Genomic DNA, 144,179 nt, shown 5'->3' with positions numbered 1-144,179 from the left:
GGTAGTATGTAGTAATTATGAACAAATTTTCTTCAATTCAGTTGATTTTGAACGGCAGCTGGCAGTATAACACATCGCTACAGAGCACGTCAGCTTGTGGAAACATAAGTTTTTAACAATGCTCAGGTCTCTCCTCCAGCTAAAGTTCATTCATAATTATAGCTCACCTCTATTGAGCCTTTAAACTGATGTGATCAAAAGTGTTCCAAAACTATTTCTGATGGACAACTTTTTGGGAGTTTTGAATGAAAATAATCAATAGGTGAGACCTGTAAGTTAATCTCTTGGTACAATAGAACGTCTACATGGGTGAATAAAGTTCAGAGAGTGTGACTGATGATAGCTGCATGTCCCACTTCAAGAGGCTGTCAGTGGGACAACACCGCAGCTCTGGAATATTAAGCAGTGGAAATTGCACCTCTATTTTAACTTAATTATCTCCAGTGGAGTGTGAGGCCAGGCTGTTTGTACCATCGCTGATTTTTCCGTAAAGGGGGGAGGGTGTGTGGAGACTTTATTAAAAGCAGCCTCTGCTGTTTGAGAGCAGGGCTCATCTGCTCTCTCTCAGGCTCTCACTCCTCTGCTGGGACTCCTCCTGACATTGAGATGTTTTGTTCGTGGCCTTTTTAATTGAAAAGACACCAAAAACCGAAGCACCCCCCACTCCACCAGAACACAGCTCTCTTACATTTCTACAATCTCAGGAGGCCCCTAGATGTTGCCCCCCAAATGTTTTCCATCAAGGAACCAGCATGCTAATTTACAGTGTGGTGAGAAAAAACTGGCGGCTCAGCAATTCGCTCTCCTCCCCTCCTCCTCCACCCGCCAACCACCATCACCACCCCCCCTTCTCCTGGTTCTCACTTTCTCCTCCTCTTTCCTGACACAGCAGTACTTTGCCCATGTGTGACATCACAGCGTTCATCTCCAGAAAATGTCCAAACATTCTCAGCAGTGAATAGAGCAGGGACAGGAGAATGGCTTCCATATGGGGTACACACATACACCCCCTCCTCTTTTACTTCTCCCTCCTTTCCATGGGGGCGGAGGTTGACGGGCATGATGGGGGGACAATAAGAAGAAGAAACAAGAGAATTGGCAGTTTATCTTTCCCAGTGAAATTTGAAATGTAGCTTTCATCTTTAGCTGGCGTGGGGCGTTTGCCCACAGCCAAGCCTGCTCTCCCAAATCTATCATTTTATCATCTGTGTGTAGACAGGAAAGACTGCTCATCAGGTCTCTTTCTCTCTCACTCGGTGATTGAGGAAATGGTAACTGGATCTCAGTGCTGGGCTGCTCTCCTTCCAGCCGCCACAGGTTTGGCTTGGCCGCAGGCCAGCCAACTGCCTGACACTCCATAGCATGGGAACATCCTGCCTCCCTGGCCTGACTGCAGCACCAGCTCTCTCTGAACCACCATACACACCAACCAGGACACACACACACAAATCATTTATTTATATGTGTCCACATCAATGGAAGAAGTACATAATCAGTAAAGATGCATTTTTCAAGAGGCAGTGTTTCCATATGGGGCTGATTTAAGATCACGCACATACACTTCAGAGGCAGGTTGTCACATTTAAGAAGTGGTGTAGCAGTGTGTGTGTGTGTGTGTGTGTGTGTGTGTGTGTGTGTGTGTGTGTCTGTGTGTGTGTGTGTCTGTGTGTGTGTGTGTGTGTTGCTGACTGTACTCCAGTGGAGTGGAGAGAATAGAGGCCTGCACAAAGAGATTAATGAATGTCTGCCCTTTGTTCTCTTTCAGCCCAGGGGGTTTATGGTCCTACAGTTTCCCTTAAATCTCTCACAAACACACACACACATGCATGCACACATGTACACACACTTTGCTCCTTTATATTGCCAACACAGGCCTAGGACTCCTTCTCTTTCTTCAGGCTTTGTTTTATAGGTCCTCACTCTGAGTGAAAGGCGGCTCATTGATGGAATAGTGTGTGTTTTGTGTGGAGGAGTGTGTTTGTATGTGTGCGTATCTGTGTTTACATCTGTGCACACATGCATTTGTGAGTTTACATGTGTGTATTTGCGTGTGGTGTGTGCGAGGAGATCAAGAAAGAGAAGCCCTCTTCAAAGCGGCTGCAAGATGCCATGGAAGTGGAGCCTTTGTTTAGCTGCCTTGTTATTTTTCCCATTAATCATAGTTAATGTCCGTCTAATCCTTCCTGCGCTGCCCTGAATGCTGGCTGGGGGGTCATCATCAGTAGACAGAAAAAATAACACAAGAAGAAGAAGGAGGAGGAGAAGACGGAGGAGAAAAGACGAGGGGGCACTTCTTGCTCCTCAACTCTGACCCTGGAGGTATTGTTCTGCTAATTGATCACTGTTGATTGGGTTTAAATATTTCAAGCGTTAGATACCGCTGTCCTGATCAAAGAAAAACGCCCCCAATTAATCTGCTGGCATGCTCAGTGGATTAACACACTCTTGGCCCGCTGTCGGTAAACAATGCAAAGAAAGAGAAAGAGACATGGTGGAGGAGGGAGGAGTTGGAGGTTGTGGTGGTGGTGGTAGTGTGGTGAAGCAGCAGGTGACTTAAAGGAAGGAGGAAAAGGCTGTTCCAGCAATCAAGAGGGCTTAACCGTATTTTCTTCCCTCAATGAACTCCTTGTCCCAGAGAGTGTGTATGTGTGTGTATGAGTGTGGTGGAAATACAGACTTTTTTAAACATCAATATTGTTCCATTGGATTTTGACATGGAAACTGTGTAAGTCCCATACATGAGGATTTTTCCCAGGATCTGTAGCAGAGTTCGAGCCAGGCTGTGTGTGCCAAAGCTGAGTCCCCAGGCAGGAACATGAAGGCCTTTTAATTTAGTGTTTAATCAGGTAGAAAAATAAGGGAAAAAAGGCTGGAGTGTGTGGTGCACCTGCTTGGCTGCTGTTCCTGAGTATGTGTTTGTAAGGGTTATGTTTCTGTGTATTCACATTTGTTTTTAATTGTACTGTACATACATACAATAAAATTAAAAGTATTAATAAATATTTACTATGACGATAGTACAGCTATCGTGCATATTTCTCTGTTTTTCAAATTAGGATAAAACCCATTTTGAAAGTGATTAAGCTTCAGGCCTCTGGGTGGGCGTCTCCCCTCACAGAGTTTGACTGACATCTGAGGAATTGTATTGTTCAGAGACATGTATTCAACTACCATGGGGTGCTAATGACCAGAGCAGTTCATAGCCCTGTTCAGCCTGTGAATGTTGATACAAGTTTTTTTCACTCCTTTTTTAACAAACTCACATGGGTTTGATTATATAGGAATAGTGCTTTGTAGTGTTTAAGATGTCTGTTCTTTACAACATTTAGTATTTGAGAGGACCTGTAGTGCCGTAAAGTTTGTAGTCCACTCAGAAAGTGTCAAACTGGCTTCCGCTCCTTTTCCTGGTTCCAAGCCATGAATATACACTGTTAGGGAGGCTGGATATGGTGCTGCCACTTACCCTTGCTGCCTATTTGTCCCAGTGGTCACTTGCAGTACTGCAGTAGCCTAAAAAACATTTTCCCCACCTGCACTCTCCCTGCCCTAACTTTCATTATCAGTGCGCATGGGCGAAACAATCCATTTAGCTGTAACTATGTTTCAAAGATGAAGTGGTCTATAGCTGTTTATTTAAGAAAAACAAGATGAAGAGAGACGAGAAGGAGGCTGGTGGAGAGGGAGAGCCAATGGGAAGTCCTGAGTCAGACACAACTGATGATGAGAGTGCAGGCTGCAGGCAGAGTACGGGCTGCAGGCAGGGAGAGACTGACTGAGCCATTGAAGAAGAAAAAGTACTAAATTCAACCACAGTGGCTAACGCAGTACTCATGGTTGCAGTATGGGGGGAATACTATGCTGTGTGTGTATTGTAGGCAATGTGGCCTGGAACCCATGGACATCACCAAATGCTGAGTTTCCTCCCTTGAGATGCTTTGCCAGGCCTTTACTGCAGCCACCTTCAGTTGCTGCTTGGTCATGGGTCTTTCTGCCCTCAGTTTTGTCTTCAGTAAGTGAAAAGCACGACTACTTCTATCAGCAGTCACATCATCCATAAAGACCAGTGACCCAGTTCAATTAGCCGCCATTCATGCCCATGCCATAACACTGCCTCCACCAGGTTTGACAGATGATGTGGTGGCTTGGATCATGAGCCATTCCTTTCCTTCTCCATACTCTTCTCTTCCCATCATTCTTGTACAAGTTAATCTTGGTTCCATCTGTCCAAAAAATCTTGTTCCAGAATTGGGCAGGCTTTTTTAGAGGGTTTCTGGTAAAGTCTAATCAGGCCTTTCTGTTTTTGAGTGTTACCAGTGGTTTGCACCTTGTGGTAAACCATCTGTATTTACATTCATGAAAGAGTCTCTTGATTGTAGCCTTTGACAATGATACGCCTACCTCCTTGAGAGTGTTCTTGATCTGGCTAGATGTTGTGAAGGGTTTTTTTTTCACCAAGGAAAGAATTCTGCTCCACTTCACTTCTTCATCCACTGTAGTTGTCTTCTGTTGTCTTCCATGCCTTTTGGTGTTGCTGAGCTCGCCAGTGCATTTCTTCTTCTTAAGAATGTACCAAATTGTAAATGTGGCCACTCCTTAAGTTTCTGCCATCTGTCTGATGGGTTTGTTTTGTTTTTTCAGCCTAATGATGGCCTCCTTCTGTTGAATCTACACCTCTTCTGACCATATACTGATAGTTCCCATGAACTTCTACCAAATGCAAATTCAACACTTGGAATCAACTCCAGACCTTTTATCTGCTTAATATGTCATGAAATAACGAAGGAACAGGCCACATCTGACCATGAAACTGATAGTCAGTAAATTGTCCAATCCCCTTTTAGCCTCTGAAACTGAGGGACTATGCATAAAAATGGCTGTAATTCCTAAATGCTTATTTTAATATTTTTGTTAAACCCCTTGAATTAAAGCTAAACTTCAATCACATCTTGATGGCTTTGTTTCAGATCCATTCTGGTGGTGTACAGAGGCAAAATTACAAAAATTGTGTTACTGTTATGTACGTAACTGTATCTATATACTAATTTCTTAGCATAAAAATTTTTCAGCTGCAGTTGGCCTTGTATAGTAGTTTTAACTTGTATTAGTAATGTATGTAGTTTAGAGAAGGGTTAAAGAAAGAGTGAAGAGAGAGATTGTGAATGAAAGGAGTTAGTGAATGGAGCAGAGTCCAGCCTCTGTTTGCCTTTTCTCCGTCTTTGTGGTGTATTTACTCTTCAACATTTACTGTAAAGGAGGAGGTGGAGGAGGAGGAGGAGGAGGAATAAGAGGAGGTTAATGGGTTTGATTTCACAAGACTGACAGACAACTGACCCCAACGTCTGCGAGGGTTTGTTTTGGAACCAGCTCTCAGAAATGTTTGGCAAAAGCTGTCTACAGCTTCGACCCATTAGATCAGGAAGAGAATAAGAGCCACTTTAATCACAGAGTACAATAAATATTAAGGATTTTGTTAGTTGTTACATTGATGATGACACATTGGCAAATGGCAGTTCACAGTAGGATACACAGAGTCCTGGCGTAGTGCATGAGAAACAGGATCTCACGTACAGTCAAAAATATGTAATGGACTATTGTACAATTTGTTCAGTCAATATTCACAAACTATTGAAACTAGATAAAGAAGAAAGAACTAAATACAGTTATAGCAATTACCCTTGTTCCTTAAGGTGCTGCCAGATTGCTAAAGGCAGCAATGATTAAAATCTTTGAGTTATTATATATTGCAAAAATCTATGGCCTGTATGACTGAGTTTATGGAACTTCATTATGTTTTAAGTTTATCAACACCGTTTTGTTTTTGGCTTCATTTCCCTTTGGACCTGTGCTAAAAATACATACACTGCTTGGTATTAATATGTTCACTAAAATGTCTTACAATGGCATTCACGACTGGTTCTATAATACACAGTATCTCATTCGTGTATAATGTATTGAAATCTGCTGTGTTTTACATATCAAGACTATCAAAAGCTGTGAATGTAGAGGGTTTGTCAGGCTGCAAGAAAATGGAGTAAGACAATAACATTAAACCATAATTAGACTTAAAGAAATGCAGGAGTTCACATACACTTAGTTACAACAAGGACACACAATAAGCACAAACAAATAAACTGCTAATATACAATAATTATTATTGAAAGTTATCAGAGAAATGTTGTGAGGCTGCTTTTAGGGGAATTTAGAGTCTGACTGAATCCAGTCCTTAGGAATGTTGCGGTCAGAGGTTTTCTTCCTTTGTCTTTCATGCAAACTGTCACTTTTGTCATCTCTGAGTAACTGAGTTAAGAACTGCAGTTTACTCCATGTTTGATCAGTTAGTCAATCTTTATTTTCATTGAAAGCGTTTTATTTATCTATTTTATTTATTTTCTTGAAAGCTTTTACATTAGCTGTTCTAAATGCAAAGTATCTGGTAAGTCATGAAACAAAAAACAAGAATATTTCCTATAAGATAAAACGATGAGGAGAGAGGGGAAAGGAGTTAAAGAGAGATATAGGAAGAGTAAGAGGCTTCATGGATGAAGGAGAAAAATGAGAGAGAGACTTGACTGTACTGACCTGCATGATGATTAGGTCCAAACCAGCACTATCATCACACAGATATCTCTCCCGTCTCTGCTTGCATCTCCTCCACCGTTACACATGCACGCACACACAGACACACACACACACACACACGCACACACACATACACACACACACACACACACACACACACACACACACACACACACACATTTTTACAGCTTTGCTTGTTAAGACATTGCATTGACTTCTTTTCATTGTGGAATACCTAACCCTAACGTTAACCATAACCAATTCATGCCAAACCCTAACCTTAACCAGGATCTCAGAAATGATGTTTTGCCGTATTAGCACCGGGGTTTGGCCCCCAAGAGGACTGTTTGCGCACATTCCACCTCGATTGTAAATTCCCTAATCATGACTCCCGTTATGATATTAATTGTTATGTCCAACATGTACATAGTAATGTTAACAAACATCTATCACCAGAAAGCTGCCAAACTTTAAGAAAGATAAAACATCTAAATGTTTGGCAGTGATGCTATCACACTGCTGCACGGCACTCAGTCTTTGACTTGCTGTAGTGAAGCTTAAATTAATCCACAGACAAGGGATTTGACTGTTTTGCTTCAGTGCCTCTAGTGCTGACGATGAGGTGATGACGGTGCTCTTGGTGAAGTGGGTTGTTCCTATAGACGTTTCTATACAGTTCTATATAAGTCCAACATTAATAAAGCATTATCTAGCCACATCTACCCTGCTGTTAGCTTTTCCCAAGGAAGGATCTGGCTCAATTTAAATGGGTGAGTGTGTGTCTTTGTGTGTGAACAGCGTGTGGGAGCCTGGGCAGCAATGTAACATCCTGATCGATGTATATCCCAGTAATCTCTTATATACCACACCATTTCCAATGTTTGAAAGGAAACCAAATGGTTGATCTGCAGTGTGTGTGTGTGTATGTTTATGTGTGCATTTGTTTCAAGGCTATAGGTCAAGATATTTAGCACAGATTATTGACATTTTCCATGAGATTAAGAGTATAATCGCAGGCACGAGGGAACCTGTTACAGTACGTCTAGACTGGAAGGCCACAGGTTGCTAACTGTTACAGCTTTCCAACAGAGTTTGATAGTTGAGATGACCCATTATATTTGAGAGCGGTTAAACTGTACGTATTACAAATAAAAGGGTACAAATTTATTCATTGCAATGAACATGGACAGTGCAGTTTATTCTGGCTCAGTATCAGTATTTTTGATCACTGGACACTACCAAGCATGCTCAGGGACACAGTTTTGTCTTTACATCATGGATGTAGTAAGAGAATGGCATACCGTGTTTCAAGATGGTGCCCCATTTACCCAGTAACAGTTATGCCGTGGGCAAACATGCCAACACAGTTCTTCAGACTTCCTCCTTCCAAAATGACATTTTCTGATCTGGTGCCTCTGTGGCTGGGATTTGGTTAAGTTTAGAGAACCTAAGATTTAGGCCATTGTTAATAGAAACTACTGTTGAACTACTGTTGATAGGGGACAGGATGGGAACAGCCAGTCTCCAGTGTCAGAGTCAGATGCTTTGTATGGTCAACCATCCATGACCTCCTCCATAATGGGTCTTGTGGTGCTATAACGATTCATTATTGGTTTTGGTCTTTCCGCTGAATTTGTTGGTAAAAATCTTTATAAAATAACACAGCCCTTATCCTTTAGCAGTATTATTGTGTTGGATGGAGGCTGCCAACAATCGCAAACATGGTCTCGTCAGTGTCTTTGACAGATATATACTGATGTTAAAAAAATGCACCTTAAACCAGTTACTCAGAGTTGCACACATGGATTTATGACCATTGTTTCGACGTATCCTCTCTTTACAACCACATGAATTGAATCCTAAAAATGTGTTCACCTCAATAAACTAAAGAAACTTCAAGAAATCCATTTATTATTACTTTATCTGGCTGCTGTTAACCATGGTCACCTTGTTTCTTTATTTGTTGGTTTTGAGAGCTTGGCTACAGTTGAACTTTGGAGCGAGATCTTCCATCAGCAGCCAAGATTAGAATAGCTATACGTCCCGCCTGTTGCTGTTACAACACTTGTGCTACAAATAGCGGTGAGCAAGCTCAGTTTGTTCTCTGAAACATAACGCAGTCATATAGTTCAAGCAATACTGCTGACACATGCAAGGGTGAGAATAAACAGACAGCTCTATACACATTTATATGTGAAAGCACACACATGCATTCAGAAACACACACACGCCGCTGCATTCCACCAGCATGAAAGTACTTTCATGTTTACAGCAGAACAAACAGAGGAGGGCTTCACCTCCTGTGTTTATCTGTAATATGCTTGTTTCCATGACCGCCCTTGATCCTAGCAGTAAGAAACAAAACATTTGCTCTGAAGGATTAGAGTTTGACAAGCAGCAAGCATAAAAGAACAACTGAGACATATTCGTTGTAATTTGTAATGGTTATTTGCATTCAGACTCAGGATTGTTGCTGATGAACACAGGTGATATTACAGATGGGATCACATGTTTAGTTTAATCAAGCATGACATGGTAACTATGGCCGATAATGCATGCTGTTAAAGGATAAGTCTGATTTATCAGAACAGTCTCATTTTAAGATGCACATCAATATTTTTACATTAGCAATGGAAAAAAGAAATTCCAGTAATGTGAAAGGCGTCTCTCCAAGTGAAAAACCTACAGTGACTTATAACCTGACTCTGCAGTTCCCCTACATCGGGTGGCGTGAAACACAACTCCACATGAATGCTAATGTGCCCCTGTGTCTGCCTGTGTCCCTCTGATGAAATTAATTGCTGAGGTCTCCAGACAAAGCAACCTTCCTAAAAATAAGTCAAGACAGGGCAAGAAGCACGAGCATATGATCAGACAGATTAGCCGAGTTTAACTGGAAGAGACGCACAACTTCCTTACAGTAGTTGCGGACCAGGCAGATTTCTGGGCAATGAATGACTGGTTTGTTTACAATGTGACTGAGCGTCTGACCACTCGTGTTTCTTGCCTTGTCGGAATTTGTTATAACAATGTTGCCATGTTCCCAGATCTTAGAAATAACTCTGGAGAATACAACCTTATCATTTCAGATAGAAATTATGTTAAAAACTGCAACAATAACCCCATGTTGTAATTAACCAGAATTTTCCCTGAATAGTTTTGGCCATGAAATTCATCTTCTGAGTATGACCAAGTGGGGTTGCGGCTGGAGGGGTGTTCTTTTCAATCTCTTAACCAGCCAATAAGATGAAGATATGAATGAGAAATGTTCTCTTTGCCCTGATCAGCAGCATTGTTTGCCCTTGAGCAAGGCAGGGAGCACTGCTCTGTGGCAAACAGTCTACTGGCAGTTCCCAGGCCTGAAACTGACTGAATGTGAAACAGACTGTTGCTCCTGGAAAAGAGAAAGTGTTCTCAGTTGCCTCCACTGGATGACTGTAAGCTACGATATGCGTATATTCATGGCTTTGTAATTCCTGTCCTGCATTCCTGTAAACCTCAGTGTCTTGTTGTATTGTCATAAACCAAATCTAGGTAATGTAATAAGTCCAAACTGGCAGCAGGGTCTGGGAAAGTACAGTCCTCTGCTCTGTATCGGTTTGTAGTCAGTGGATGTGGTTGGTGGATGGGGCTATTGGGCAGAGTACGTACGCATTTCTCTTTCTGTGTATGTGTGTCTGCGTACAGTACTTGTATATTGGATAGAGGGTCGCGCCAGCTCTCGCCTCGCTCCATTTGCCATCAAACCCCAGCTGAAATAAAAAACACATGGGAGCTGTTTTGAAGCTCCCTTGATGCTGGGTTAAAAAAAATAAATAAATAAAATAAAAAAAAATAAAATTTCCCTCACGACTACTTACTGTCTATCCTCACCCTTCCACCCATCCCTCATCCTAGCCTTTGTGCTCGTAACTGTTCGCCCGGAACAGGCAACACCAATCGACCTCAAAATTTCCATTCGGAAAAGAAAGGAAAAACCAAAATAAACAGATGATGAGGAAAAAGAGAAGAAAGAAGTGAAACAACGTTTGCGTGCACGGCAGTGATGGGAGGGCAAATGCTGTGCCAACTGTGTTATGGTTGGCAAACCTTGAAGTGCCTGATCTACAGTTGAGGGAGGGGAGGGAAAAAAAACAGAACGAGCGACAGTCTGCCATACAGTGTGGTTGCCAGCCGCTGTACGTTTGAACCATGGGAGAAATTTCATGTGGTTGTAATTTTCATATTAAAGTAATTGGGGTCTATCAGTGTCTGAGATGTACAGATGGGGGACCTAAGCACCAGCTGCTGCGTGTGTGTGGGGCAGTGTATGTACATTTACAGTGTCATTGAAGTTAGCATGTGTGTCGGGAGATATACTGTAATCCACCTTGTAATAGCACCTAATAGTGGCACTTCAGAAATGCCGCAATAAATGGTATGTTGGGCAGGGTGTGAAGAGGAAAATAACGAGTCCTTGAGTACTATTCTCCATTTCAGTATTATAGGAAAGTAATTTTGAACATTATATCACATATTAGGCTTAGACGGATATATACGTTTGCTGATAGACATGTATGAGGCCAATTGTTTTTATTTAAAATAACATATGGTTAGTTTCAACCAGTACTTAATTTAATGTAGAATTCACCTATATACACCTGTGGTCTATGCAAAGCCCTTAAACTGAACGTGTTCTGATGTAATTCATTCTACTTTTGAACAGATTCTATAGGATAGAACAGAGATTGGACACAAGTAACTTTCAAAAAATTTTGAACAAAGATGGAAGTTGTTGTGTCCCCATGATTTTGGAGCTGCGTGTGTTGCATGTCTTTGTTGACTACATGGCATAATCGTTACACTCAAATGTGATAATCTGAGCTATCATCTGTAGCCCTTGTGCTGGTCAGCAATGCCAAATGCACCTTTCCCAACTGCCCGCACAATGTGATTAGCGGCTGTGGGAACGATTCAAAGTATATCTGTTGTCAGAAAATAAGGAGTTGATTTGCTGTACACTATTCATAACATATTCATCATTTTTAATTTTTGGTTTGGCAAATATGAAATAATTTAAAAAGGCTTAAGTCTACGATACCTCATGAGACATAAATCAAAGTTGAGTTGCAACTCTTTTTTGATTTTTGCCATGAGATTGAGATGACAGAGATTCGCAGTTCATGTCACTTGAGTCCACATCTCTCGTATAGATAAATCTATAGTTTGCTATTATAATGTGACTACTTTTCTGAGGAAATCACTGAATCCCCGTGAATTGAATGTGTAGTTACAATAAAAGAATTACTCAGAAACACAGATGTAGGATATTCATGAATATCATACTCAATTCAGTCAGTAAATGTATTTATAATTATGTAAGTATAATACAATAACATGCACAAGGTCGATACGAGTAAGAGTAGCAGTGCAGTGTGAACAAGCTCACAGCTACGTCACTGTCTGTTGGGGGTTTAGCCCTTCATTAGTCAGCTTTGATTTTCCAGAATGCCTTTCAGACTTAGATCATTGTCTCGCTGGATGTTTGCTGTTATGACAAAGGTTTTAAGGACAAGCCCTGTCCCTCAGTGACCCTTCCAGGCCTGTTGATACAGTGAGTGTCATGTTCAGCCCGTCCATTTGTCTCTCCCCACTGGGGTTTAAATCTGGCCTTATTTGTACTATCTGTGAGCGTGTGTGTCTCTCATTTTAATTGGGGGTCTAATGCTGGCTAATACTAAGACTCTGTATGTGTCTTTACTTTAGCAGAGTAAGACAACTGTCTCCAGCTTCCCCATCGTAAATCATCAGAGATTCATCCTAAGGGACAAAGCCTGGTGAGCTCTGATTTTTATCTTTTGTCCTACATCTTAACAGATTGGACTCGCCCTTTTAGTAAATGGTATCACCACATCATGGTGTCTCAACAGTTTTGTTAAAAGGGTAATGATAAATTGTTATATAGTACTTGTTCACTGGTTATCCTTGTGAAAACCATGAAAGGACAGTACTGCAACCATTTTGCTAATTTTCTATCTGCTGTCACTACATTTGCATGCATCCCCCATGACTACAGATATGTTGAATAAAATCTTTGCATAACTCTCACTCTGATTCCAAAGAGCGAACACAACCATAGAGACCTTTATGTCTCCAGATTTGTTATTCTAGTCACTTATGAGAATATGTCAACCACATTTTGCAAAGAGTTAAAACAAGATATCATATTTTGATTTGTATTGCAATTGGAGTCTTTTGGCATGAAAATATTGCTGAAACTGAAACAAACGACTCTACTTCAGTAGTACAGACGTGTTAAACACCACTTGCATGCAAATTCAAATATTGGATGAAGATCTGTGAACAATTTTATGTGACTGGAAACAACAAAAAATAAGCTTTGTTGATTAAACAAGTTTAATTTTACACCCCAGGCATGCTGTCGTATCTTTAAACAAAGAAAGTTGTGTGTGTGTGCGTGTGTGTGTGTGTGTGTGTGTGTGTGTGTGTGTGTGTGTGTGTGTGTGTGTGTGTGTGTGTGTGTGTGTGTGTTTGTAGCGCATGACTGCTGGGAGACTGGTATTTGCTTTTGAACTGTGCCAATAAAAGTTAGGTTTGATACAACTATCAGCTCCCTGAATGTACCAGCAACACAAACAGAGATCCACTGATACATGAGGGAAAAGAGCAGAAGAAGGAATGGGCAAGGGAACAAAACACAGAAAAAGGGTTCATGTTTCCGTGCTATACATCAGATTCCCTCTCATTACTCCAAACCCAGATATTTGCAGGGTTTTCACACATCCTTCATAAGGCAGTGTGGTTTTGGTTGCCCGCGCCCAGATGGGGTTTCTCCCTCTTGGACATCCATGTGAAGAGGGTCCCAGGCCTGAGTCAGACAGCAGGATTAGTGGTAATAGTGCTTTGCCAGAGCAATGGACGGATGGGATGGAAAGCTTGTAACTTAGAAAAAAAAAATCTTCCTTGAACTTGGGAAAAAAACAGACGTCACTTCAGATAAATGACGATGCATTTTTAATTTGCTCTTGTGGTGTTTGAATAGCTTTCAGGGGACCTGTGGGTCACACAGCTCGCTGTACCTTTAAGGGCCATGTCAAACTTAATTTCTTGTAAAAACATGAAAATCCCAGTGGTTGTAGTTACAAGGTTTACACAACAGACGGAGAAAGAAGAAGAAGGAGGGATGGATGGTTAGATGAAATGAGGGAGAGGAGGTTTATGCTTGTCTGCTGGATGGGAGCCAAGGGAAAACTTGGCAGAAATTGTAGGATATCTGTGGCTAGAGGAAGGACGAAAGCTCTGGATGCTTTTTAAACAGAGATAGAAAGAGACGGATGCTGTTGACCTACATCCAGATTTTCAAACTGTGGTCTGAAAAATAAAGCACGGTTTCTTCTGCGACATCTAAGTCACTCCTTTATGTCCTTTATGTCTGTGTTTTAGGCAATCAACACTAATCTTGTTTGGTTTTGCTTGTCTGAGTGTCACTTGATCACTTGATTCATTGTACATTATCTGACTCATTATCTGAGAGGGGTATATGTGTATGTGGGTATTGTGGTGACTGACAGTTGTGTTGTCTCAATTCCTAACTTACAAGATTCAAGTGTTACTGAGCTTGACTGTGGTAACAAAACATTTTCCAAGTTCTACCCATTTCAGGAAGGGATTTAAACTATAAATTGTATTATAAACTTGTAACTACAAGTCTTTTTTTCAACATTTTCTGTGCATAGCAACTATGGTATGGGAAAGGTTAGGGAAAGACAGTGTTTAAGGTAAATAAAGTATGGTTAATGAATGGGTTGGGTTAGACAACTACAACACTTGGTTAAGGTTAGGGAAAGATCGTGGTTAGGGTTAATAAAAAGTCAAATGTTTATTGCAGGGCTGTGATGGGATGCCAAGTCTACCATCAACCTCAAACAAAACACTTTCTGTCTTGCTATAACAAGGGTATGCTATGGCACTGAACATAAAGTGTGACCTGCGGAATCATCCAATATAAATGTAATTCCTAGAGATACTGGGCTGCACCAAGCACACAGGCAAGTACTGTATTTGACTAATGTTGCTCGGGTCACCGGGTCCTTGAACCTCGAATGCATTGGTAAAAATCGAGCATATCGAAAGACTAAGTCCTCAAGCAAATAATTTGTGTTAGTTTCAATGATATGGGATGTCTGAGGTGTTTAGAACAATAATGAACTTTACACAGGTGAATTAGTTATTTTCCATTAACAGAAAGTATAAGAATTGCCATTTCCTTTACCAAAAATTCTGTGGATTCTTGTCCCTAGGAGCTTACATGCACACAGTGTTTGACACTGAGCTGATTCTCCCCTCCCTGTCCTATGTCAGCAAACGTCTCCTCTGTGAAACCAGACCACGGGCAATCATCATTCCTCAGCTATTAGCACCAAATCTTTGGCCGGCACTGAATGTGAGGAGATGTTGTGTTGTCAGCTGGAAGGCTCTGATTTCTCCCCAGATGAGTGGAGAAAGGGGTCAGTGACGCCTGTCAACGACCCCCAACGGCCCCTGGTTTCCTGTCCAGGGACCACTCAATGGCATCCATTACGTGTCATTGAAGACCCAAAATGGTCTCTGCCCTCGATTTCCACCCTGGAGTCTTTATCATGATAGTTTCTCGGCCGAAACTCAAGAGTTTTGATAATGAATGCCCACTGGAAGCAAACGCAAGCAGTTGAAGATATAGCTAAGATATACATACAATGATATAGGTAATTTACTATGAAAGGGGAGAAGGTTCTTTTCCCAATCTCAGAGATTGAAAAACTTTCCAAGGGTCAAATTTTTCCATGGAGATGTCAAAGATAAACAACTGTAACTTAAGAGGGAATGGGGAAGCTTGGACAGCAGGGTGAAGAACTCAGAAAAAAGTTTAAAAAGTGACTATTGAGTTTGTTGGAACACTGAAAGAATGCATTAAATAAAAAGAAGCCTGTGAAAGTCAAGGAATACAGCTATAGGAGCAAGCAACATAATGTTTAACACAAAGCAACCACATTACTTCCTTCATCTGTGAATTTAAGGGTCCGGCACTGTTGCACTTTGTTCCGTCTACAGGATCTGTTGTTTTTATGTTCTGCATGGCCCTGCAAGGTGCTTTAAATGTCAGAGCGATTTTTATCTGAGCTGAAACGAATTCCTCCAGCCTGTCTCTGTGGGAATTAAAAGGAATTTAAATTTGAAATAGTTGTATCATTGCTGGAAAGCTTAAAGACCACATAGAAATGAAGATATTCTTTGGTGTGACTTTCTTTTCCTGTGAAAATGGTCCAAGAAGGCTGTTCTGTAGAACCAGGAGTAAAAACTTTCCACGAGTAATGTCTCACAGTCTCCTCACTCACCCCGCTCATTTTGTGGAGCTGTTTTCTTGAGCCTCCTGGTCATGAGTCAGTGGGTCAATAGTTGCTTTTAACTTTTGACCTGTTTATTTACCCACTTTTTACTCAATTACTGCCATCACTGCAGTCTAGCTCAAAGAGGCTTTTAAAACGAGGAACCAAAAGTCCTGTGTCAAAAATTCAGAGACAGTAAAAGAGTGAGAGTTTTGTTATTTAAAAAAAAAAAAAAGACATTTCTTGGTATGCAATGATTTACTGGCTAATGCTTGATATGCAAAATATTTTGGGTAGATTAACACACACCTTTCCAGAGCAATGAGGGCTTGGGATGAGCAAACTTGAATTCTGTGCATTGCTACTGTATTAGTTCCAGCAGTTCAGTAGTTGTTCTTTTCAGTTACAAAGCATGTTTCTTGGATATGGATCAATTAATCGAGTTAATTGACAAATATTTGCCAAAAACTGTGTAATAGGAATAAGACATAGGAAAGGTAATTAATGGTAACGTTGTGATGAAGTAATGGGATATTCTGCTGATATATATAATGGGATATAATCAGTGCTGCTCAGCAGCTGATTAAGAGTTTGACCATGTGTAATGTGAGAGGGATAGCTCCTAGTGATGGCTGTCATGGCTAGTGATGAACTCTGCAGGCATCTTCAGTTTTAAGGGCTTTGGGCTGGTTTTACAGCCAACAACTTTAGTGTTTGGGTTCAGGCTTGCCACTCTCATCAATCTTGCTTAAATCAGCCAGCTGTTTTTGATGAACAATATCCGATGGAACCATTTGAATGCTACCTGATCAGCAGCAAAAGGCTGAAAGGTAAAGTTAAGGGGCCAGTATATTCCATCAGAACGCTTGTATGATGGTCGGAGAGCTTCGGAACGCCCCCTCTGCACACCTTTCTGACGTCAGATTAGCGGTGTCTGTGTTAGTTTCTGTAACTTTTTCGAAACCAACGATGTTGTAATCTTGTGTAGTCTAATTAGGTTAAGTGAGGGTTATTTGCTGTATGTTTATTGTGATCTGTTTATGTATGGTTGCAAATGTATGTCATATGGTAAACTGAAGTGTTTCAGCTTGAAGGTCAGTGAAAATGAATACTTACCTGTTTTGGAGGTATGGTATTGCATGTTTGGTTCAGCCTAGATTGGCTCCTGCTGATGGAAGGGCCTATTTAAGCAGATGCTTTTTAACTCTAGGGGGAGGGAAATCAGAGTGTACCTTTGTGTATGTGAAGTTAAGTTGTGTTACTGTGAGTCTGCCTCCTACAACCTTTCTAGTCACTAGGGTCAGGCACCCCACTCTGTGGCATTCAAACCATGATTTACTGGGGAATGTTTTCTTGGCCCAAAGTGTGCCAAGAGAACATTCCCCACACCATTACACCACCACCACCCTGGACTGTTGACACAAGGCAGGTTGGGTCCATATTATCTCAAATTGGCTTTAGTGGCATCACTGTAATAAGATAAAATATTGCTGATGCATTGTAAATGTCCATATTTATAAATAAATATGTTTTTCATGTTGGTGGTGGTCTGACACACTGTTGGATTAGAGGACTCAAACATGTTTGTGAAGTTTGGGTATTTGATAGCATCAAGCAATTAGGAAATATGTGTCTTTCTCCAGCCAAATGGTTACAATTATCAAAGTTATGTGGCACAGTGACATCCCCCTTGTTAACAAAACTACACAACCACAGTTATAACAAGTTGCACTAACCCTGCCTGAGCTACTATTACTGCTGTTACATTACTGCTAATACCACATACGCTTATCAGTCACAACATTGAGTGGTGTATGTATGACCTGTGAGTACACCTTCTACATGCCTTTGCAGAAACAGAATCCATTTTTCCTGCACGCATCCCATGCACACATGAATGCAAACAGAGGAAGAAAGGCATACACACACTCATAACGCTTGCGACCCATCCATCCATGCATCCTTTCATCCCCAGACCTACAGTAACCCATAGCATAGCCAAAACTGTTTGTGTAAAATTAGAGGAGAAACCACATCCTCTCTTATTAAATCTGTGGACCTGCTGGGTGTCTGGGTGGCTGTGCAAACAAACTGAGCTGGACCATTACAGCCTGGCTCCTCTTTGGCGTCACAACAGACACACCCTAACAAACATGTACACAGGAACACTTGCTTGCATGCACCTAAACCCACACACCTAAACTTGTTTTAAAGTTGGGTATAGGGGAATGAAATCCAAAACCTCTATTCCTTCCTAAGATAAGATAGAATCTGTTATGTGTTTTTTCGCAAATGGACAACACAATGGGGATGCCAGAAAGTTTAGTCAATGATCAGGAAGGATTTAAAAATGTGTGATCGACAGCCCCCCGTTCTCTGACCTCTGGGTTTATCAAAATAATACTAAAACACATCATGACTCAGCAGCCAAGGGGCCATAAAACACAGCCTTATCATTTTGTGTGTTATTCCTCACGATGTTCCAGTTTCCTTGGCCAAGTCTGTTTGTTTCACTGGTCTGATAGCTCTGATTTCTTCACTGACTCATTTAACCACCGTTATATAACTGCTTTCTGTTCCCATCCACCCTTTCCTTTTTTTTCTTTCTTTCTTTTTTGCCTCTCCACTCTTTCGATTTTCCAAATCAGGCCTCCAGCTCTCTGCTCCCTCACCACATCCATGGATCCTCATCTTTCAGTCTATATTTGTTCTGTTATTCTGTCTCTTGTAATTAAACCTGCATTTACAGGTCATTTAAGAAAATATCTGTGGTTTGGCAAGAAGAGAATCACGTGGGGTAGGCATAAATGCTCAGACAGACAAAAATGAGCAACACTCATGGGCTGAATGGCAATATAGAGACTATTACAAGCCAGCAAACATGATGAAATCACAAAATAAGCATTAGACAAACAATTAACTGACATAAAGCATTTCTATGAGCTAAATCTTTCCAGATGTGATCAACCTTGGATGCCCAAGATATTTGGGGGGTCTCAGAGAAGGCCAAGCTGCTGTCATTTGAAAGGAGCAAATATAATTATAACTGCTTTTTCTTTGCATGAATGAAAGCTGTTTCACTTCTAACATTCAAAACAACCATTAAATGACAGTGGCTTGCCCTTTCATTATGTAGAAAATTCATAGAAATGTGGGAAGCCGGAAAAAGCACCATCCAGATTAATGTAGGGTCCCCTCAGCTATGCTGTCCTCAAAACCCACATACACTGACCCACCATTCTTATCATGTATGGAATTAGATTTCATGCTACCTGCAAACCGTAGCTGCAGCCCCTCACTATACCTGACATTTTTTCATATGTGTAGGCATTAAAGCTTTCAACAAGCACCGGCTTGGAAAGCAGAAAACAAATTTCCCTTGGCAAGCTTGGTAACCACATCCCAAAACACTATTATTGAGCCTGTTGACCATTTTTCGAGGCCAAGCATCTCCACATGCAGACACGCAGGCATTATGAAGAGGATTACTATCAATATCTGTCCCACATTAATCCAGAAAAACATACAGAGTGACTCCAGTGGAGCACCAGTGTACTGCAGGCTTCATTTAAACTCTAAGAAATTGCTTCACCTCAATAAAAGACATGATATCACCTGCAGCACTATACATGTAACAATAACACATTTATGCTGCTGAAAGTCTTTGTAAATCATTGGTGTAATTATAATCTGGTACAATATTAGGGTAATAATACACAATAGCAGGATATCGTTTCTCATGGAATCTCGTATTCTATCCTCAAACAACTTTAGAGACCCAGACTGCTGCTGTGACCTTTAACCTGGAAGATGCTTGGTAACGGCCTTGGATGTGGCTGTGGGAAAGTGGTGACAGTGATAAAATCAAGGAAGATGAGGAAGATGAGTCAGATGAGTCAGATCTGGATGCTGGAGTGGCAGCATATCTTGTTTGGACAGCGGTTTCCTCAGTTGTAGAACAAGTGACAGGCAGGTTAACTGCTGCTGCCCTCAGCGATCAGAGAGAGGGGAGGATGTTTGTCAGTTCATGATTCTCTTTGTGCTCTCCTGCTCTGAAGGATAATTTTGGTGTATTACAGGTTGGGTCTTATTTTGTTTTCTGCTGACATCTGGGAATGTGGCAACAATGCTAACAGTAAGTCCTATGGTGGACGAAATTAGAGCAGTCAGATGGTCATACAGAGCTTAAACACACTCCAGGTTAGCAAAACTTATTTGTAAGAGAAAAAAGGGGAATAGTAAAATCATTACCCAAACTGTTCATTGTAAACATGTATCCCAGTTTACAGACCAACTTCTCGCTTCAACTTACAATGCTTACTGTAGTTGTGCACACACAGCTTTCCTGTACGTGTGAGTACTACTGACATTTAAGGTACTCTCACTTGGCTCACTGAGATAATTTAGCTAAACTCTTTCTCATGTTGTCTTGTTGTAGCGATGTGGATGTGTCACCAGATCTCAGCACTTACAATGGCGTACAAGTAATCATAACCGATAGAAATGAAAACAATGAAAATGTGATTGACTTTGTTCTAAATTAAAATGATTTTATAATGTGTTTTTTATCACTTCTAGTTTCTTCTAGTTTCTTCTAGTAACTAACAGGGACTTTTTTGTAAAATAAGAAAAGAAAAACCAAATTTAAATTTTGTTTAACAAAATTTAAAGCTACTTGTACTGACTCTTGGCCTCTTGGTAGCAGTAGAACAAGTTTTAAACACTACACTGACATTATTGCCTTATTAAGCTAATACTGCAAATATGTTAGCAGTCACCCATTTGCTCAGAAGACACAGAGAAATAGCCTTCAATCAAATAGAATTCATTTAAAGCTGTGTTTTTAGCCACTATACATCACTATTAACTTACCTTTTAACCATGTTTTGCTCTCCACCAACTCCTAAAGGACATATTTGGCTGCTAAATGTTACACAAGGCTACCTAGTTGCTAACTTTGTCTGTGTGCATTTGGTGCAGGCAAGGCCTTTTTGCTGTAGGTTTTAAAAAAAAATAAATTTAAGGAAGGGAACTGTAGAATCCTTTTCACCTTGCCCGTTTCATAGTACACATAGTTGTTTGATCCATTGTTGACATAAAACTTTGATTAGTGCAGCATTTAAATTTTGAAAATGTGTCATATTTTCACATTACTTATTTATAATTACTTCCCCTCAGTCTGTCTTTTTTCCTTTTCCATTGCTTTTTCTCTCTCACTTTCTCTCTGCCTCTTACTCTCTCTCTCTTTATAGGTCTTTGAGGCCACCTTCCCTCCATTTTCAGAGCTGCATGTCACAAAAAGAAGACCCATCACGGCACTTCACCTGCTGTTCCTGGCATTCCCCGCTTAGCTGCCATTATCCTGGGTGCCATGGTCAATATAAACACACAGTGGGTTACATTCAGTTGGTGTCTGTGTGTGTGTGTGGGATAAAAGAGATGAAACAGCAGATGACTCTTCTTGGTGCAGTGTAATCCATTTGCAAGCAGGCTGTGTGTGTGTATGTGTGTGTCCACGAAGGGCCCTCTCACCAGGTAGACCTATTCATCACTAATGACGGTCTGTGTGCATGGGGCTTACTGTAGATCCCCAGCTCACACACACACACACACGCACAAACACAAACTGTGACACACAGAACAGTACACAAAGGGGCCACCCAAACTTTCTGCAAGCTCGTGGTTTCACAGACCATCTCTATTCAACAGAGATAGAATGCACAAATAGTGGAAAATTTAAAAGATTTTACACTCACACACACACACACACACACACACACACACACACACACACACACACACACACAGGACAAATATTAATATTAGAAACATGCAAATATCCAGTGTGCCCTACTGTGTCTCGTTCACATGCATAAGGACCATTAATATTAACGTCAAAGTGCCTGTACTTTAATGCACTATTTGAATGTTAATCCTGAGAGAAGAACTATTGTTTTGCTTTGGATGGGGGTTGGTGGTGGGGGTGTATTGGTGAAGAAACCTCCAGACCTCAACAATAAAGTCCCTCTGAGCATGAAATGGCAGGATGGGTTTCCTGCTGGTCTCTCCTCACACACACACACACACACACACACACACACACACACACACACACACACACACACACACACACACACACACACACACATCACACACTCTGACCAGTGTGTGTGTGTGTGTTTGTAAAGTGTGCACATCTGTCTCTGTGTGTGCTGTGTGTGTGTATGTGTGTCCACGAAGGGCCCTCTCACCAGGTAGACCTATTCATCACTAATGACGGTCTGTGTGCATGGGGCTTACTGTAGATCCCCAGCTCACACACACACACACACGCACCTACACAAACTTTTACACACATAACTGTACACAATGGGGCCACCCAAACTTTCTGCAAGCTCCTTTTACTTCTGACAGCGTTTTTCTTTTTTTCTCGTGGTTTCACAGACCATCTCTATTCAACAGAGATCGAATGCACAAATAGTGGAAAATTTAAAAGCTTTTACACGCACACACACACACACACACACACACACACACACACACACACACACACACACACGGCCCACCCAAGGACAAATATTAGCGAATTAATGAAACATGCAAATATCCAGTGTGCTCTGCCTCCCCTACTGTGTCTCGTTCACATGCATAAGGACCATTAATATTAACGTCAAAGTGCCTGTACTTTAATGCACTATTTGAATGTTAATCCTTGAGAGAAGAACTATTGTTTTGCTTTGGCAGTAGATGGGGGTTGGTGGTTTGGGGGGGTGTATTGGTGAAGAAACCTTAAAGTAGTTTGAACATGTTAATGAACTTGAGGGGTTTAGCACCAGACCTCAACAATAAAGTCCCTCTGAGCATGAAATGGCAGGATGGGTTTCCTGCTGGTCTCTCCTCACACACACACACACACACACACACACACACACACACACACACACACACACACACACACACACACACACACACACACACATCACACACACACACACTGTGTGTGTGTGTGTGTGTGTGTGTGTGTGTGTGGATGCAGTGTCCTCCTTCTCGATCCACTCCTTCTCGATCCGGCCCGACTCAACAACAACAGCTGAAATGGCTTGCAGATGTGGCTCCACCTTGGCTAATAAATTCTTTGTGAACTCAGCAGACATGGGGGGGGGTTGGGAGTTTTGGCAGGGGGTTTTGTCAAGCAGGCTGGACCTTGGGGGGCTGTTTGTGTGTGTGAGTTTGGATGTGCATTTGTATGTGTGTTTGTAAAAGTGTGCACATCTGTCTCTGTGTGTGATTGCATCCGTGCATCTTGTGCATGTACCATTTGGGGTTTTATGTGTACACATCTGTGGTGTGTGTTGTATGAGTGTGTGTGTGTGTGTGTGTGTGTGTGTGTGTGTGTGTGTGTGTGTGTGTGTGTGTGTGTGTGTGTGTGTGTGTGTGTGTGTGTGTGTGTGTGTGTGTGTGTGTGTGTGTGTGTGTGTGTGTGTTTGTCAACTCCAGGACTCAGTAAAACATCAGGCTCAGCATGTAAATGTCTCAAGCTGCTGCTCCCAATGATTTATTGAAATCTATCAACTGGACCTGTAAAGAAAAAGTGGGGGAAACAGCAAACCCTGTCTATCAGCTACTGATACAACTCAGGATATATTTAGGTGCAGTATCTATGTAGGTGGTGCCAATAGAGCTCTGCCTTCAACAATGGCTATGTAACTAATAAAAAGTTGAATTCATAAGTGATAAAACAAACTGTTTCTCAATTCTCTAGACTCAGGGGTCTTGCTGCTACAAGCTTACTTGGTCTGGTATGAGTGCCTTATGGTGGCTTTAGACACACATAAGATAGATATTGCTGTGTAACTCTTTTCTGTTTTTGCTAACTGCAGTTTAGCAAGTCCACAGGTTAGCTAAACATTTCAAAGGTTTTAACACAATAGTAATATAAGAAGTGCACAGTTTTTAAGAGAAGAGACCTCCTCACTCCTCAGACCCGACACTCTTCCCAGTGGCTTGCAGACGTGAGGGTTCCAGGCATGAGGTCTTCAGCTGGCCTCTATCTCCCTGTCCGATGATTCTTTCAGTCACCTAAAGGCTAAAGCCACCGACTTTGTCTGTGGGCATATGCCCGTGTGTTTGTGTTCAGCTTACCCTGTGACTGATCTCAGCATTCATTAGAGATCCACTTCTTTCTGTTGTTTCCCTCCAGCCTCTGTCCTTTTTCCTCGTCTCTGTACGTTTATAAAGTGGTTTCATAGAGCCACAGGATAAACATGAATCTTTTGCTCAAGTGGAAACATTTTCAACTAGTGCGAACACACCGTTCACCCTGTGCGAATTCACGTCTGACCGTGCCTGCATCTTTCAGTTGATTTTGTATTCAATTGAAATGCGTCTAAAATTCTCCTTGCATTCTGACACTTTAATACATTTTCTTAAAACTGATCAAGACAATCATGGAAAATGGAGGGAAATTCAGTACACCATTATCCTGTATTTTCTGCTTGTCGCCACAATAGCTGCTGTTCAGCAAAAGTTACACATTCTTGCTTTACAGATACTGCCTGGAAATCAAGAATTTGACTCAATTGAACACTTTTACGGTGTTTTAGCAACTGATATGGTTCAAGAAACATTCCCTCTAGTAGAGATTTTACAAAAATAGGAAAAGCGAACTAAAGTTTTGCAGTCTGAGAATAGAGGAAAACCCATTTAAAAGCTCTTGAATCATATTTTCTCAATTCTTCTTCTTCTTACACTGAGCTATGGGGTTCTGCATGAGCACACAATTTCCTGCCAAAGTTGGAACAGTTGAAAGATTTCTGTATTTGTCTTTTTGTCCTTTCTCACTGGTTTGAAGTGGGCAGGGTGGAAATATACTGCAGGGGTGATGTCACATACTACCTTACACCAATCAGGTTTAAGCAACACTGGAATCAGAATCTGATGACGGTTGGTTGGTTGGTTATTCGGTCACTGTCAATCAAATCTGACTAAACCACACCCACACCACACCCTGTTATAGAGAAATACTTAAGATTTGAAACCAAGCTTTTAGGAGCTTTAAATACAGCAGCAGACCAGAAAAGTAGGCAAGTGCTTTGCAACAATTAACTTCTAAGCAATAAACAAATTTAACCCAGTGAATTACCACCAAAGCAAAGTGTGAAGAGGAAACCGGGCACAAAAACCCAGAATTCAGTGATGCTGTTTGTTCTTCCAAGGATATCCCTTAATCCTGTGTGACTTACATATGTTTTTTCCAAATCATGAGCTCCCCACTTTAAAGAATGACATTTGATTATACGTTTTATAATCTAATGATATGTACACTGCTGCAAACTATCTGGGACACATGTCTTTTTTTACTGTACAAAAGCCACTTTCCCACTGGGGATTTAGACTGTCAGCACTCATATTACACTGCTGGTTCACTTTTAACATTTACTGCACACACACCGTACAGATCATACACCATAACCCGAGAGTTACACCGAAAGCAGAGAGACCCACTGCCCAAACAGGCTTAATGCACACACACATATACATACCTTGGCTCTTTAAACTCTCAGTCTTTGGACTGAGGGGATGCTGTTTTTCTATGAACAAAACCAAAATGCCAGAACTGTGTGCATGTGCCAAGACGTTGGTATGCCTGGTTTTACTCAGCAATCTCCCCCCATACTCACACACTCTCACACAAACACACACTCCTCACAAGAGATGTAATCAGCAGCTCCGGCTTTCATGCATTACCTCCCCAGTTCTCCCATAACACATATACACACATACAACACACATACACACACAACTGCTGCCCATTTCTTCCCCTATTCCACTATCTCGTTTTTTTTTTTTTTTTACAACTTATATAAAGACTGCATGTGTGTGTGTGTGTGTGTGTGTGTGTGTGTGTGTGTGTGTGTGTGTGTGTGTGTGTGTGTGTGCGTGCGTGCATGCGTGTGTGTGTGTGAGTGCAGGGAAGAGAAAAGCCTTGGTGACATTAAACACGGTTGACGGGGAGTGGGCAGAATAAACAAGGTCCTGAGTAGAAAGGCTGCCCTTCAAACACACAATACTCAGTGCATAGGCCCAGGATCAACTGTGTTTATCAAAGTCCTGGGGCTACAGAGGGAGAGAGACAAAGAACGAGAGAGAACGAGAGATAGAGAGAGATGGAGTAGAGGCGAAAGGGGGAAGGGGGCTGAGAGTATTGAGGACTGGGACAAAATTGAAAGATGAAGTGAAATGTTGAGTCTAAGGGCCTTGATGCACCAAGCTGACAGCCAGATGCCTTTAGGCCATTGTTTAGCAGTTATGGCTGACCATCACCTGTAGTTTCTATATATTGTCTTTGGATAGTAAAGTTAGACTTGACTTAAGCGTGTCCATCGCTGTTGGCACTAAAGTTGGCTGATTCAGCATGCTGAAATGAACTAGGAGGTACTCGGTTAGACAGAGCTGTCTTTGTGTTCAGTAGTGAATCAGTCTATTTGCCCATATAGTGTTTAGTTTTTCCTTGTAGTTTACATCTAATCTTCATCAGAAGTAAAACTTTAGATTCAAGCTTTGATTTATCAGACATATTCTCAGTGGTGTAAGAAGTATCCAGATCCTTCACTTAAGTATAAGTACTGCAAAGTAAAAATACTTCATTACAAGTACCTACATTTCCTGTATTCTACATCTTACTCAATTATAACAGCAAAATGTACCAAAGATACAAAAGTTAAAGTACCTGTTATTCCAATGGTCCCCGTCACATATTTCATAGGATTATTATCACTGATGCATTAATGTTTGAGCAGGTGTTTTTTTGTAGGTCTAGGTGGATATTTGAACTACTTTATCAAGTGCCGGACCTCAATCTTACAGAAACATATAGTTAATTGGGTTCTAAAAACGTATTCTGCAGTGTAGTAAGATGATTTTCAACATGTTTTTAATCTAAATCAGCTTGTCTAAAAATGTTCTACAAATGAGTGTCTGTATCTTGAAAAAAGAAAGAATAAGACAGGATATGACACTAAAATTATAAAAAAAAGTTGATTTTAGAAAATGTTTGTGAATAGTTGATTTGCATTTAAAACTTGCTTAAATATTCCTAAAAACACTGGCAGATTTTTTCACCTTAACAAAAAAATAAGCAAACAAAAAAAAACTGCTGTCTGATAAATGTAGTGGAGTATAAAGTACTATATCGTACAATATGTGGTGAAACGTATAAAGTGGTATAAAATGACAATACCCAAGTAAAGGACAAATGCCTGAAAACTGTACTTGAGTAAATGTACTTAGATACTTTCTACCACTGCATATTCTGAGCATTTTAAACACTTTGATTGGAATCATGTTATTTTGAAATTTATTGTCAAAGTTCTTTTTTTTTGTCTGTGCAGCGTTTTGTATCGTGACTGTGAAATATACTGCATGTGTATGAAGGCTGTCAGCTAGAGTCCCGGTGGTGTTCAAGTGCAACTTTTAAAAGAAGACGTGTGTGTCAGGGCCCCAACAGAATGACGTGAGAATGAGAAAAACAGGCACATCTGATAGAAGTGTACTCTGATTTAAATCTTAGAAACTGCTCAGTTCTTTAAGATTTGAGTGTAAGACAAAGAGAGGCACATCACTGTGCTCAGTTGTAAAGGAATGCCTTTGGGTTTTTGGATGACTCGAAATCTGTGGCCTGCAGAATTCTCATTGGATAGTAAGGCCTGCTGATATGATACAAATTTCTCGAGTCTTTATCCTGCCACTCCACTCTCAAGCACAGATAACAGAAATCTGGATGAAGACAATTTAATTGAGTCCAATTCCTGCTCTCTTAACAACTACTGTGTAGGTTCCTTTGAGCAAGGCACAATATCCTTAGCAACTCAGTTGGTGTTACTCATTGGAATGCATACAGTACGAAGGAAGTGGTTACACTGGTTAGCTCTTAAAGCTGGGCATCAGAGGAATAAAACACATGGTAAGTTTAAACTTAAAGATGGTGGTAAATTTAAACTTAGAGTTTAACTTTAAGCTTAAACTTGCACACTCCTGAAAAGCACTTTCAGCCAAAGCAGAAGACTGTAGAGATGTGGGATTTACAGCTATAGGCTACTTCACTCTTAACAATGATGACAACATTGAATAATGCACTAAGATAGAAGACTGCTGGCTAGTCTCGCCATGCAGCTCAGTACTAACTGAGCCATACATCCCACTCAGAATGCAATGATAATGCAAAGATCTGTTAAATTATTAGCCACACTAGCAGCATAGCTCTAGGGATGGCAATGCTGGTCTGTCAGTCTTTCAGTTGGTCCACTACTTTGGTCCAGACTGAAATATTTCAATCTCTGATGGATGGATTCAGATTAAATTTCGTACATTTTTGACATACATGGTCCCCAGAGGAGGAATATATGCTGATGTTTGTGATCCCCAGACTTTACCTCTAGCACCAACATGATGTTGACATTTTTGCCTTGGTAAAAATCGTTTGTAACTATTGGATGGATTGCAATTTGTTATGTTCCTCTCAGGATGAATTGTAATAACCTCGGTGATCCCTTGACTTTACTTGCCAGAATCAGGCCAAATCTAACATTTTTCCAACACTTTGGTATATGACAAATACCTGCAAAACTAATAACAATACTATCAGACTCAGCTGTACTTTGTGTTTAGGGCTAATTAGAAAATGTTAGCATACTAACATGCTAAACTAAGATGGTGAGCATAGCAAAAAATGATACCTTCTTAGCATTGGAATGTTAGCATTGTCATTGTTAGCATGCTCATATTAGCATTTAAATCAAGTACAGCCTCACACAGCCACTACCATGGTTGTAGCTCACTTAGTCTTGTACTTTAATGCCATGGCAGTTTGACTTAGAGACCAGTCCTGTAACTACAGAGAACCTCCCTGCGCCACACACAGCTTGTGTATTCACATCCGTCATTTAACATGTCAAAGTGAAACAGGGTCACTCCTGCATCAAGTGTGGTTAAGATGCTACAGTACTGTCAGGCTAAATAAACATCAAAAACATTAAAAGATTGCTAAAATTTTCCTCTGACATCTGGCATCAGGACAGAATAAACCCTCCAAACTACTGAGATTAGTTGAGAGGTTTCATTTTAGAAAAGTGGCGCAGAGTGGGACAGACTGAGGATGATTGTTATAAGGAGTTGTTCACTGTCTGCATTTTAAATCCTGTCTTTATGCAGCATTTTGTCTTGCCTTTTGTCTTGTAAGTCTGTAAGTTTGTCAGGTTGGAGTTTTGTTCGTACTCATCTCCATTCTAAAACCTTATCTGGATTCCCTGGGGCCCCGTAGCGCATGTAATCAGTCTGTATAACAAGTGTGTCTGGGTGGATGTGGGTGTGCATCCATACGCATATGTATGAGATAAACTGTTCACTTGTGTGTGTGTGTTTCTGTATCTGTTTAACTCGGATCTCATCTCCCAATCAAAAAGCATCTTCCAGTGGGACAGGAAATTGTGTTGGAATTCAGAGTTTATTACACAAGCTGCAGTTCAAAGGCCGACCCAAGAAAAGTATCATACAAATCTTTACATTTATGAGATTGGAATCCATCACACAGCATACATCACTCCTGCTCTGAGTACTGTAATACCACCGTGCTACAGCAACAATATGAACTCATAAATCTCATAAATCACAAGTCAGCCTCAGGAACGGGTGAACTCGACTCCTTCTGCAGAAAAGCCTGAGAGGTTGAACTGACTTGTTTCTTTCCTCAGTTGCTGACACAGAAAGCTCTGACAGTAAAAGGGTAAGTTCATTCAAAAACTTACCAAAAAAAAAAAACAAGGACAAAAAAACAATAACCCAAAAACCAAAACTAATTTCTCACTAAAGTGGATCCAGCAAGGCAGGTATGTTTGGTTTAATCTGTTAAAACAAAGTTCTGGTTACTCAATTTTATTGGAACTACTTAATTTTGAAGAAATAGTCCCTATGAAAATGCAATCTCAAATATCAGACACCTCTGGCTGTATAAAACGGAAGCCAGACCATTAACATACCTGAAAGGTTGTGTAGACAAGGTCAAAAAGCAATTATAAACACAAGACATTTATAATGATAAACAATTGGCATTTTCTTGTAAATAAATATCCATTTTTGTACCAGTTCATTTATTAAAGTATCAACCTATAGTCAGGTCATTAAAGCTTTTATGTTTGCTATTCTGGACAATTGCTGGGAAAGACACAGAAAGTGACAAATTAAATCTGAGAGATGACATGTGAAAACACCACATTGAGTGTCACACTTCAGACTGACGTTGTGAAATTAATGCAGCCTTAACTTAGCAGTTTCACATTATCACCACATACTAGCAAACAGTGGCCTATTAACATATTCAACAGACCCAGGGAAACATTCACATTCATTAGAGTCATGTTTCTGTTAATGTGATGAATGTAAGTCCGATAATCACTTTCCTTTTAGCTCTCTTTTGGTCTCCACCAACTCCTGAGGGAAATATTTCTGCCTCTTTAGCTATCGAATGCTCTCCTATGTTCACCAGTCAGTCATCTGTTGTTGTGTACTGTTTAAAATTATATAACCACCAATACTATGTAATAGATCCTGCTCATAGCTGTTGTCTATAATGTATTAGTTTACAACCACTGTACAACTGCACACACTTGAAAATATCTGTATTAATCAGGTTTCAAAGTTACAGTAGAGTTAATCTTGCTCCAGCATGCTAAAGCTCCACACACAGACACACACAGACACACACACACACACACACACACACACACACACACACACACACACACACACACACACACACACACACACACATCAACAGATACAACCAGACTTCAAGAAACTTGATGGAAAACAAAGATAACAATAGAAATGTGTCAAATTGCTCAGAAGGTCATGAGATTTTGACATGAGGCTACATATACCCACTGACAAATACACACATAGTTTACAAGCTGTTGAGATGTCTGTCACCCTGCAAGGATATCTGTCACTAACTTTTCATCTCATCACCACATCACTGTTTTCTAGTCACCTTCTCACCTCTTCCCTCTCCCTTTCTCATTGTGTCTCCCCTCTTTCCCTCCCTTATTCTCACCCCTCCATTTTTACCTAATACAGCCTAAGTATTCAAAGAGTTAATCATAAGCTCCAGACTTTGCAGACACACAAGCCTTCTTTGTTCCAGTATGGAAAAACACAGTTGAGCGCAGATAGAGAGAAAAATCTTAAGTCACTTTCTTGGTCAATTAAGCTTTAAAATTTTTTTAAATGTGCTATATTGAAACAAGCTCTCCACACTTCAAATGAAAATCATCAGAGGTCTTACCCCCAGAGTAATCTGTAAAGGTTTAAGTGTTTTAGCGGGGGTCGGACATTAATGACTTGTGCATGTGTGGGTGTGTGAACATGTGTGGCTGATCCAGGGCCCAAATCTTCACCAGAAGAAAGTTAGTCAGACATGCAGGCTGTGAGAACATTTGGCCCTACTCCAAACTAAATATAGGAAACACACTGTTAATTTATGGCAGATTAAGTACAGCTGAAGCAATATATAAAATGTACTGCTTTCATCCTCTCAGTTTGTGTGTGTGTGTGTATGTGTACATATCTTTCGGTGGTTGTGTGGAAAAATTTTGGTTGAAACCATCGCTCTTGAGGACATTTTGGCTGTTTAAGGGTTAAGACTTGGTTTTAGGGTTCAAGTTAGAATTAGGGTTAGGGAATAAGGGTTTGGGTTAGGCATTCACTTGTGATGATCAAGGCTAGGGTAAGGGTCTAAGCAATGCATTATATCAATGACGAGTCCCCACAAATGTAGTAACACAAGGATGTGTGTGTGCGTGTGTGTGTGTGTGTGTGTGTGTGTGTGTGTGTGTGTGTGTGTGTGTGTGTGTGTGTGTGTGTGTGTGTGTAATGAGTCCTTTCAGATGGTAGACTGACATGATTGTTCTTTGCCATTCAGTTATATCAGTATGAGCTGTATGTGCATGTGTAGGCAGGTTCAGCCTTTAACTGTGTCACATGTCATTCAGAGAAAACAAACAGCAAACTCCTTGCTTTCACTTTAGAACACTCTACCTGTGATTACTGTGTAATCACCCAGTTCAGTTTTACATTAAAAAACAGGCATTGCGCCTCCTGTCTTTATGAGAGAGCAAAGTGGACATCTAGGGGATGGAACCTGTGAATTTCTGATAGTGGGACGCTTTCTGTAGCAGGGTAGTGGTGGTCCCACCACAAAGTGACATTTGCTCATCCACACAAAATAGATGGGACTGGAAGCTTGGCGACGTAGTGACAACTCAGAGGGTAGTTGGTGAACCGCTGTAGTTGATGAGCTAACTGTTAACTCTGGCCAGGCTAGTTCTGATCCGTCACAATAGCTTCTCTCTGTTTTCTCACTTCTATTCTTTTTATTCCTGCTGGCACTTTGTTCACCACCTGACAACATTTCATTCAATAAAAAGTTATTGAAAATGTTATAATAAAGCTTTAAGTATTAACAGTCAGTTAGCAAACTCATTAGCTCGTTAGCTTTGCTCGATTGCTATCGGGAGAATAAGTTCACACAGTTAATTCCAAAGACATATTTGTACCATTGACTCCTATGTCAAAAACTGTCTGCAAACCTTTCCTCTGTTGTGGAAAGGATTTTACCCCAACAGGGGTGGTTAAGTTTAGGTGGACAGTGCAACTTAGCTAATAAGTTACGATAGCTTCCACCATTTTGGACTATCCATCTCTCCATCTCCTCAAAGGTCAGCACTGTCAAGATGACTTGCTACTGGTCAACAGGCTAAATTTGTGTGCAAAAGTTTACCGACGTTAAACTGTGTGGAATATCATTGAATATTATTGGAAGCAATTAACTTTGCTTCAATATTTCGCCATTTTATATTCTGGTGTGATCAGGTCTTCAAACTGATAGTGATTAGTCACAATCATACACCATGGACATAGTCATGGACATAAATCACTTTCTGCTCACATATGTAATTCTTATCAATCTTATTAATTAAATGAGACCCTTTTATATGTCACATCATCATACAAGAACACATTCAGTGCTTTTCTTATATTCTGTGTTTTACTGTTTCATATGCAAAATACTGTTTCAGACGCTCAATACCTTTTATGGCAAAAGAAACTTGGAGGTCTTCATTTTTGTTTTCATTTGAAAAATTGACATATTTAGAGTAATTAAATACAGGTACAACACCTCAGCTTACGGCAGCCTCAACCCAGTGTGTTGGTATGGTATATAAAAGGGCACACTTGCAGTTCTGTTTATACTACACTTGAGTGACTGCGAATGTGGAGTTGTTCCACTCTTCTGCAGTTGATGTGTACAGTCTCAGTTTGTACAGTCATAAATTTTAGGTTGCACACGGATGTCCGTGTGTACCCTTTTAGACATGAGTAGGATAAAGACAGTGTCACAGCACAGTAGTACTAGTAAAATGCTTTGTTTTAGGTCTACGGGACTTCATAACACAGAGCTGTGACTGTACCAGCTATTAACAGGCCACAACATATCTGAATGCCTTTAGTTGCCAATTATCAAGAAGGATGCAGCTATTACCTGAAACCCAGGTGAACTTGACTAGCTTCCTGCCGTTGCTCCACTTGTTCCCTGCAGTTCCATGCACTCCAATGTGTGACTGCCCCACTCAGGTCCACTCCAGTCCTCCTCTCGAGTTAACAACCATGCACTGAGTTCGGCATTGGTTTCAGTTCATTTAGGTAACTAATAAATACAGACAGAAAGAAAATCAAAATCCTTTAAAGATGAGATCTATCATTGATTGTCCATCACAGTCTAAACCAAAAGTTGGTCTGTGCATCCATCTGTAGCACACCACTCTCCGAATCTTGACTCTCTCTGCCCTCAGACCAGCTCATGTTACTAAAATCCCCATCTCTTGAAGCTTGGCAGGCAAACAAAGAAACCAAGGACAACATGTCACTGTGACAACAGGAAAATTCATGTTTTCCACATATAGAACAACAAATATTGTGTGGCTGGTATCAGAATATGCTTTTGATATTGGCCATTTGAACAGTACTGGACAATCACTTTGTCATGTGCTAGGGTACTCAGATACTTTATTGTGGTAACAATTAACATGAGTTTATACTTTCTCAATTTAAATGAACAATCACAAGTGACTTTAAAATTTTTTAGAAATCATAAACTATTGTTGGTTGCCCAGAATATTGTTACACTAGATGCTTTACAGATGACAGATGAGTCTTACAAACAGAACACAGAGGGAGATCTGTCAATGTGGCAAGGCTAACGCTGGTTTCCTACTAAGTAGCTAATTAGGATGCTGCAGAATCAAACATTAATTCACATCTAGTATGCTCGTCCTCTGGTATTTCTCTGCCATGATTGAGACTTTTTACTTAAGCCCTGGTCGAATTGGACAATCAGGTTACATAATGTAACATGAGTTGGAGTTGTCGAAGTAACAGTATTTGGGGTCAGAGTTCGACTTTGGCTTTAAAAGCTGACGGTAAATCAGCGCTGTGCCCATTGCTAAAGCGTGCGTAATTGCCTGAGAGAATGATGCCACTCACTACTTAGTGTCAAACTCGTGCTTTTGTTGTGAAAGTCCAGTTAAGGTTTTCTTTCTTAAGAAAGGTTATATACAACCTTAGAATTGCTCAGCCAAACAAATACTAAACCTTCGAAAGTATTTCTGTGTGTGCTGGCATTTTATACTTTGTTTATATATGTATGTATAATTTTTTTCTATATGGTAGGTAGGTGATTAACAAGTGCTGTTATGAGATGAGCTACATTTTGTAACTTTGTAATGTACTTTTTAAGGCAAGTAACGACGTCAAGTAGGAAGCAACTATCCCTAATACTGCAAGTAAAAGTGATCCTTTTCTAAATCTGTGAAGGCAATGCCATTTCCTGTGAAAGCAGTGAGAAGATGAAAAAGAAGATCATTGTCCACCCCACCTCTTTCCCCCTCTCCCTCTCTTTCTCTCTGTTTTAACTTGTCCAGGGTTTTATCCTGCTGTGTGTACCAGGAAATTGCCCCATTCTCCAGACCAGACCACAAGTTTGTTTGTATCTCTGCCTCCTTACCATCAGAGCCCACCACACACACACACACACACACACACACACACACACACACACACACACACACACACACACACACACACACACACACACAGACACACATACAGTAAAGGAACTCGCACACAAACATACATGCACAGACATGCAGAAATGCCCTCACACTCATGGCAGGTATGTGCAGATATGCTCACAAATGTGTGTGTGTGTGTGTGTTTATTTTTAGCGTCTCGCTCATATTGTTCTGCTTTGTACCAAAGCTTTGGGAGGTCTGATGACAAACCGTGAGGTCCTGCGACATGTTTCCTGTTTACACTGTTCTACACAATAACTACCCAGCTGACGCACTGTGTGTGTGCTTACAGTACGTGTGTGTACAGTATCGTGTGCCCGTGTGTCTTGGCCTGTGAGTTCTTGCCCGCCTGTTTGTGTGTGTCGGCAAGTCTGCCTGCCAATGATTTGTTGCCCTGTTATGTTAAAGCCCTCAGCCTTGGTCCATATTCCATAACGCTAATTCAGAGAGAAAATATTATGTCTCAGATAACTGGACAAGTGAGCAGTATGCCAGTGGTGGTGTTTCTACTGGAACCAAACTGCCTTCCATGTGGAATGATAACAGAGGCTGGCGAAATAGTATTTTATTATTCTATGGATCAGCAGAAAAATAAACTATTGTGATATTACTGTCAGACTGTGTTATACTTAGGGTTAGTTCAGGTTAGTATAAGGTTAGCCTGCCACAGAAATGCTTTGAGTAAAGAAACAAGAAAATATGTACTGAAATAAAAACGGACACAGTGTGAAAAGGTTGACTGAAGTTATTTAAAAGCCTTGACTATTCAACAGAAATAAATGACTCTAAAGATATTCAAGGCAGTCTCAGATCAGATCAGATTTTGTCACTGAACGTAGATGCCAGCATATTATTGTATTAAAGAGGTAATACACAAAGATTTGGTTATATACCAGTCGTAGAAATTTTTTATGCCTGTGCAGTTATCTCCCAACTTATACTCAATATTCAGATTCGAGATTCAGAAAAACTTTATAGTCCATCTGAAAGCGAATGAAATACATTTTTGACAAGACTCACGAGAAGAACACACTGTGAATAGAGTAAAAAAGATAGAAACAAAAAAAAAAGAAACATATGGCAAGTATGGGTATGAAAAACTTGATGCTGCACTAATCTAATACAAAACTCCTTATGTAATACTAATATTTTTATATTAACATTTGCTCAAATGACTATGTGAAATGTGAAATGGTTCCCTTGTAGTGATGAATCGAACAATTATCTCCTGACTCTAGAGTTCCCCTCAGCTTTACGTGTGCTTTAGCATTTTTCAGTCATTCACTGTTTTTTTTTTAATTACAACCCAAAACTTTACCTGTTTGGATTCAGTCTCACTGCTCTCATTAACAATGGTTCAATCCACAGCAGGAAGCTGTAGCTGAAGCTGTAAACCCAGTGTACGCTACCTGCCCACCACCAAGTATAGTTTGAAATTAGCTAAGTAGCTGGTGAACATAGAGGAGCATATAGCAGCTAAAGGTTTATAAGCCAGCCATAGAGCAGGAGTGGTTGGTGGCCTATATCCTAGCTGAGAGAAAGAAGACAAGACAGGACATAAATGGTCCTGCTTCAAGGTAAACTTTTACTTACTCTAGCTTCACAATCTAATATATGAAGCTACATTCTGCCTGGCCAATGATGTTTCTGATGTTTCAGTCTTGCTTTAACATGTCTACTCTTCCCTTCCTCTCAGCCTGAAATCATCACATGAGCTGGAGGTGATCTAAGCAGCGTAACTGAAGTGATGCATATCCTCATCTGTGGATCTCTTTGTAAATACATGATGCACACGGACATGTGAAAGTGTTTAGGTTATCTGTGTGCACATTTTGGTAGGAACTCATCCAGGAATGTCGTATCCGGCTGAACTGACAGATAAAACATATTTGTCCACACATGCTTGTGTTTGTGTGTGTGTGTTTGTATATTAGTCATCTCCTCATTATTTCCAGGTCCCAGAACACTAGCTGGACTATTTAACTCAGCTCTGAGTAATGTGGCCAGCAGATGCTCTATCGGCAGCAGAAGAAAACTGCTATAATTGTGTTTCCCTTTGTCCTATTTTAAAAACAAGACTCAGAGGTCAAAACCTAGGATATGGCTGGACAGCTTCTCTCCTACTCTCTGTAATTTAATACTGAATTCCCAATAAAGCTGTTCTCATGTACATGTTTTTCTGTTTCTGTTGTCGGACAACGCAACAAGTATGAAATGGTGACTGAATCGCAGCCCATTCAAACTACATGTTAACCAGCGGTCTCTTCCAAGCCATTTCCAAGCTGCTGCTCTGCACTGCTGAAATCCTGATTTTATAACCCTGACGTCATCTGACAAAATCACCATGCACATAAGTTAGAGGCAATTGCTGTGCTGTGATTTCAGCTATATATATAAATATATATATTTTTTTTTAAATTGCTAAAGGGTGTAAAAAGTTGGTAAATCTAGTGACAAAGATGCTAAGTTAGCAGGACTGTCTGTAAACACCTCCCAACGACATTTTAAAAACTGTTTGTACCAGTTCATCTTGAAAGGGAAATGGCCAATGGGAAAACCGTCCACCCAATGGACCAACTAACATCATCACTCAGTCACGCGGCATTTGGCTGACCAATGGTGTAACTACATTACTCAGTCAGTCAGGCAGTCAGTGACAGGCAATTGCATTCATAGGGCTGTGTGCGCTGTTGCTGTCCAGCCAATAATGTCTCTACATACAGCATAAAATACATTACCCCTGTTCCAGTGCTGAGCACAGGAGTGAGGAAGGCGTGCTTGTGTATTTCTGTGTGTTTGTGTTGGAGGAGTGCTTATTACTAAGATGACTAATCACACGGATAATAAGAAACTCTCAGAAGATTTCTCAGGAAACATTTTCTGTCTCATACATTGTCTTCCACCACTCCCAGTGTCCAACCAGTGTCAGTTATCCGCATTTGCCAGTCTGGGACTTTTTCACACACTCACTCACACACACACACTATAATTATTAGTACTATAAATGTGCAAGCAGTGACAGTTTCTTTTTCAGTCACAGCTCTAATCAGGCTTGACTCCACTTTGATTAAATAAAACAAGGACTTCTTTTAAGGCGACCAATCAATGCTCCATCTGGGAGGACTTAAAATGCCATTTCAACAACCTACCACAATGTCTTTATAACATCAAAGCAAAGAAAAAACAAAGACAGACAATGAGAAAATAGTGGGTTTGTGCAACCTGTAAAAGGGTGTACCAATCAGTAAGAGGGTTTTTTTGGGGTTGTAATAGAAGCTGTGTGCAAACTGACATGTATTGATCCACAGCAAAACCAAATAGAGTAAATACATGTAAAAGGACAAGGTTAGGTTATTTTGAGAAAAGATAGCAACTTTAAAGGGTGGAATAAACTGGGGAAAAAAACATTTTAAGGATGCCGGAAATGTCCTTCAAATGTCTTTAGTTTTCAAAAAGCAGACTCAAAAGGAGCAAACATATGAGTCAGGAATGAAATTTGGAGAGACTATAGGAATGTTGAAACGTTTGAGCCTGACATGACAGCCAGGTTGACGTGAACAATCCCACTCTTCCTCTGTTTATTGTACTATCTGAGCCAGGGCAATTAATCACCCATCTGCACACACATGCACAAACACACACCTTCTTTTTCAAAAGCCCAGTCTGCTCTCAGTTTGTTGAAAACTTAAGCATGAGTCTCATTTTTCTGGCAACTGATTCTGAGTTGCTCATTTTCACCATTTCTGTGCAGCACGAGAATAACATATTAATCTCTTTAAGAGATGCACCAACGACCTGTGTGAGGACTGTGTCAGAAGTACAAATGTTTAACCCTGCTCAATTGTATACTTATAAGGCAGACTTGGTCCAAGCCAAACAGTTATGCAGGTCTTGATTTCAGACCTGCTACGGCCTTTAATGGCTAAGTCAACATGAAGTCAACAGCAGAGTATTACAGCTGCTGAACATTCAGGCTGGTTTCAAAGACAGAGAGGTGGGCCCTTTACACACTGAACCCCTTGTGTGTGTGAGAGAGTGTGTGTTGAGGGATGTGGTGCTGTGAGACTCAAAGCATAGTGATATAGCACTGTTTGGTTTGGATTTAGAGGAAGATAACATCAAAAGTTACCAGAAAAATGCTGTAGCACATTCAAAATAGAACCAAGCCTGATGATACACTTTTAACTTTTGGTGTCTCCACCAGACAGAGAAAGTTCTGAAGTTTATATTTAATTTTATTTCATTTGTCTGGTAAGTAAGAGGTTTGATATTAATTAGCTGCTGTGACAAACCTGTTGGAAGTTTCCTGAATTGCTCCTGGCCTCAGACTCAGGTGTTAATCTTGCAAGACACAACTTGAAGCCCCGATATGCAACTTCTTGCCTGGAGGCAGAAAAAAGGGTATTGTTAGTCACTCTCTTCTCCCCCGTCAGCTCGTCATGTTTCCACCCTAGCAGTTGTCATTCGTTTTGATGAGCTGTCTACCTTTGAAACAGCAGCTAGCCTGGGGCTGATGGAGCCAAATTTGAAGAAGCAGAGTCAACTAGGGGAAAAAATAAAAGTTACATCTGGTTTCTTCAGTTGTTGTCTGATTCACATTTAGTAGCTTTATTGACTACCCTTTTTCACTGCAGGAGCTTAAAGCCTCTCTTACGTAAATTTTAAATTAACAAAGGATCAATTGACTATGTGCATCATGAAAAGAGTCGCTCACAGTGACAAACCCATATAGAATTATCACCCAACTCCTCAGTTCCCTCAGCTCTGTGTTAGATTTTTGTGTCTTTTAGCTCATTGTTTTGGTCTCACGGCCCTCAACTTTACTGTTTTTGTTCTTCAGCAGCAGTCAGCTGTTTTCAGTAAAAAAGCTCTGATAAACCCACTGTACACTACTTGACCAGCAACAAATAGGAGACAGAAAAAGTTAGCAACTAGCTGGTAAACAAAGAAGAGCATTTAGCAGCTAAACAGTCGGATATTTCACTTAGGAGCTGGTGGAGACCAAAAAACAGAACTAAAAGGAAAGTGAATATTGGGCACAAACAGCTCAAAATGAAAGCTAATGTGGCTTTGTGTCTCAGCGGGGATGTGTTAATAGTCAACTGTTTGCTAACACATTGGCCATATCAACTTTATAAGCTGATAATATGTCAATGTTGTTTCTGCAGCTTGTTGTGCTGGCCCCAAGTGGCTAAAAATGTGATTAATGCAGGTATAACAAAATATAAGGTAACATGTAGTCATCGTGACTGCTTTTCTCTCCATTGTTTGCCACCCATTTTAGGGACGAGTTCCTGGAACTAAATCTCAGCACTCCTCATAAGGGGGTACTTTCATGGTTGCTTTTCATGGATTTCCAAAAGTGCTGTAAATTGTGATTGGTCAAGCATGTGTCATCACATCATAACAAGGATAACTGCAACAAACACAACAGATCTACCATATTACTCATGCATCAGTCAAGTATCAGCCTGTATATACCCGGACAACCATCACTCATTAAAACAGAACAATGAACAGTGCCTGTTGGACAAACAAAGAGGCACAATTTAATATGTGGAGGACAGGATGCCATTCAGTGGGAACAGCAGTCAAAAATTAAAAACTTCAGTGGTTTGTTGTGTTTTGGGCCACTGATTCAACAGGTCCCTGGGTTCTTCATCACCATATAAACATGCATCAAATGTTCACATAAATGTCAAAGAATATCAGTAACAACATCACTTATTTCACTCTCATACCTGACAGCAAATAAAAATTACATGGTTTAAACTTGCATCAAAGCCTTAGAAGGTTCAGGTTATGGAAAGCCCTATCTTAAGGGTTGTTAAGTTCCTGTGGTGGAAATGGAGCTATAATTGTCGTTTAAATATATTGCAGTACATTAATACCTATTGTGGTTGTCCCATACACTACTGCCAGCAATCACTATTCAGAAGTCAGTCTGAAAAAGTTGGTCTTAGAGGTGGATGTTGCAGTGATTGACAATGTATAATAGCTGTATACTTTGCTTCCTTTTGGCCCCCGAGTATTTTTTTTCCTTAGTTTTCAATTCATCATTTACATCACCAGTTTCAGCGCAGACACTTCTGAGCTTTCAGTCAACATTGGCTGACTTTTCTCCAGTCACAGCAAAACATGAACTCCACTCCTTTCTGTAATTGCACGTGGTGCTGAAATGCATGCTAATACTCTTCGATTCACATTGAGCTCATACTCTGTTTATAGCTATGTGCTGTGTGGCACATATTCCTCTGTCATCGTAGCTTTTCCACACACCCACACTAATAACTTATAGAGGCTGTTACTGATATACGCCAGCCAAGGCAACACCGAAAATACATTTTTTACTGTCACATCTGTGCTGGAAAATGCCAATTCATACGGTTTAATAAGTGGTGTTCATGGCACAGCAAGGCCCATAGAAAGGTCTACTGCTTCTAATATATTTCTAACAAAGAAGCTTCTATTGATTGTTGGACTGAGTGGACATTTGTGCACCATGTACTGCATAAATACACATACACAGGACATGGTTGTATATAAATTTACATATGCGCACACACTAGAGGTGGCTTTAAGCAAGAAGAAGTAGAATAATAGTAATGAGCAGTAAAAGATGAACCAGCTATGCAATTAGGTTTAGAAAAACATAAAGTCCATATAATGAAATATATAATTGCATATAATTGATGCCATGTTTAATACACACTGAGGGATTCACGCACAGTTTGTTTTCATACCCTTGCATACCTTCGATTTGCACCCCGGTTTACTTTAAAGTAAACCAGGGCGCATACATCCATGTGTTCGTACTGTATATACTTGTGCATATACTTGTGTGATTGACCCTGAGTGTGTATGAAAAGCAGAGGTATGTGATGGGGATCCCAGCAGTCGAGAGTACAGCTGGTAGTGTTTAGTTTGTGTTTAGGTTGTCATGTGCAGTGCCGCAGTCTATAGACGCAGAGAAAGAGACAAAAAGACACAAAGACAGACAAACAGACTGTTAAATATACTTTGAATATATTCATTAATGTGTCATCAAATTTAGTACAGACTTTAAAGCTGCTTATGACATAGACAATTTGGTGACCCCTAACGGCAGTATGCAGTAACTATACAACACGGAACTCTGACTTTGACTGAAGTGATTTTGAGGATTTAAATGACCAGAAATCATACAAAACTTTGCCACAAAACTAGTACTACTTTCTCAGTGGCTATAAAAAGTTTCAGTCCGTCATTTCACAGTCTACCTTCTTCTAAATGGAGTAGTTGTTCACTTAACTAAACCATCAAAATTTTAACTGTGTAAATGGAGTAAATGTATGGCAGGTCAACTTGATGGTCATCTCTTTGCTGCTTAGTGATTTCAGTCATGAGGAGTATCAAACCATGTGACACTGTGATCTGAAAACACGTAAGTTTCACACAAGTCTAGGAGAGTGCACTAATTAGCATGCTTCCGACCAGTCAAGAGGAATTTCGCTGGAATGGAAGCCAGGGCACATGACTTCACACTACTTTTTCCAGCGAAGCAAGCTGTAAATAAAACATTGACATATTATCACCTTATGAATTTGATATGGCTAATGCGTTAGCAAACAGTTGTTTATTTACACATCCAGTAAACACAGAGCAACATAAGAGTTGATTTAGAGTTGTGACTCTACCACAACTCTAAATCCAATATTTACTCTCCTTATAGCTCTGTTTTGTTTTCCACCAACTCTTTAGGGGAAATATCTGGCTCTTTAGCTGCTAAATGCTCCTCTATGTTCTCCAGCTAGAAGTCAACTTTGTCTGCTGGTTGGTGCTGAGCAGATAGTGTACAGTGTACAGCTTTTTCATTTATTGTTTTGCATGTCTTGTATTATGAGACTCTGTGTTGCATGTCTTAATTGACATATTATCGCCTAATGATAATAGGTACATGACAATGTAGTCCTGAATGATGATTTTTATATTAACTTTTTAAAATTAACTTTATTATTTTTATAAATGATCTCAATAACTTTGGAATTACAATCTTTTTTAGGGTGACTCTGTAACATCTGTCCAGGGCCTACAGATAAAAAATAGCCTCTTCGCTAACTCTGGTAAATTTACAGCAGTGTTTATTAATGTGCATTGTTTCTTATAAATAAACAAATAAATACATGAAATATCTACCTACAATGTTAGGAAAGACACACTGAAAGCAGTTAACCTGAACCAAAACAGTTAAGTTGAGGGCTGTAAAACCAAAGTAAGTAGCTCAAAGATACTAAAAAGGTCAGCAGAGCTGGGACACTACAGAGTCAGATGATAATTCTCTGTGGTTTCATCGCTGATATATTTTACTTTACAGTAACACTAAAAACATGACTTGCACAGGCTAGGAGTTTGATCTGGTTTTGTTGCATAGTTGTTTCCAAGGTATTGTCTCCAAGGCTGGCAGCTTAATCCTGCCACTGGAGGGCCGCATGTCTGACAGTTGTGGCCCGTATGGCAACCAGATTTAGTTTTGCAATCTGGATTTTGAGATGATAATCAGTTTCACCCACAAGCAGTTGGGCCTGCTTAGGGCCAGTGTCGGCCCTAAGGACACTGGTCTGATTCTGGGTGCCGCCACTGGTATGTCATTCTTTGCAAGCATGTAGTCATTTTGACAACCTGGGCTACATTACGGCTTTTAGAGAAACTAAACTGACCAGTGTTTCCCTTTAAGAAATGCAATAGGTCTCTTTCACATGCAGCTACACAGACAGACATGTTTACTGTTTTAGGTCATTATTTCAACTGGTTCTTCTACAGTAAGAGCCTTTGCATCTTTTAACATTGTATACAGTCTCATGAGGTAACACACAGGGATTCAGCCAGTCACACAAAGCACTGTGAAAGTAGACAGACAAAGAATTAGTAAATGGACAGAAAAGCAGACAGGAAGGTCAGGTTCACAAGGAATAGAAACGTATTCTCTATTTCCCCCACAAACAAACCAGTACAGAATGTTCTTGGCCAATTGCCAATGGGTGAATGAAGAGACCGTCTCTCTCTCTCTTTCCGTCTCTGACTCTCAGTATACCTCTCTCGCCCCTCGCTTCCCTCCCTTCTTGGAGGGAGAGATGAATGGTTGACAGAGGAATGGAGGAAATATTCAGCAGCCAGATTCCTTAGCTCTTGTAATGCCATTCACACCGGTGTGAGTGTGTCACTGTGGCGTGTGTGTATTTGACTGTGTGCATGCCTACAGTACTGTATGTGTAAATGTGTGTGTAAGACTTAGAAATGTCAGTTCTTTCATCACTGTTGTAATCATCCGCATGTTCATTTCAGATAACCTTTGTTTTAAAGCATTGTGTTTCGCTGTTGGGCTTTGCCAAGCTGGAGGTACATCTCACACACACATGCCTCCAAACACACACATACCTCCATCTACGGACATTAATATATGTAGTATTTTACTTACACACTCTCTACAATTGCGTCTTCCAACTCTTATATAACTCAGTGAAGTTGTATCAGAGTGGACTGGGACATGAAGTAGAGCACAGCTGGAAGGAAACACATATGCATACGCACACCCACACACACACACACACACACACACACACACACACACACACACACACACACACACACACACACACACACACACACACACTGTGGGTCCAGATAAGATTTGTAGCTGTGATTTTCCTCATTCATCACAACCACTGAAGTATAGCGGTGCTCAACTGTGGATGGATCTTCTTTACAGGGAACATTATGTGTGTGTGTGTGTGTGTGTGTGTGTGTGTGTGTGTGTGTGTGTGTGTGTGTGTGTGTGTGTGAGAGAGAGAGAGAGAGATACGTGTAAGAAAAGAAAAACAAGTGTGTGAACTGATGGGTGTGTTTGCATGTGTGTGTGTGTGTGTGTGTCTGTTCTCCCCTTTTGCACATAGTCATGTATCCACAGGGCCTCTGACATGAACTTAGAGGGGGCAGTGTGCGGTGAAGTTGTACAAAAGAGAAATCCTTCTCACCTCAGGCAACACTATCTCTCTCTTTGTCTCTACCACCTCTGTCTCACCCAGCCTCTCTCTACCTCTACCCTCGCCCTCCTTTCTCTCTCTCTCTCTCTTTCTCTCTCTCTCTCTCTCTGTGCTCTCTGTTCTGTTTATTTGTGCAGGTTTCACTAATCAGCCTGATGTTTTGTCTCCTGATTTGCTGCAGTAATGAGGTCCTGGAGGTCAGCAGCACAGTCTTTATCCCTCTGACTGTGTGTGTGTATGTGTGGGTGTGTGTATACCACTGTTAATGAGTGTATCGCGAGTACATATGGATTCATGCTTGCAATGTACATGCTTGAACGCTGGCATAGTCAAACATATGGAGCTTGTTCATGCTCAAAACCACACACACATGCACACACACTGATTGATGACCCAGTTAATGTGGTTGTGTGAAATAGAAGAGACCAAGGCAGGTCATTGCCTTCTGACATTCATCTATCAACACCTCTCACTGGGGAACTATTCTAGCTGCTAAGTTAAACATACACTGTACTGTTAATGCATGCATACGTTTGTATATGTGTGTGTGTGTGTGTGTGTGTGTGTGTGTGTGTGTGTGTGTGTGTGTGTTTGCCAAAGGTATGCACTGAAACCTGCATTGCACGGGGAGATGAATGAGTTTTGGAAAGTGCCACAAAGTTATGCCTGAGTCTTGCGAGGATGTGTTCCAGGTAAGGAGATATGAACCAAAAACCCAGTTTCTCTCTCTCTCTCTCTCTCTCTCTCTCTCTCTCTCTCTCTCTCTCACACACACACACACACACACGCACACACACACGCACACACACACACACACACACACACACACACACACACACACACACACTGCCATAAAAATGCCATTTTGTATTCATAATGTTTCAAACATCCCAACAGGTTTATAATAATTATCTCTTTGTTAGTGTTGAGTTTTTTTTTTAGATAAACTGTCAAAGCATCTTTTTCAGTATACAGTAAGGACTCTGTGGCCTCTCTGGGGAAAAGAAATACATGCTATAATGAGGAGGGCTTTAGAGAAAAGTCCTTTCCAATTTCTCTACTAATTTTTAACACATTTTCGCAATTTATTAATCAATTAGAAAAAAATGTGTTCTATATATCGGTCCACAAACAACCATTTGCAGGTTGGTTATGATGTGTGCAAAGTTTGGAGAAGTTTGGTTGGAAGCCAGAGTCACATTACAGACATGGGGTGACCTCTGCCAACTCCCATATGGTAAATCTTTGGGAGACCCTGTTAGTTAAAGGACAGCTGAGGACTTTTTCAAGTCCATTTTAATACAACACTCACATGCTATATGTATCTTGAGAGCATTATGGTTTGCTGTAATCATTCCTCCTCTCTATACTGCCCATGAAGAGATTCTCTAGTGCCGTGACTACTTGGGGGACTAAATCCGCAGTCTGTCATCCATGAAAAAGTGCATTCTGAATTTCAGCCAAGGCTGATATGAGGCTTTAGCAGTCTCAGTGAAGTTATTCCTGGTAAGGAAAAAGTAAGTAATTTAAAGTAAAGTAAGGTAAAGTAAGGCAAGACGTAATACCCAGCTGAAGCAAAAAATTAAGGGTAACAATAGTAAAACTCACATAAATAGAAGCACTATTTTGAAGAAGAAGCCTTCTAAGTCCAGTAACTATTGGTGGAAGAGGTATTCAGATTCTTTACTTAAGTAAAAGTAGCAAATCCACAATCTTAAAATGCTACTTACAAGTAGTTAATTTACAATACTTCTGTAAAAGAAAAGAACTATTATCACCAAAATGTACCTAAAGTATCAAAAGTAAAACTGCAAACAATTATGGAAGGAAAAATGACTGCGTAACGATTGAATAGTAGATATTAGTCATTATTGGTGATGCATCAATATGTTAGTGGCATTTTATTGTTGTAGTTGCTCGAGGTGTGTGTCAAATTGTACTGAATTGCAATACCCGAGTAAATGGGCTTAGTTACTTTCCACCAATGGTAAAAACATGTTTTAATGCTACGGGTGATCACTGCAGCATAGAATTTAGTTTAGAATAGAATAGAATAGAATTTAGACACTGCACAGTATAAGCTCATCATAGTTTTTGCATGTGAAAGTGTATTCTGCAAGTAAAAACTGCAGCTGTCAGATTAATCTAGAGGAGGAAAAGATCTTGTGAAATCTGGTGGGGGGAAAAAGTATCAAGTCTCACAGAATGGAATTACTCAAGGCAATGTGGTAAGATAACTCCACCTGTTTCCAATACTCCAAAAGTTCACTCTCAGAGATTTTAACATCTTGAAAATAAGGTGAAATCAGGCCTTAGATTGTGCTAAGATAAACTTTACTGGGGAGGTGTTAAGCAGAAACTGAACAGATTCCAGTGCTGTTAAGAATGACATCATAAACAACCAGTGAGACAGGAGTGAGTTACAAGCTTACAAAAACAGGAAATAAAAAGATCTGTGGTTGACATATCCGTTCAACAATGACTAAAAAATCTGTGATTTATTGAGAATCTGTGTTTGAATGTTGAGTGGGCTGTGAGCATCACTTAAGTTGAACACAAGGGATTGATGAAATGTGGCCAGCATGATCTTTCCATCTTTCACCATCCACACATACAGTGTGCTCCGACTCCCAAAGAACTTGTTGTCCTACTAATTTAGCTGACTGAGCACATAAAGTCTGGGAAAACTCCCCGAGCCAAGGACAAGAGAACGTTGAGAGTCATTATCACCGCCACATCTGCTGGTTTCACTCAAGTCAAGATTCCCCCAGCGCTAATACCTGTTAGATAACTCCATGCACAAAGACAGACAGAGAAAGCAGAGGGGGGATGAGGGAGGGGACATGCCAACACTAGGGGGCAGTCTAACACAAAGCATGAGGAGAGCGTGTGTCTGCGTATGATGCGTGATCACACACAGGCATGTTGAAGCTCAAAACTTTTCAAACCCTGCTAGAAAACAACAGCACAGTCCAAATCTGGCACAAACAGCCCTCTTTTGTTTATACAGATGATCATCACTTTGTAATCACCCAATTTTTCAACCAGCTTTACACACACAGTCATTTAGTTTATAATGGCTCTGTTAAGCGCTCATTAAGCCATTAGAAAGTGCAGAGCAATTGAAAGGCTGCACAGGAGCGTTCACCCAGTTAGACAAAAGGAAGAGAATGGACGGCTTTATTCTGTCTTTGGGCTTCACTATCTGCTCAATATTCTCCACTCTTCTGCTCTTCACGGTTACATAAACAGCATCTGAGATAGCCAGCAACATCCTCCACATTAGATTCCATTGAATCTGCACATAATGGATGTGGTGTGGCTGTGCTGCTGCGGGGTGGAGGTCTCTCTCTCTGTTTCTCTAGGTTGGTGGGACCCAGCGGCGGTGCTGCTAAAGTGTCTGTTTAGCAGGGAAGCCAGCGCTCCTTGATGTGGCTACAGAGGAATGAGAGCCGCAGCCACAGAAGAAGCTGCATGGAGCTGTTTCAGCGAGCTGTAATATGAGTCAGAAAACAACACCAGGCACCTCCAGCCATGCTGCCTCACTGTGGGTGTGTGTGTGTGTGTGTGTGTGTGTGTGTGTGTGTGTGTGTGTGTGTGTGTGTGTGTGTGTGTGTGTGTGTCTGTGCACTTGTGAATGGGTGTGATTGCAAACTGCATACCTGTGTGTTTCTGTGCTCACACTAACCAGCATACTGTATTTCTACATACCTGTTAGTGCAAGCTCAACTGTGTGTGCATGTGTAGTACTGGATAAACTCTAAAGTAGTCTTTATAAGCCCCCATTTGTGTATATGCATTCAGGCATGGTATGTGAGTCTGGATATATTCATGTGTGTGTCTCTGTGTGTCTGTGTATGTGTGAATGTGTGTGTGTGTGTGTGTGTGGGGGGGGCGGGTGTTAGGTTAAGGTTAGGGAATAAGGGTTTGGGTTAGGCATTCAGTTGTGATGGTTAAGGTTAGGGTAATGCTTTATTTCAATGACGGGTCCCCACGGATATATTAAAACAAGGATGTGTGTGTGTGAGTGTGTGTGTATACAGCTAATGTACAGTGTAATTGTACTATCTGATGTGCAGTAGGTACCAGGTAAAGGTGTGTGTTTTATGAATGTGCTGACTGATTACTAGAACATTCCATTCATTCAGTACATTCAGTACCATGATAGTGACGCTTAGATGGATTTACGTTGCGCAGTATAGCATAATTACCACACGAGGTCTGGTAGTTTGATCTGCAACATTTAAAGACTGTTTAGGTGATAATTCCAAAGACCACTCCTGCCACGTTACTGAATATGTCTTTAAGTTATAGTGAATGTTTTGATAATGTTGTTGATGTTTACCATGAGTGAATATTTAAGCAGAGTGTGTATGCTATTTGTTACACATAACCAAAGAGCATTCTGACTGGAGTATTCTGATGATGTTGGCCAGTGGTGGAGGAAGTACTCAGATCCTTTAAGTACCCATACAAGAAGGTAAAAATACTCCCTAATTAAAGTGAAAGTAAATATAAGAGAAATATAAGTCCTATATTCAAAATCCTACTTCAACAAAAGTACAAATATATAATCAGCAAAATATACCTAATAAAAGTGGTTGTTCCACAGTAAGATGTCCATGTATATTATCATCTATGACATTATGAGATTGTTAATGCTGAGGTATTAATGTGTAAGCAGCATTTTGCTATTGTAGCTGGTTGAGGTGGACCTAGTTTTAACTACTTTACTGTATGTACTTTACAGTATTTTAGGTAGTTTAGTCCAGTGGTTCCTGACCTGAGGGTTGGGCCCATCCAAAGGGTCACCAGATATATCTGAGGGGTCGTGAGATGATGAGGAAAGTAGACAAAACAAAGTTCTGCTACACAAATCTGAATTTATTATTATTTATTATATTTCTTTGATGTTTTTAGAAAAAAAAAAAACGGGAAGTTTAACCTCTTTGTGCCTCAGTTATTTAAGTTAAACCATCTGAGACATTTAGAGGATAAATGTCTCTTTAGTGGAACTGTTAACAACTCATAGACATCTGAAACATGACAAAGGGCAAAACTATTTTTTATGTAAGAGGTCGCAGGTTGGGGACCACTCTTTTTTGTTTTAATGAAAAGTCAATCAGAGCCATAACCTAAGGAACATGAAGAGTAGACAGCATCTGAGCTCCGTCTTAGGAATGGGTGGAACAGACTTGACATTTGTTTGTGAATAGTATTGACACTGTTTTAACACCATAGAGCAGTCCCTGAACCAATAATTGGACAGCAGTTAAAATTTAATAGTGACTATATATTGTAGTAATAGTAATGCAGTAGGAATTCTAATGCAGAATGACGTGATGATGTTGATGTCACATTAACATAGCAGCAGTTGAATCACTGTGGACAGTGTGCAGATGTTTAGTTTTAACAATATCCCTAACAGGGACTATGCTAAAAGCTGAAATCAGTTCTACATGTTTTGTCTTTATTCCAGTGAAGTCCTCCTTTTCTTTCAGTTTGGTATGTTGAGTGGCAGTAAATACTACAGTACCCATGTGCCTTGTTGATCACTGCCATGGGGAATGGGAGTGGGCAAGAGCCAAGAAAGCATGCTAGGAAATCTTCTGTGCTACAATTACAAGTAATTTGTCTGATGCTGGATTTGTCCAAAACAGATCCAAAGTCCCAGAGCGCATCTCTGTAGCTTTGACTTTTTTTTTTTTAATGAACCCTACATATGTTGTATTTTCAAACATTCACTTTGAATGTTACAAGAGAAAAGATTTTTAGGATGGGGACTACCTGATGTGTTTGCCACACATAACATCACATCTTGCTGGAGTGTAAACTTCTCCAAATCGTACACACATTGGATGTGGTAGTGGTGAACGGGTTTTTTTTCACAACTCTGTAACCCCACAAAGTAATGTAGTTAGTTAATAGTGTCCTAACTCTTGGCCTTGGAAGTACTGTGATGCTGAGGTACTGATGAAGGTAGTATGCTAGTTAGCTAGACACACTAATGTTGTTTACATTAGAGCGGACAAACACACTGTTTAACTCCTCCAACTATCCCACACTCTATATGATAGCTATGTAAATTCAGTTATAGCACTGTGATAGTAATTCTACAGCAGTGATACCATCAGTGATGTGATTAGGGATTCTAATGCAGTAATACAAGTATAACTGGCTCAAGCCTTCATCACACCTTCTTACCCATGTAAACCTCCTCACTGCCTTGTTTTGAAACTGTAGCCCCTCTTGTCCAGTGGTAAATTGAGCTTTTAAAGTGTCCTGAGAATCATTCATTTAACTGGCCATGGCAGAAGGGGATGAATAAAGCTCACGATAAAGCACCCTGGTTTCAGGAGGAAACTGGGGGATTTTGGGGAGCATTTAAAACCATTGTGGTCTCTCTCTCTTCATTGGGATACTCAGTTTGGAAAGACCCACTGTTCACCTGCTGCTGTATCCCTTTCTGGGAGAAATCAATTTTAAGAAATTAACTGCAATCTGCCTCCTTTCCAAACCCACAGAGCTTCTCTGCTGTGTGTTTGCCTATCAAGGTGGGGTCTGTGGTAGGCAGGACCAGGTGTGTGTGTGTGTGTGTGTGTGTGTGTGTGTGTGTGTGTGTGTGTGTGTGTGTGTGTGTGTGATCAAACACACCTGGTCAAGATATACCTTACCCACCTCCCCACAGAGCACAATCAACTCAATATAGAAGCAGTAGTAGGGGCTCACAGGAAACAATATGGATAGCCTCTTGTGTGTGTGTTTGCATGCACACGTTCCCATGCGTGCAGGGGAAGTTTTCAGCAACTGGTGTGAAGGAATCTAACTCCAGTGGCGGTGACCCCCTCCTCCTCTTTCCTCTTTTTCCTCCCTTCTCTTGTCTTTCACCCTCTTCATCATATCACCCCTGTTCCCCCTGCCCTTAAGAGACAGCTGCAGAAGACATTATTTTATGCTATGCATGTTTATGTGACAGAGAAAGATAAAAAGAAAGAAAGAGAATGAGATGATGAGGAAGGGAAGGAAACAGTGTGAGAGTCGAAGAAAGAGAGCATTCGACACAGTGGCAGCAGAAGACACACTGAACATATAGTATGTATGTGTATCTGGAGTATCTTCTCAAAAACATTTGCATCCGAGCATCTGGTTTGAAAACAATCCCTATGTAGGCCCTTCAACATATGTCTTGCAGATTTACATCGGTTGGGTCATGTCTGTTAGTGTGTGTGTGTGTGTGGGGGGGGGCACTCCTTTTGTGCTCATTCAAAAGGGAAGTCATTATTATGCATCTGAACATTTGACCAAAGTTTAGGAATCCTTGAGTTCCTGTGCTTTAAGCCGTATGGGTGGTGGGCTGACAGCTGATGGCCGGAGTCCAACCCTGATGTTAGTCTTTATAGTTATTTCACCACAATCTGAGAGGTCATTTCACCCACAATTTTAAAATTGCCTATTCATCATAGAAAATTGCATTTCATGGAAAAGAAAAAACAAATATTCATATCCACTTTACCATTCAAGTCCACTGCAACTGTGCTTCCCTGCCAGAATCAAAGCAGTCTCCCCCAATCATCTATATTATTGTGGGCATGGAAGCTGGATATTTGGGTTTTGATTTATTGGAAAATTTGCAAGGTCCATCAGTTGCATGTGTGCACACATTGACTCTCACATGTGCTTGTGTTATGTGTAAAAAGATGATTGGATTTAGAGGGAAATTCCATTTTACATCTGGGTCAATCTTATTTACGTAGATTTAACCCCCATTTCTTTTTTGATTTGGACTACTTTTTGTACCATTAGGGCACTTTTCATGTACGGAAAGTTAGGCTATATTCCAGAGGTTTTCAAACTGTAAGAAAGGCGCAAAGACTTGCTGGAGTGGCGCGGAGGGAGACATGTAAGGAAAGATACTATGTAAGGTGAAAAGGACAGGTGTATGTAGGTGTTCTAAAAAACACAGAAACCAGAAGTTACCAGAAGTTGGTTACTGTAGTTAGGCTCGCTTATCAACATGATCAAGAGTTGAAGCAGCTGCATCAGCGGCAACTGAACACACTCTGTGTTTTTGCAGGTATGGGTTTGTGTGAAAGAGAGTGTCTCGCTATGTGTGTTTTATTGGCATGTGTCCACAGTATGTCCGTGTGTGTTCATGTCAATTAGCTGTGGTATTGTCTGAGCGTATTTGCAGAGTATTAATCATTGTGTGAGTCATTGTGTAGTTTGTGGCAGGATTCTGGATGTGGCTCCTTCATTAAAATGTTAACCAGGCCAAATGGACAATGGACGCACTGTTCATCCTGCTGTCCTCTTCATGCTGAACTATGTGTCTCTTTCTCCTTCTGCTTTCCTCTCTCTTTCAATCCCTCTCTCTGCATATCTCTGTCTATGCCCCCTTCATCTCCCTCTTTATCTTCTCAAACATCCATTGGCCTTGACTATTGTTGAAGCCACAAGCCCACAAACACAGACCCATTTTTTGGTTTTACCTTCCATCACTTGCTTTTTTCTCTTACTCTGCTTTGTGTCCATTTCTGTTCTTCCGTGCTGTGGTTACTGTGTCAGTTCTCTTTAGTTTCAACCTGAACACATTTCAACCCTGTATGAACTGAGCAGTTATAAATCTGCTTATGTTCAGGCACGCTAATGTTACTGAATTACTTTTACAAAAGTGTATGTGTATTTATATGCATGAGTATCCATGTGTGGACATGTATTTCTTTCCATAAGTTCATATAGGTATTTGAGCAACAAGGATGCAGTTACAGAAACTTTCGTGTGAGTATATGTACACTTGGTGACAGTGTTATTTAGGCAAGATTTTTGAGCATTTTTAAAAATTTAAACAATGGAAAGTAAGTGTTGGCCCTGCCTCTGAACTGACTGTAAGACAAACATCATGTTTGTATTAATATGAATGCATGAAGTAAACAATAATATACTCCAAAATAATCTGATATGTGAAAATGACTTACAGGGCAGAGATGAAAAATACTATGGCACAAAACCAAATCTGTTATTTGCTTTATCGGCGTGTCTTGTTGTGATTGTGCCATGGCCACTTACCAAGGGAAATCAAGGTAGGCTGTATTCAATTGATCACATATTTTTCAAAGTCTGTTTACGTCTATTTAACTCAAGGTTCAGCCCATTTTAATGAGAGTTATTATTTGGCAAAAGAGCAATAAGGAGAAGTGCTGTTGCTATGGTTTCCCACAGCTGAATATACTCCTGGGTGTCCTGATATATGATTTTAATAGACATCTGCCAGCTATTAGGAACAAGCATTTTCTGTGGTCATGCTATAATGTTTTATGATGATTATAAAAGTAGGAATAATCATATTATTTGTGTTCGTGTCCAATGTTGCTCTCACAAACTGACACACCCAAAATTTTGCCGTTGGCATGAAAATTGCCAACTTAGGTCAGCTTCCATATAAGCAATATTGGTGTCAGTCTTAAGAATTAAAAAAAAGATAACAAGTATCTCAAAAATTAAACTTTAATATGATAGAGTACATTAAAATATACTGAAAAATTTATGAAAATGCTATCAATTTTCTCATCTAACTCTTTGCACCAGAGTGAATGATCATATTTCCAAAAATGTCAGATCGGCTTTCAAGTAGATGCACTAAAGCATACCTCTGTTTGTGCATATACAGCGTTTTTGTATTTTGGCTTGTAACTCCAGCATGTGCTCCAGGTCTGTGAGAGCGTCCATGTTTCTCCAGTCCTGGTATCTGGCTCACCTGTCCCTGAGGATCAGCATGGGTCTGTGGGTAAGTTGGTGTTAAGAGGGATGATGGAGGGGATACGGTACCCCCTCCAGAGACTGCTACTCTACATGTAGGGACGAAACAAGGATCAAAGTGGCCCTGACACCCTTGGGTCCCATGGGCCTTGTAGCCCTGTGTCCGAACGCCTTCGCCTAGCCCCCATCAGCCCCCACACTCCCGAGGATAAAAGCAGCCATCGATTGTGACGGAGAAATAGGTGGGGTGTTCTGTGCGTGTGAGTGTGTGTGTGTGTGTGTGTATTTGTGTGTGCATCCGTGCGTGTGTGTGTTTTGAGCCGCTTGTCTTTCAGCACTGCAGCTGGGCAGCTATCTTCTGGCTGCTGCCACAATAAATATGAGGAGACACTTCCTCATTTAAAACCACTGTTTCCTCTCATAGAAAAGTCCCCATCTTCACTATTTAACCCCTGTCGCTCACACCTGCACACACAAACAGACACACAAATTCACACAAGATACTGAAATAAACATTTTTTTCAGAATCCAGGTTTGACCTTTAACCTCATTACCACAGTAACATGTTAATGACATAAATTGTGAACTGTATAAAACCAAACACAATCAGCAGCTCATGTGGGAAGACTTTTTAAACTCCCAGACCACAGGAAGTCCAAGGGGATTTAAGAGGAAATTATGTCATGACTTACTGTCATGCTTCCATTGTAATGATAGAGTTGGTGGAAAGTGCATTGAGTCATATGGGGTGTAAAAAGAATAAGGAAGGACAACTGTGTCTAAAATGTCCCTGTGAATTGAGCACATCCATCCCACTCTCACATGGCTATTTTTCCTCTCTCTCTCTCTCTCTCTCTCTCACAAACACAAACACACACACACACACACACACACAGATAAAAACTCCTCAGTCACCTACATTTCCACTTTGCAAATTACAGCCTGAATTATGGCCCCCACCAATCAAAGCACGCATCTATCACCAGCCCGCCAATCTTGAGTCTCTGGGGTGCTTGTCGCCACGCAGGGCGGTCGAGGCAGACTTAAAGTGGTCATTTTCTTCTGAAGCCTGTAGTTAAAGTCCATGGGAACAGGTTTTCGGCCATTTTGGCGCCCTGCAGACCCTCACAGAACTGGCAGGGATTGTGGGGTTTTAAAAATGTAAATACCAATTCCAGCTTGTATCATAAAACTGTACTACACTTTACCATCTCATTTTGTTATAAGACTTGTTTTGCTGAATGAACTCTGAGGAGACATTTACCACTGACAGGTTTTATTGTAGCATATTGTCAAATATTTCTAAGTGGCAGATGCCAGATTTGACATGGGAGCTCTCATAATAGATAGTTTTGCAAACCTGCTATGTGTGTTATTCACCCACAAACTATGAAAGAGTTTTTTCAACCTGTGGGTAGTGTTCAGGGTTGTGGACTTAAGAAAGTGCTTGAGACTCGATTACAGTCATGTTGTTCTGGCAAGAATAAGATGCTAGCACTATCTAAATGTTCTCGTAAAGTGTCATCTAAAAAAGGTGTAGACTTTTGAGTCTGACAGTTGAACTCCAGTCATACTTGACGTGCACGTGATTGCGGGACATGACTTAACTTGAGAAAATCATTCAAGTCCCAACTTGTGAGCTGGTAAAATCTCAGACAAATAACAATAAGACATGAATAAGGCAACCACACGCCAAGAGTTAAGTTTTGACTCAGACATTTGGACATATCTTAGTTGTTATTGAGACTTGACTTGGACAAGTCTTGAGATTTGATGTGGACTTGTCTCAGTTGTCTTAAGACTTGATTTGGACTTGTTGCGATTGTCTTGAGACTTGTTTTGGACTTCCTTTGGCAAGACTTAAGACTTGACTTGGACTTGCTTTGACAAGACTTGAGACTTGACTTAGATTTGCTTGATAGTCTTAAAAGATGACTTGGACTTGTTTCGACAAGATGTAAGACTTGACTTTGACTTGACTTTAATTTGGCTTTAACTAGGCTTGAGACGTAACATGGACCTGTCTCTATTGTCTTGAGACTTGACGTGGACTTGTTTTGACAACACTTGAGACTTCATTTTGACTTGCTTTGACAGGACATGAGACTTCACTCTGACTTGTCTTGATTGTCTTGAAACTTGTGTAGGACTTGCTTTGACAAGACTTGTGACTTGAGTTGGACTTGCCCCAAAAGACTTACAACAAAAACATCTCGATACACCTTGTACGTAGAATGTAAATAGTGCTGGGTAATGATGACGTTATGGTTCCAGATTACAGTGTGTTTTGCAAATGTGCCGTGTGTTGCAATTTTGAGTTTAACTTCCCTGACCTCGAGTGTATGACGCATCCCGTAAGGAATGAGCATGTGCGAGTGTGTTGGGATGAAGGTCCCTGTATGATCTCCACTGAGTGTGAATAGCCATCCATCATCATGACTTACCTCACGAGCTCCCAGCTCATCCTCAGGAAATTAGAGAGCATCCAGAGATGTATGTGTGTCATTTCACAGGAGTCCAAGTGTAAGAGTAAGTGTGTGTTTTGAGTCTGCATGTGACTGTGTGTGTAGTGGTTTGCTTCTATTTGAGTTAGTGTGTGCCTGTGAGCAAAGCAACAACTGGTGAGTGGCTAGTGTATTTCTGTGCACATGTATGTGTGTGTTTTTTCTTGCAGTCTGAGATTTGCTTTTTGCTGTGTGTATGAATGTGTGTGTATGTGTGTGTCCACCTAATCACAGTCTTTAAGGCTGTGTGATCACAGGCCTTGCCGAGCAAACCCAACTAAATTACTGACTGACAGACAAAGATACACACACACCCACACACACATAAACAACATGGACATGCACATATGTTCAGACAAACAGACACATTTATTGTTATGCACACTTTCACTAACACTATTAGACACAATGTATCTTCTTTTGGTCTCTTTTTCCGGTTCACACACATATACAAACATACATGCACTCATACAGTCATCATTCATTGTCACTGTCTTCACACTCTAGCACCGCCACACAAACAGATTGACAAAATACACAAATACAAAAAATACACTCTGTTTTACCCACTGGAGTCAATGTCGGTGGGATCCAACAGCTCCAAACAGCCAACTTGGGAAAGAGGGGAAGGGTAAGGGCCTATTGTGTATGTTACAGAGAGTCATCTTTACTGAGATTAGTAACCCTAAATAAGGCTAATTAGAGAGGTGTTATGTCACCGCTGTTGAAAGCAGTCTGTTGTGAGAGCCAATGACAGACTAGGATCCTCCTGGGTGTCTTGAGGAGGGACACGTTATGATAGGGATGTGGTACGCTTTGTATACGGCTCTCGCTGTCATGTGGTCAGGGAAACACTGTGTGTGTACGTGTATGTGTGGGCAGATGCTTCTGTGTGTGGTGCAGCGTTATGTGGAGAATTGTAGACAGAAGTTAAAAAGAGCTTGTTTGTGCCCTGTTTCAGTATCAGAGGGGCCCGAGGCTCAGTTCAGACACAGGATGAAAATCTGTACATATGATGTGCACGCATTGATCAATTTGGTCTCTTTTCAATTCATCTCAGTGGAAAAAAGGAAGAATTATTTGTCTCTGCAGCCAGTTTAGCTGAATCTGACAACATTAATGCACCATCTAACAAAAACGAAGACCATTCAATACTAAAGAACGAGTCATGGTGTTTACGTATTTCAGTATACGTATTTAATTTCCTCTTCCTGACAGCCAATTGTTTCCAGATATGTCCTGGTACGTTGGATCATGTTCCAACAGCTATGCATGTGGTTACACTTAAGACGGTTTCCAAAAGTACGATGGCTTCTAAAGACAAAACACATACGAGAGTTACAGCACAAACCTGATGGGAACAGTACAAATAAAAAAACGGAGATCACAAGGAGTGAAGAATTTTATGAAAAATTGCAAAGACAGAAGATGACCGGTTCAGTCTTATTAGGATAAAACCATCCCTTTAAAGGATAAGGCGGGTGATATTCTATTTTTTTGCTGCCTGCCTATGGTACTCAGGCCCATGCCCACTGTTTCCTTCTGAAGACATTAATCTTGAAAAACAAACCACCTGTATATACTTGTGTTTTTAAAAAAGGCTTGAATTTTTCCTAAAACGCTGGGCACTGTAGGTTTTAGCAAATATTACTAAAACAATAGGATATAGTGCTTTTCTTGGGGACTATATTAGGCCATGGATTTTTACATGGGTATTTCTCTAAGTACTTCCAGGAGCAGGACAATGTATGCAGGATTGAGAAAAAAATAATCTACAGTGTGTGTGTTCATGCTAATTAACAGTGTGGCTCATCTTTTCAAAAAAAACATTATTCTAAGATATTTCATTAATCAAAAATAGATTCAAATGCAAATGCAAATGGCCAAAATGCATTTGTACTTGAAATATCTTTTGAGCAGCACAGCATAATCCTCATTGTCCACTTAGCATAGAAATGTTTAAAAATCATTGCCAGTGTTGCTACAATATATACTCTACACTGGAATAGCTTTATATACTTGTCAGTGTACATTATGTTGTCATCAACACATGGTAACATTTTCAGGATTCAAAATGTGTTTTTCAAATATATTAATCTAATGTAATTGTACAAATGCTGTTTACATGGGTATTTTGAGCCATAATTCTCAACCACTCTATGCCCATTTTTTTTAAGGAAGGTTTAATTATGTAGGGTCCTCGTAACGGAAATAATGGCCTAATGATTTTTTTTACCAAGACTAGCATTCAGCTGACCAATAGCCAGTTTCTGTATGTCCAGCAAGCACCGCACACATTTTACAACTGTTTAGATATGGATTATTTGATCACAGTATGATGATGACACTGGTCTTAATGGTTGTCACTTGCAGAAGTCTAGGGGGTCTATGGGAGCGATAAGGAAGCCACCAGGAGCAAAGCATTGCTTTACTTGTGCCAGGAGGACGGGGATGGAATGCCTCACTCGTGTTTTGCAGGGTGCTGGGTGTGAGCGTGAGGTCAGGGTGAAGCGTTGGGAGTGTTTGTGCTAGGGGAGGGTCTGGATGGGGTCAGAGGGTAAACCGTGAGGTAAAGGGAGTCGGTTCAGCTGGTACAGGGTGTTGTTGGATGTTTGAAGATGTTTGTGCTTTGGGGGGTTGGTGGGTGGTGGGGTTGACTTTGGTTAGTGTTTTTGTGTGCATGACTGATGATGATGGTGTTTTGTTGTGTAACACATATACTGCTCAATAAATGGACCTAATCTGAGAAACAATATAGGGAATACACATGTGGAGTGTGTGAGTATGTTTCTCTGTATGGATTGCTGTCAGCAGCTCTGCGAGAGAACCACTGGCCTCCTGTCAGTTCCCACCAAGTGGCTGACCTGTCACTCCACCCTGCAAGCCACGCCCACCACTATCAACACCACATACTGAGAGTGTTGAGTACTTAGGCGTCTGGATATCATCACACACACATGCACACACACTTACATTCATGCATTCATGATCACACACACTTTTTACCACCCCACAGGGATTCCACTGATGAAGTTTCATGCTCAGTTTTCTTCCACTGTTTCTTTTCCCTTCACCTCAGCGCACATTTAACCTGGAACTTTTTACCCAGCCGTTCCTCAGATATCACATCCAAATCTGAATATAGATCAGCTCCCGTTCCAATTCTTTATCCTCCTCAGCTGTTGTGTGCGTTTCTGATTAGATCCTTTTCTCTTCCTTGACGTCAGTAGGGCTGCTCCCCTCGGGTTACATTCAAACACACATGCCTGCAGTTGGGAGATACCCAGCACAAACTACACTTCTGTACTGTTGGCCTCTCCACAGGAAGTGCTATGGGGTAAGTGCCTTGCTCAACAGCATCTCTACAGTGACTGTAAAAATCTAATCTATGATCTTGAACTGTGGGTTTCCACTAATAAAATCCTCTCTCTGACCATCATATCTCGCAACGGTCGCCCTCCTCTCTGCCTCGATGTGTTTTTGATCAGATTCCGTCTCCTTCCTTGACGTCAGCGTGGCTGCTTCCCGGCTCAACTGTTTATTTTCATACAGACAGTATGATGAGAGTTTATATGACTCTGATATGGAACAAATGAGAGCTGAGGAGCTTTGCAGGCCCGGGAATGGAAGCAGAGGTTGAGAGGCCACCAGGTACCTGCTATCACATGTTTTCATGCTCAACTCCTCCAAAACAGATGTGCAGACTCTTCTTGCGCAGACTCTTCTTGCACCGACATCTCCTATTTTGGTGCAAGAAGGGCTTTCGTGGAGTTTTGGCTTTTCACATGTTGATATTTGTCTGATCCATTTCCAATTTCACCATAAAGGGGGTGGACAGAATAACATCAATACCCTGTAACAAATACTACATTTTAGAAGCTTATTACGTCACAGGCTCTGAGAGAGAAGTATTGATCCAAGTCAAATCCAACACATTTTTGAGGCTGCATTTTAAACTGTTGCATTTTATCAGATAATTATTTCTTTATTTGTTTTTTCATTCAATATGCAAGTAGTCAGATTATCCAGGACAGCAGTGGAGCACTGCTGTTGAAAAAGGACAAAACTTTTTCTATCAATACTGATGACTCATGATGATTCCCATGCAGTGTGTATGAATTGATATGTTGTTAATAGGAGGAAATGGAAGAGTTCAGTTGCCTATGACATGGCACTTCTAGATATACCAGGGTGCATGATGTTTCTTATAAGTTGCATTCACATTTCACAGTACACAATACATGGGAATAAGAAATAACCTCTCAGTGTGTGGGCTTCTGTGGTTAATGAGGTGAAATCTCTTTTGCAAAATAACTGAAGTGTTAGAGTAGCTTTTCTTCTCAATTTTGCCACTGTTCTGTATGTATGTATCTTGTACATGTATGTATGGGGGGAATTGGTTCAGAGATGTCTTACATTTATTTATATGTCTATGATTATTATTATTATTATTATTATTTCTACCTTTCTTTGTAATCAACTACACTTTTTTCAAGTTATAGGGTTGGGGATGGTGTTGAGGGTGGTTTAAGATGATTAGGGAACGCTGCCAGGGCAGGAGTGGGGTTGGAAAAACTGGGGACATAAATATATATATATATATTTATGGCACACAGATTTATACAGCACTTTGCATTTTTATTTCTGTTTCCTGCCTGGTGCCATAGGTATTATTTACAGCCTCTGTCCTTGTGCTAACAACACAGCTGAGAATCCCTCCCTATGATTGAACATCACATTCAACATGTAGCCTCGCCATAAAAGTGACATAGCTTATACTTACCTATCCATCTTAAAGATAAAGCATTGCTTCATTTCTGACCTCTTAATATGGGAAGGCCTTGACATTGCTAAGGTCGATGCAGTAAAATCATCAAGTATATCCCACTTTAAGTATATCTGGCCCTAATACCCACATTGGACAAACATGACTAGATCTCATTGAGTAACAGCAAGGACACTTTTGACTTGGCAACACTGATCTGCAGTCCTCATGAGCCACACCTTCAATATGAATCATGAGTGGCTGATTTATTAGATGGAACATTATAGATCATTGTGGGGTTACTGGGTCATTGCTGTAGGAGGAAATATGATGTCATGCAGGTATGAATAAAATGCTTGAATAAGAAATAGTTATAAATAAATATGCTGAGAAATGTGCAACACAAAAGTTAGGTAAATGTTTCACTGATAATGTAAAGTGTGGCATGGATATAAGTTAGTTATTAACAGGCAGCACGCTAGCAGCATGACAAGGACAGTTAAACAGGAATATGATTCTCCAGATTTGCACACGTACAATAGAAGCTGTACACTTATACATATACTCTTGCTGTTTGTGTTTTCTGCTGTGACTCTGGGCCACCGTTTGACACAATGTTACCTACAAGTTGACTCAAGCTGGCTTCCTCCACAAAAGAGCAAGCTAAAAACCCTTCCGACTCAACTATCAAGCATAAAGGTTGCACGTATTAGGTATGAGATGTGAAAAAATTGGGTGGAGTATTCCTATAATAAAGTTTTCACTGTCAGAAGGTGTTTTAACTATCGTTGGGGAAATAATCCATGTCCTTTTATGTGGGCCTGTGCTATTCATTTTGTCTTAAAGATTTATATGAGTCTGAAAAAGTGTGTAAACTTTGCTCCACAGATAAAGAGTTAGCTAAAAAGATTCACTTTCCACTTCAGCCCTGCCCACTCATGTTGAGGTGCTGCAGATGCAAGAGCAGTCAGAGGAAAAGCTGCAGGTCTATTGAATGCATGCGGACAATTTAGCCAGTGTGTCTAAAGTTCATCAGATCAAGGTGTATTTAGAGACCTTTCTGTCTGCTTTGTTTACATGTAGTCTTGTCAACACTGCACAACATCGCTGTTGTCAGCAGTTACATTATGCAAACCATAGATGATCTGATCACATAGCAGGGAGTTCAGCCACAACTTTGACTAAACAAATGAGGGTGACTGCCCTGACGTAGCTGCTATAACCCAGATACAGCCACACACAGGCTTTGCATGAATGCATATGTCTGTCTTTCTCTATCTCTCTCATGCACACGCTTTCTCTCCCACCCTTAATTCAAGGACCCTCACCCCCTATGGGCCACAGTGACTCAACCAGCTCCTCGGTTGCAGTGATTGATGACTTCAGCCAGGGCCAGGCTGTAACCACAGACACACACAAACACACATTACTCACCCCAAAGATAAGCAAATGGTCCGCAAGCCACCAATGGCCCTAAGTGCTCCGCAAATACAGGTAATACTGGCCTCATTTCAAAAGGGTTCTATTCCTACCACAGCCAGCTACCTCTACGGAACAAAAAAAAAAAACTGACAGGGGCACTATGCTGGTCTGCTTTGATCTCTTGATCTGGTAGCATTAGGCCAGATCAAATCACTGGCTCTGTTTTCAGCAGCGTCTCTGGGATGCCCCTGGCCATGATGTTCATTTTCGCTTCATATGAAATTTTCCGGGTGCGCTGCCAGAAAGAACTGCCTGAGTTGTTCTATTTGTATGTTCTAAAGATGCAGTGCAAAACGTACAGACCCTCTGTAAATGTACCAGGGTTTATCGGAAACAACTGACAGTACAGTTCAATAGAGGTTGTGTATCAACAGTCAAAAGATGCATGCATGATTAACACATGACATGGGAGAACCAGTTTGGTGTTCCTGCTGTAATCCCTGCTTTGAAGATGCAATAACTGTGACAGTTTCTGTCACAGGACTGAGGCCTAGAGGGCCAGATGTTTGTACGCAGCAGGCTGGATATTACAAAATTTTCTAATATTTCTGTAAAAATTAAAAAAGGAGTGGAGGAAATGATGTTCATTCCACTAGGAGAACAGCAGACTAGGAAGGAATGTATTCCAAGGAGAATTGTAGGTGCTCTGAAAGCTCATGGTGGATCAACACCTTACTAAAACTACTATGTTGGATTTCCTTATAACTCCTCATCAGAGATGACATATTTATGGAATCAGTGGCAAAGTGGCAAATGTTTGGAATTTACTAAGTGAGCTGTGTTCCTAGGAAGAATGATAGCCTCAGTCGTTTCAGCTAGTTCCCCAGTGAACATGTTTACATTTAACTGGCAAAGCCCTCTAGTGGCTGTAGTAATTATGACAGGAGCAGAGGAGTAAGTCAGGTGACTTTATTACAGAGCGACAAATTCTGCATAGGGAGGAAGCCAGGGCAGATGGTTCGTTCAAGAAAGCATTGGACATAGACAAAACTCAAAGTCATTTTAAGCCAAACAAATTTCCCCTAACCTTAACAAAGTACCTGTTTTAACCAAAATATGATCTTTGCCTAAACCTAACTAAACCTTAACCATAGCCTTGGCACATCATAAAACAAATTTATTTTTCAACAGTGATATGTAACAGTTTTAGAAGTCACAGAGAAATTATGTCGCCCTGCTCGGTGTCAGATCAGAAAACACCTCTATGTGTGGTTCTAGAGGGTGTGGACAAACAACGTATTATGTTGTTTAGTTTGAAAGACTTGTTTTACTCAACATATGGATTAAAGAGCAGAAGTGGACTATGCTGTAAAAGTGGTCTGAGAAGTTTTATGGATATTCTGATGCTTTTTTACCCTGACTCTGGGTTGCCATTGGAAGCCATTCTAACTGGTGTGAATCCAAGATGACTATAATGGCCAGCATCCACAAAGGAGCTGGCTACAGCCTCTTCAGAGCTACTATTCAAGCCAAGAGGCAGAGTATTTGTTACTCAAAAGACAGACTTTCAGAGGAGTACTCCTTTTAAACTGAGGGACAACAATATTCACAGGCCTGTAGTCTGATGCTAAGCACCCAGGACGCAGATGTTGGTTGTCCTCTCTTCCCTTTTCTCCATCCCCTTCTTGTGCAACAGGCCGGAGCAGGGAGATGAAAGAATTGTCCAAAGCGGGCCCTGGCTCCAGCCCCCCTCCATCCATCACAATCAACGCCAGCAGTTGGCCCAATTAGGCCCCCGGAACACTCAGGGCCACGGCTTGATTGTTAACACTGTGAAAACACAGAGAGAAGGATGGGGCGGAGGGGGTGGATTTGGAGCGATGACGGGATGCTGAGAGCTTAGGGGGAGTTTGGGGAGAGATGGAGGAGAAAAGGGGGAGGAAAGTCAGATAGCTGGCAGCCCCATTTCCTCTCTAATGGCCTCCAAACGAGGGAATATGAGGGAATGTTGCCCCTTAAAGCAGGTGACCTGTAGGAAAGGGGGGCAGCCACACCCACCTCTGAACCCTCATTTGACTTGGACAATACACACACACACACACACACACACACACACACACACACACACACACACACACACACACATCTGCACACAAGCCATTTAAAGAAAGAAATGGATGGTCATGCATGAGCATAATTATGCATACAAGGCGCGTAAAAGGGCACACAAGGGAAAGCCATAAACACAAATTATGAGCAAAAGTATGCCAGGGAGAGATTTTTCCTGAACATAATCATGCATGTAATACACACACACAAAAACTTGTAACGTCATTTCCAAGCATTCCCATAACCCCAATTACCACTAATCACTGATTTGTCTCAGTTCCCTCATTGAAAAGCCATTAAGAGCTGCAGTGCACTTAACTGTGCTAGTTAGCATGATCAACTTTCCGTCTTCGGTGGAACTTAAAGTAAACAGCATAAAGAAACACCTGGATTGGGTTGCACCAGCAATTCATAAATCCATTACTAATTTGTGTGTGGATCCTTCCTCAGTTCTTAGTAACTACTCGCTGGTTTCAAAAAGTATTTACAAAATTGGGTGGCACAGTTAATACTTATGATGTGTCGCGAATAAAGACGTAAAACATAAAAATGTGTAATTCATTTGCTAGGAAACCTCTGTGGTACCGTCCAACACAAAGCAATCAACCAAACAGAAAGCCACTGTAGAATCAAGAACCATAACATAACTTCCAAATGTAACAGATTTAGAGGGCCAAACCAAAAATCCAAAGTGCAAAAAAAACAAGTTGTGGTTTTACTTGGAGTTTCTTGGAAGTTGCTGCCCCCCAACCAAGAAATAACCCAGCCCATAACCACTGCAAAACTGCAACATTTTGTTTTTAGACTTAAGTTTTTGTACAGACTAAACAAATGAGATACAATGTTTTAATTAAACAAAGCTGTTGGTAGATGGACTTTGTTACCTTGTTTCCACTCTTTTTGCTGGGCTAAGCCAGTGGTTCTCAAACTGGGGGAGGCCACTCTGGGAGGGCATAGAGCCACTGCCGGGGGAGCATGGATGACCAGGGGAAAAACACGGAGTGAAACCAAGTTGAATGAATATGATTTATGTAGGGAAAACCTACATGCTGATGCTATTGTGCTGACCTTTATTTCACTACAATTCAACTTGGGCTAAGCTAACCTGCTGCAGGTTACAGGTTAATGTTTAGTGGACAGATATGAAAGCTATATTTAACCTCTCCCTCTGGGCAAAAAAGCGAATAAGCGTATTTCAAAATGTACAACTATTGCTTAAGTGACAATTGTAAATGTAGGTACGACTTTGCTTTATTTATAAATCCAAATATGGCAAAATTAGTGAAAACTATCTGATTACGCCAACCTAACCAATGTTATCAGTTATCAGTCTAACATTTTTGACTTAACATTTTATTAGTTGAGGTATATTGTGTTATTTTTGTAAAATCAAATTTAAAATCATCCCAGTTTACATCGTTATTAAACAGCATTTTGATCAAATGTCAGATCATGTGTTGACCATATTTCACAGCACTTTAGTCTTTAGTCAAAACGGGTTATATACTACCAAGCTGTTGTTAGTTTTGTCACTTGGTAAGTTACATAACAGCTACACCTGATTCACCTAATCTCTACAGCGCAACCCATTTTCAGTGAGAAATCACATTCAGTGATTTGTAAATCTCCAATAAACATTATTTATGTTGTAACAAGTTCTTGTTAAAACAAGAATAGTGGGAGTGACCAGCTCCTGGAGCAGCTGTGATGTACAGCACTGCTCTGATAAAGAGATTAAGTTATCACCATTTCACCTTTCATTTTTCTAATCATTACAGACACTGCCAATAACTGCAGCCAACAGGTAGAACTCCAATATCCATGACAATTTCTTGTCAGGCACTTAAATCTCTTCCTTCTCCTCAGCAAACAAATTTGCCTAAAAGCATGGGTAGCTCAATGCCTTTTTTGTAGCCATTTGTACTGTGCGTTTTGTGGATTTGGTCGATTCTGATGAAATGGAGTACATGAGTTGTGACACACTGCTCTCTGGTTAGCTCATTGACTGAGTCAAGGTCTGTTATGAACCATTTTTCTCTGGAGTCCTTGCTGTATGTGCCAAGCGCTAAGCAAAACCTGCTGTTCCTACCATTTTCTGGTAACATAATCTCACTTCATTTGGGTTAATAAGTGAAACCAACTGGGCTCTGTCTCTTTTTTTTTCTCTGTTTGTGTGAGTGTGGGTGGGTGGGAGCTGGCATGCAGTCCATACAATATAATAGAAAAATATCCTTTTTTTATATCATGCATTATGTGTGTATGTGCTTTTCTCAGCCCTGAATTCAGTCAAGATATCGGTGTCCTGTCAGTTTCAAAAAATCTGGTAAAAACATTGACCTGGATGTGTTTTTTGTCCTTGCATGTGCGTGAGTGCATATGTAACTGTGGTTATTGGTAATAAATGATGACCAGATGTCCTATTTTTAGCCGGACTCTTCATTCCACAGTGAAGACACCCATTGTTTTGCAGCGAGGCCTGTGTTTGTCCCACAGCCGGAAGCGGGTGGTAGTGGTCTGTACTGGTTTGTGTGTAACTAAAATCCATCTTTCTGTGTTAGTCTCCTCCTCTGTCATCCCCCTACCTCCTCCTCCTCTGGAGCTGAAAGGCTGTTTTTTCTTGAACGGGGATGGGGTGGTTTGAGGGGGTCAGAGGTTGCAGAGGATGGTTCAGGCCTGCTTGTAGGGAGGGGGGACGTGACGGATGAGAGAACCTGTTTGGTGGAACGGAGAATGGATGTGCGGGTGAGCTTATACCCCAATCCTCTATACAATACAGCGTAACCAGCCCCTGCCCTGCCCATATCCACAGACAGCCGTGCCTGACGGGCCTGACAACAACACTAAAGGTGTGGAATTGCAATTGTGAAGGGGAATTTTCCTTGCCTTCACACTCTCTGTGCTCGAGGAAGAGCCCGGCCAGCGGGCTTTGTGTGTGCATACGTGTGTGTGTTCAGAAAGCTTGTGAGAAAGCTTGCAAGTGTCTACACAATTGATTTAATGGAGTTTCATAGAGGACTCTGATCTTAATGTGTAATTGAACTAACTATAACAAACGTATATACAATCGAACCAGATGTACAGGTCTATTTGGCAGGCTGCCATACAGTTATGGGAAAACCCCCTCCACCTATGGAGCACATACACCAACACACACATATACATACACAAGTCGTACTGTGCCATATGCATAGAGGAAGACTGACATGTCACGCTAAGGGGTTAAAGGGGGATAATGACTTGCTATTAGACCAAGAGGAGGGCGTACAAACAGAGTTCCCTGTGAGACTCTCCTGGTTTCTGCTCCACTGTGTGTGTGTGTGTGTGTGTGTGTGTGTGTGTGTGTGTGTGTGTGTGTATGTGTGTGTGTGTGTGTGTGTGTGTGTGTGTGTGTGTGTGTGTGTGTGTGTGTGTGTGCGTGTGTGTGTGTGTGTGTGTGTGTGTGTGTGTGTGTGTGTGTGTGTGTGTGTCCTTCTTCATGAATTCCTTCACATTCCTGGGGATCAGTGTTAGGAAGCTCAGTGTCCTGCCAGCTGTGGGTAGATTTAATGTGTCTGCCACTCACTGCAGCAGTACTGCACAGTAATGTGGATCTAGCACTTCCTCTGGTTTTCCCTACTTGCACCTGGAGCTGGTACGCATTCAACCTCATGCTCAAGGGCACTTCATCAGGGCCCTCAGGCTTTTTCTCTGTGTGTGGGCATACATGTATGCGTGCAAATTATGCAGAAAATTGAAGCCAACAAACCACAGGGTTGAGCTGAAGAATAATGAAGCGAATGATGCTGTTGAGGGAAAAACAGCCTGCCACAACACTCACCTGACGTGTGAATCTCTTCCTCGAACAAGTGAGTGGCAAACTAATTAATGGTTGGGATTTGAATAACCGAAGTGCAGCTATTTGAGGCCGCACTTAAGGCGATAAAACCTTCACCAGCAGGCCGATTTCCTCTGGAGAGGGGCTCCACAGGCACTTCGTGAGGGGAAACCCACCTTATAAAAGAACTTGCGTGTTCCTGCGAGCACTCCAGTGAGCTTGTGCTGTTCAATCCAGGTGTGTGAGCATGACAAAACCCCAAGTTAAAAAGAAAGGTAGCACTTTATACTGAAGTTATTATTATTTATAATGACTAAATGGGCATACTGAATATTTCAGGCTGCTGGACCTAACATACAAAAAGATGATTGTCCCCCATACAAAGTTGGATTTGGAATGAAGCAGTTAGTTTTGTGTGCTTCTCATGGGCTCCAAGACAGTTCTAACAAGTTTTCTCTGTGGAAGAAAACCACATGAACATCTTAAAATCATTTGAAAGACTGCAGTCTGCATAACTGTTGCAGCAAAATTTGTCAACAAAATGTTTTACATTTTAGCTAAATAACAGTAACAGTCAGCCCCTGACCACCAGCCCAGTGCCTCTTCAAAACAACCCCATTAACATGGATGTAGACAGTCACTGGAACATCTCTGTCCACAGTGGAAAGAGAGGAAGTTGCCCTCTCACCTTTGACCCACCTTTGACCCAGCTAGGGTCGTTTCTGGGGGTCTGCAAGGCAAGTTTGACTGTTTTCAATATTAAATCACCAAATAATGTATGGTGTTTGAAATGTGTACAATGGTGCAAATCTATGAATATCAGGAGTATACAAACTTTACACCCAATAAACCCGCATTTTGTTCCTAAACCTGTATAGCGTCTATCGGCATGGCCTTCACTTTGGCTTGGCTTGGTGGCACTAATATAAAATGGAGCTAAGTTTAAGCAATTTAACATAGATCTAGCACACACAGTCCATATTTTCCAAATGTTATTTACTGGAAACAATCAAATTGTCCTCTCAAACACATACTTACAGTACAATTTTCTTATCAAACATATGTTATAGATGTTTTCAATAAAAGACCATTTCCAAGAAAAATGAGGGTGAATGCATAGCAATGTGTCCTAAATAAACCATTAAGGGCTGTATTCTCCTCATGAACTTAGAAGCAAATTGCATAATTGAGTAGGAAATCATGCATTAGTGGGGAAAATTTCATTTGGATCAATGGAAGGTATTGATGTCAACATTAATGGCTGGGTGGACTGTTGTAGCCCAGTTTGTGATGGAGGGGAGGGAACAGGGTAAGGGGTTGACAGAAGAGTCAGCGCAGTGTAGAGGCTCTTTGTCTGGGATGGACTACAGAGATGTGAGGCCTGGCCTGGTTCTGGGATCTGGAGGTCAGCCAGGGCTTGAGGGGGAGCCAAGAGTGCAGAAGTGATTGGTCCCATACTGACACAAAGAGGCCTTTCTCTGGACCACAGGTCTGCAGCGGCCCAGGACTCGCACTGGGGACGTCACACTACAAAAGGGATGTTGACACACACACACACACACACACACACACACACACACACACAGACAGTGAACACACACAAACCCAAACAGAAAGACACATATGAGCATGTTGTTGTCGCATCTCCTAAAACGTCTGTTTCTATTCATAATTCACTTAAAAGGATAACAAGGTTCCCTTAAGGCTTGTAAAGGACACAATGTCTCATTTTCTGTATTTGCTGTAATGCAAAAATATTAAAGTGATGCTGATTTTGATCAAACACATGTCTTTATAAGAAGTACATATACAGTATGCACGTGTACATGACCCCTGTCTCCTTTCAGTGTTATGTAACACAGATTCATCTGGGTCAGAAAACCACATTTTTTGGTCAAAGTTCTATTCTCCCTGCCTATCCCCCCAGTCCACCGACACCCAACCCTTGTCCCACTGCAGCTCGTAAATGGGGGTATGGGTTAAGAACACCCAGCTCCCCTGGCCAGTTAATGAAACTTAATTAGCTTGATTAAAGCCTAATTAGGAACTGGGGGTAAAGAGAGGGTAACCCCTGAACAGGTGACCTTTCACCTTTGAGCTTTAGCCCCTTTCCCCTTAGATCAGAGCAACCTGGGATGAGGCACTAAAAGAGCCAGACGGCTGTATAAACGTATGTGTGTGTGAGAGTGTGCAGGTAGGTGAACGAGTAGTGATTGTGTCCTGTTGACACAGAGCAGCCTTGGCCTCCCTGCCTTTTTAACACGAAGACAAAGCTTTCACACACACACATGCACACACACTTTTACACTCACACATGACACTCACTTACACTTTGCTTTTGGTGATGTATGCTGACCTCTCAGCTCATAAGAGAACATTTAGAGGATCATTCAGTCAAAGAGTTTCCATGTGTTAATCGTACAGCACAGTCCAGTCAGTACTATTGAACATGAAAAACTCCCCCAACCACAAACATTTGAAAACTGGTACTTTTAAAGTGTAGTGTGAAGCTGATATTTGTATGTCTGATGTTGTGTCCCAGTACATCCACATTTGGCTATTTTTATTATGTGAAATCACATGTCACAGTGTTTTATTCTTGGCAAGGCATGCATCCTAACAGCAAGTAGACCATGGGACATATTACTTACACTAGGATAAGATTAACTTTAATGATTCCCATTGGGAAATTGTACTATTGCAGCAGGAAATAGTACAGTGAAAAGGAATAGCGTATGTATATGGGAATACAGCCAGTCATGTAATATATGTGCAATCAACAGACAAATTCACCGGGAACGTGTGCAGTGGATTAGTTATTTTTATGGATAGAAGCATCAAAAGAGTTGAAAGAGAGAGGCCAATGTGCTGCAACTTGAGAAAACACAAGCAGATTTAAAAGATATTCATCAATTTGACAAAACATAGGCAGCATTTAGAAGTGTGCTGCAGAAACGTGCACTTACCTACTTACTGCACAACGTTGCAGAAAGAATGCATCAGAACAGAACTAAGCATAACGGAAATGTCTCTGATGACCCAAATGACTACACACACAGGAATCTGTGTGTGTAGTCAATAAAGCAGATTCATGCTATTCTAATGTGGGAACTGATGTATGTTTATCGGTTGGCTAACTTATGTTCCTGTGTAATTTTACTTCATCACTTATGGCATGGCAGCTAAAGTAGTTGGTTTAATATCATTGTCCTTTTACAATAGAATACTGTTGGCAAACATACAAGGTAACTTGTGTCAAAAATAAAGGCATATTTCTAAATTGCTCTGTATTTCTAACTTAAGGAAGGTAGCCCAATGTGCTGTACTAAAGGCCACAACAGTAGTAGAGGCTAACTGTGCTTGAAGCATAAAGAACCTAAATAAATAAATAAATAAGAGAGAAAGAAAATTCAACAACGTTTCTCTCCAGAACCAATGTGCCAGCAGCTCAACACAATCCAGACTTTTCTGTCAACTGTTTTCACTGGAACAACAGTATTATGTGGTAGTAATTGTCATGTGGAACAACCACATGACAATTTCCCTCACGGCATCAAAACAGTCTATCTATCGAATAGTATAATCGGGAACTATGACATAAACTGTGACATAAACTGTACAAATTCTAAAACTTTTAATTCCGATAAGATGTCCCATTGTAAAACAGTTTTGTTGAAATGTTAAAGTTTAAAGTTTTATGGTTAATGGTTAAAGTTAATTTTTTTATTGAGTCATATTTTATTTTGTCAGCAAACGGTCAGTAAAGTGTAAACCACACACACGACAATCGTACAACACGACTAGGTCTACAGCTACGTCTCTGTGAAGCTATACTGTACTGGCACAGTGCTGCTTTGAGTTATATGCTAATGTCAGCATGCTAACATGCTCACAATGACATTGTGATCATGCTCTTGTTTAGTATATGGATTACCATGTTAAGCCTCTTAGTTTAGCATGTTAGCATGCTAGGTACTTGATCAAAAACCAAACTGTTGGACAAATTAATATTTCTGGCCCAGTTATGTCACTAGAAAAGATGAGTACAAAGAAGCTCATCCTGACAGGAACATAAATGTGTGTACAAAATTTTGTGCCAGTCCATCTTGTAGATGTCTAGATACTTTACTGGATAAATAAAAATTTTGACCCACTGTTGGTTTAATTTCAATCCGTCCAATAGGTGTTTTACTATAAAACAAAAATGTCAACCTGCTGGTGGTGCTAGAGGAAAAATCAGTTCCTGCCTATGCTGGACAATTTATCCACTGTTTTTACTGGGACCATATATTGCTGAAGAGGATGAAAGTTTTGTCGCGAAGTAGTAAATAAATAGTATAGCGCCACAATTAGAAAGTGCCATTGCAAATACAAATGCAAAAGAAAATCCATATAAACATTCATATACAAATGTTGTTCAGTAATATGTCAGTTTTCAGTAAAAAAAAATCTTGACCTAAGCGCAAAGAATTGCTAAACAGCAGACATCCACAGCTTCCCCTCTTGCTATTGCTATCACAGAAAAATACAGCTTCATCACATGGTTGTTCAGTGATAGCAGACTTCACAGAACATGACAAAACTCTTTTGACGTTCAACACAGTTTGCACAATGATGCCTAAGTGAGATGACCAGGCTGCTGTGTGAATCATGTATATGAATTTTTCTTTCTTTTCTTTTCTTTTCTTTTTCTTTTTTTTTTTTTTACAGAACTCCTGATCGAAAATAACTGCACAGACCCACACAAACATGAACACAACATTCTTTCACAAATGTGCCACTTTGATTTATTATTTATGTATGCAGAATAGATTTTCAGTAGTAAATGTGACATGACTGCAACACTGTATTGCCCTGGAGTGTGTGTGTGTGTGTGTGTGTGTGTGTGTGTGTGTGTGTGTGTGTGTGTGTGTGTGTGTGTGTGTGTGTTTGTGTGTTGTGTGGGGTCAGTCTGGCCTGGAGGTGATCTGTAAAGTTAGAGTTGAACCACTCAGTCTGGTGTGTGTCTGTGTCTGAGTATATGTGTTTTATAGCCTGTGAAATGAAGATGGGGGGTAAGGTGATGCAGGGAGGGGGAACGGGGTCATGAGATAATCAACCCCCCATCAACTCCACCCGCCAACACATACCTACACACACACATAGGAACACACTGTGTCTCTTGGGCCTGAGATAACCGAGTCAAGGGCCCGGGGGTCAAAGGTCATGGCCCTGGCTCATAAGGAACACATGGAAGGGATAAAGAGGCTCTGGATTCCATAAAGCATGAGCAGGGACGGACTTATTTATGGCTGCACGGAAAACATCACAACCCAATCCCTCTTCTTCTGTCCAGTCCACTCCCTCACTGATCGAAAGAGGGATATAGTGAGAAAGAGTGAGAGAGACATGGAAGGGGAGAGAAAACAATCTTTAAAAAAAAAGAAAAGCTCTGGTTCTCTCAACCTGCTGTCCAAATGGCTTCATCTCAAAGGCTCTCTGAAGGGGGCTCAAACTTTCCCTCAAAAATGAACAAAAGAGACAAATTTTAAACAGTCAAACACTGACAGCCACAAACTGAACGAGGAAAGAAAAGCCATGTGAGAGCACACTAAAACAGCAGGATATTGTGACAAGCAGTGGTTTTGATTTAGACCACAGAAACTAATGGCACGCTGTTTGCTTGCTAAAAGGCACATGGCCGGTCTTTGTTTGGTGCACATTAAGTCACTGCATGGATGGACTCACACACACAGAATATTACCCTCAAACACACTCCTGCCATTTTCACATTCTGTGCATGTAACACATCTGTCTCTTCATACAGGCACTGAATGTTCAATATTTTTAACATTAGGTATAATCTATCTCCTTTATTGAGTCTTTTATTGTCACATTGAGTTTAAAGTGTTTCTTCAGTGGAATGTGTTAGTGATGATGCACAATGAGATACTGCAGTGGAAGAAAATAATGGCATTGGTGTCTTATGGTTGGTGCCAAGCAGCTAGAGTACAGTAGGTTTTTAGAGCTTTTTTGCTGAAAACAGTTGTCTGCATCTGAAAATGATGCTGATAAGAGCAATAAGAGTGAAGTGTGTCAGAAAACCAAAAGAAATGAGCTGAAATACACTAATAAGCTCTCTGGAGCTAAGGAAAATTGCAGTTGGGTGATTTTTCTCTCTGAGTTCGTGCAACCTCTTTCACATTGTCATGTTATACATTATTAATATAAAAATATTGATTAGAGCAGCTTTAAATATGATGGCCATATTTGTGAGAGGTTAGTATATCCATTTTTGAAAAGCTCAAGTTTTGACCGTTGAAAAGGTCTGGTTAGTGTGACTAAAAGATTGAAACAGAGAGAAAATTATGTGCCAATTCTGCATTGGCCTAAGAAGAACAATCGTGAAGACAGAAGAAGTTTTGTCACTTGGTCAGAAGCTGAAAGGATTTAAAGATGTGGTGGAAACAAATACAGGACAGCTAAAGAAAGAAAGATATACAACAGGAGAAGAATGACCTGACAGTGGCCATCTGGCCTGTTTTGGCCTTTTTACTGTAGCTCAACCAAGGGTGGTAACCACACACAGACATGTGCATGCACACACACACAGGCACAGACATCATGGTCATCACTATCCTATTTTTTTTTTCAGTCTGTGCCTGTCTCTCAGTGTATACGTGTGTGTGTGTGTGTGTGTGTGTGTGTGTGTGTGTGTGTGTGTGTGTGTGTGTGTGTGTGTGTGTGTGTGTGTGTGTGTGTGTGTGTGTGTGAGAGAGAGACATTGTATGTGTCCATGGGTGTCGTCAAGTTGTTATACTCATCACCTAAGGAGCCCGAGACAATAGCAGTGAGATAATGAAGTCAGGACCCAGTAACGGAGGCTCATGGAGAACAATGCAGCGGTAATGGCTCTGGCACAGTCAGTGGAGTTTGCTGGTTCTCATTGGGATGCTTCCTTCCTGTCCTGCTTTATCAACACACAGGAAAGAAAACAACAAATCCTCCTCCTCCTCTCTCTACTCTGAATGACTGGATCTTCATCTCTTCTTTTCCTGCTTGCCTCCTTCTCCTATCGCACAAATCTTCTCAGCTGTTTTTTCTTGTTTTATCATATTGTTTTTTTGTTTACTCTTGAAATGCTGTTTTCAACTTGTTTCTTTTCTCATCTTCTATGCTCTCATGTAATTTATCATTTTCCCTTGCTATATTTTTTCCCATTTTTCCCTTTTATATTCGCCACAAAACCAAAACACAGTAACTACATATTTGGCCAATATTGAGTTTTTCATACTCCAATTAATTTCAGTCAATTATTATTTATATTATTTCTTTACTGTACTCCTGAGTGATGTTACGCTAGCATCAAGAAAACTCAACACTTCCTTTTTGTTTTTTCACATCAAAAGCCTACCTATTAAGGCTGTGAGACTTTTAATGTCAAAATTCTGGAAGAAGCGTGGAGTTTCATTCATGGTAACTTAACACCATTCTAGGAAAAAGGCGAAGTGGAACACCTGACATTTTATGTACTGATGGAATTAGCGCTGTGGAAATGGACATTGTACTGAATTGATCAAGACAGCAGGTAAACTTGGAGGAAGTTTTGACTTTGCATTAACTGGGAACCAGGGGAAATTAACAATAAAGGCCTGTCTCTAAATTAAGCCTGTCCCAAATAAAGGCCTGGTTCTTTCTGCCACTGACATAAATAAAGGCCCTGGCCACTATTTGAAGCTAACTAGCCTAGCTGAGATACTCTTTAGATTGTCCATGCATTAGCGTACAGTATCCGATGTTATTGGACGATTACATTTTTCTGTCTTTTTGCAGAGGGGACAGAGAGGTAATCATCCTAAAAGACACAAAATTAATTTTACAACTTACTGTATATAACTGTTATACACTTTAAAAAAGCACCCTTCAAACTTCAAAACTTCCCTTTTCTCAACTTTATTGTTTTTGTAGTTACTGTTGTCTGCCTTTGTAAGCTAAACTGCTCTGTTCTTTGTCTTTTCTTTAACCTGTTGTGCTTTCTCTATTACTCTCTTTTCCTGTTTTCTCAACTTGCCCTTCCGGCCCCTTTATTCTCTACTCTCCTGAACCCTCCTGAGCTATTCTTATCTTGTCTCCACTTTTCATTATTTTTTGTTGTCTAAAATATTATCTCTCTCCTATCCTCTCCTCTCCTCTCTATCAAATCTTTCTCAACAGCACACAGGAAGGAGATGGTGTTGTTCGCTCCCTGTTTTTCTTATCAGTGTGTTTTCCTCTCCAGGGGAAAGAGGGAAACCTCTTCAATATGGGATGCTGCATGCTGCTGGTGTGTGTCCGTCCCTTCTTGCTCTTCCTCTTTATCCCTTGTTTATCTATGCTTACTCTCCCTCTCTCATTTCAAAGCACCCTGAGGTGGGCTTGGAGGGGAGTGGAGAGAGGAAGGCCTCTCTGGGGTTACCATAATAACTTGGCTCCCTTCTAATTCATGAGCTTTGCTGCCTGTTTTACTCAAGGCTGACAGTGTGTGTACAGTCCTGACCCTTCTTCATCCCCATATTACAAAACATTGTCCGATACTTCAAAGAGGATGGGATTGTTGCCCTTACACCCTCTGGAGAGACAGAGACAGTCAGACAAAGAAGGAGAAAGCTGGGTAAAGTTTAGACTTTCAGGATGTTGTGTTTGCAGAGGACAGGAGGTACTGGCTGTAAAGGACAGAGGAGAAGCACAAGAGGGTGGTGTGTTTGTGTGTGTGGGAGGGGTATTTTTGAATAATTTCCTGTCTTTGCTGCCTTAATAGTTTCTCTGCATGCTTCTTTAAGAGTCATAAATACAGAAATATGGCACAAAGCAATTTATGGCGGCAGCAGAGAGAGAAAATATACTTAATGTGATATCACTGTAAATTAAAATCTGTTAAATCATCTTTGTCTTACATTAATCGGTGATAGAAACAAAAGTGACTTGAGCTATTACTTTAAAATTGAGCTACACTACTAATACCATGAAGACTCAATCCATTTCCCCTGTATATCCAGGTCCTGGTCACAATGGCAAGAGGCTAAGCAAGGTAGGCCAGACTTCCTTCTCCCCTAACCACGTCTAAGGGATATAGAATCTGTCCAGTGGGCTCTGGATATACCCTGGCTTCTTCTCCTTTTTGGACATGCTTGGAAAAATCACTAAAGGCAAGCATTCAGGATATGTTCCTTCCAGATGTCTGAAAACTTTAGATCTTGAAGGGCCGGGTACACTCTATCAGAACTAAGTCATACGTCATGCTGTCCAACCATGTCGGAAATAAAAAGTTTTTACGGTTGTTCTGAATGGCCACACTCGAAGATGGACGGAAAAGCTGGCCATGATAAAGAGGGGGGAGACACAATATTGCTTAAATAGGGCGATAACACTGCACATTGTCAGACAGTTTCTCCAGGAACACATTCACAGTGTTGCACTCGGTTGTTCACATAAAAAGTGCCAGAAACAGTTGTGTAAGAAATGAAAAAAGAGAGCTGAGAGAGAAGTTATTTCACCTCTGCACAGCTGGCCTATCACGCCGTGAAGTGGGTGTTAATATTGGATCGTTGTTTATGGAAAGTTACAGAAATGGTGGGTTACACCATTTCGAAGTTGGAATGGTGTAGGGTGGGGGGGTGTCTGAAGTTATCCAACCATCAGACATGCACTTCAGATGGATTATATTGACCCCTCAATTGGGCCTTCAGACCAAAAACAGCCTTTTGTTAAAACAATGCGAGGAGCTGCTTTGCTGGGCGCGTGTTGCTTCAAGTACAGTCAGTACCTAAAACAATTAAATGTGATCCAGGAAGTCCATTCGGAGTAACAGTAATGTGTTTAAAGTCTTATCAGATGCGAAAAAAACAGCACAGGGGTTTATAAGACTCTGAGAAAGGATTTTACAACTCTGGAAAGTTATCACGGCAGCAACGATTTTGTCTTCATCATGACGATAGCAATACAGTGTTAACCTTATAAAGTATTTCATCAAGAATGTGCACTTGCATGTATTTTATAGGCCATTCCACTGTTTTGCCTGATGACCTCAGGTTGTGGTAAAAGTTGGGCCAGGTTCAACTTTTTTGCCAGATGATCCTGCTGGTTTTTGCTGGAACTGTCTGCGTTGGCACTGCCACTGGATGGACTGGCAAATCAGGAGCTTCACTTTTAGGCTCATCTTGCTCCTCGGTACTGCTGACTCTGTACCATTCTCCCTGTCCATCTCACGTTCTATCTTACCGTCACTCATAAACAAGACCCGAAGATACTTGGACTCCTTCAACTTGGTCGGCAATTCACTCCCAACCTGAAGGGAGCAATCCACCATGGTTTGTTTTAAAGTGGAGGTCACAGGTTGTTAAGGCTGGTCAACCACATCTGCAAAAAACAGAGATGCTATCTCAAGATTCCCCATAGTGGACACTCTGGCTATGTCTTGAAATTCTCTCCCTATAAATCGGCAACAGAATCAGCGAAAAGGCACAGCTTTGGCAGAGCCCAACACCCACAGGAATGTGCCTGATTTCTTGCTGAGAATATGGACATTACTCTCACTCACGTTATACAAGGACAAAATGTCTTGTAGAAACAGTCCTTGCACCCGGTATCCTCACAGCATCCCCCACAGGACTAGTGCTAAGGCTAATCCTAATCTTACATTTAGATACTCCTTTCTGACTAACAGTGTGTCAGTATTTGGTTGATTTCTGTTTGCATCATGGTGCCAACTAACTTATTCACTACTACAGTATGGACACATAAACATCCATCTTCAGCATGGTTGGCTGATGGGATTCTAACCTGGAATTGTGTTCTAATGTTGTACTCATATACCGCTGAGGCATACACGCCCAATAAACAAATGAATGAATGGAGGGATAGATGGATAGATGGGAGGGTACATGTTTGTCAGTCACTCATTTAGTAAGTGAATCAGTTAGTATGACATTGTTTTTAGGACAAACGCGTGTTTTGAAGACAAAGACATTCTTTCTGTCAGTTCCTCTCTACACTTTCACTCAGTGCAACCTGTTGATTGATAGCAGAAAAAATAATTTGGTTAAAGTTTAACAAACATGTAGGGTTGCCATTGCTTTCATCATAGGTGACACACATACACACACATTCACGTGTACACACAAGTGCATAGTGTGCTAATCTCTTTAGCATCTCCATGGAGATGTTGGTGTGAAAGCTCTGTGGGGGTTTAGCAGTGCCCTGTCTTCAAACCCATGAGGCTGGGACTGTGGGGTGGGGGGTGGGGGGGCTGGGCATCGGGCCATGAAAGCGTGTGTGTTTGAGTGTGTATGTGTGTGTGTGCATACGTGCATTTGTGCGTGACTGCCTGCCTGCCCTTTTGCATTTTCATGAAGTTAATCCCGGGTTGGCCAAGCGAGTCTGGCTGTGCATAAATAATCACTTTAGGAGAAGTTCAAACAGCATCAGTATGCATGACCCTCCATCTCCCTGACACTACACTAGCAACCAGGACAACAGGCCTATGAGCCACCATTATCCTCTGGACCAACACATGCCTACTGGCTGCTACACTACTGGTGTTACTCTTCATGAGGAGGAGAGCATGAGAAGGGAAGATGAAAAGGCAGGCAGAGAGCCAGGGCATAGGGTTGAAAATACAAGAAAATGAGTGATGCATGACATGTAGAGCAATTATGAAGGCTCTTAAGCAAATTTTTAAATGCCAAATTGTGAAAATGAAAGAAAGAAAGAAAGAAAAAAAGAAAGAAAGGGATTTAGAGCTTAGAGGAAGATATTTCTCTATGGCCTCCGCTCTCACTATTGGCCTATGGTTCGCTCCAATGATCTAAGCCTGACTCCCCAGCTTGGTCCCAATTGGCCCTCCATGGGTCAAATTAGCTCCAATACCAAGAGCTTAGTTGGGCTTGAAGAAACAGCTGGCACTGCATGGATCCAAAATGGCCGGCTGGTAACAACAGTAATGCTCACACTACCCTACACATACCTCTCCCACTGACTTAGCTTAGTCGGGCCCGAAGTGGGATATTTGAAATGTAAACATGGAGATGTTATTCTGTACCTAAATGGGTGGAACTGTTTCCCATAGTGGGGCTGTCTGGATTTGAAGATGGTCAGTCTTTTTATTTCTAGACCTTGAGAATGTCTGGCCAGATCTTATTCTTACTGTTTGGGAAGACAAAACACAAAATCTTGGAACAACATATTTTTGTCTTAACCAGGATGAATGTATAATATGTTAGCCTTCTGCTATTAAAAGCTCTTTTAACTCGCAGACACCGGTTCCTAGATTGCTTATCCAGTTGCTGGGTCAGTCTACCACTTTGGTCCTGACTGAAATATTTCGGCAAGTATTGGGTGGATTGCCATCATATTTTGTACACGCATTCAGCTCTGGTAGAGGACTTTGGAGATACCTTGAATTTTCTTTTTAAAATTTTTGGTTCAGATTGAAATATCCTAACAGTTATTGGATGGATTGTCTTAAAATTTGCCACAGATGTTCAACGTCCCTAGAATACAAATTGTAATAACTTAATAGACTTTTCACCTACCACTATCATGAGATCAAAATTTCAATTTATCGAATACTTTGCTTTATGACAAAATATCTGCAAAAATAATTAACATAGCAAATTGGCCCTTACGGATAATTCAGATCTTATCTTAAAATTTCCATCAGCCTCAGTGTACTTTGTGTTAATCAGCAAAAGCTAGCATGCTAACAGTCTAAACATAATGGTGAACATGTTAAAAATTTTACTTGCTAAACATCAGCATGTTAGCATTGTCAATTTAAGCATGTTAGTAGGCTGATGTTAGCAAGTAGCTTAAAGTGTAGCCTCACAGAGCTGCTAGCATGGCTGTAGACTCTTATCATTGGCATGCATTTATGGTCATCATTTGCCTTTTTAATTGTTATAGTGAATTTCCTAGCTTCCAAAATTACCTCAAGTTTAGGAAGTCCTGTGAGGCTACAGATTCCACTTCTGGAATTTTTTATCTCATTTGTAGGGTTTAGACAAGTACATCAACACACATTTACATCCACTCACGTACATCTTTTGCATCCAACCCCGATGTCATATGCATTTTCGAAAACAAAATAATTTAATTTTGACATATTTTTGGAACCACAGTCAGAGTCAGCAGTGCCAAAACACTGTTCTGCTCAATCCAGCAGTGACAACATGTGAGCAGAAACATTGTCCATGTCTCTTATGTGTTGCAATGATTATATTTATGCGGATCAAGCTTTCATTCACAGAAAAATATAGCCAACTATAATTTGACATGCACATAGAGTATTTTCCAAAGACTTCTTTCATTGTTTGTAACAGTTCCTGGTAATCTTCATAGGATCTCACATGACATGACTCGCACAGCTGCCAGAAAAGTTGGACAAAACAAACTTTATTTGCAGATGCTATATTCTGTGTTATGTGTAAAGGTTGAAATCAACAAATGACCAAAGAAAAGCAAGAGAGGAATGGTGGGGAAGGATTTTTACAGATGGACAGATGGAGAGATGATACAGAAAGAAAAAGAGAAAAATGGATGAAGAGGAAGGAGACACAGGAAAGAGACAGAGAGTGAAAGGAGTTGGGGAACATGTGCTGCTGTCAGTCTGTCTTTAATCCCCTTGGATTTTTTCTGCCTCCCTTTCCCACGTTCTCAGTGTTAATTGATAAACACAAGGAGGGAATGGGACCCCGTGACTAATCATTCTGGCTGCTGCTGTGTTCTGCTGCTGTGTGTGTCTATGTGTTTCTACAGGTCACTGAAGTCTGCAGGCCGGGCTGGAATGGCACTAGTAAAAAACTGGCGGCATCACCAGTCCGCTGCTGTTTCATGCCAGCACCTTATTGTCTGGTTTTTCATTTAAACAGAACCACTTTAACATGCCATGAGCCAAAATACAGTTTGTTCCATGACTCAGTGAATACTTTGTCTGCTTCAACTATAACTGTGATCAAACAAGTATACGGATCAAATAGGTATAAGCGTTCTCATGTCTCCACTTGCATCAGAGCATTTAATGAGGTATGTTTGCTCTCTACTTTCTTTTGGGAATTCAGAACATGTACCAAAACACTTCTTTCTGTTTTTACAAATCTGGCTCGAAAACATGCCTATTAGGTTTGAATACCAGGAAATGAGAACATGACATGTACTCGGAATTCCCGTTAAATTTTACTTTCTTTATCCAAGGAAAATATCTGCAAGATCCCAGGTTTTTAGCACATGTGCACCTGCAGAGCAGCATTCAACAGATGCAGAAGATGCCCAACAAATTACAACCAAATGTCCAGGAACAATGCTCTTGTGCCTCAATCTGCTGAAAAAAACACGAGAAGATGGCAGATTCATCTCAACACTATAAACATGGCAATATTCTTGTCAGGAATATTAAAACTGGTAAGAGGAAATGCTGAAAAACAGAGGATCAAACACATCTGTATGGCTGGTATTGTGTTTTTTCAATTCAAAAGATAGTGTACTATTTAGGAAAATATGAACACATTAAATAAATATAAAAGAATAACATCAAAAACGACAATAAATAAATTTTTATGATTAACTATCCACAGTCCTGTGATTTGTACCAAACTTAATTTATAGTGAGTGATAATTCTAAAATTACAGGAAACCATTCAATCCTAATCCCTGTTTACTCGAACAATCCATTTTTTCAAAAATGGTCTTAAAGGCTACTGACACTTTTAAAATATCACGCAATAGCTGAAAGGGCCACGTTGTCATTTTCGGAAGTAAACTTGTCACAAGTCCATAATTTTGTAGGTATTAAATTACTAGATAAAATGAGTTAATGACTGAGCTTTAGAGGAGTTCATAGGCAGACCTGTTACTTTTAGACAGACCAGGCGGGCTTCCAGTCTTTATGCTTAGCTAAGCTAAACATCTTCTGGCTGTAGCGTCATATTAAACTGACAGATATGACAGCAGTATTTATCTTCTCATCTAACTCAGCAAATGGCCAAATGATCAAACTGTTCTTTGAAAGACCACAAAACAAATCTCCACATATTTACCATAAAAAACTGAAAAGATCTGTTTGTGAAGGACATCCAGCAACACTACTGTCACTTGGTTGATTGAATAATCTTATTCTGTTGTGGTCACTGTCTACACAGTCTCTGGCTCTGTCATGAAAACTGGCCAATCACATGTTAACGTCTCAAACACACCCCTCCCTCACTCACCAACGTTCTCTCTCTCACACACACACACACACACACACATACACAACACACACACACATGCACAGACTCATAAGTTGCCCCTTAGTCATACTCTCGACCACAGGGCTTACACCCACACGTACTACTCCCACCCACACCAGCCACTGCACTGACTCACTCACATACCCTCACTGCCGACTCATAATCAGGAAATTAGCAGACACGTTGGATCAAACTGTACAATGGTCAATTCAATGGTTTAGCACTAAAACTTGAACAAAGATTCAGCAAATGTTGTTTTTTTCCCTTTTTCCATCCCAAGGGGTCTGCCTCCTCGTCTTCTTTACCAATAAAACCCTCTGACCACTGAGAACAAAAGGAAACTCCCAAAAGAGAAGGAATTCAAGGCTCTATTATGCTTATTGAAATTGTTTTATGTTGACATGTGGACATGTAATTGATGTATTTTGTCTTGACATTACAAAATGTGGTGAGTGGTTATATGAAGAGACAAACATAAAAACTGCTCTGTTAAGATTAGCTCAGCACAGATGTTTGGAACAACATGAAGCTTGGACCGAGATCAGCTCAGTGTAAAAAGAACTGACAGAATGGTACAAACTCACAGTTGGACTGAAGGAAGACAGAAATCGAGAGTGAACGAAACAAACAAACAATAAGTAATAAACTGAATAAAAGACAGTCAGACTGGTAGTAACTGTAGTGTATGACTTCATAATCCAGTCAGGACATCAAAAGGAGGCTAGATTTGATTTGCAAATACCTCGCTGACAAGAAATCATATGGAAGACTTAAGTAAACTGCATACTCTTTGGATTCCTCTTATGCTTCAACTTGCCTCGCACAGATGTTTTCATAGGAGTCATGAAACTAAAACAAAACCGGGAAACGGTTATAAGTATTCAAACTGCTGTTTTCACTATTCGAATCTTTAGTTTTAGTTTCATGTTGAGATTTAGCCTAACCACAATGATGTTGGTATCTTCCCCTGCTTAGAGGGTCATTTGACCCAAATTGCATCAAAAATATTTTTTTTAACTTATCTATGGTGGGAGCTAGCCATGCATATTTTTGGTATTTTGTGCTGAGGTTTTCATGTACTTATCTCTCTCTGAGATTGCATCATAAAATGAAGGTGAACGGAATTTTATTTGTGGGGACCACAGAACTGAAAGACCACATCTTAAGTCATTCAAACAGCAACGTCTCTTCTAAGAACCCGTGTCCCCGTTACTGTGGATAATCCACTTATCTCAATTTTTTTAGGAACTATTTCTTCAGTAGAGAGTCATTCCAAGTATTCCTGGTGTGTTTTGTGGATTAGTAACAGAGTCAGAGTAAAAGAGTCATTGTCTTTGATCAAATACATTGTTGTTGAATTGTAAACCACGCTTGAGGCGTGGCATTAGGGATGGCAATGTCATTTGGTTGGTCAGTCCACCAATTTTGGTCCGGACTGAAATATCTCAATAACTATTGGATGGATTGCCATTAAATGTACAGGCATTAATGGTTCCCTGAGGATCAATCTTCCTGACTTTTAGTCTAACACTACTTTGTCAAATATTTTGGTCTATGACCAAATACATGCAGAACTACTGACATTTTAATCAGCCTCTGCTGCACTTGTGTTTGGTGGTAACTAGCAAATGTTTACATTCTTACACATTAAACTGAGATGGTTGCCATGGTAAACATTACACCTGTTCTGACAAGCAGCTCTGAAGAAGCATACTGGCTGCTTAGGTCTTAATACAGTACCATTTGTCTTCATTGTAATTTGGGTGAACCAACCATTTAATCAGTCACTTTTTGCTGCATCAAACTTCTTTTTAACAACATAAATGTGTTCCCCAATCACAGCAATTAACTTACTGAGTATGATGTTAATATAACTTATAGGAATGATTGCTAAGACTACAATATGTCAATCAGATCCGGGTTGAGCGCAAATGGAATTTCCCTCTACATTACAATTACCCTGCACTGTATTATACTGTTTCGTGGAATATCAGTTTTCTACTGTTTTAAAACGCAGAGAAGCCATTCTTTGAGAGACAGGGACATTACTGAAACTGAGACTGAGAGAAGGACAGACAAACAGTCAGTCAGAGGACTGGTCTTATTCTGCTTTACAGCTAATTGGAGCAATCATAATAAAAGGCCAGTAAATCCCCACCATTAGCCCGTTAAGGACAGGAAACAGAGGCTGGCTTTTATCACTGCTTCTCTCCACTGCTGCCCTTACCTGCGGCTATGTGTCAACACACACACACACACACACACACACACACACACACACACACACACACACACACACACACACACACACACACACACACACACACAGACACACATATATATGTACAGTTATATACACCCATATTTCCTTTCCTGGCTGCTGAGCTGTACTAGCCCAGTCTATTTTTAGTTTCCTGTGTTTTTTTTTCATTACCGCATAGTAAACAGTACCTCTGCTCGTAACTAAGAGGGAAATAAAGATTTCTACTCTCAGACAGGATGAGGAGCGCCAGGGAGCTGTTTCCCCCAGTAATAAGTCTCTCCCTGGGGGTTGGATTGGGCTCCCTGGGGGCCTCTCTGAATACAGCCTGGATGCCAACTTAGTGGAAAACACTGAGCGCCGTACAAGCTGGTGGAAGGTCGCTGTGCTTTAAGTCGCCTCTTTCTTTTTCTTTTACTCTTCTCTCCCTCCTGTGTTTGCCCTGTCATTCCTATACTTGAAGAGGGAATTCCCCTATTCTGTGGCCACAGTAGTTGCCTCTGAATGGGCCCGACTGGGATGAGAGCGCTGGGTGGAGATTGTGTGAGGAGAGTGTGTGTGTGTGTGTGTGTGTGTGTGTGTGTGCGTGTGCGTGTACGTGATGGTTGAGTGAAAGGCTCTTTTGTAAGACTCCTGCTGTTTGACAGTGGGTCTATCCTCCCAGGACTCATCTTCGGACCTGACACGCCCACCCAGCCTTTCATATGGTAAGGTTTCCTAATGGCTTTAACACTTGCCCGATTGCTACGAAGTCCCAAGCAACCAACGGGCTGCCCCCTGGCAACCAACCAGGCTACCCACCCTGCCCTCCTCCACCCCCCCCCTCCCTTAGTAACCAACCAACACCACTGCTACCCCGGCAACTGCTTCTGCCCCACTGAACCTGCCACGACAACTGCTTTTGACTCTCAATCAGTTCAGGTTCATTTCTGAATCCCTTACTCAAGGGGCTGGGAGGTGGGAACAGAGAGTGGAGAATAGGGATGGGCAGGGATGTGCACATAGGGGTGTGCAAGTTACAGGGTACAGCTCCCACCCCTTATAACATGCACATACACAAAATTCACACAGAAATATTATTGCTGTTGTTATATTATTACGCCGAAAAGTGGAATATCTGGTGCAGAGGAAGTACATTTTGGGAGTAAACTTTTCTTTAAAGTGTCTCAAAATCCAACCCTATCTGTCGCTGTTGTCTTGCTTCCAATAAGAGGTATATGCATATTTATGCAATCCTACCAGCATGCACGTACACACACATTCAGAGAAAGAAAATGTAGAGAATGAAGTGTTCCTGTCAGTTGGGGGTAGCATACACACATTGGGACTTGGCTAAATTAAGGTCGGCCTTTCCACTGGGTGTTCAGTGCTGGATTTGCATTTGAATCCAATTGTGAGCGCCTCGATTTATGCCTCTGTGAGTGGTGCCCAGCAGTGCTTTTTTCTGGCTTTCTGTCTCTACCCCATTCTCTTTCTCATCTTCCCTCACGTTGTTGTGCTGCTTATTGCCCCCCCCCCCCCAGTCCCACACAGATACCCTCCTGTTTATCTTGTTTGCAAGGGCAGGACCCATATTTGATTGTTTCGATTTCATCCCTCCCACGAAAGTTTGTGGGCATTACTCTGGTAATACTTGTATGACTGTTGTATTTATTTTGCTCTACAAGAAAGAATACTCACTTGGAATTATAATGCACTCATATTGCCTCATCCTTAAAGAACGCATTGTGTTTATCTGTACATTTCAGCACACAAAATCCCACATGAATATAATGCTGTAATTCTATGATGGTCCACATTGTTCTAGTTTAGAGTGTAGTTCAAGATACTGTATCGATAAAGAAATTGTATGGAATTACAAAGTTAAGGTTTCAGTTTCCACTTCTCTCCCTCTGTCTGTAACCACTCTCTCTCTCTCTGTGCTGGCCAGTCATGCACATGCAAGCATAAATTCCTGGTAGACTATTCGGAACATTTGTGAACACTGTATTTCTTCTGTTTACCTCAAAATTGTCAGCAACAAACAAAAGGATTGCTGCTGTGTTAACTTTCCGGATTAGTAAAGTCATAGTATTTTAAACCACTTGGCAGTGTTTTGGCATCTGATAAGCCTTCAAACCTTTAGATCTGTTTATAAAAAAACTGGCCTTCCTGAGTTGTATTTTATTAGCTCACCAGTCCCTGAACCTGGCCCCGTCAACACAGGGAAGTGCAGGTGATTAAGGAACATTTTAGTCATTACTGAAGTGTAGTATTGTAGCCTATTGGTTGTGCTACCCCACTACTTAGTGCTGTAACTGGATATGTGGTTTTGAAAATAGCTACCTGATGGCTACTAGGAAATGTAGTTAAACTTGTAGCTTCTCTACATGTAGTGACACAGCTCCCCAACACTGATTTAAAGCCTGACATAAATCTCATACATAAGGGAACCATCCAGTATACAGAACAAAAAAAATTCTTATGTGTGCATCGATAATCATTTTAGCTTTTGTGAGGCATAGATATGACCATGAGTGTGTTGTAATTCAACAAGAATGCTTTTAAAATGCACTGTGGATACGGTCATTAAATGATAACAGTGCTGCCATAAAGTTTCTTTGTTAGCAGGCTGAATATGCTCATGTCAGTCACACATCAGCACTGGAGACATGGATACATTTCAACAATAGAGTGACTTTTTCCTTTATAGCGATGAATAGATATGATGACATAGATGTGAGTGCTAAGTGTTGAAGAAAAACTGTTGAAAGCATAAAGCTATTGTGCTTGCTAACAGAGAGAGAGAGAGAGAGATTCATTGATTAATATAACAGAAAAGTAAAACACAGCAAAGGTTTGAAATGGAATGGCCTAAACCTGAAACACACATTCCTTCCCCAGCAAAACAAACCACTGGAGACATAGATTCCCCCTCAACACTCCTTGACTGATTGACAGGGAACACTCCAGCATGAATATTCATAACCACAGTCCCACCAAGCTTTCTCACAGCAAGAGAAAAGTAAACTTTGCCAGGGCAGAGAAGATCGCTGCTGACTGCTCACTTCATGTGGAAATGTGGGGCTTCTATTCAACTCCCTGCAGGCATTTCCAAAAAGAATAAGGAAGGGGAGAGTAATGGGCCATGGGTAGTGGGTGGTGGTGGTGGTGGTGGTGATGGTGTCCCTTGAGTGAAAGTTGACAAGATTTAAGGATTTTCCTGGCTCAAGCTTTTGTCTTCGCTTGCATTTAAAAGTGAATAAACACGATTCTACATCTATTATTCACGTGAACTAGCAATCATAAAAACCAAAGCATGGAATGTAAAAAAGAAGAAGGAAGATGACTGGAAGAGGAGAACATCTCTGGACGAGCTTAGCACACACAAACAACACAAAACATACAGTTACTCAAGGGGAGAAAAAAAGAAAAAAAACAAACACTGGAAAAAAAACTGTATTGAGATTGATGCTTTGAGGCGACGGGTGACAGCTGAAACCCTGGGAATGGGTAGTGCTCGTGGGTGGGTGAGTGAATGGGGAGGAGGGGTGATGAGGAGTTGACAGAGGCCTCTTAGCAGTAAAAGACCACTGTGTGTAATCGCTTTTAATTGGAATGTATGGAAGACAAGGCTCTCTGAGGGGATCAGTTGGCCTTAAACCTGTTTAATTATAGGGGATCATGTTGGACGGTTGGGTTTGGGTCGAAAATACCACCGCAAGGATGAAGCGATACAAGAGGAGGAAGAGAAAGGAAGAGGAGGAGGAGGAGGAGGAGGAGGAGGAAGAGAGGAATGCTGGGAAGGCATATTCCCAATATGGAAAATTCATTCTAATATTCCTATACACTTACAGTGTGAGATTAATGAGATCAATTTATCCTTTAGGGTAGTTTTTAAATTTCCTGTGGTTTGACCATCCCTGTAATATTAATATCAAGTTTCTAAGGTTCTCAGCAGTCAGTGTCTTAGTGAACATATGGTGCTTTATAGTCTCAATCGCCTATGGTCTCAGAGTAACGTTCCTATAACATTATGATTGGATGAACTCGAACAGTGTGTCTGGGGTATGCAGTGCTGAGTTTATAGTGACCTTATCATTATTTATCCTCACTTTTATTTCCCATGGTTTTGCCATAATATATTTCTATAGGGATTTAAAGTGTGTCTGTGCTGTTTACTGATGAGTTTATGGTGACTTTATTGAAATTTTCTGTGATTTTTATCCTCCTCAGATGACTCTGACTCAGTTGTAGCTACTGACATTTAAAATTCTTTGGTGATATCTCTATAACGATGTTCTAACATATAGATTACTTATAGCTTACACTCCTGTTAGTCTAAATGATAGTTTTAACTTTCTCATACTTTCCTTGAAGAAATTGTTCAACATTTAGTAAAATACACTTATAGAGCCAGGCTAGCTGTTTCCACCTGCCTGCAGTCTTTATGTTTAGCTAGACTAAACATGTCCTGACTAGTTCATTCCTGTCAGTAATAACAATACTGTACTCATCAAGTTCATTCATGAGACCTAGGAATGTATCAGCAATGTTAAAAATAAAACAAAAAGGCAGACAGGGCCAGAAACTCCCAGACAATCATTTCCCCAGGTTACCCAAACTTGAAATTGAAAGAAAAAGTTTAGAAAGAGAAATCAAGGATGAAAGATTCAGTTTTATCTAAAATTAAAGTGGTTCAGATTATCTTGTAAACAAGCTGATTTATTTACAACAAGTCTGATCATCTGAACCAGTAGTTTAACATTTTTCTGAAACCACTGCACCTCTTGATAGTGATTTTTTTCCCCTAACCCACGCAGCTTTTCTTTTTAGCTTCTTTTGCAGTTCAAAAGAACACAATGACTATCTGCTCTAAGTCAGAATGTTGATGTAATATATACTTGAACTAACATCAGTATAAAGTGAAATAATAAAGGCTTTCTCTTAATCTCTCAGAACAAAAGCATTCAGCAGTTGTATTCATTTGAAGTATTCCAGACCTTTGTTGGCTAAAAAAGACTGTTTTGTATCAATATGTCTCTTGATCTTACTCCCCACCATCATCATAATTGACAGTTTGACAGTTTTTCCTTGCAGATGAGGAATTCCAGTTTGAGAAAGTTAGCTCCTCTTCACCATAATAAAAAAAACTTAAGCCAAGTAGCTTTCACTGTACAGTTTGAATTTAGTTCTTTTGGTCATCTGAAGTTTGGTTTTCTCAGAAGGGCGGAGATGTATCAGAATAATCTTTTAATGTCAATCTTCTCCTCTTTATATCAGAAATACAGAGTTTCCCGAAATGCTGAACTATTCCTTCAAGACTTTTTGCAGGCTGTTACATGCAAACAGGGCCAAAAATTACAGACTGTCTTACCCATCAGTAACACGTCATGCTGTATTTTAGTAAAACTAAAGCTAACCCAAGGTGTATAAATTTGTAGACAAGATTGTGATTTGTGTTTGTAAAACTTGTACACACATGAGCTCACTACCAAAAATGCTTTGTGCAGTGTAACGCAATGTGATGTATTATGTTGTCTAATACTTATAAACAAACTTGCTTACATAACGCACTTTGTTAGAGTTGTGCGTCTGTAACACAGATAAGCATTCAGTTAAGACGCAAAGATACGCATTCATGCAGACACACACACACACACACACACACACACACACACACACACACTGTAGGGAGCTGTCAGTATGGACTTTGTCAGTAATATGCTGACTGCTTTGTTGAATTAAAGGAGTGTATTGAAATATGAGCTCACCCCCCCCCCCTTCCCTGTTTGTGCCTTGTGGCTATCCACACTGCAGCTTTATTGTCCATTTCCCATCTCCTCACTGGACATTCCTAGGATGAGCATTGTGGTGGGAGCCCCCACACTCCCCTCTTTGTTGTCATGGTGCTGGCAGTTTCCTGCCCGCCTCATGGTTGCTCAATGTTGTCAGGATGCTTGGTCGACATGGCGACAGGGTTGGGGTTGGTGTTGGTGGAGCCCAGCGACTGTGGCTAGAGTCTTTTTCCAGAGGGCAGGCATGGGCGGTCAGTGGACTTTGGGTTTGAGGAAGGAAAAGGACTAGGGATGGGGGGGGGTGAAGTGGTTGATGGGGTCTGGCATCTCAATCTCTCTCCCATCCCCCTTACCCTCACCACCACCACCTCCCCACCCTATAATGATCTCTGCGGCAGGGTGACCCGGTTCTGGCTCCCAATCTCCCAGGTCCGACACTGGGCCACAGATAGTTGCACTGACCACTTTCCCATGGACCCATACTTCCAGCCCCATCATTACAATTTAATATCCTATAATATTACCTCCACTCGCCCCCCAGTCATCTTTATAACAGCCTCAACCAGGGGAATGGGGGGGGGGGCTGCCCACACCGCAAATAAGCAAGGATACCCAATACCCCCCCTTCTTTATTTGGATCTATCCAGTACATAACTGCACAACGGCTCCTAGTCATTTCAGACAGGCCACTAAGTAGGGGCTACTGTGAACTGGATAAATAAGAATCAGTGAGGACTATGCAAGCGCATCAGGAAATAAGAATGAAATGTTGGTTTCATTCAGTGTTGGGAAAGAAGGTTTTGGGGGTGTTGTTTGCCTTGATAAATCAGAGCTGGGTCAATAATACGACATGGTGGTTAGTGGCATGATTTCCAAGTTGGTTTCATTGTTTAGTCTGCCATTAAATGAGCAGTGTTGCTGTTCAGGCTGGATTGGGCTGCTGCTATTGACATCACACTGTCATGGATTTGACAGTGAACTTTCACAATCACAGATGTGTGATGTCATTTGAAATACTGATGTACCTGAAAAGTGTCATGCCTGTATGTTTTGAGAGAGATTTTTACCTGAAAATAGGAAGAGCCCCATATACTCCTTATAACAGAAAACAATGATAGCGGGAAGAGGCCTGAAGCCTGCTGCAGCAGCTGAATGCAAGTTTGATACTAAGTTTGAGTGTAAAGTCAACACTAACTATTACATTGAAATCAAGAGCTCTTTTTAAATGCATCCCTGAGGCAAAATTACATATACAGTAATTAAAACAGTCACAAACATAATTAAAAAATAACAACTAGAAGAACTAAAGTCCCTCAGAAGAACCTTAGTTTGTATGTAATGTATGGCATCACATGTGATGTGATCAGCTAACATATGACAGTATAAGGGAGTTTGTCCGTTACCTCATTAATAATTCAACAATCATGTATCTCATGCATCTCAAGCACATGTAGCAAAAAAATCAAATTCAGATGGTAGTAATTATACAACACAATACCGAGTGTGTGTGTCAGTGTCATAAATGTCAAAGAACGTACCCCCAAAATGCACCAGGTGTAAATATCGAAGATACTCTACATGTCTGTTCTAACATTAGTCCTTACAATTTTCTTTATTGTTCTGCCATGACAACACTTAGAAAGCGCCAAATTACATCTGCTTTTGGGGAGATGTAAATTTGAAATTATACCTTTGTTCTTCATTGTAACTACCATGTGGTTCAAATAAAGCTACATTTGCACTTACATAGCAGCAGCAACAGGATGAGAGTGGAAGAACTGGTGACAGGTTTTATTAAGTTTGTGGGGCCACGTTTAATATGTGCATGTGTGTTTGAAATAACGCTGAAACAATTAGGCAAGAAGTAGATTAGCTGATCAACTAAAAATGAATTGATAACAATTCTGTCAATCGATTAATCAGCATAGTCATTTATCAAGCAGAACATTCACTGGTTCCAATTTGTGCTTTTCTCTGTTCTATATAACTGTGAATTCAGTATCTTTTGTTGGGAAAATAATCTCACCACGAGGTCCATTTAGCATCCTTTCTGGAGCTTTCAATCATATCACATGGTTTTCCCCAGCAGATGAAGTTTGCCCAGTCGTTATGGAACTGTAGATGCTTAAATTTCCATATTTTTCCAAGCACTTTGTCCATGTTTGCTTAGATGTTCAAAGGTCATTTTTTATCCTGTAGTTGACCAAACAGTTTTTCCACAAGGTCCATGTAGTGGCTGTTCTGGAACTTTCCATCATATCCGATGAACTTTATCAGCAGCTGGAGTTTGCCCATGGAAACTGCAGACACTAAAATTTAAAAAAAAAAATTCCAAGTTGCTATAAAAGATTTAAGTTCAAAGGTTCAATATCTATTGGTTTTGGACAAAACAAGGTATCTGAGGATGTCACTTTGAGCTCTTGGAAGATTTTAAAGACATTTTTCACTATTTCCCAACATTTTATAGACTGAATTAACAACTGACTTATCAACAATATAACTGACAAATTAATCAATAATCAAATTAAGTTGCAGCCCTAATTTGCACCATTTCATTAAGTAATATTTATTTCCATTTCAACACCTATTTATGCATGTGCAGTATATGTAAGGTCTACATGTGTTTATGTTTGTGTGGACATGCATGTGGATTCAGAGATAGCTTTGGAGGTGTATTGGGTGTCGAGGGGCCAGGAGCTCCTCTGAAGAGTTTCATTCACAGAGCCGGGATACTGATAAGAAGCTGAGCAGAGCTTCCATGAATCCACCCTCTGTTCAGTCTCTCTCTTCTCACTCCCTGTCTCCCTCTCTTTACTCTCCTCCAGCCCTTTATGCTCCCTGTGAGAAAGTTGTGGAGATGAGGATGGGGGGGGGCAGCAGGCTCTCAAAGTTTAATTAGAAGGATTAGAATCAAGAAGTAGAGTGGGAGAAAAAGAAAGAGAGCGGTAGACAGGGCAAATTGGAAAAACATGTCCATCTGCAGCTGTCTGCTATTATCTATTATTGTCAAGAAAATGTATTTTTCATAAAACAATAAATAAAAAGGGTAACAGGGATGAGCTAGCTACATTTGTTGTCAGTAGTTCAGTAAATAAATTAATCCAGTGGTGTATTGTCAAAGCAAATACTCATGTCTTTCTTTGCATGAATAAGAAAAACTTCTATGATGGAGGATTGTGTAACAGGTTTAAAGACAGTTACACACTTACACATCCACTGACATTTCAACTGCTTTCACCTCTTAAGTTTTGTTTATGCCTGATGCAGTGTCCGCGGTGTGAGGGTGGCATGCCAAAAGTGACATCACTGTACCTTTTGCATTGAGCATGTGTAGGCACCACAAGTCAGCACACTGTGTGGTCGTGCACTTCCCAATTTTTGAGACTAGCCCCCCACTGCACATGCAACGCTTTTTATTTTAAGATGGACAAGTTAGACTGGCCAAACATGTACAACCGTACAAACATCTCTATGACCCTTTGTTGAAGGACCACAGGGAAAGGCAAATGTCATCAAACTCACGGAAAAAGAGTTTTTTCTGTTGAATAGCAACAAACATAACAATTCTTCCTCTGCATTTTGGAGCTGTAGAACAGAGCACGTAACCATATTTGGTCTATGATGTTCTTCTGGTAACACTCATTGACTTCTTGCTTCTCACAGAATGTTTTACCTTTACATCCCTGGTGTTTCGGAGAATACTGCAATAGAGAATGCGCTGAGAATAAAAACCTCTTTGCTTATTCGTAGCTTGCGAACCATCTGAGGCTTTGCTTATGCTCGTGCCACAGTTTCTTGAACAAACATAAACAAAGCTTTATGCTCTAATTCCCAGCTTCACTGTTTTCGTCTTCTTTAACTGAGAATTCATCTGCTTTTAGGGATTACACTTCCACAGACAAATGAGCTCATTTTAGTGGTTACACTTCATCTTTTCCAGACCTTCCACTCTTCATACACAATGTAGTCACCTGCTTTTCGTGCTAGAACTTAAGCTGACACTTCATCTTACGTGTTTCTTTTTGGTTTATATACTTAAAGTGGCACTAAATTCTTTCAGGAGTTTGGCTTATATTTGCCCTTCCAGGTGAATTCATCAGTTACAGTTCAATTGTCATTTCAATAAAGAACGATCAAATGGAATTGAATATCAAAATTTATTAAGGTAAGCAACAAAGAATTTTGGTGATTAGATTCCATCAATGAGAAGCATCTTCATTAAATATAGGCCCATATGAAGATAGGAGATAGGACAGGATCCCCAGAGTCTAGATGCTGTTGATGGTGGAGTAGAGCCAGTGGGTGATGGAAACCTGATGGAAACCTTTGGACAGGTGTCCCTGGACATCGTGGAAGTTGGGGTGGTAATGGGGAGGTGGTGGGTTGCACACTTAATCTGAAATGTTAACTTTTTTCAGCCCTTCCATTTTAACTGCCTTCTCAACTTCTTTCAGTATTTCAAGAATTTGAAATGTTTCAAGTGCTTATTTTTTTCAGCGAATTAACGTATATTATCTTCATAAAATATAATTTTTCTAGTTTTAAGTATCTGCGTTTGTGTGTGTCTCAAGGCCCTACGTGTTATACATACAGTACAGTTGGGATATTCAATGGTCTTCAGTAGTGTGATAAAACTGTTCACTGGTATGTGAACTAAATGTGTTTTCGAATGACAAATCCTTGTCATTGTGCTTTCTGTGATTTTTAATGTACCAGGAAGAATGTCAAAACCTCCATTAGGACTTTTACTACTACAATTCATTGGCCATGAAACATCTGCTGCAATACTTTGTCATAAAAACTTCACTGACAATATTTTTTCATCCGAAGTATCTCTATGGCAACAGTGTAATCATCATCACAGCCCTTAAGTCATTGGAATAGTCTGGTCCAAGTGTTGGTTTGGCTTTAAAAAGGGCCAGAGTGACTATGTTGTCTCTGTTATTTGAGATGTAAGAGATCTAGTGTGTGTGAACATGAGTGTGTGAATGTGAGAGTGTGGTGACCATTGTCCAGTATATCTTTCCATCCTGCACCTGTACCAAGGACTTCTCCCAACCTTGAAAGGACAACACAGTCCACACAGTACACACATAACTCTATCCATACTTTACACAAATTTAAACGGATACCAGAAACTTACACCAGAAAAATGCGCAAATATATGTTTGGTCCACTCTGTGTCGGAAATTTGAGGAGCTGAAACCCCCATAGGCTGAAACGACGAGGTCAAGCTTAGTCTTATACGAGGTCACAGCTGCTAAAACACACAGCAAACAAAATTAGTCCTGTTTGTTTTTGAAGGAAGCCTATATTACCCACAGTCAAGTAAACTTCACTCAATCCCCCTGACCCTCCAGGACTCTCAATCAATCCACAGACTTGGTCAGCACATTTCTACCCCATGCTGAGGCAATCTAAGGCCTGGCCTGTGTCAGTTCTGCTTGGCCTAGCTCTTGACTTACATAAGCTTGATGCCCCCCTTACTGAGCCTGCCCTCCATCTCCCCCATCACTTTAATTAGCACATGCATGGCTAAACTCAGCTCTTAGGGACTGACAGGCAGGCTGGTTTACTCGATGGTTGGTTAAATAACAAAATGGTTGGCTGTCTGATTGACTGATTGGTTTATTTGCCACTTATCAATTCAAGTGGTTGACTAGTTAGCTGGTCACCATTTAATGAGCTAATCTGACTGACTGACAGATCAGCTAGTTTATTGGCTGACCGATTGGGTGACCTTTTTCTTGGCTGCTTGATTAGCCGCCTGTTGACTGACTCAATAGCTACCAGGTTGGCTGGTTGAATGACAGAATGGATGGCAGTGTGGTTGTCTGAATGGTCTATTAGCCACTCAATTTGGCTAATAGTTTGCAAGTTTCTGGCTAGTTAATGAGCTAACCCGCATATTGACTGAAAGACTGGTTTATTGGCTAACAGGTTGACTGCTGGCTGATACACACATTAAAAGGTTGGCCGGTTGAATGACAGAGCGGTTGGCTGTCTGGTTGACTGAATGTTTTGTTGGCCAATTCCCAACTTGCCTAGCTGACAAGCTAGTTAGTCACTGGTTAGTTGATGAGCTAACTCATTTAAAGAGCAGCTTTTTTTATGGCAAACTGGTTGAGTGACTGTTTCCTGAGCTGCTTGGCCAATTAAGGAACAGGCTGACTGACTGAAATGCAAACAGGTTGCCAGGTTGTTGGCATATTCTTGAACGTTATTGTAACCAGCTGCCTGACTGACTGTTTGACAGGCTGTGACCTCTTCACAGAGAGGCTCCAGCCTCATTTAGTCTCATTAGTACCAAGTCTCTGGCTCCCAGACAGGGACAGCACTGCAGCTCCCTGGTGGAGGGAGGTGTGTATCTATGTGTGTGTATATGTGAGTGTATGTGTGTGTCTGGGACTCCTGGAGCCAGAACACGGCGTGTCTTGTCTGTCATCGAAGCACAGATGTCCAGTGGATTACATCACACTGACCGCACCCTGATCTCTCTCACATCTCTTATCCCCTACAACTGACCCCCACCCCCCCACCACAACCCACCCAACACCCCATTCTGAACCCTTTCCACCCTTTCACATCCACCCAGTCACAGCCCCTTCACACACACATTCTCCGACATAGACAATGAGTTCTGATTTATGAATCCAACCACTGCTTTCCTATCGCCTCCCCTTGCCTGATGACTTCATCTTGGCCTGACCGAAGCAAAGTCAAGATGGAAGTCCTCAATCCTTATTTTAGGCAGGCAGGTTCACTAAAAACACATTCTTGTTCACAGTAATGTCCAGGAGGGTGAAGGAAAGTCTACATGCATAGACACACACTTACAAAATCTGCTGCTGGGTATGATTACCAGTGGAAAGTCTTAATGTAGGAGTTGAAGGTGTCTCCCGAAATGAGGAATGACTCTGACTAACCCCAACATGAAAAGTATTTAGGCCTGTATCATTGAGCTTGGAAGAAAACAAGTCAATCTGTTAGGATCCAGTCACAGATGCATAACTGTAACTATGAGCTTACTCCTTCCTTCTCTGTTCATCTGTGACTTGGAGGTCCCATGAGACCTGAGGGGAAAGAGGAGTAGGTCTTGGAGGAGTTGGATAAGAAAGAGGAGAAAGAGGCCAAGAGCTTCGCTGATGGTCCCTCAGCTAAAAGGTCATCTGGTTACATCTTGCTCTGTTTGTTGTTATGTAGTGAAGTGATGTCATGATTAAAAATGTCAAGCCACTGAAATGAGCGCTGGTGGAAAGCTTTGGATATTCCTCCAGGCTGAAAATCATGGCAGGGTCAGAGGTTTTACATTTAAAAAGAAAAAAATGTCGTTTCGATGCTTACATACAGTTTAGGTATCCACCCCTACTATGACACCCTACTGTGTATCCAGTGTAACGTAACCCTAGTTCTCTGACCTCAGAGAAGAAACACATACATGCACGGAGCTGAGTGTGTGTTTGCAGGAAGAATTCCAGTCAGTAAGACAAATAAAGTAATCTGATCAGTGTACAACTAAGCAATGTAGCACAAAGACCCAGTGAAACATCTTCCTGTTGGACAGTGCTGTCTTGTTGAAGCTAGCTGCAGCTCACATGCTGACAACAACAGCCTTTGTACTTAAATCATTCCCATAAGTTTACCAGTGAGTGGAACTCTGTTCTGTGGCTCCCTTTTGCAATTGTCTACAAAGACCCCTGGAAGGCTTTCCCCATTACATATCATTGAGTTTTGTAAGGGGCAGATATAACTCAAAATCTCCTAATGGCCCTCTCCCTATGGCATATAATGTTAAATTATTGTTCCTGTTAGTTAGCTAATGGATGAATAATGTATCTTAAATTAGCATAGAGAAAAGACCTTTTCCCATGACATGTAAAGTCAAATCTGTTTTAGCTTACAGTGGATGACTGATGGGTGTTAAATCAGTGTGGAGTCCTTTTGAACCATAGTATCAATGGCCCGAAAGGTTTGAAAGTTCTGCCACACACAGAACAATCTAAAGTTGGTCTAATGTTGATCCCACTTACCCCCATCCTCTATCCTCCATGTTGACCTCAGGACCACTCTCCGCTTTTCAGTGTCAACCTAATGGCCAAGCATACTCTCCCTCTTTCTCCCTTTCTCATCCTCACATTCTAACACAATATAGTCATGTCCTGCCGATGAATCGATGGCTCTGTTCAGGCCATGAATGGATGGGAATGACAGAAAGTGAATAGAGCTGAGAGGAGAAAAGAGCAGTTTATGTGCAGATAGTTGTAGCGCTGAAATATATGGACGTAATGGACTTGTGCAGATGGAAGGCAGAGGAGGCCGGGGGAGTTAGGGAAAAAAATGAAGACAATAACTTTGTTGCATCCCCAGGGGCTTCTGGGAGAAGGTCAGAGGTTGCCATGCTTGGGTGAGATTCATATCCGAAGCACTGTTGGCCCTTAAACTCTGAATGCTGGTACCAGCCTTTATTGCTCCAGACATCCTCTCTCATAACCCCATGCATTCCCTCTCTCTCTTTTTCATTTCCTTTCTGTTTGTAAAAGTCTCTCATTCTCTTAAGTGTATCTCTGTATAGATGTACATACGTGTATATGTGCATATAAATATATACATATACATTAATATATCAATGTATATGAATTCATATATGCCACTGAGATTACACATTTCATTTACAAGACAGACATAGCCAGTAAATGCTATATATGTGTACTGTATATGCCATTTATGCGTGTATGTGTGTGTGTGTGTGTGTGTGTGTGTGTGTGTGTGTGTGTGTGAGTGCTCCCCAGCTCCAGCAGGTTTATATTGCTGGTGCAAACAGAGCCTGTCAGACAGAGGGCCCATGTCTACACCATGCCAGTCAGGCGGAACAGGAAAGTAAACTAGCACTGGGGGGACGGGGAGACTCTCGGTTGAGGGGATAGCCTATTTAACTAACACACAGGGGGGCTTTTGAATTACAGCCTTGGTCTTTGGCAAAGGTCTGTGTTGGGTTAAGTGCCGGTTTGCAATCTGGTCAGGGAAGCAATGTAATGTGAGGATAGCAACCTAAAAGCCTTAAATTTCCCTTTCAAAAAATCATAAATCACTTAAATCATGAGTTTCAAGAAGATGACATGAAATTTTAATAATGTAAGAGGGTAAAACTGGATCAGTGCAGTAAATTTCATAAGCATAAAGAAAAAACAAAATAAATAAAGAGCAAATCATGGTGTTGTTATCATAACACAACCATCAAATATAGAATGAGAACAGAGCAAAATTATACTATATTTCGTATGGTTTGTAGGCTATATAAAACAGCATACCGTGACAAGAAAAATGAATGAAAACTGTCTTGCTTGCCTTTCCTACTGTGGCGTTACTGTTCTCCACTTACAATCTCAAATAAAATTACGGTTGGAATGTAACTAAAAAAATTTACTCAAGTGCTTTATTTAAGAAAAAATATGAGGGTACTTGTACTTTATTTAAGTATTCCCATTTTATGCTACTGTACACTTCTACTCCACTGCAGTTCAAAAGGAAAAATGTTGTTTTACTTTACTTTATGTTTTACTTGAGTAACATGTTTAATGCAGGAATTTTATGTATAATGGAGTATTTTTACAGTATAGCATTATGTTTGTCCGTTACTTCACAGGCTGAAGTAGCGGTCATGTCACAGAATATCTCGGACTTTCTGTTTCGTTTCTGTAGGTGACTGTTCAACCACAGAGATTATTGCTAACTATATTTTTCTTTCATTTATTATAATTTTTTTTTTTAAATCTCAGAAGAAGTACAATCAAGAATTGTTGATTTGCATAAAGCTGGAAAAGGTTACAAACTAATCTAAGACTTTAGATATTAATCAGTCTACAGTTAGACAAGTTGTCTACACAATAAATGGAGACAATTTAGTACTCACCCTAGAAAAGGGTGCCTAGCTAAGACTACTCCAAAGGCACAACGCAGAAGTCCCAGTGAGGTAAAAAAGAAGCCCAGAGTAACAGCTAAAGGCTCAACGGAATCACTGAAACTGATTAACATCTCTGTTCATTAGTGTACCTTAAATGAATCATGGTGCATGGTTGCATGGAGCCTGGTGTCCGTGGTCGGACACCACAGAGGAAGCTGCTGCTCTCCAAAAAAGCACCTCACTGTGTGCTTGAAGTTTGCCAAAGAGCACCTTCACAGTCCGCAGCATTACTAGGGAAAAGTTTTGTGGACTGATGAAACCAAACTTGAATTTTCTGGGAGGAACATGAAGCACACCATATGGTGTAAAGAGGACACTGCATACCAACATCCCAGCAGTGCAGTGTGGTGATTTGGGGCTGCTTTGTTGCCTCTGGGCCTGGACAGGTCTCCATCATTGAGGGGAAAATTAATTCCCAGGTTAATTAAGGTATCTTACAGGATAATGTAAAGGTGGTTGTCTGCAAGATGAAACTCAGTAGAAGTTGGGTGATGCAGCAAGATAATGACACTACACATCAAAGTAAATCTACTACAGACAAAGAAAATCCACCTTTTGGAGGGGCCCAGTCAGAAACCGGACCTTAACCCGACAGAGATGCTGTGGAATGAGCTCAAGAGAGTGGTTCACAACAGACATCCTTAGAATTTGGCTGAGTGGAAGCACTTCTGCAGGAAGAATGGTCCAAAATTCCTCCTGAATCTTGTGTTAGTCTGATCCAAAGCTACTACAAGCTTGTTTGAGGTTATTGTTACCAAAGGAAGTTATATCAGTTATTAAATCCAATGGTTCACTCCCTCCTCAGCCAGCACTGTGAATGTTTAATAGGTGTTGTTATATAGATACAAAATATTCTAATTTTTTGTGTGTTATTAGCTTAAGCACACTGTGTTTGTCTATACTTGTGACTGACATGAAGATCAGATCACATTTTATGACCAATTAATGCAGAAAACCAGATCATTCCAAAGGGCTCACATACTTTCTGTTGCCACTGGATATTCTGTAACGCAACCTGTGTTGGCTACAATTCCTTTAATATGTCTGGTTGTATTAGGCCATTGTTGGCAATGCTGCGAATAAATGAGCAGAACCGCTTTGGGTAAATACTGTATTTACAGGACTTTTACAGTTAATGTGTTGAAATACCTTGAATTTATGCGTATTTTCCATTGTTTTGCCATAAACAGACATTCACATCTCAGTTTCTGATGTATTGATATTGTAATACAAAAGATTTGAACCATTTCGACCAAAAGTCATCAATAAGAAACCCTGCCCCTTAGAAACTGCATTAACATACTGTTAATTTTTTTCAGCAGCAAATATGTTTGGTTAGACATACATCAACATAATGAGGATATGTTTTTAATGAACATATCACCAAGTTGCCATATGTTCAAGGTGAAGATTCAGTATATGACAACATGTTTGATTTGTTGCCTAAACCAAAGTACATGCAGGACTCAGCATGTGAACTTCAATCACTGGTATTAGACTCCTGCGTTTTTTTCGCCCAAGTGCAGTCCACAAATGTAATGACTCTTCACTGAAAAAAAACATTGCCTCTCTGCATAATACAGACAGTGACTATTTTTCCTCAAAACTGGAAAATAAATTAGTAGTACAAAGTATAAACATAATTTCTTGAAGAAAAGGTCACAATAATGGACGCTGTATGTGTATCCCTACCAGATTCCATTTAACAGAACAACCACATGAAAATGTAGCTCTGTGTGAGCAGGGCAGACTGGAGTTAAAGGTCATGGTGAATTCTACAGCTCCATGACCCAGACATGGACCTCAGGGTATTGGTGAGGTGTATCAGTGTTGGTGCTGTTTGGCTGTAACTGAGCCAGACTGACAGCTGCTGTCTGTCTGCTCGCTCTCTGTCATCAGCTTCGGTCATGTACCAACACTGTGTGCGTACCAAGCACGAACCACCTGGCTGCAAGCAGGACATATATATAGCCTGGATCAAGCTTTGGAATGTGTATGTGTGAATGTATGTATGGAAAGACAATATAAGTATCCCACTCTGAGGAAATAGTCTAAAAGCTTGAGGTTGATTTAGATAAAGAGGTAAAAAGTTGTGCTCACAAATCTCTTATTACTGATCTCTAAAGCAATAATAAATGATTTTTTTAACTGTAAGTAAAACCATTAAATACAACATATAAACCCTGTATGCCATGTTATAAAGTGATACAGAAATCTTGTATATTTACCTTAAACTGTGTGTTTGCATGGGGACACTTGCTGCATGTACAGAATGGATGTGTACATTACAGTATGTTGAGAAGAGTCTGTGTACATTAGGTCATATACAGTGGTATTAACATAGCTATAATCACCAATGATGTGTCACAGGCCCAGTTTATATTTAAGCATGCTGTGGGTGTTTTGTGTAATTCGAAGGTCAGCTGATATATGTACTGTACATCTGGTCATATGGCTATACTGAAAGTAGTACTCAAGTCAAGACACCCCATACTTTTTCCATTCATAGCAACAATATGCAAAATTCAAACTACTGTACATGCTAATGCAGGAGGAAGCTGAGAAGGTGGAGGGAGTTCAATTTCTGAAAGCAGGCAGTAAAGCTCAGTATTATTGTACGCAGACAGAATGAGCACCAAATGTTTATGGACCGATTAGATGATCGGTGTATGTATTGTGAGAGATAGGTCGTAGACATACATGACTGGCGGGTGTATGAAACACGTGACTCAACCCATCTACTCAACTCCCATAATGCTTCATTGTCTGTCTGTCACCTCATGCATACAGGTACAGTATGTGTGATAATGTAAATGTACAGTATAGGCTATGATTGGATGGTTTTGTAGACCAGTATTGACTAAAACTGCTGATAGCTGATATTCAGAACTTCAAAATGCACTTCTTGGCCACTTTATTATGTACATCTATGCAATGTAATGTAATGCAATCCAGTACAACAGCTCTGCCACATACTCTACCTTTACAAAACCAACTGTATAATGGCCAGTTTTGGTTAAAACTTTCCAGGAGGCTGTAATTCAACTCTATGTTTATCACTGAGTAGTAGTTAGTGGTAGTGATGTACTGGAAGGCTGATATTCTTCCCCCCTCATCTTTATAAGCAGGGTCAGGGGTTAGGTGGGCAATATAATGCAGCCCAGTTCAACACCACTGCAAACTACGAGCTCAATAATAAACACATAGTTAAATTAATACATCCCATTGTCATTCAAAACTGAACATTAACATGCTTGTAAAGGTAGAATTTATGGCTGAGCTGTTGTATTGGATTGCATTAGATTTTACAGATTTATTATATAAAGTAGCCACTGAGTGTATTTCCAATTCTATGACCAAAACATCCAAGAAACAAATATTGTTAGGGTCAGGGTACTCATAGTACAGTAAATACATAACCAAAAACAAACTACATGACGTGCATCATTTCCGATGTACACAGCAAATCATGTCAGTGTAACGTCTCCGGCACTATTAAAATGCATGTAAATCTGCATTGGTTGTGAGTTGTGAGGTTGGGGGTCTGGAGTTGTGGGAGTATCTGGTTCCATACACAAACCACTCAGCCTGGTCTAATCCCCATGTCGCTTCGCCCCTCAGCAACAACTCCAACCCCGTCCTCTGGTTAGGGCACAGGGTAGAGGTCAGGGGTCAGGGGTCAGGGCAGCTCCTTGGAGTGGACAATAGCCAAAGCGCCACCTGGAGTAAATCAGCAGCCGGCTCAGGCGATTGCCCGTGACAGCCACCATTACTGAGGCCAAATAAACACAGAGGAGGCAAGGGATTGTGGGAAACTCTTAGGGAAGATTTGTGCACACGTGTACACACACATTCACCAGTTCTGTCTGTGCTGACTGTCCAAAGGGCCACAACTCACTGTTGCCCCAGTGTCACCCCAAACTCACCTCCCCCAACCCTGTGTGTGGTTAACCGTTGGAAGTGGAGAAGGTGAAGGGTCTAGAGAGAATAAGTGTATCATGGGGGGTTATGACTGAGTTGTGTGTGTGTGTGCGTGCTTGTGTATGTGCTGAGGTTGGGGGGTTTCACTGAAGGGAGAGCTTTGTTTTTGGACTCGTATTTCATAGAGCAGACTTGTTGTTTGTTGGTTCAAATCCATTCCATGTGTTGATGTGAGACAGAGATTGGGTCTGAGCTGGAAATAGTCTTTCTGTCTGTTCTTAGTGGATGTCTTCAATCCACATACAGTTTCTTTTCATATTTACTAGGTTTTATTTGCTTAAAGTCTTTTCTGTCACATTTATTCAGATAGCTGATATAGCTAACGTTTCCGTTCTGCACATAGTATGGTTTGGTTAAAACAAAACAATTTAAACTACATTTTTATAAAACAAAAAACAAAAAAGAAATGATTTGAAACTTTATATACTGATCTTGTGATGATGATTATTATAATGTTTTTAACTGGGTATAGTTTGTAGACACTGTATATTACAGTTCATGACATGTCTATTTTTGTTTGGATCATTCAGTGTAGATGTAATTAACTGACAAGCGTAATCTAACAATATGTCCATAATACAGACAAAAGTTTTAAAAAAATGTTCCACAAAGCACATTATGTATTGTGTAGTGTATAGATAGATAGATAGACAGATATACTGGAATGCTGGTGCTATGCTCACTATTCACACAATGCTTGTGCATGATCTTGGTGTATCTTGCTGTCGGTCAACATATCAATGGATCCAATATGCTTGGTTATAACCCTTCCTTGTGTTTTGGAAATATGGCAATCAATGCAGTATTTGCCTATCACCTCTGGTTGTGCCCGATTATCCCTAAAGAGTTCACTATTGATTTTGTAAATAGTTATATGGGTAATGAAGGTTTTGTAAATATGTATTCCACATTCTAGGTGTTGGCCATGGACCCCTATGAAATCAGAAGTTTTACAGAAATGACTTGATTGGAGTGAAAGCTGAGTTAAAGTTAGGTTGAGTCTGTTTCTTTTTTTTGTTTTTGTTTTTTTTTTTGTTACTGGTTAGTTTGCAGAATAAAATTTTACATAAAATTCTTTTTTATAAGCTTATAAAGTACAATACATAATCATGGAGCAAACTACCAAACAGTACATAAAGTATCTAAAATTAGCTCCCCTTAAACCAGCTATAACAGTAAGATGCCACCTGCTCATTTGTTCATCGGTAATAATAATCTAATCAGTATTACTTTAAGTCAGTGGTACATCTTGATGCTAATCCTTTTGTGCTTTTAAGTGAGTAACATTTTGAATAAAGGACTTTTACTTGTAGTGGAATATTTTTACACTATATTTAGATTTTTCACTGAAGTAAAAAATCAAAATATATTTGGAATACAAAAGTGCAGCTCTAGGCCTGGAATTGAAAGATATCAAAAGTCACTTATAAGAGGCTATAACTTTTATTTGTAAATCTTGTTATTTTTTATAATTCATATACTGTGTATTTGGTAAAATGGTTCATTGAATAATCATAGGAATTACTCAACTGATTAAACATGGCTCTATAAAGTTGAGTTAAGAGTGAGTTATCGTCTTTTGGCCTTATGTTTTCACCAGTTGTAACTTTTTACTATTGCACTGCTTCCTTTGGCCAAGTGAAAGCGGGAAGACTGTGATTTACTGCTTTTTAATTTGAGACTTCAAGGCAATAAAACTTACTAGAAAGTTTGAGGGCGTGTAGAGATTTTATATCCACTTTGTGTTTGGATATTTGATTGGATTTGTCTCAGTGGTGGAGGCTAAAAGGGCTGAGAGGGTGAGGGTAGGGGGTTTAGCATAACTGTTTTGGACACCAAAGACTCAGTGATAACCACAGTGGTCTCCCTGGCTCCAGCTGAACCCCACTATAGTGGGTCAGCGTCGGCCACCACTGGGCTACAGCTATGTTATGTGCTCTGTGTGTGTCTTCTGTATGAAGATATTCAGTTCAGTTTAATGAATTGCAATCCTCAGTCTATAAAGGAAAAGGAATAGGGGAATCGGAGGTGGGTGTGAGTGTGGGGGAGACAGTAAACATAAAGCTGAGTAGGAGGAATAGAGATTTGATATGTGCTTGTTGGCTTTTGAATGATTTGTTTAAATATATGTTGAAAATTCTGGAAGTTTTTCATATCACTATTATAAAGCAGATGGTGGTGGGAAAAAATCAGCTGATGTTAAAGATTGTAGTGTCGGATGCTCTTTGGGTAAATAGTAATACATTTTTTAAAAAACAGAGATCTAAGGCACCAGAGAAATGTGTTAAATTCTTTTTTAAAGGCATTTTGCCTTAACTCGATAGTGATAGTGTCAACACAGACAGGAAATGAGGGGAGTAAGAGAGAGGTAAGACATGCAAAAAAGGTTCTCAGCTGGAATCGAACCAGGGGTGCTGCAGTTATATGGTATGAATTTTAGAGACCATTTTTGGGACATAAACTCATAATCTGCAAAATAACTATAGCTGTCAGATAAATGTAGTACACCTAAAACTACTATGTTTTTCCTCTTGAATGTAGTGGAGTAGAAGTATAAAGTAGCATTAAATGTAAAGTACAGAGTCACGCCAATAGAGTAACTGTCCTGGAAAATGAATGGAGACAATGAACAAAATTATTTCTATTTCTTGTGTTTATTTATCTTTAAAGATGTTTATTTGAGTGAGAATTATATGCAGCTTTGTTCATCCTACAGTATTTATCTGTGTAAATGCGTTGGTGTTTGTTTTCCTCTCTGTCTCTATCATGTCTGTGTATCTGTGGCCTTGTATGTCAATACCACAGTTTTATTTGTCTCCTGCAGAAGAGGATCCAGAGAGTTCTGAGCACATGGACGGAGAAGGGGGTTGGATGGATGTTAGTGGTGGGGAATCCACTGGGGCTGTTCTGTGGAAGATGGTCAGAGGTTTCAGCAGACCACCTCCCCCCTTTTCCCAGCCCTTAGCCACCCTGTCATTAGGGTGACAGTCAGGTCCTGTTTAGCCCCAATTGGCCATGCTAATAACAGTTTTAATAGCCCAGACCCATGTATTTCACTGCTGTTTGGACCACAATGTCACACTAAGACCCCAGAGATGGAAAAACAGCTTCACTGCCGCAAGGATGGAATGACTGGGTGAACTCTGTCCAGAGATGAGTATGTGTGTGTGTGTGGTGTATCCATGTTTTTGTATATGACAGACTGACCATAGTATAAATTATACCCTGCATTTGAGCTTAGATTTGTTTGTCTTTGTGTTTCCTTTTTATATGCTTACATGAGTGTGTGTTTGTATGTGTGTACCTTCACACAGATGCATGTCTGTTTCAACTCAGCTCAGCCTCCATGTAGATTTGTGTGCATGTTTGTGTGCACACCTGTTTCTGTGTCTGTGTTTGTGCAATAGATTAACTCACTGACTGCATGTTAATCTTTTACTGTGTGTAATGTGCTATATAAGGCTTTTCCTGTTTCAACAGCAGAGCAGGGAGCAGTCAGGGCAGCTGTTGGGTCGCTGTAAACACAAACATGTACATTACTGCAACTACATGCTCAGGCTCATTCATGACTGTCATCAGGTTGCATCAGAGAAAGGTCAGTATTACATTTGAAGTGCAGTTGGGAGCCTTCTCAAACTTCAGCATGCCTACAATCACATGCAGGAATTTTTATGACTTATGGCAGCAGAGTCTGATTGGATATGAGAAACGGATTCAAATTTCTTAAGCATTGCAAATATGTTTTCAGACTCACTTGAGGTGAGAAAGTCAAAATGATGAATGAGGGTGTGATTCAGTCTCACTTTTCAAAACAATTCAAAATATTCTGAAAGTTGAAGTTAAGAACTGCATTATAATGCCAGTGAAACTGGTACAAAGTCTTTCAAGAACTAATTAGTATTGGTCATTACTGTTTTTTTCAAGCAATTACACTCTATTGACCATGTTATCCCAAGGAACTGTGCTCATATTCAAAAATTCCACAGGTAAGGATTTATGTCCATTGGCAACATTAGGCACAAATGTTACCTTCACATAGAGACATGTATAGAAAGGGTGTGGAGGACGGGAAAATGGGTGGGCACTCTGCAGTTCTGTTCATATCCCATTACAAGCTGACATTTAAAGTTCACTTTTTTAAAAACTAACCACAATCTTTCCCTAACCTTAACCATAACTTAAAGATGGCATTTGGAGTAAACATACAAAGTTTATGTTTACGTTCAGTGTTTCTGACCAAAAAACACTGCGTGTATCATTGAGGTCTAACAAATATCTTGAATGCATTTGAGTCCTCAGATGATTTTTCTAAAAAGTTTGAACCATTAATTGTTTACATCTACGTTTGCTTGCAAGCAGTCTTCTTCTTCCCTGTCTTTTCTGACATATTTCTGCATTGCTTATGGCTTAGCTGCCACCTGCAGATAAGAGGAATAGTGTGAAAAAATTGACAGGAATGTGTATCGCATCACCTGCATGCTTGTGCACAAGCGTGAGAAACAAACAGGGAGATTTTCCATAACCACCTTCCCCTAACATAATGTAGTAATACCATGCACACATACTACTGTAGAACAACGTTATTAAAAGAAAAAGTTGGCATTACTAAACACAATCTGGGGTTTTGCACAATCACCCAATTTTGACCTTTTATCTGCCGATAGAGTTTGAATATCTCGAATGCATATGGCATTAAAAGAATTATTAGTCACTGTAAACATTGGCTGGCCCTGAAGCTGTAAGAGAAAAGTGAACAAAGTGCACAGTCCTGGTTCTTTGTAAAAATGCATTTTGAAGTTCAGCTGAAATTAACATAAGGTTGCAGCAATGTCAGTTAACCAAAGTGATTATCTTCAGCCTTGCAGTCAGGTGTAGGTTTATTGCCAACGTTGTGTCCTGGCAATAAATACTGATGCAACGACCAGGATGTATCACTCCACAGCTGCTCAGGATGGGGACACTCTCCAGGGAAACAAAAAAAGGGAATTTAATTCTAAAAGCTGTTGATTTAATTAACTCGGGGTGCCGTGGCCCCTCATATTAGCTTGAGCTAAACTTTGGCATGCGTTTTTACACAGAACAAAGACTGTGGATTTTATCTCCCAATTCTTAGAGTATAGCCCTTCTGTGAAGGCACAGTATCACTTCATGGTTAGTATGGACAGAGGGAATGATATAGTGATCCTTAGTAGTAATAGTTCTGTTAACATACATATGGCATGTCAAAGTTCCATTAAGATAGACTGGAAAAAACTGAACCTAACCTTTAAGAACTTTAAAATATTGAGGAATTGTTGTGTATAGTTTCCAATCAGCCCCTCTTGATTTGAATGGAAAATGCTGAAATGGAAACTCAGCTAGAGACACACACACTCCTCTAGCTGCTTCAGCTCCTTCCACTCCTGGTTCTGCCAAAGAGGCAAAGAATGAGACTGTCTGTGTGAGCAGAGTGAAACCTAATTCTCTGGCAGCCCTCACCTTTGTTCAATGCTGTGAAAGATAAAGACTCAGGGGGAAAATGGGCCTGGGAATCCAGCTAGCATTGGCTTTTATCGGGTAGCCCACATCACAGAGGGGACCTTGAGCAGGTCTTAGCCCACCAGGGAGGGCTGGAGACAGAGGCCCATGGAGAGAGTCGGCCCGACGGCGGCTGGGGGAGCATCAGGGATGGACCAGGGAGCTCTTTCATTCCCTGCCAGCCTGCAGATTGCTTCCAACTGGACCCACAAACAAAACACAACTCCAAAAGAAAAAAGAGTGACAGACAAACAGTCACCCTTAGAAACCTGTCAACAAATCATGCAATATAAACAAACTGAAGATTTGGTCTTAAGGGACCATCCTAACAGTTTTGCAGGTTTTTCCCTATGCATTAGAACCCAAATATACAGTTCTTTTCAGTACTTTTTTCTACCATTTCAGGCAGCCAATGGTTTTCACTCATCCCTGTCGAGGGCATCTGTTATCAGACTCTGGAAACTTATTTGAGTGGTGTAATCCATCACATTGAAATCATGTTTGCGCTGATTTTTGTTGCCAAAATGCTGTAGACACTTCTCTGGGGGGCATCAGTGAGAGCTTTTGATTTTTTGTCCATACTGATAATATTTCTATTATGACAATCACTAATGGGAGTTCATAGATCACCTAACACTTCATTTACAGTTGTGGTGTTAAAAAATTGTATAGCCATTCTTTGATTAAACACACACAGCCTAACAAAGTGTTTAAAAGCTTAGCTGACCGTAGAAGGTTTCTAGAGCTAGTGGCCATTGGTCATGAATCAGCAGCCTCTCTGTAGAGTCTTTTGAAGAGAACATGAAGAATTTATGGAGGCTTGCATAACAGAACCCAACACTCTGTTAAAAAGCAGCCTGGACGCCTCTTTAAGGATTTGGTTGGGAAGCAGTGTAAGAACCGGAGCTGAATCAATTAGCCCTAGTGTGTGATTTATGGGTGAGGTGAGTGACTGAGCCTGCCTTTTCTCTGTGGAAACACACACACACACACACACACACACACACACACACACACACACACACACACACACACACACACACACACACACACACACACACACACACACACACATACACATCCACACTCCTGTCACAGACAGTAGAGAGGATAGAAGCCTGAAGCCTGAGCCCACCAGATTAACCATGCCTTCACACTCAGACATTAATCAATGCCTGGCACACACATCTGTATACACACACAAGAAGGTACATGAATGCGTCCATGCACACTCAGTTTCTCTGTGAGTTTATTTTATTCACTTTCAATGTGGAGACTCTTAAATAAATGGTACTTTCCTGATACTTTGAAGCTGCAGGATACATTATGCAACACGACATCAGGAGCCAAGTATTCACCTTCAGCGTGTCCACAGCCGGTGTTCTCAGCTTTATTACTAACCAGCAGACGTGGGTGAGTTTTTAGATCCACCCTCTGGTATGTGCAGTGTTTTCCACCCTCCATGTGCTGTAGATTAGTCTCTTTGTTCTCTGCGGTGCTGCCATAACACTTGCTCATTAATCACACTCTTACAGTAGTCCGCTCCTCCACCATCCCTCCCTCCATGGCTGCCAGCAATTCCCAGGGTGTGAACTCTCTCTGCTGCTAAAACCGCAGTGTTATCCAGCCAGCAGACAGGAGAGAAAGTGGGTCAACAGAAACCACACTGGAACCACCTGAAAGCAGCAGGAATGCAGGACCACCTCCTGTTCCACTAGCTGTATGGGTGTCTGTAAGGACTCACACTACTGTATGTCTGCCTTAATAAGAGCAAATTTGATCTTGGAGTTCTCATAATTTAAACAGAGAACGAAAACCAGGGGAGAATTTATTTGTCTGCACTCCATAAGAACAATATTTAAGAGTTAGGTTTCCTCTAATGTAAAAGTTTATTGACCTATGTTTCATAAATGATCATAGTAAGAAAATAACATCTTCTCAGTTTAAATGTTCTGAGTAAAATCGTTAATAAAAAAAGGGCTTTCTTTTTTTTTATGAGGCTTGTTCATGCAAGTGTTCCGAGTCGGATTCACAAAACTATATCTACTTTTTTTTTTGTGAAAGTTTCATTCACAAAAATGTCATAGAAGAGTAAAAAGAAGAATTTCACTCTGTGGAGCCTCAAGTCTGCTGTCAGAGATCAGCAAACAAACACATAACAAACTTAACAGAGTCAATAGCCGTAGTCAGTAGGATCCAAAATAATTTGAAAATGTTACGTACCAGTGCTTGCCCAAAATTAACTTGAATTTTTGAATTTTTTTCATACATTCAAATTAGTAGAGTTTTATTCACTTATTGTAAAAATACACACAGAGCACTGGTATATCATGTTCATGTGCTCCGCACTTTTGTGGCCTGAAAGCGCACAATACCCAGTCCTCGAAACCTTGAAATACTTAATCAATTTAGAGGTCTGCACCCAGGATATACACAGGGAGAAAAACACTAGAACATCCCAGCACTCTTACGTACATCTAACAATGACGTGAGAGCAGCACTGTACTGTGACAGATATGAAGAAGGAATGGTTTAGGGTCTACGAATTTAGATGCTAAAAAAAACATCTTTCTAAAGCAAGGTGGGCCATGACTTATATGCAAGGTGGTCAAGGGGCGACAATCACAGGGATATTAGACTATTGCAGCCTACAGTAGGTGATGTTACACTGTCGGGTGCAACAGAGGATGATACTGGACAGCGACCTGCATAAAGACCCTGAGGCAGCTGTGGAAGTGAGAGAATTTTCATTCTATCCCATTTCAATCGCATTCGTGTGTGTGGGGAGCCAACAGGAAGTCAGCTGGCTTAGCCAGACGAAGTCTAGGACGTGTATGTTCTCAGCTAGCTTGGCCGGAGAGGGACTGTATTGTACATGATGTATAGACCCAAAAATGCAGAAGCAAAACTTTTTCGGCATATGCCAGGAATCCAGTTTTTTTTAATACAAGCGCGCTCAATACAGCAAGTGAAAGGTCAAACGTTTGATCCCAGTAACACCTGACATGTAAAACGGCAGTCTTTCTTTCCAAAGCATCTTCTTATGTTTTACATGATTCTATGAAACCTCCACAATTGTGTCTTTGCGGTCATTTTTATTCTGGCGTGTACTTCTCAAAATGTGAACCGTCACAGTCTGCACCAACTGTGTGTAGATCCTTAAGGATGACTTACTCGTTGGTCAGCACCACCACCAGGCCAATCTCATCCAATTCCACTTCCTGCCAAAACACAATAGCAAGAAGGGAACAATTTAAAAGACAATAAAAACAAGAAAGTCAAATATTATTGCTATACATAGAGAAAAAGACAAGTTTTCCTGGTTTAACTCTACTTCTCACGATAAAAGCACTGGCACATTAAGACACTTAACTGCTGCCTGTGGCACCATTTAGTACTGAGATGTACATCAGCAAAGGACCAGAAGCTAAAACTTAAGTTTCATCCTGACCTACGTCGTATGACAGAATATAAGAAGGAGAGGATACTCGTAATCATTGTAAATTATAAGAGCTATGATTAACGTTCCTGTGTAAGGAGAAAGCCAGTCCTAGTGTTTGTATCACTTTCTAGTTCTGTAACTGTCCCAGCATTACAAGTAACTGTATTTTGTTAAAGGTTTGACTTGTAGACAAATTTTCTGTAGCTTTCTCCAGTCATCATTTATAATAACGCAATGTTTGCTCTTTTGAACAAACGTTACATTTATTATCCCCATACACATGTAAAGCTTTAATACCGTGTTCTCATAACGCTCGTAATAGTACATTTTCAGATTGCTTAATTCTTCACTCCACATAAATCACGTTAAAGCAAAGCCAGTGGTGGAGAGCCAGTGTTTCAACATGGGGCCCTGTCCTGCACTTACATATTGGACCTTTTAGAGGCGACTCGGAGCTGTTTGAGTGTTTATGTCACTGTCCAACAGTCTGTAGGTAAAATCCATCATGAACTTTCAGACTTAAAATCAGAGCAGCACGCAACAGGGGATTGAGTTTCTCTGTGCGGGAGGCCCCGAAGTACGAGACCTCTCTCACTGGCTTTGTTTCCAGCTTGCAGCCGTGCCCACACTCAAATACACACACTCTCTAAGCCCACTTCCCAAAATATCTCTCACACGCTACACTCTTGCCTTTCGTTCCACCTCCACCCCCTGCCTCTTTGTCCTCCCCCCACCCCCCCACCCTGCTTTACTGAGCCACTGGTGAATTAGCATTTTTCCACAGCTTTACTTTTGTCTTAGTTAACCCTTCCCACCACCACTGCCACCACCACACTGCTAGCCCACCCCACGCCTCTCTATCCGCTGGTATGTTGACTGTCATTAATCTGCAGTGCAGCCCGAAATGACCCCCGAAAAACCAGTCCGCAGGGGCCACTGCTGGGAAAGGGGGTCCCTTCACTTCTCATTAAGAGCCAATAGCCGCTCCCTGTCCATACCCCAACTCCCCCTCCCCATTGCTAGCTCACTCTGTCGCACTAATCGCATGCGCTCATTAGCATGGCGCCCCTGTTTGGGTCCTGCCATGTATTATTGGATCAGGCAGGGGAACAGACGCCTCTCTTTTTGTCAGAGGTGGCTTTTAGAGATGCAAAATATGATACCCATTCAGCCTCTTCAACTACCCATGCTACTTCTTCAGCCCCTCACCCTTTTGCGCTAAACTCCCTGCTATGTAGCTGCATCCCAAAACAGACCGGCTCTCATCCCTCCCTCCACCACCAGCCCTGGTTTAAGGAAGTTCGCCTATGATCCAGTGACCCATGCCAAGTCTGAGCAAGTACTGTGCCAGTCTGTAGCCCCCCTGCTCGCTCTCTGCTTCTCAGTCAGATGTGTTGATGAGACTTGAAGCCGTCCAAGCCTGGGCACACTGCACAAGTCACAAGGTTCTCAGCTGAGTCAGTCTCAGCCCTCAGTCTGCCACCCAGACTGTGGTGAACTCAGTCTAACACCTAACAAAGCCCATACAGCTTTACTTCACTGTGGTTTTCAAAGGTTTAACTAAACTCATGATGATCAGCGAAGGATGAGGCATGGGAAAAACTTGCTAAGGGTAGTAGCACATGTGGATACACACACCCATAAACATACACACAATGTACTTGGGCAAATACAAATCATGTTTCTTGATTCAACAGTCAACAATAATCAAATATGATGTAACAAAATATTATTTCATAATTAGATTCAATAACCAATGCCAATCACGCCCTGGATTAAACTGCAAATCCCCCTAATATTATGGAAAGTGCGACAGCTCAGAACTGTAAATTACAGTTAACCTGGTATTATTTCACACTGACAGATAGTAACAGACATAAATAATCTCACTTTGACAGATTAATACGTTATTGTTCTTTGCTAGTCTTATTCTGACTGTTATACGTGCACATATTCCACTTATAGCTCAGCAAACATGTATACAGTACAAGTATATAAATCATATTTGATCAGTATTAAAGAAGTATACAAATGAATTACTTTTGGGAAAATTCTGTTTTATTGCCACTAAATTGTAGGCAAAACTGAAAGTGATCTACCCAAAATGTCAATATGAATCCTTAATTGCACTGTAAACTGTGTGTGCACAACTAATGCATGTACTGTTGGTCAAAATTGAACAATGAAGCTGTACTGTAAACTGTGGTTGGGGTTTACAATGGACTGAATGAATACGTTTGAATATTCTGGAGTTTGTTTACAATCTGTATGATCATCTAATTGCTTGTATTTCATGTCCTGTCTGACTTCTTTTCTTTCCTGGATCTCAGCAATTGGTGGGTAAAATGTTATATTTCTAATATGAATGATGGCCCGAACTAAAAAAATAAGGCCCGAGTTGTAATAAAGTGGAGTTATTCTACTTTACTTTAAAGCTGCATTAATTGAATTTTGGCCACTTGTGGGCAACACAACAAGTTGTAGACACAACGTTGACATTTTATGCCTATTTACACATTAAGCAGACACAGAGCATCATCAGTGTTAATTGGAAGTTATGTCTCTGCCCACATGGTGAATGTATGTCCAATATTCACTCTCTTTTTAGCTCTGTTTTGGTCTATACCAACTCCTGGAGGAAATATGTGGCTCTTTAGCTGCTTAACACTCCATTATACTCACCAGCTAGTAGCTAACTTTGAGTGTCAGACGTTTTGTGCTGCACTGGAAGCGTACAGTGAATTTTTATAACTTTTCCACTTAACATTGTAACATTGGTAAGAGTGGTGAGAACAAGCCATTCAAGTTGCAGGTCGTAAAATCTAAGCAGTAAGCTGAAAGAAACTAAAATCCTGTAGTTGTAAATGTCAAGTTGGCTCTTATTTTAGGTACTTGATAGTGTTTGATAAGTTAAATGTAATACGATGTTTTGTATTTGAAATCTGATTCTGCAATACAACTAGTAACTATAGCAATTACATAAATGTAGTGGTGTAACAAGTACAATATTTGTCTGTAAAAAGTAGAAAGCAACATAAAAAAGAAATTGTGAGGTTAAGCACCTCAAAACTGTAATGAAGTACAAGACATGACTAAATGCACTTTAGTTTCCACGATGCAATCTCAATCTGATACCGCATGTATTTTATTTCTTAAATCTATTTTCAAGTCATATGTGTCTTTTTTCTCTAAATGATACATACGTTCAAATTGTATTTGATCAACGAATCTCTTAGATGTTAATGTACTAACGCCTCTCCCAGCACATCATACCTCAACGCACTTGTACTTGTCATCCACAAAAAGACCCCCCAATTTCTCTCCTAGTGGAAACATTGGATCTCGGAGAACACTGTCAAACTGGTCATTGATATGTGGCCTCCTCGTCGTGCATCTTTTCTCTTTGGGTGTCAGAGAGTCCTATTGTCCGTCCCCCCACAACTCTTGAAAACCACCCACCTCCCCACCCTTGAGCCCAGATCTGACATGGCTGACCTTGGTGTCAACCCCCTGCACCCCACCCATCGAACCCTTCTCCAAACCATGGGGTTGGGGTGCCATTTTTCTATGACTGCTGCGTTATGGGAAACACAGTGAGCAGAGAGAGAGCAAGAAAGAGGTGGGGTGAGTGTGTGTATACATATGTGTGTGTGAGGGGGGTCACATCCCCGATCAGTGATGTAAAACAGAACCATTGTCAGAGTGACAGGAAAAAAAACCCTGATTAATGCAACAGGGTGTTTGTTTGAGAGATGAAAGAGGAGAAAAAGGGGGGGTGAGAGAGCGAGGGAGAGAATGTAGAAAGAGAGAGAGAGAAGAATCAGGGCATGAGAAGGTTCTCGACGCATTCGAGAGTCTGTTCAATGTCCAGCAGAGGAGGTCTGGGGGCGAAATATTTCACAGCTGACAAGTGTGTGTGTGTGTGTGTGTGTGTGTGTGTGTGTGTGTGTGTGTGTGTGTGTGTGTGTGTGTGTGTGTGTGTGTGTGTACAACAAGAGGTGGGGGTGTGGATGAGGGACAGGAGCTGATGAAGTGTAGCTAGAGTGTGTGTGTGTATTCGTGTCTGCGTGCCTGTGTGTGTGTGGAAATATGTTATGTAACCTCCTCTCTGGGGAAAAAGAAAGGCGAGGGTCAGACCAAGGGAGGAGAGGAGAAGAAGAAGAGAGGAGGAATGTCATGAGTGAGGAAAAAAGAAAGAAAAACTTTCCTCTCAGTATTTTTCTCTCTATGAAGATGTATGAATTTCAACGGCCTACTTCTCTCTGTTTCTCTGCCGTCATTCATTCATGTATCAACACAATTTCCTTTTCTCTTGCTTACTCTATACTTCTTATATAAACTCCCCGACACATACTATTCCTATATATAAATACATCTCCAGACCTAAAACAAACACATTTCTCCCTTTCTCCTACTTTCTTTCAGCCCTTTACTGGGTTGCACCGGCTATTTCTAAATTTCTAAATTCATCGGTAAGTTTGTGACTGAAGTTGTTCTTAAGCTCTTAGTAGTAAGAAATTTCCCCTCTGGGGATCAATAAAGTACCTACCTACTTAATTGCTAGGTAGTCTCCAATAGATAGTTTTAGATCATTGATTCACTAAATCCAGTTGCAGAACTAACACTTGAGGGATGTGTTAGCTACTAAATACTTTATTAATGTGCATATCACTTATTAGAAAACATCTGTAGTTATTCACTGTAGCATCACAGGCTGTGACATAACTGACAGAAATTACAACTGTGAAGGGTTAGCAATATATTAAACTTAACTACCAAATCTTTGCACCTGTTAGAAGTAACCTAACGTAACTGGCACTGTTTAGTCATTTAATTTGACGTTAGCGTAACTATTTGTAATTTGAAGTCTACTTTGTTATTTTTGTGAAATATAATATATATATATATATATATATATATATATATATATATATATATATATATATATATATATAATATACAGATCATTTATCATAATCAAACAATAGTTTGATCAAGTAACAGGTCATATATGTCAGCTATATTTTAAAGTCCATGTTTTATTCAAAATTTAATCTAAATGGGTCATATTCAATATTAGCGAGCTAACGTTTTTTAGCTACACAGCAGCTACACCTGGCAGTGTAAATATTTATGAGCTAGTGCCGGGAAGTTCGAATGTTTTGTTGCCTCGGCATATACCGGGTCCAGGCCTCTAAATATATTGAGTATCGAGTTTTCAAGTATGTTTTGCACACCTTTCAGGCCACACGAGTGCAAGGCAACCTCACATGATGGGCAGGTATCAAGTGGAAGCAAAACAATACGCTTCATCATCATCCCAAAATATTGACCTGTAGGCTACATGAAGCTGATAACCTATGAAATCAGAAGTGTTTTACTTTACTAGTTGTGAGGAGTTTGTTGATGTTACTTGTGTATTATTTTCAATAATAAAATGATTTTAAAAAATCTACCAACTCGTAAGTGTTTCATCAAAGTAGTAGAATAATAACCTGGAAATGATGAAATTATTTGAATCAATATGCAAAACAATTATTAACAGCCACTAAAACTAGTCTTACTACAGACCAAACTGCAGAAGGGAGTCTCAGCACAGTCCACAGGCAGCCAGGAATAGTGTCCACAGGCATGCATGCTACTAAGCGCTGAGAACTGTCTGACTCTGGTACATGAATGAATCTGGTGAGTCACAAAGTCCTCAGGCGCTCCCGTCTGCACCCTTCGTCTTATGGGCAGCAGTGAATGAGTTTGTAACACTGTTTAAGGTTGTGTAGGCTTCCATTTATACGGGTGGCAGTTTTTTCTGTGACATATAAACGCTGAGAAGGTAATAGCAAGTGCAAGCTTTTGTAAGGGTCGGACTTTAGAGTGGAACATATGAGTATTTCCTGGAGGCAGTATGTGTCAGTGTAGACCCAGTACGAGTCTAACTTGCAAAAGTATTAGTAGAAAAGGATTGATCATTCAGTTTTGGCCAGCACTATTTGTACCAACTTATCTCCATCTGAGAGCTAGTTTCTGTAGTGCAACCCATTTTAATTTAGTGATGTATAAATCTCTACTCAATAAAATAAACATTTAATAACAAGGCTAAGTTTAAGTCGACTGCAGGTCCTTAAACACATCACTTCAGGTGTAAAACTCATATCTACTCTCTGACGATGAAATGACAAACCCAAGCTCAGCCTGGGCCTCATAAAATGTCAGTACATACTCATAATTTTCTCTCAAGCCCCTATGGTTGAATGTGATATACATTTGGCCTTCAGTGTTACACATCCCGCCCAAACCAGTTCATTCAGGTCTCTGCTTTGGAAACCCAGTGTCTTTTTCAAAGTGTTTCATTTGCTCTGACTGAGCCCTTGCATGTGCCATAAATCAACTCCTTTATGATGTGAATGTGTTAAAGTTGCTATGAATAAGTGAATCAAACTCCAGGGGCCAGTGGGACAGGGGAGATGGAGGGTCTGTTGGCTACAGTTAGACCACAGGTTATTGTCCAAATCAAAATGTAGTTTTATGTTGAGTAACTGCTCTTGGGTGGCGTCACATTATTGAGGGATGTGTAATGTTATGTGTCATCCCACAGGGTCGATCGAACAGTACACTATAATAATGAAACTAGATGATGTCATTTTGGTGTTATTATATAACCTTACATAATTTGCATTTTGTTTAACTCATTTTCTAGTTGATTCTTTTATTCTTGTGAATAAGTTTGGCATTTATTTTTCCTGTCAGAATTTACTCTTATCTGTATAATGCCATTAGTATAGGCCATTAGTTCTTGTGTTATATAAAATGTGTTATATGGTTCTCTCACATGGTTTAGCCAGGAGGAATAGATAAAAGTGGAGGTGTAAGTGTGAGCAGTGGAGATTCATTCAAAATCCACCAAGATCTCAAATCCCCTGGTAAGAGAGAGAAAAGTAGAAAGAAAACATCTTTGAGGACATTTCCCTTCTTTCCTTTTTCTCTTTATGCCCTTGCAATGCTTAAATGTAAATTCTTGGGGAAAAAAATCAGCAAGAGCTGTAATGGCTCTCTGCTCAGTGCTCAGCTTGGCTTCATTAAAAGAGCCAGTGGAGACGAGAGAAGGTTTTGAGGGATAAAGGGGAGGAGGAGCTGGTTCCCCTAAGCCCCATCACTGTGTTTATGCTGCAACAGGGGGGAGGAGGGGAGCCTAGCTCTGTGTGTGTGTGTGTGTGTGTGTGTGTGTGTGTGTGTGTGTGTGTGTGTGTGTGTGTGTGTGTGTGTGTGTGTGTGTGTGTGTGTGTGTGTTTGTGTGTGGACTTTTTCTGACTCAGAGCCGTGCTCTGCGGCCCATAATTAATGATCCCTGATGGAGGTGGGGCTGGACAATAGGAGCCTTTCAGCGGGGCGGTGGGGCCCCAGTCCTGGACCCGTCCTGGCCCGTCCTGCAGGCACATTGTTGCCCTGCTGTAACTTCTGCCAGCTGGGCCGAGAGGGAAACTTCAACATAGCGGGGGCCAGAGACACTACGGCCCAGGATCCTCTGTGTGTGTGTGTGTGTGTGTGTGTGTGTGTGTGTGTGTGTGTGTGTGTGTGTGTGTGTGTGTGTGTGTGTGTGTGTGTGTGTGTGTGAGCGCGCGCAGTGATGCTTCTCACCAAATTGGATTACAGAGCTAAAAACACATGAGTATAAAAGAGTGGAGACAGAGCAAGAGACCAAAGAGTGAGCAAGAAGATTTAGCATACATACATATACACACATACATTGGCACATCATTACATTAGAGTGTATCTGAGTGACAGTGAATTGAATGTTTTTTAATTATTCAACATTCTTGTTGTGCATAATACAGTCCATTACCATTCTATAAACATTCCCAGAGGAAGCTCTTCAAATAAGTGAGAAAAATAGACGATTAAATAAAGTGAATAACATTTCTTTATGGTGAAACACAACTATTATCAAGTGAGACCATTTATTTCTCTCAAATTAAGGTTCTCACATTAATTGCAAGCCTAAATATCTGCCTATGAGGGAAGTTATTCTGTGCTTTTTTTTCCCAAAAACTTTACGACAAGCACTAGGGGTCAGTGTTCCTACGAGTAAAAAGAGTAGCAGCACTACCATCACCACCCACCATTCTGCATATGTCAGACTGGCGCTCTGCTCTGTCACTGCAGGCCCAACCAGAAGCCAGGCCTGACAGAAAGGCATCTACCCCTGTCTTGTCTGTCGTAGCCTTTCTAATAATGTTCTGTTATATAACTCCACTCTCTCTTATGATTTTTGGTTTTATTATTCTCTGGTTTTTAATTTTGGTGACTGTGTCCTCATCTTACAGTGGAATCCATCATTGTACAACTAAAAACCGATTTTATCTCCTGGCCTAACTTTTTAGTCTTCATATTCATGTTCTTGGTATGGCTGCATGCATGAAAACGTAGATGTAGTTGTGTGAGGGTCTGTGTTTGCACATAAGAGCACATTTAATCCTGTGCAAGCATGTCTATGCATGCCTTGTATGTGTAATAATAACTCCATCCACTATGGCCCACCTATATTTAGAATGACCAGTTTATGACATCCATACCAGCCTAATCTCCCATCCCTTGCTCTCCCCGTCAAATGCCATGGATGCAGGTCTGGTGCTGCAAGACCATGAAAAGACTTTTATGCTATGCTATGTTATGTTGTGTTATGTTATGTTATGTCACATTATGTTGCTAATACACTGCATGGTATTATGTTACATTACATTACAAGATGTCAGTTCATGTCAATATGGACGTCCCCGTCCATGACAGCATTCCCACTCTGCCATCACCCATAAATTTCGATGCAGCGGATTTGAATTACCTAGGATGACAGGGGGATCAGGTTGGGACCTGGAGCCCCTTAATCTGCCTTGTGGAAGCCTTAATCCCATTACTGTGTGAGAGAGCAGGAGCCCCAGGACGCTGTAGCTCGCTGCCCATAGTCCACCGACAAAGCTCATTGTCGGCCTTTGAAGTGGGAGTTGACCTAAAGGGACCCTCGTCTGGTTTCCTGGAGGCGTGACAGCAGCAGCAGCAGTGGTAGTTACAAACTGGCAGTTATCTCAGTGTAAGGATGCTAGCATTTCCACGGGGAACTCTTATTGGATCTAATCAGAGCGATACATGTACTTGTATAGATTCTAAAATTCCGAGGTCGGTGTAAACTTAAGCAGCTAGAAAACAAATTGTGGTTCACTGCACACATGCATCCTATTAAGCCACTTACTCTGCTTTAAAGTTTTAAAACTGCGTTATTCTTGAGGCAATTAAAATCTGGCCGAGTAAAACGTTTCCATATTTTCCAATGAAAATTTAATTAATTCAAGACTGCCCTGAATTTAATGACATTATCGTCACACCACTGCAGCTGTCCCCTTATTCCACAACACTAACCATTCAGAGGAAACAAGTAAAAATATTTATGTAAATTTATACAAGAACATTTGCAGTCACAAAGTCATTATCGCATTAAATATAACCTGTTAGAAAAGAGTATTTTTCCAGTAGATGTGAGTTCAAGCCAAAAAACCAAAATACTTAACTGTTTTTATAGGAAATAATAGTCATATCCTGGATTCAGCCCAGTGTATTGTTTGTTTCTGTTTCCACTTTTATTCACTCCGTAGCCACACTGGCATTTGAACTTCCTGTCCCATGGTGCTGCTGTATCTGGGGCTGCTTTTTCTGTATTCTTTATACTTTAGCATTTGATCTCTCCCCGTTGTATGCCTTTAATATTTCTAATTGGTCACAAGAGTAAAGAGTTGTTTTACTCACGCAGTTAATGTAAATAAAAAGCCATCATGTAGCCCAGCAGCTTTCTAATTCTTATTCTCTATTCTCTCCCATATACAATATAGGTCACACTGCACAGGTCTGATTCTAAGAGTCGCACTGAATGTGTGTTGGCATGCACCAGCCTGTCAGTCTGTACCACACCGGGAGGTGTGTATGTGTGTCTGTGTGTGTGTGTGTGTGTAGATGTGCAATATGTGCGGCTACATGCCTGCCTTCTTATATATCCTTAATGTGAGTGTCTACCAGCACATGAACCTGTTTATGTGAGATGCCGTTGCTGATCTGCAAAAGGGGAAGGCAGTCTGTCTTGTTGGCAACAGGCTTCAACCTGTCTGTGTGTAGGCCTGTGTGTGTGTGTGTGTGTGTGTGTGTGTGTGTGTGTGTGTGTGTGTGTGTGTGTGTGTGTGTGTGTGTGTGTGTGTGTGTGTGTTTGTGTGTGTGCGTGTGTGTGTGAGAGAGTGTGTGACTGGAGGCCTGTGCCGAAGGCTAGACGTTCAGCAGCAGGTATCAGCCTGTGTGGGAGTCGGGGGAAGTGTGGGTGCGAATGTTGAAACAGACTGACTTGTATTGTTGGCCTTAGACCGAGTTTGGATTATTGAGTTTGGGGTGTATATGTGTATGTATATTTAATGTATATCTGTATTTGAGTATCTGTTTCAGTATATACAGTACATGAACATTTTGGTCCGCCATTGAGGAGTCAAACAAGGAGTCAAACAGTGCGATAACTCTCATTATATCCCCAGTTTCTCAGAGCTACTCTTTCCGTGCTGTACCCACAATCCCTTGCATTCTCAGAAGGATGGTATTATAATCTGTGTGCGCGTGAACGTGTGCGGCTGGATGTATTTGAATCTGCGGTTAACGAGCTGTGGCTGGACAAGCACTCAGACGAATGCTAACTTTAGCATAATGTGTACATGTGCTGCTCATATATACAACCACAAATACACAGGCTGGGCCTTTTCTTTTGTTCTAGCCAAAGTCGAGCAAAGCTAAGGGATGGGAGGAGGATATATATGTATGTGTTTTGTGAAAGGAATGCCTAAATTGCAGTGAGGCTGTCTCTGCATCAGACGAGGTCATATGCTTTGTTTACATAAATATTTAAGGTTTTTTTGTGGTCTCCACTCTCCCATCTACAGTCTTACATAATCAGACAACTAGGTCAGAGTTTCTCATGCAGCACAAACCAAAAAACGGCTTTTAGGAAATCCTGACAAGGTTGCAAAGAGGGACAAATTCATATTTTCAATATTGTCTTCATTCAGTACAATTCTAGTGACAGAGGAATTTTTGCTTTACCTACTCACTGCGTTGATACTTCGACTCCGTCTTGTGTGTCTGACTGTTCTGTGTGTCTGACCATGCATCTTCACCTGGTACGCTCATCGTAGGATTCTCACATAAAGCCATTATGAGCTCTAGGTCACAATCATGTGGCCTGATGAAAAAGCACTTAAGGTGGGTCACTGGCCTCCTTGAAATGTCTGCTTGTGCATGCATAGTTGGGACTGATTTAATGTGTCAGTCTGAGCACATGTGTGTGAAGTATAACACTTGACGTTTTGAGCTGGTGTTCACATGCAGAGCAAGTGAGTAAGAAAGAGAAAGAGAGCATTTTAACTGAGATACTGGGTAAATCTTAATGTCTTGTTATGTGCATGTACTAATATCTGCATGAGTGTCTATCCATGCGTCCTTTCTCAGGCTCGTGCACACGCACTTAGAGCCTGTGCTCGGTTCTAATTGTCTGTCCTGTCTGCCCACATTAGCAGCCTGTTTGTTCCACAGGCCTGATGTTTGTCCTGGGCCCCCATAAGACCAAGCCCAGCCCAAGATGGGGGAAAGGATATGGGAGGGGATGACAAGGGAGGGTGGGCCATGTTGACGAAAGTGTGTGTTTGTGTGTGTGTGTGTATCAGGGGGTCTTGCCATGGTGCCTGGTCCCTATTGGGATCAGAGGGGAGCGGCGGCGTGAGGAGGATAAGGTCAAGCTGAGGTACTGCCAACTTTGGTTAACCACAAGCGGACCCGACTCCAGCAGGACAGGTGCTCTCTCACGCCATCGCTCCCACTCTCCTGTTAGCCCACTTTCTCTCTCCGTCCACCCCCTCCATGTCCAACTCATTTCCCTCTCATTTTATTGTCCTTTTCCCCCTCTCCTTCCCCGCTCCTTCCCTGACGCTAGCAACAATTCTCCAAGGTTAATTTCATGTGATTCAGATCAAATTGAAAACACATACCGTGGCATACTGTCATTTTTCTGGATGTCTGCATGTTAAATCACTACAAAACTTCACCCCTTATCAGATCTTTGAAACTTTACATCACTACTTATATTTTGACTTAGAATTTTTTTCCAGAAGCCTATAGGTCAGGTTGAACTTCTAGAATTTTAACAATTTAAGTCTGTAATTCAGTCTTCTTATTTTCAGTTAGGGAACATTGCAAAACTACGCCCTTTCTTATCTTTCCAACAGCTTGGACAAATCATCCATTGTTTTGTCTCCTGTCATCTTGACAATTGTAATGCTCAGTATTCTTGTTTAAGCCAAGAAGCTGTAGCATGATTACAATTAGTGTTAAATTCTGTTACACAATTGCTAAGCCTTCACTGGCTTCCTGTCAAATTTAGGATTGAATCCAAAATCCTTCTAATTACTTTTAAGGCCTCACACAATTTAGCCTCACCATACATCAGTGAGTTGCCCAAAATTGTTCTTATACTTTTACAGTATATTTGTTTTCATGTTGTAGCCCTGGTTTTGAAAAATGCCATGTGAATAAAGATTATTGATTAACTTACTATGTGTTTGATAAGATTATATAGATGCAATATAGAGCCTCTTATACGATATCTACATAGAACCATAAAAAGGCCACCACTCTTTCTGCCATCCCACTGAAACATTTACAGAACTTAATTCAGCACTTAAGACTAGCCTCATGACCTTTAATCTACGCAGAAATCTGATCTGATCTGCAGAGCAAACAATTCCATTTCTGCAAAAATGGAGATGAGTATGCAGGGTGTATTAGAGCTGTCAGACTGTTTTATGCTGCTGGTACATGTATGAGCAGAAGGCTGTCAATCATTAGTGCACTGAATGGCTTTTGGCTTTTGCTTTTTTCAAGATTGAATTCTGGTGTAGATTTTCCCATGTCAGACAGCAGCGCGATGTGGGGTGATTGTGTAAGAGGATTCCTGACATGCATCTCTCTCCATTTGTGTGAGTGTTTGTTTCCTTGAGTCTGTTAGGGTGCTTGTCAGTGCATGCAAACAGCATATGTCTGTGTCTGTGTGCGAATGCCTGCAGGTACTTGTAGGACTTGGGTGTGTTAGCGCCCGCCATTGCAAACACCATCAGCCTGTTGCACATCTTAATCTGTGCTTGTGCAGGAAAGATTAGCACAAGAGCAGCAACTCGACAGAACATGTTCAGTGTTGCAGCTTTTACTGTTGCGTCAACGTGAGATGAAAGTAAAAGAGAGGGAGAGCCGGAGTATGTTTGTATGCTGAAGAGGAAGCCACCGTGGTGAGATAAACAGCTCTTATCTGTGGCTGCGAGCGTATTGCAGGGCTAGCTGAGAAACCACAGTGTACGTAACAGAGCAGACAGGTAAACAGGCTGAGTGTGCTGATGCGAAGGAGATGAGAGGTTGTGATTAGCACACCAGCTGTCTTATACGCACAGTCACATGCAATCAGACATACATATGATTGACATGATTACACACCTTGCAAAGTACCGTCCATCTCTGTTTGCGCAAGACATTTATGTTTTTTATTAGTTTTTCCTCTTCTATTTGTACATAGGTGACTTTGTTTCTGTCTCTAACCCCTTCTTATTTGTGTATGGCTGTTTTTGCATGATTGTGCTATTAGGAAGCACTTTGAACATGATGTTTTCTGCCACTTTGCATGAACACGTGACTTCACAGTACGTTGCTGCGTGGCCTGCTGACTACTGTATGTCATGTGTGTAATTTTGTCTTCATGATAGTGCTCCTACGTCACTGCTGTGTTGTACTGATGCCGTGATTCTGACTTCAAACACTGTGTCCGGTTGTGTCATGTCTTTTTCATTAAAGCCTTTTCAATAAAGCAAGTCACATATAGTGATGAGCCTACAGAGAATGACCACTCTGCAGGTCCCCTCAGCTCTATGTACCATCAACCCCAATCTGACACATGCAGATGAGTTTACTTTTCACTGGGAGTACTACTCAACCTGTGCTTGTAAGAGGGCTTCTGGCACTGGGGGAGCTATGTCAGGTCAGAGGAAACGACCCTGATGAGCTGATCAAGGTCCTTCTCTTCATCTCAGTTTAGCCTTGAGAATTCCAGTTTAAACAGAACAATACAGAAAGCCTGTGTTACCAACTGGGGGCATTGAATTTACAAGATGCGCGCATTGCCTGGCAGTGAGCGTCTAATGAAACGGTTGCATTATGGGAAGTGTATGATCCAATGTTTTTAGAGCTTGACCCTCTTGTTATGCGGTAGTCCTTATTTAATGATTTAATGCATTGGGTAAAGGACTTTGAATTGCATTTGTGTGTGGATGTAATGTGTTACATAAATAACTTTGCCTTGCCTTTTCCTGTACAGACTAAGGAAATGTTCACTGAAAATGTCTAGCACCGGGCATAATCCTTGCCTATGGAAATATGGAGATTATTTTAGCTGGTTCATGTCAATAGCCACAGTGTGCCTATGTGTGAATCTCACTCACATCACAATTTGGTGCTTCAGAGCATATCAAGTCTCATCTGTACAGTCCACGAATGAGTCATCCCTTCTTGGCTCTGGCTCGGTACAGACTGTCCTCATTCACTACAACGTCTTACCTAACCATCCAACCAGGGGCCACGATACAGCAGAAGTACACAGGGAGTGTTCAAAAGCCACTGGTAATAGATCACTGCTGTTTTCCCAAGGGGCTAAGGGCAACTTGATGGGTGTTTGAGGTGGGGAAGCACGTATATGTTTCTCATTCATCTGTCTGGGCTCTGTTTGTCCACACTGAGCCAGTAGACTGGCTGATTGACAGCATGCACCAACACACGGGACATACATAGCTGTGTTGCGTACATACAGTATGATATGCGCATTCCCCATACGCACCCGCAGACACATCCAGACACATTATCAAACGCGAAGATGTACAAAAATGGATACAAACACATGCACAGTCACATACAGGAACAGAAACACACCTGGGAACAGATACACACACACACACACAGAAACCACCATGATCTTCATGTACACAAGAGCTTGTTTCAAGTGATCTCTCTGCCCCACATTTGCCAGTACAGGTACGGGAAGTGCGCCTACATTTGTAGGGCTTTTCGCCAACAGTGTGGGTTTGTATGTGGCATAGCATCAGCAGAATCCCTGCTCACATAGGTCTGTGCATGTGTGTTGGCGTCTGTACGTGCTTGGGTGTTCACTCAGTTTTTTTTTCACATCTCCTCTCGAGCAAAAAGTACTTGTGCAACAGGGTGTGCTGCAACAGTGTGTTTGTGAATGCTCTGTTAAGAACGTGTGTCCTCTGCTCCACCACATCACTGAGACACCAGCGTTAATTAGTGTGTGCATGTGTGATGTGGTTTCAACCATGCAGCATCATAGAGGTTTCCAGTCAATCTGCTCAGCAACCAGGCTCACCAACAGATAAAGGAACTTAGTGTTCTGATGTTATCGTAACCCATCTTCATCTCTCTCTATTTCCCTTTCTTGCTTTCTCTCTTTGCTCTTGAAAAAAAAAATCACTACAATATTTGTTTAAGTTTCCTATAGGAACAAACAGACTTAGAGGAACATGTGAATAGAGTAACCGTATTGTACTTCATGGCATTTGTCATGTGTTTTGGAATCACTATTCCTATGTGGGTAGTTTCTGTGTGCCTCTCAATAATAACTTAATAACAGCATCATATGTTAAGTTTTTGTATAATTTCCTATGATATGCCAGTGATGTTCTTATAGGAAGTAAGAGTTTTGATATGGTATTTCTAAAATAATATAATACAGGATTATTTTAGCTCATTATTGCTGAGATGCACAGAGTCTCTCGTTTCTGACTCTCTGTTTCTTTTTCTCTGTTTCTTTTTCTCTGACCCTTGTCTCTCATTCTGCTACTATCTGTCTGGTGCACAGAGCAGAGCACGCTGCTCAGCCACCGATTCTGCTGCAGGGAATCTAAACCAGAGATCTTTTGAAGAGGTTTCCTCCAGTGATGCAAAGGCAAACACCACAGGTGATTTGCACGAGTTCCGGGGTGACAGTGACTGGAGAGCACATGATTTACAGGCCTTTCTTTCTTTTTTTTTTCCCTCTCTTTTTTTTATTTTTTATCTAATAGCTAAGGTTCATGGGTTGTACCCATATTTCACATAAAGGCCCCACATTGCAGTAAATGGAGGTGGTGACATGTGAGAAAACCACTATTTTAAATATCTCCTACACAGTGCAAACATCCTGGACAGACTCCTTCACTTACAGTAAATCATTATTTGGAGGAGCCAGTTGACTCAGTCATTAATGGGAAATCATCAGTTTTTAATCTCAGAGATCAAAAATGGGTACTGTCTACTAGCTTGTACTCTATGAGCTCAACTAATTGTTTCCAGAGGAACTCCATTAAACTCCTTCACAGTAAACACATTTTAGTCTGGCACAACTCTTTTCAAACAACTTAGGACTAAGTTGTTTTGCTATTCTGCACCACAACCATACAGACCCATCTGACATGGTTTATTGTGTGGAATGTCTCTGTACTGTTATTATTTATTCTCTGTTATTTCTTATAGCTTTGGGTATCTATTATAAACAAAATGTTTTAAGGGAGAGTCACATGTTTTGATTGAGTCCGAATCTGAGGAGACGACTGATGTCTCAATGTGTGCCCTACAGACCTTTTTCGCAGAAGACAACAACAGGTGCAACTAGTAATGTTAATGATGGCTGAATTCATCACGTTCAGGTGTTGCAGTTCCAGGGTCCTGGTATTGTTCGTGCTAGCCTATTAGAACCATTTACTGGCACACTTAAAGAGTTATCATTCGTGCTATTAGTTACATGTGTACTTTTCCTGCTATGACATGTTAAAGGCTGTGAAATCACTCCCCTATCTACCATTTCCTGTAACAGACACTCAATATTTTACTCTATAGTCAGCAATGAATTAAGATTTCAGAATCATCATCATTTTGGGATAATTACCGAGTATAGTGATATATTGTCATATGATAATTATAGTCAGAGAATAATCTTAAAAGGTGTAGTACATGCAATGGACAATTATATTTTATATGTACCATTGTTAAAAGTTTTGAGGGCATACATTTAGAGCCTAAACTTCTTACTCATAGAGAAATCTAACACTCAAATAAAATGGTGGACAGTAAATATAGTGCACTATAGTAAATATGGAGTGACTTTTGGGCACAGCCAAAATGTCTGCTGTTAAATTGGTCTATAAACCTTTTTCTTATTCAAAAGAATAAACAGACATATCGAAGGTCCAACAAAAAACAAACAACAACTTACCTAGTCCAGAAGAGATCACAGAGCTTGATCTTTTCAGCTAAATGCTCCCACAAGCAGTCTGAACTGGTTAACAGAACAGAACTAACTAACTGACAGAAATAAAGCAACCTGGGGAAAAAATACTCTTCCAGTATGGCAGCTGTACAGGTTAGCATTAGCAGAAATAACCTTACTTTTTATTTTTTTTAATTTCACACTTGTTTTAGTAGTTGTAGAGGAACTGTGGGTCATTATATTTTGTTAAACTCTGGTATTTTTACAGTGGAAAAATTCAGCAGTCACTGGGGTTTCTCTCATCATCGGTGGTGGTGAATGAGCTTTTATCAATGCACCAAGTCATTCTGGCCACAGTCAACCATGTACACTGATATGTACAGTATATTTACACTTAAAATTCCTTTGTAAAGCTATCATTCCCTCACAACCCCCCCCCTTTCCCCTTCTACCAGAAAGAAAGACCCAGCATTGCACTCAGTGTGCGGGCATATTGATTTTTACATCCCCACTGCCACCACCACCTTCCCAGTCCCACAATGGACCCCTGAGGAGAGTGGGGGCCCTTTATGAACTTGGCAATCTTTTTTTCTTTTTTTTTCTTCTTTTTTTTTTTTTACAGTCTCCTAAATGAATAGGATAGGTAGGAAAAAAGAGCTGAGGAGAGAGGGGAGAAAAGAAAAAGTGACACAACAAAAGAGATAAGCAGGGGGTCCTGAGATAGAGGCTGGAGGAGGAGGAAGGGGGTCTCTGCTCCTTCCCTCCTTCAACGAGGCTGTTTCTCCTCACTCTGCCTTTGATGTGCAGCAGTGGACCAAGATTCTGTCAAGTGTACTGGTGGGGGAAGTACACTGTGTGTGCATGTGTGTGTGTGTGTGTGTGTGTGTGTGTGTGTGTGTGTGTGTGTGTGTGTGTGTGTGTGTGTGTGTGTGTGTGTGTGTGTGTGTGTGTGTGTGTGTGTGTTTGAGTGGATGGGGTAGGGGTTGGTGGGCGTGAAAAACTTGATGGGCTTCGGAAGTGCGGAAAAAGAGAGGCACAGCTGGACTGATGGGAATGATGAGAGCCTCCAAATCTCACCCACAACATACACACCATAAATACACACACAGATGCATACAGGCGGACACACGCGGGCGCGCTCACACACACACACACACACACACACACACACACACACACACACACACACACACACACACAGTAAAAGTTTCCTTTTTTTCTGTCTCACCCCAAGACACACTGTAGAAAGGCACACATGCTTGCACACAGACAAATGCACTCCTCCAGATTCCCCCTCTGCCTCATTCTCTATCACACACACACACACACACACACACACACACACACACACACACACACACACACACACACACACACACACACACACACACACACACACACACACACACACACACACACAGCTCCCTGGTGTTGTCAGTCTCAGTGGGCTTGTAAAAAGCCCCTCTGTTTGGGCTCCACCCCTAATTCTCCACTCATGGTCAGGTGCTTCTGTTCTTACCCACAGAAATCAATCAACAGTTTACTAGGTGTCTGGCTGTCTGAATGGTGTGTGTGTGTGTGTGTGTGTGTGTGTGTGTGTGTGTGTGTGTGTGTGTGTGTGTGTGTGTGTGTGTGTGTTTGTGTGTGTTTGTGTGTGTGTGTGTGTGTGTGTCTTTTTTCCCTTTGACTATACAGTATAACTGTAGGTGAGTTATTGTGAAGCTGCTAACTATTACAAAAGAAAGTGCTGTCTGATCCAGCACGTTTAGAAATGACTCACTGTTGTTTTAACAGTTTCTCACTCCGCTCATTGTTCCCTCCACCCGCTATCTCACAGATTTAAAATATTTCTCTCAGATAGGCATCTGAGTCATTACCTTAAACCTACAGATTGATTTGCTTTGACCCAAATCTTTAATTTGTTAATTTCTTGGTAGAGCTAAAGGCTAACCAATGAAAAGCAACCAAAAGATTTTCATCTTTGCAGTATTCAAAGAAAGTAAAAAACTTTTAAAGACACTGAGATGAGCAGATTACTGAGAAACACCTTTGTTCACATGTTCATCCTAAAACACTGGTACAAGTAACTGTACCTGAGCATTTTAGAGTACTAACGACAAACTGATATCAAAATACATTTTTACTATAGAGACAGTATATACAGGCTTGGTGTTTGTGTTGACCTGTGCATTTATTTTGTCAAAATTGTAAATACCAAAAACAAGACATTTAGATTTTATTAATTTTTCTGCTGGAAACATATCAGTAGCCCACTAACTAGCAATGCTGGCCCTCAAATGTCAGTCAATTCCATGCGAAATGTCCACTCAGAGTCTTGAAGCTTCAACACTGTTTCCACAAATATGTCCAAAAACTGTTCTATCCTCTTTTGAAAACAATAGCCACAGTATCATAATAGTTTATAGTTCCTTTCACAAAAAGTGATGAAAATTCAAATTTCAGTGCAAGCTTAAATTTCCATACAGTGTGTGAGCAGATGACTTTAAAATCAGGCGATCTAGCTCTTGAGTATCAAACCTGTGATGTTATGAATTATCTTATGACTACTTAAATTAAAAAAGAATGGAGAATCCCTCCCCACAGATTACTTTGGACTCAATTCTGGATTAAGTGACTTGGTCAGATGGATGTTTTGGCCTGGTGTCTGGCCTGGTGTCCAGTCTGGCACATGGACACTGCCAGGTGCTCACTGCTCCAGGCCAGACAGCACTCTTAAGTCCTGCCACCTTTCACTCACTTAAATAGGAGGCAGTGTGAATGCCCGATGGCACTAACACCATAACACCAGCCTTTGGTGGGCAGCAAGCCTGGAAGAACAGGACCTCTTATAAAACCAAGAGAAAAGATAGCGCGAGAGTCAAGAAAAAATGAAAAGCTGACACCGTAAAGCACTGCTTCAAAAAGACCACGGAGGGAAGGCAGAGAATCACCATAACAAGTTACCCGCCCTCACAAACACACATGCACACACACACACACACACACACACACACACACACACACACACTCATCAGCTTGCCAGCCTCCGACATTTACATTAGAAGAGGAGGGACACAGTGGGCCTGTGGAGGAATAGAGGGATGGGGAGGAGAGGTCGGACACGCTATTGGAGGTTGTAAACACTGTAAGACAGTATCTCCATGGAAGCCCGCGCACTGCTCTGAGGCATCTCACCCCCCCTCATAACCCCCCAACCCTCTCCATCCAGCTGCCAGCCCCCCCAGCTTTTCCAAAGCCCAGTACCCTGACCACCGGGCCCCAAATAGGCCCCTCGCTTCGCCTGCCAGTCTGGCTGTCCAGCACAGCAGATGTGCACAGAGGAGTGGCCTTGGATGACTAGATCCCCTGGGCTTTACAGAGGAAAGATGATGAGAGTGGCCTTGACAGAGGGCTTGTGTGACCAAGATCCTGTTTTTGCATAGAGCTAATATTTACTGTAGGTGTCCAAGCGTGGGCTCATACATGAACCAATTTGTATGTGAGTGTTCTTCATGTCATTCAACTAGATCACAACAATGCCTTCTCTTATATTTAATATATAATATAATTCCACTTGTTTTCCATCAGTTATATTAGACTGTACAGATAATCAAAAATTGGAACATTTTTTTTTAATTTCGATGTCTTTAAAGCTGCTTTAATCATTTTTTTCTACTAATAATTGATCAAATGACTATGAGCAACCCCCACTTCATAGTTCCCCTCAACTCTACGTAGCTTTTTAGTGTCTTTTAACTCATTGTTTAGGTTTTCTAGGGTCCAGCTTTGATAAACCCACTCTACACTACCTCACCAGCACCGAACAACAGACAAGTGGGAGAACATAAAAGACCAGAAGAGAGCTAAAAGCAGAGTAAAGATTGGACTTATATTTAAATAAGCCACTACAGCTTGTTGAGCTGACCCAAAGTGACCAAAAAATGTATTAATGCTGCTTAAAGTTAGCTAAATATGTCTCAAAAGTAGAAGCAAGAAGGCAAGATAGACTATTTGCTTTGATTTATGTTCATTCATATCTGTATTATGTGTCTCATTTGTCCAGTTTGTGTACTGCTGTTCTGTCTCTGTGTATGTTTTTATTGTCTGTTGAATTTAAACGTGACACAGAATTTTCATCTGTTGTACTGGACAGCTAGGTTGGTAATACTTCGCAGTGTTCCTATTTGCGGACTGCATGTCAGCTTTGATATTAAACACCTAGTCTGTGTGTGTGTGTGTGTGTGTGTGTGTGTGTGTGTGTGTGTGTGTGTGTGTGTGCAGTGCGCGTGTGTGTGTGTGTGTGTGTGTGTGTGTGTGTGTGTGTGTGTGTGTGTGTGTGTGTGTGTGTCTCTATGTGTGATCAGAGGCCATACAGCAAGCTATACAGCCCTTGAACTACACCCTGCTCCTCTGTAAAGGAAGGATGTGAGGATGGAGAGGAGGAGGAAAACAGGTGGGTTTAAATGCTATTCTGCCTTGAATGAGCCTCCTTTGAGCCCTTTGGTCCAATTATACAGCAGCTATTATGTGACTCTCAGCAGCCAAGTCGCATGGAAGTTGCTTTAGACAGACAGGAAGACGGCACACTGATAGACAGACTTTTATTAACAGGATGGCTGACAAGGAGACATGTTCCTGTACAACTTCATTGTCCCACTACATTTTCAAAGTTCAAAGCAAAGTTGTGAGTTTTATTGACAAGGTTTGTAATGTGGTTGAGTTATAGTTCTGTGTTTAGTAAAAACGCCATCATCCATCTATAACACTTCTTGTATTAAGGATTGCCCCCCCCTTGTCTCGTATCTGTGTTTATCTCACAGGATGGAAAGGGACTTTGGATGGGGTTGCTGGTAGATGGACGGATGCTCCGTAAAATAGATTCCCATTCAGCAGCTCTGTATAAAGGCCTTTTATTGGGAATTCTCTTCGTTAGCCCTCTTACCTCCTGTATTCGCCACTTCACTCCTGGAGAGAGTGGGAAGCAGTTGAAAGGTACACATGATGAGGGAGCAGTAGGGAAGTAAAAGGGTAGTCTAGGAAAAAGCAGGCCTTCAGGGCTTTTTGTGGACAAAAGACAGAGTTAGAGAGCAAGGGAGGGAGATTGAATGCTCAGAGAGAGGGGAGAGTGCAAGAGAAAAGCCGAGAAAGGGAGAGAGGGTTTACAGAGCTAGAGCGGGCAGCGGCTGCCAGGCGCTGAGGAATTCATGGTCGATTTGTCCTTGTTCGTGGCCGGTTTGCAATAAAAAGGAGCTGAAGGGGAGAAGGGGCTGGACCAGGCTGGGGGCAAGCAACAGATTGCAGATGCCTCTATTGGAGAGGGCTCCTTGTGAAAAAGTAGGTCCCCCTCTCTGAGTCCCGAGCCACCCTTTAGAGAAAAGAGCCCTTCTCTACTGTAAAGGAGCGCTCGGGACATTGTGGGGCTTGTCAATGGCTCTCGGCTGGGGCACTGAGAGAATACAAGGAGGCCCAGTGTTCAGCGCCGCAGCTCCTTCTATAGAGGCCAGAACCGTAATGGGGGCCCCGGGGGCTCTACAGGGAGTTTAGAGGGCCCAGTTTCAATGGAGACCAAGTCTTTTTAACTGGTACATTGTGCGACTCTCTCTCACTCTGTCCTGGAGATGGGAGAGAGGGAAATTCCTATGCAGATCAAACAGAATGTCTTCATTTCCAAATGAACGTGGGATGGATGAAAGTTGGAGGGACACAGTTTGAGACATTGAGGGGGTATTGTTAGTGTAGAGAAGCGGGGGGTTAGGTAGGTGTGTGTATGACTGTATGCACGACTGCATTTCGGTGTTTGTGAGTGTGTGTGTGTGTGTGTGTGTGTGTGTGTGTGTGTGTGTATGTGTGTGTATGCGTGTGTGTGTGTAAATGTGTGTCAAGTGTCGTTATCGCAAACAGTGGTCAGCAACCGCTCCATCTCAGGTGAGATTAGAGCCAATCACGGCCTGTTAAAGCACCTGTCAATCAACACAGTGGACCACTGCACCCAGGGCAGCCTCCAGCTGTTCTCCAGTGTGTGTGTGTGTATACTCTTTGTGCTGATTCTGTGTGTCTGTGTTAGGTAAGGTCAGTCATGAGTTGTTGCAACTCTGTTTTCCCATGATATCATAATTATAAAGTATATATAACTTATGGATAATATTTAAACAGCGTATGCTCACTTATGGCATTGAGAGACGCTCACAAACAAAGAAAGCTAGCATTTCAGTCATTCAGGACTTGATACCTGCAACTTTGAAAAGACAAACTTTACACAGTCACCATGACCACTACAGAATCCTGTAGAAAATGTTGCTGATAAACAAAGTGTCGTCTAATGTAGCGGCTGTAGGATTTCCTCAAACCTCACCCAGTGGTCTGAATACACAGTGGGAGCTCAGGCCTTTTTATATCTTTGTTTTTCTAACTCTTCGCTCTGTTTGTCTGTCGGGCTCTTAACAGAGTGGCATATGAAATGTTAAGGGATAGTCCGATTTATTCCAATTTTGTACAATACCATTGTACTCATCAAAGCAACTGCTGAGATCTGGGACCATGGCAAAAGCAGTACAATGAAGTGTCATGGGGCAAGAAACAAGAGCAGTCTGATTAGTGAGCGAAAGTGAGCACATCCAAAATGTTACACGATTAACCGAACCACTGATCGATACCAAAAAAAATATTTCACACAAACGGAGTCAGTGGGTTCCATCAAACATACTGTACATACAGCCAGGCACACACAGACACACACACACACACACACACACATACAAATTTCCAAATCCACCTCTTTCCAACATGCTCAAAACAGGACATTTGAAGCTATTTTTTTTACAAAGTGACAGTAATGCAATGAACCATAGACCACATTTGATCCACATAGCCACCATTACACCATTATGCCTTAGTTTGTATGTGCTGTATGGCCATATCTGAAGGCACTTTTGGAACATCTTTCCTCGAAGGGATTCATGTTGTCACAGTTGTTTATACCTCCGGGGGGGGGGGTCATACACCCTAAGACCATTGGACAACCAGTTTGCTTGGAGCATGCTGACATCTATGGGCTCATTCACCCCAGATGTCGTATGATCAGCAGCGCAAGTGCTGTAAATTGCTAAAGAGTTCACAGTACCTGTGGCTGTTTTATGTTTTATTTAAGAAGTATCTATGTTTTAAAACATATGGTTGTTAATGTAGAGCATGTGCTATATAGGTTGACTTTGCAACACCCTCAGGTTGAGAGTTTTTGTGCACTTGTTTAACGTACATTCCTGGCTCCGGTTGAAAAGGTGATGCAAAATAATGCCCCGTATATCACTGTATGAAATCACTGAGTGATCAGAACCTACAGAGGTCAGTCGACAAGCTATGAAGCTATGGCAAAATGTTGAAGCTATTCTAAACTGAACTCAAGCACATACTAAATCCGTAGCTGAAACAGTCATCATCCACGAACTCTTGAACAGGAAGCAAGTCTTCCTGCAGAATTCCCTCATCTTGCCAGCTGTCTGTAATGTGTGTATGTGTTAGTGTGTGTGCTCTATCTATGCATGCGACAGAGATACAGGGAGATGAGAGAGTGTGACACCTCTGACTGCCGGGTTCCTCCAATTGTTAGTCAGGAAGCCCGCTCCAACTCGAGATAAAAGAAAACGAGAGGGAAATTACCGAGGGAGGGCAGGGACTACAGAGAGATGCTCACTCACTCCGGGAAGAAAGTAGTGCAAAGGTGAGGGTCGTAGAACAGAGAGCCCATGAACAACACTGAGAAAAACAACAGCATGGTGAGTCAGGCCTGTGGCTTGGGTGCTTCACACAGCTGGTTCAGAGTTTCTTTATGTGTGTGTGTGTTTGTGTCTGTGTGTTTGTGTGTTCTGAGGACATCCCACAATGACGTATAATCTCATGACATCTGTACTATAGGGTTATGGTTCGTGTGTGTGTGCGTGTGTGTGTGTGTGTGCGTGCGTGCGTGTGTTCCTGCATCTCCACTAAATGTCCTCACCCATATATAGAAATTAAACAAATCTTTCATAGATTTACTTTTGAGTTATGAGTTTGTTTTAGAGTGAAACTTGCAATTCAAATTAGGAAAATATTAAACAAAGAACATAACATTTGCTGTTATTACAGTCAGTAAATACAGCTTGTGACATTTATAGTTCCAGTGTTTGTTTTGAAATGAATCTTAGTTTTAACCGTTACGTCATGTCTTCTGCTTTACCAAACCAAAAAAATGACAAGTCGAAACTGAGAATAATTATGAGCATTTAACTCCTGTCCCTAAAACGTATTGTTCTTACGCAGAAGAATTGATTCTGCATATGTGCAGGATGCATGTTTATGCTTTATTAGTAAGAACCCCCACACAGTGGAATCTCCCGTGTAATTTTTAATAACAAAATAACAAAAAATAACAAAATAAAACAAAACCACACTTGTGTGGGTGCTTGACTCAAATTTATCTTAGCATCTGGTCCAAGTTGTAAATATGTCACCTCTTTTTACCTCTGTTTTATTTTGTTGAATTAGAAGCAGTAGACCCTGGGAGACATTTTGGTTTTAACAGTGATTTAAGTTTTCATGGACTTTCACATACTGATAGCAATGAAATTTTCAGAGAAACTATTTTTATGACCCTTTGCTCTCTTGCCAAGAGTTACGTGAGAGGCAGGGGTACGGTAAGCCTAGTTTAGCATAAAGACTGGAAACAGCTAGCCTGGCTCTTCCCAAAGGTAAAAAATTCCCCTTACCAGCACCTCAAACAAGTAAAACATAAAAACAACAATTCTTGGGTTTATGGGAGGTTATGTGCCACCCTATTTCTTGGCCAGGCGCAGTGACTTTCTTCCTTTTTATGCTAAGTTAATCTAACAGGCTGTCTATTGAACAGATAGATATGAGACTGGTATCAGTCTTTTCATCCCACTCATGGAAAGAAAATGAATAAGCATATTTCCCAAAATGTAAAACTATTCCTTTGATGACATTTTACATTTTTAGTAATCATGTCTGATATTCTTAAGTTGCAGAGAGTTTCTAGTTGCTGTGGAACAGTGATAAACAGGAAGCTGATTTAGCTTCAATGTTGTTAGCAGTTGATCCACTGTTCCTGGAGCTGCTTCCTCTTATTGTCTGCTTTACATTGGCAAACAGGCAAAAGACCACAAGATCACAGCAAAACGTACATTTACTAAGACATAGACATATCTTTACTCATAAACACACACACATGAGCATATACGTGACATAATCACAAGCAGAACTGCATACACCACGAACACACAGAAACACACAGTCCTTTCTACCGTCTGCCAGTTCAGCAGGTCATGTAAACGTGTTCAATGTAAAATGCTTGTGGATCACTCTCCCATCGTCGTGGTTACTCACCGATGAGCACGCATTGTCATGGTGACAGTCTAAGGGGATAAACAAGGATTGGCTCTCTGATCATGCTTTTTATCAGGCCTGAGTTTATATTTTGTTCTATCCTGCCCGAAGTACCAGTTCGGTGGAGCACCAGCACCAGCAGGATAATGGATCTATCGTCAAAGAAGCTGCAACTTAGAGATAAATACCAACAGACAACCTGTGGTTGTTTAAACTCTGTTGCACAATGTGGTAAAGCCTCACTCATCTGGCTTCCTGGGCAGGGTTACACTGAGAGTACAAATAAATACTGTATGACTCATGCTTTATGTTTATATGTCTCTTTGTTATGTTTTTAGGGTTGGACCAATATAATGATATTTGGAGCTGATACTGATCTTCAATATAAACTAGATCAAGTCTGTCATTTTCATTCACTTCAGACATTACAGATAATAGTTTTTAAATTAAATATATGTATTGTTTTGTAATTTAATGTGATCAGGCTTCAGACAGGTACTGTATACATTAATATTGATTTATATTCATCATTATAATTGCTAGCTCGGGTTCTGGTGGCGTGATCTAGAGGCCTGTGATGTTATATCTGCTCAGCCCTCACATTAAGAATATGATTGGCTGAACGTTAAATATTGCAATTTTTTGAATGTATTTTGTATAAAGAGGTCAAATGTAAATATATGGAATTCTGGCACAAAACTATAAGTAACTGACAGCTTTTATATCCAAAATTCTGCCAATTATTTTCAAATCATGTAACGTTTCAAATAGTGAGCTACTTTTCCTACTAACTAGCAGGATAGCACTGTGTTTTATTTTCTCTTGAAGATAACATAAGCTCAGAAATTATTGAAATGTTGCTATATTACTCATCTCCAGACGTGTCTTGCAATATGATGTGAAACAGCTTCAATGTGTGAAGCTATGAGTATATTAGTAGAGCTTGCTACTTTAACAAAAGTGTAATGTTGCTAGCTAAACTAAAGTACTTCTGACGAAGAGTTGCTTGTAACTTCACTAGCTAAAGTTTCAAAAGAACTTCCACAATACTGTGTGACCCAATTTTTAAAGATTTACGTGTTCAGTTGGAATTATTGGATTTAGTGCAACAGGGGATATTGGAATGTATTGAGAGATGGACTAACACGTCGTTTTTGATATTTTCATGGGATTTGTTGACAGTAAGAAAACTATCACCATCCTTACCCTTTAGCTGATGATCTTTATATGTGGCCAGACTGACACTTTCTAGGAGCATAAACCTGGACATCTCCAGATCACGAATAAAAGCTACACATTAGCAAGTCACAGGACACTGCTGCACAAACTGAATTTGCCACTTATCTGAAATGAGTCATTGCTTAAACAAAAAACGAGGCAGAACAATGGAAAGTCTATCTCTGTTCTTGAGACAGGTTTCACAAAAGACATGGATCACTGCAGTCACCTGTTTCATCGCTGGCAGCCAAGTATTATCTATGTATCACCCTGATCCTCAAACATGACAGGAGCAGATTCCTCTGTGTGGGCATGTATGAGTGTGTATACAGTATCTGTGTGTGTTTGAAATGTGTGTGTGTGTGTGTGTGTGTGTGTGTGTGTGTGTGTGTGTGTGTGTGTGTGTGTGTGTGTGTGTGTGTGTGTTTGTGTGTGTGTGTGTGTGTGTGTGTGTGTGTGTGTGTGTGTGTGTGTGTGTGTGTGTGTGTATTAGAGGGGGTGGGGGTGACAGAGTGACAGCTACCTGC

The sequence above is a fragment of the Xiphias gladius genome, chromosome 11, assembly GCF_016859285.1.
Source record: "Xiphias gladius isolate SHS-SW01 ecotype Sanya breed wild chromosome 11, ASM1685928v1, whole genome shotgun sequence".
In the NCBI taxonomy this organism is placed as follows: domain Eukaryota; kingdom Metazoa; phylum Chordata; class Actinopteri; order Istiophoriformes; family Xiphiidae; genus Xiphias; species Xiphias gladius.
This window is presented reverse-complemented; position numbering follows the sequence as displayed.